The sequence below is a fragment of the Pelobates fuscus genome, chromosome 5, assembly GCF_036172605.1.
Source record: "Pelobates fuscus isolate aPelFus1 chromosome 5, aPelFus1.pri, whole genome shotgun sequence".
In the NCBI taxonomy this organism is placed as follows: domain Eukaryota; kingdom Metazoa; phylum Chordata; class Amphibia; order Anura; family Pelobatidae; genus Pelobates; species Pelobates fuscus.
The window spans coordinates 279563915-279708093 of record NC_086321.1 but is presented as its reverse complement, the minus strand read 5'-3'; the positions used below and the strand labels follow the sequence as shown (position 1 = coordinate 279708093).

The window sequence follows — 144179 nt, the reverse complement described above, 5'->3', positions numbered from 1 at the left end:
ATAGTACTTATGTACCTTATGGGACATGTGAAGTAAGACAGGATTAAGGCATTAGAAACTTGTGCAGCTAATCAGCGTTACCTGGGTCTTATAAAATGTCTTGTATACAATGTCATCTTACACATATTTAAGATTGTTAATACCCACCCGAGGAGAATGGGATACATCTAAAACTGTCAGTAATTTAAACAAATGGCAACAGTTTTATCTGGATGCCATTTGGATGACCTATGATAAGATCGTCATTTAAATGAGTTTAGGATTATTTGTTCTACCCAGAGACCAGATTGACATGACAGACACGTTTATTGCACATAGTGTGATAGAAACCTGTTGCCTTGGCAACAGGCAACAGTAATGGGTAGTATCCTTAACAAACCGAAGACTGGGTCCACACATCGATACCCCCAAGGGGCGTGACTACATGCGGAAGGAGTATGCTCCAGGCGATTAGGTTACTTTAGCTTTTGGCGCGAGGAGCTCTTCACGCTCACGATTCACGCTCACGATTCCAAGTTAACCGCAGGGACCGGAAACTATCTACATCAATCCTAGCCGGTCCCTGCGGTTAACTTGGAATAAGAACTGCATAACTGCTCGTAATATTCTTGCAAACCGTTCCTGGCTTATATTTTTATATATTTTTAATATTTGTAGTGTTTTTTATATTTGATATGAGTATTATGCCTAATACATTTTTTATTAATTTTATCCATTATCCTCAATTTATTTGATTTAAGTATTTTATAGTATTTTAAAGCGATACCTAATTTTATTGCATTATAGAATACAGTTCCATATACTGTATTTCTATCCCATAAGGTTTATATATTTTTGCTACATCTGGTATATACTCCATTTATTCTGCCTTTAACAGATTTAAAGACGTATATACCATATATAATTGTGATACTATACACCATCTATTTCATTATGCTATAGGAAACAGTTCCTTATACTGTCTTTCTATACCTTTTATGTGGTTTAAATCTTTTTGCACAAAGTATAGCATTTGGCGTGTATCAAATTGACTCTGTCTTTAGCAGATTTAAAGACATACACTCCATATATATAAGTGCTGCAATTTATCCTGGATTACTTGATCTATCTGCATCTGAATATATAAATAGCCTTTCCTAGTGAACTAGCTCCTGGATCCATTCCACTTGACTCGAGGTGTTAATTATACTACTGAATCTGATTTCTATTTACTAAACTTTAAGTTCTACATATTAAACATAAACTTTACAGATCTGCTATATGTTGAGTTCCACATCGATCCGAAGTTTAACCGGTCACACTTCACAGTTTCCAGCTGAACTTAAAAAGGACGCAGCAACAGGGTTCAACTTACCGGCTCCTACTGATGCCTGGTTCTGTTTGAGCTACTTTTGACAGTAGACCATCTCTATGACATATTGAACCCTTAGAGTTCCCAACAGATTTCAGACAACGGTCTCTTTCTTATACCGATCCGTACTGCAGATATAAGTTGAAACTACGAGATGACACTCTAGTCGACATCAATCTATTATATCCACATATCAGTTATTACTCAGTTGTGCTAGTTTAAACACCTTTTTTCTTAAACTTGCAGGTGCCCTCGAAGGCACAGATAGTACTTTAATATGTATTGTATTTAGAAATACAAAAAAAAACAAGTGAATACAAAGGCGCTTATAATAATAGTCCTCTAGTAAAGTTTTAAAGAGATAGTAATAAGTATTAGAAAAGTAGCAGCACCCTAATTAGTGTAACAGCTCATAAAACACATAGTTAGGCAAAAAACTATTTTAAAGTGCAGCAAGTGTTATACTGTGCAAAGGTGCAATTTACGATAAAGTGCATAAAACTCCATGTCATTTATGCAGTATGCAAAAAATTTGCAAAACTGTGATACAAATTCACAAAAAAACACTCCCTAAAAATTCATATGTTGCTCATCTCAATGTATCCCAACATGTACAGAGAGAAATACATTGATAGTGTTACTCTGTAGAGTAATTCACAGAATTTAATGGATAATGTGCACACTCACAAAAACAGAGCAGAATGAGCCTGCTCTAACTGTAACAGCTCCAAATAACACTTCCTCTCCGGGCGGTAAAAGACAGAGGCAGCCGATCCACTTTTACGATTATTTGCACATAACCTTACACTAGCTTCTTCCAAGACACCCCCTTCAGTAGCAGTACAAACTCTCTGGTTACCAGGGTTCAAAGCTTCTTTCTCCTCAGTAACCAGGTGCACCGCAAGCAGGGCCGAATTTTCCTATATGCTAACTAGGCTTCAGCCTAGGGCCTCAAGATCAAGAGGGGCCTACATTCAAATTGTTAGCAAAATTAAAATTACACTATTCTAAAAACAGTGAACACTAAAACACTGAACCGAAAATAAGGAGAAATTCTACGCATATGATATGACCAGTGGCGTACTAAGGGGGGGGGGGCGGTCCGCCCCGGGTGCCACTTACTAGGGGGGTGTCCGGGGCAGACTGCAATGCCCCTCCTGCCGCGATCGCCGAGAACGGCGTTCTGCAGCTCCGCAATGTGCAGAGCTGCAGACCATGGATCTCGCGTGCACTGCCCAATCAGAGCATTGCCGCGGGTTACCACGGCAACGCTCTGATTGGGTCTCGCGAGATCCATGGTCTGCAGCTCTGCGGAGCTGCAGACCGGAAATGAGGGCCACCGAACCACCAGGGACCCCACCAGACCACCAGGCAGCCCCCAGGACCACCAGGGATTTAAGGTATTTTTTTTAGTTACTCCTTCTCACAATCACCCCCCCTCTCCTCATCACCCCCCTCCCTCTCACAATCACCCCCCCTCTCCTCATCACCCCCCTCCCTCTCACAACAGCCAACTGAGGAAGCCTTTTATAAGGCGAAACGCGTATTGGACACTGTTATAGACTATTTAGTCTAACCAGACAAGTATCTGGGACTTATTCTTTGATTTTATTTCATTTTATACTTTGATTTTTATTCATAATAAAGCACCTTTTTGGAACTCATCCTTTGGGATTTTGCATTACTATTAATAGCAAATCTAAAAGGGAAAAAGAAAGGAAAGCAGAAAGCACCAAGCACCTTTAAAGGAACCATCAAGCCTTTGAGGAGAGAAAAAAGGATTGGGACATCCTTGAATGGTCCAGAAGCGCATACCACCTGAGTCATATGAGGGTATGACTCCAGGCTTGTGAGTTATAATATCTCATCTCATACATTCTTCATTCTTATTTACAGTGTTGCACTATTGCCTGTATAATTTTGTTTTACAGATTATTGACTGTACCATATTTCTAGGAGCTCCACCTTTTTATATGTATGTATATTAAAAGCTATTTTTTTATTCAACAAAAGCCAATGGAGAAAAATATACCCTAGAATGGCTTGTTTACTCTCCCTCAAAAGGCCGCGTTTTTTGCTTTGTTTGTAAACTCTTTCCAAATATTGCATTTTCTGCAACAGCATTAACTTCTGAAGGGTTTAATGACTGGAAAACCCCTGCTATCATTCAAACTCATGAAAATTTGGAAAATCATAGGAATGCTATGTTAACGTACTTAACAAGAGCAAAAGGGAAAACTTTAACTTCAAAGCTAGAGGAAGAAATAAGAAAAGAGCAGCAATACTGGCGTTACATTATAGAAAGAGTTATCGCTGTAATTTGCACTCTTGCAGAGCAAGGCTTACCATTTAGAGGAGACAATGAAAAGTTTGGAACTCCAAATAACGGCAATTACTTTGGTCTTCTAGAACTAGTAGCAAAATTCGATCCATTTTTAAGAGATCATATCGATCGATATGGAAAAACTGGCTCAGGAAAACCATATCTGTCTAAAACTATATGTGAGGAAATTATTCAACTTATGGCAAATAAAGTGAAAGACACAATTGTGGCGCAAGTGAAAAAGGCTGGCTATTTTTTAGCTTTTTAGTAGATTCCACTCCTGACATATCTCATACTGATCAGTTGACCTTAATTATTAGATATGTGTCACCTGAAGACGGTTTGCCAACTGAGAGATTTTTAACTTTCCTTGAGCTAAAAGATCACTCAGGGGAAAACATAGCTGATTTAGTATTTAACTATATCACTACTGAACTTGAAATTGATTTCAGAAAATGCCAAGGACAGTCTTATGATAATGCAGCCAATATGGCTGGTAGATACAATTGTATGCTGCAAAAAATTATTTAAAAAAACAAGTTTGCAAGATTTGTTCCATGCGGTGGTCACTCTTTAAATTTAGTAGGTCGTTCAGCTGTTGATTATTGCCTTGATGATGTTAATTTTTTTGGTGTTGTGAACGAAGTTTATATCTTTTTTTCGTCTTCCACAAAAAATGGGCAGTTCTGAAATCACATTTGAAACCTCATTCTAAAGTGCCTAAATATTTATCAGACACTAGGTGGGAGGCACACGCAAAAGCTACAGAAGCTATTTTAGAAAATTACAGTGATATCACTGATGCACTCAATTATTTACATTCAGATAATAATACAAAGGGTGATACTAGATTGAGGGCCAACAATCTTTTAGAGAAGATGGAAGAATTTGAATTTGTGTTTATGCTCCATTTCTGGAATCGAATACTGAGACATTTTTCAAAAGTAAATAAAATTCTTCAAAGCCCTAATATTTTACTTAGTAGTTGTGCAGATTGGTACAGGTCACTTTTGGATATTTTACGTGGAATTAGGGAAGATTTTGATGCACTTGAGCAACAAGCAAAAAACACGTTTTTTGAATACTGGATAGAACTGCCAGAAGGATAATAAGAAGTAAAAGGCAAGGGAATTAAGAAAATTCATCTGACCCCGATGCCTTAGACGAACTCTCTTCAAGAGATAAATTTAGGATTAAATCATTTATTCCTATATTAGATGCACTAGAATCAAATTTAGGAAGAAGAGCTTCTGTTTATGATGATGTAGTGAAAATATTTTCCTTTCTTGCCGATCTTACATTATCAAAGAACTTCAAAGAGGTGTTGAGCTGTTAATGCAAGAATACCCAGAAGATGTCAACCAAAATCTTACTGAAGAACTATTTCATTTCCACACATATGTGAGACAAACACATAAGCCTTCCAAAAATTTCACATGGTCGCATACAGACTTGTATCAAATAATATTCAAAGAAAATATTCAAGTGGCCTTCCCCAATGTGGAATCAATCGTACGGCTGTTTCTCAGTTTAATAGTCACTAATTGTACTGGAGAAAGGTCATTTTCAAGACTTAAAAATATCAAAAATCAATTAAGAAGCACAATGACCCAAACGAGGTTGTCCTTATTGAGTATTTTGTGCATCGAAAATGAGACCTTCAGAAAAATAGATTTTGATGAACTTATAGAAGAATTCTGTGTGAAAAAGTTTAGAAAGAAATTCTTCTAATCTATTATTTCGTTTTAAATGTATACTTGGATTGAATCAGTTCTTAAATAAAATAACTATTAACATAAAATGTAATATGATATACAATTTGATATTTTCTTTTTTGTGATCTGGATTTTGTTTGAATAAAGTTCCATTTTTGGTTTAGTTTAAGACTTAAAATTCATAATAATTCATACTTAAACTTTAAATGCGAATTATTATGAAATAAATTTATCTGAATTGAATTTGGTTTAATCTTCAATGTATTGAATATATTTAATTTAATTTGATAGAAAATATGATAATTTTTATTACGTATTTTATTTGCGTAGTCAAATATTTTCATTATTTGAATTTAGTTTCTTTGTAAATGTTGTGTGTTATGTTTGATTAGTTATTGTTACAAGTACTATATATAGTGCTGAGAATAAATGTCCAAATAAGTGTTCGACTTTTTTTAAATTTCTTATCCGTGCCACATTTTTTATAAAGGTTAGTACCAATCACAACATGTTTCATTTAACATTTTGATATATATCACAGTAATGATGTATTTTATTGTCTCTCATGTAATTTACAAACTTAAAAATGGGAGGTGAAAGGGCCTCATAAGTGGAATAGCCTAGGGCCTCTTTTCATCTAAATCTGGCCCTGACCGCAAGCGAAGACTTCTGGGAGGATGACGACAACATACAGAGTTTCAAGTAGGTTGGTCTGGTATGCCTAAAGCAACACTCAGGGATGAGGGAGTCTGACTTGGAATGGAATGCTCAGAACTGGGTATAGGCAGAAATTTCACCAAAAATCTGTCCCAAAATGTAGAAGTACAATTTATATCATTGTTGGTGCAATGATATAGGTAAACCCAGGAGCTAGTTCCACTTAAAAAGGCTTGAGTCACCAGTATAGATATGCAGTGTGAATACCAAGCAACTGTTATATATATGGTGTGTATACCTTTAAATCAGCAAGTCTGTGTTGGTATTTCAGAGAAAATCCTTAGGACCGATCAGGATGGCTGTGGATACAATATTGCTAAAAATGTATCATTTGCTGCCGGCTGCTTGTGAGGTTGGCGTGCGTCCCAGACCTCACTCTGGGTGATGCACGCTGCAAGCCGGTCGGTCGGTCCTCAGATCTCGGAGTGCTCTGTGCTCGATGGAAGAGAGCACAATAGTCAGCTGTGTGTATTCTGCGTCCCGCTCGATTTCTGCCTTACGCGTTTCGTGGGTGTCAGCCCCACTTCATCAGAGACAAGATGCATCTTGTCTCTGATGAAGTGGGGCTGACACCCACGAAACGCGTAAGGCAGAAATCGAGCGGGACGCAGAATACACACAGCTGACTATTGTGCTCTCCTCCATCGAGCACAGAGCACTCCGAGATCTGAGGACCGACCGACCGGCTTGCAGCGTGCATCACCCAGAGTGAGGTCTGGGACGCACGCCAACCTCACAAGCAGCCGGCAGCAAATGATACATTTTTAGCAATATTGTATCCACAGCCATCCTGATCGGTCCTAAGGATTTTCTCTGAAATACCAACACAGACTTGCTGATTTAAAGGTATACACACCATATATATAACAGTTGCTTGGTATTCACACTGCATATCTATACTGGTGACTCAAGCCTTTTTAAGTGGAACTAGCTCCTGGGTTTACCTATACAGAGTTTCAAATCTGTCGGCGTGCTCGTGCTTACGTTCATATGTGGTCATCATCCTCCCGGAAGTCTTCGCTTGCAGTGTACCTGGTTACTGAGGCGTCTTCTTCCGGCAGGCGGAGTTTCAAATCTGTTGGCGTGCTGGTGCGTACGTTCGTATGACATGACATGGAGTTTTATGCACTGTAATGTAAATTGCACCTTTGCACAGTATAACACTTGCTGCACTTTAAAATAGGTTTTTGTCTTAAAGACACAGCGCACCTATATATTTTTCATGTATTGTATTTAGTCAGTTTAGATATCTGCCTTGTATTTTTACAGGCCCCCTTAAAGGCACAGATAGAATTTTCATTTTGATGGTATTAGTCTAACTAGCCAATCGGATGAGATTTTTCCCCTGTTTTGACTATAACCGCTACGTGTTTTATCTTAACAAGTTCTTTTGCAGCGTGTATATTGCAACAACATATCGGGCAAGAACTATTATTTATATTCACATGCTCTTGTTTCAGTGCCTCCTTTGATATCCAGCATGATAAGTTTCATTTTTTACTCGGCTAACATTGTTGTGGTTTAGCAATTGGCTACTGTAGAGTTAATCACACTGCCTTCTATACATCCACCTTGATATGGATATACCCTTTTTCGGTAATATATAAATCCTCTTTTGGATTATATTAATCAAGCGAATTATATATTGCATGTTTAAATCTTACCCTTGTGTATTTTGTTATCCCCTGTTTGGTTTATTTAGTTTAATTTTGTCTCTCAAATATTGTCTCTATAATAAAAGTTACATTTTAAACAAACCTTATTTAATAACTAGAACAGCTTTTTCCTTCTATGTCTAAATTTTTATAACAGGGTTACCCCCTTTTCTGTCCTTGATTCTATATTTATACAATTAAGCTTCCCACTTTTTCAGTTTACATCAACTTCTTAATGTGTTCTCATAGACAGAGCACCTCACTATAATGGGTTATTCACTGAAGTGAGAATTTTAACGTGAAATTCGAATTTAACCAGGCTAGCGGTATTCCCGAGCGTGACTCGGGGTTAATTTTCGCTGTCAGAAGCGGTAACCCCGAGTCACGCTCGGGGTAGATTACAGAGCTGGCAGCGGAGTCTCCTTACCTTCTCCTTGCGATCCAGCGATGTCCCCGCGCTGTGATTGCCGGTGAGAGCCCCGGCGGATGCCTCCATCTGACTTCCTGGTTCCGTCTCTGTGAGCCGCAGAGGCTCATGGGGGCGGAACTGGGCGGGTAATTCAAATGTTTCAAGCATAAAAGTGACACACACACATAAAGTTAGGTGATACAGTGAAATCCTGTCAGATTACATTGTATCACCTCAGATTTGACACAGTATCACCTCAGATTTTAAATTTGATCATCCTACACTGCCCTGCCTGCCCTTTTTGCTGTAATTTCTGCCCATAAAATAATTTTTTTACCATGGCATCAAAGCGTCACTTTAGCATCTCCAAAGCGGGTTTGGATCAGATGAGTGACAGCGGCAGCGACACAGAGCCCCTCGCAGAATTGAGCGACTGCGATAGCGATTCGTGGCAAGATTCGTCATCCGACTCTGACAGTGACCAGAGAAGTGGCGACAGCGACGATTCTGCACCCGAGCTCAGTGATGTGCGCACTTGGTGCCTTATTGATTGCGGTATGGATGAGGTACCGCCGCCAAGATTTCCGTTTACTGGATCACCTGGGATGAAGGTAGACGTTGAGCACAATGATCCTTTGGCATACCTAAAATTATTTCTCACAGATGACGTCATTGAAAAGATTGTCACGGAGACAAATCGCTACAACGAGCAGCAATCAGCTACTCTGCATAGCAAGTTTTCCAGGAACAGAAAATGGGAACCGGTATATTATTTATTAGATTATAATTCATGATTTTATGTTTCAAACTTTATCACATCTGAGAGTACTTTTGGTCAGGTTTAAGAAAGTAATTACTGGCCTACAATACATAACACCAAATTTCCATGCAAAAAAATGGTACCGCTTTTGGTACAAAATTCCTGACATAATCATACCGCCAGGGAGGTTAAGGTCAAAATCTCCAAACTTGAAAAATACTCTAAGTCATCTATGCTGTCAGTTTGGCTACTCTGGACTTAAATTCACTTTGAATTCTCACTTTAGTAAATAACCCTGTGTAGACATGATCATTATTACGGACATTATACATAAGGCAGTAAATAAAATAAATGTCTGCAGTTATACTTCTTCTGACAAATATCAGATTGGAAGTATACTTGGTGCAAATGGTAATTTACTAACCTGGATAGGACTGTGAAAAACATACACTGGTATACGTGCCCTACTCTATATCTCAAGTTAAATAGGCAAAAATAAAACATTTGTGTAAGATTTTCTTTCAATGTTAGAGGGAAGAAAATATTAGTGCTTGTCTACAGCTGACGTCGGGATGGGATTATTTGGCAAGGTAAATGCATCAACCGTTTACGTTTGTAATGGAATAATATGAAAGTTATTTTGGCTTATGCCAAGGAAACGCATATGAAAATAGTTATCAAATAGCATTACATCAGCATTTCTGGCAGCAATAAGAGTGACTTCATGAAATGTTGTATTTGTGTGATATAAACCATGCAGTATGTTAAAGGTCAGCATGGTTGATGGATGTTGAACTATATCCAAGTTTGAAATGTTAATAAAAAAAACACAAATTTTAAAGCAAATAGAATTCTGCAAATAAAATTTAAATGGTTAAGCAATAAAAATTGCTGTGTACCATTTATTCAAAAATGTGAAAATTCTAACAATCTTTAGGGTAACCAGTAGCGATTCAGATAAAGCATGGCTGTTGTTCAGATCTCCATTTATGGTTGGACTTCAGTTCCCATATTTCTTTGCAAGGTTGTGGGAATCAAAATAATCTTATTCATCTTACAAGCTTTTCTGAATTGAGCTTAGCATGGAAACTGTTTAAAGGGTTACTCAAACACTTTTGTTCCTTCTTAGAAAAATGTCCTATTAGCATTATTCTTTAGGTCCCCCACTAAACGTTGTTTAAAAACATTTTAAAATAAAGTTTCACTTACCGTAATGCAGCTTCAGGTGCATCTTTCGGCACTGATCGGTCTCCATCTTGTGACATCATGGGAGTCGCACAGAGGTTCAATCAAAGGCTTCTTATGACCTTTGATTGGACCCCTTAACAAGCTCAGAACAAATGTGCATTCTTTACACTGGTGAAGGGAGGGCAGTAGGGGTAAAAAAAATAAAAGAGTTCAAAGGTTGCCTAATTCACGTGTGCTGGAGGTGCAACTAGCCCCCCAGCATACAAGTGCAAATGTCTCTGGATGTACAGTGGTTCAATCAGACACTGCACATCCAGACTCCTACCACCATAACAACTTAAAATGCAGAAGTTGTTATGGTGTTTGGAGTAACTTTTTAACAAAACTGGTAGATTAGGTCTGGAAGCTGAGATTAACCTTTATTAACAGTCACTGTCTGCAATTTACCTCAATTCAGCAATTGTGTTGGACCATGGTATTTAGGACCTCGTGTCCCACTTTATTATTTATTAGAAATGTGTACAGCAAAAAAAGTTTTGTTCAGCAAAATAAATTCAGCTGAGTAAAAAATGTTGTTCAGATGGTCATAAAGTCATTCATAGGGCAGTGTAACTCATCTGACTATTGTCCATGCAAAAGATTTTGGAAATAAGTTTGGAGGATAAAAATGGCGTGGAAAGGCGCCAATTAGTGTACTTCAGTGCAAAAATAGCTCCAATACTGCATAGCCTTTATTAACTGTTTTGCAATGCAAAATTGTGAGTTGTCAAACACTAAGCAAGAGAACTTTTTAAGTTTGTTTTCCTTTTGCATTCTACTATTAATTCAAAAGGGGGAGCAGCAGCAGTAAATAATTAAACTAAATGAAATAAAAATAAATAAATCCATAAAATAAAAGAAAAAAGTGAGTGGCCAACTCACTCAGCTACTAGATAATGACACCTCAAGTATTAAACTAAAGATCAGGGTAACCTAACTTAGGGAGATTGAACTTGAGGAAGGTTATTTGTGCCGTTCGTTGCGGGTACATTTGAGAGCATTATGGAGTCAGAATGCTCCTTGTAACAAAAAACATTCTTTCATTTTGGACAGTGGTAGGTGGACATGACAATAGCTGCTTGGCAACCAGGCAGAGATCAGGCCACATACTGTATTCCAATCCAAGTACCTCAGAGGGTCAGCAGTAGAAGTCAAAGCAGGTTTATACAGGTAAGCCCTGACCATTTCAGTGTGATTACTCTCCTTCCAACTGCTTGTTGCTTCACTTGCTCCCACCAAAATGCTCAAAATGCAAATGCTTCTTACTCTGCTGTATTGAGGTTGTGCTGCTGGTGCAGTATCAGACAATGGCAAGTCGCCCTCTACCAGCATGCCTCTGTTATGCTGCAAATCACAGACCCTGACAATAAGTCTGATGCTGCAGTATGTCACTCTGTTGGATCAGAGTGCCAGTTTCTCCTTAATCGTAGTATCACACAGTTTCAGTCCTCTGCTATTCCAAAATTATTTTCAGCATGTCTAAAGTGTAGTTGTAGACTGTTAAGAAAGCCCTGTTCTCTCTTCCTCCTTCCTCAAGTGTTGGTTAGTCGTAAAACTATGGTGGAAATGCCCTAACAAACCTCCATAAAGTATGGTTGCTCATTTTTTGTTGGTTTTGGGAATTGCAGCCTTCACTACAATGTGTAGGATGTATACAGAACAGTGCTACAAAGGATCCATCTCGTAGAACTCTGACAATGCTGGCAACTCCATCAATGACCACAAGCGTAACGTCCACATTGGAACCTGCCTGCTATCCCAACCAATTTGCCACCATCCGTCTCAGGGCCTGCAAGATATTTTCTGAAATATCCGTCAATCATTTTAGCATGTAGCAGGAGAAAACAATAGCCCTGAGATGTATGCCCAGCACGCATGGATCTGAGGTTGAACATCATTTACTACCACCAAAGTACCCAGGCACAGCGTGGTATGCCACCATTGTACTGTTATTGAGAGGAAGGCATGCTGGCCACTAGGAGCACTTCATCGATCTGTGGTGAAGTACATTAACTGTCTGAGACCTTTAGCCAGCTGCTCCTTTAATACTATGGAGGAGCAGTACATCTGTCATGTCCTTCAATATGACAAGGTATATGGTCCCGTTTTTAGAGAACCTCCTATATTTGCATATAGCAAGGCTGACGCATCGAGGACATGGTAGTTAAAGCAGATGTTGAACAGAGGGTGAGCCAGAGATTTATGACTCAGCTAGCTTAAGACACGTACACATGTTTACAATGCAACCACTGTAGTGGCATTATCAAAAGAGCAATTTGTTCTCATTCCAAGACAGGAAACTCTTTTTGTAGAAAGAAGAAGCCTTTTTTCAGATTTTAAGGTCATGGAGGACTTATGTAAAACACCCAAGGCCTGTCCTCAGTGTCCTTAGACACTGAAGTTTTCTGGCCTACCTCGACTTAAATAGCGGGGATGTCCCCTCTTACCACAACACAGAGGCCTTCTTTCCTTATGTGTAATTGTTTTTGTGTGTAATGTGTAAGCGCTATGGAATCTGTTGGCGCTATATAAATGGCAATAATAATAAAAATAATAATAATAATAATTTCTCTGCTGTGGACAGTCTAATCATATTCAACTGCATTGGTTCAAGGATAGCTAAGGTCATAGTTTCAGAAGAAAAGGATGCTCTTCATGGTATTTTCTCTAGTATTATATTTATGTCTCAACCTCTCATTTACATGGGAGATGTAGGTGATAGGATCCTCTAGGTCTTCAGGTAAGTCCTTGGCTGCTACCTCATTAAGCATGGTATCAGATAAATCATCAGGAAAACTGTCCATGAAAGCTCAATTATTCCAACGTATCTACGCTACCAGAATGCAGAAATGCAAGGCATGATCTACTAAAGAGCGCTAACCCTGCCTTAGTTGTAAAATGGCTTTTGCTGCATTGACCTTTCTACCAGGTGAATAGAATGCCTTAGGCAATAACTCAAAATTAATGCTGACCTGATTCAGAAAACACAGACAAGCAAAAGGAATAGAGGCTGTTATCTTTTTCTTGAAACAATCTAAGGAATTTTTAGATAAACAAATCAATTTTATTATAAAAGGAATACAGATGATTTTAACTAATAATTATTTTTGGTTTGATGACGACTTTTATCTTCAAATAGGTGGCACGGCTATGGGGACCAGGTTTGCCCCTAGTTATGCCAATTTATTTATGTCATATTGGGAAGAATCTTTCATATACGATGGGCATAACTGGGGAGCAAACCTGGCCCTATACAGACGATACATAGACGATAATTTTATTATCTGGAAAGGGTCTGGAAAGGGTCCGAAGCAGATTTCAATCTATTTTTTAATCATATCAATTTTAATAATTGGGGCATAAAATTATTGATTTTCTAGATCTTAATATTTATATTTCAGAACAGCAGGTGAAGACTCGATCTTTTTTTTAAACACGTAGATGTTAATAGTTTTATTGAAACCAGTAGTTGCCACCACGACCCATGGCTTCAAAATATTCCTAAGGGTTAATTTTTAAGAATGAAAAGAAACTGCTCGGACCAAATTGATTTTATTGCTCAGTCGTCATTTTTAAAAGAACAGTTTTTACAGAAGGGTTATTGTGAGGACAATTTACAGAAGGATATTAATACCATTAAAGACCTAGATAGGTTACAATTGTTGAATTATAAAGATAAAAAAAGAGATCAGGGCACACAAAATAAACAAATTCTGTTTATTTTTAATTATTGCAGTAACATTGGGATATTAAAAAGAATTATAAATAAAAATTGGAACATTTTAAAACAAGACTACGATATGCATGAGTTTATTGGAGATAACCCCAAATTTATTTTTAGGGGGGCAAAGAATTTTAAACAAATTTTAACGTCCAATCGTGTAGAGAAAGAAAGTAGTAATTTCCTAACTAATTGGTCAAAAACAACAAAAGGGTTTCATCATTGTGGTAATTGCCATGCCTGTAAATATACTAATATAATTAAAAAAAAGAAGGATAATTTTATATCCAATACGACTAAAAATTATTTTAATATTACTTCGTTCATTACATGTGAGTCCAGTAATGTTATTTATTTACTACAATGCACATGTGGCTTACAATATGTGGGAAAAACTTCTAGACCCCTAAAAACAAGAATGTATGAACACATTAGGAATATTAGAAATGGTTTTATAAATCACAGTGTGTCTAACCATTTTTTAGAAACACATAATTCAAACCCAGGAGAATTACAATTTACAGCAATTCAACAGGTTAAAACACACTGGAGAGGGGGCAATACTGCTTTTAACTTAAGCAAAAAAGAGTCCAGTTGGATTTTTGAATTACAAACTTTATGCCCTCAGGGGCTAAATATTGATTTTGAGATAGGACCTATTTTATGATATTCTTATAATCTCTCTTTTTATGTTGATATCCTTGTCCTCTCTTAACCTGGTATTTTTAGTTTATATGCTATCTGTATTACTATTTAAGTCCAAATATTTTTTTTTGTATTAATAAATATATGCTTAACTTATATGTATTAACTAATCTTCCCTATTTCCAACATTGCCCTTACTCCTTCCCTTCTCTAATATGGCCGCGGAATGGATGATATTACATTGTTGAGCCGGCCCCTCCTGCATTAATGAGCCACAATCACATGACCGCACACCCGCCGGAAAAGGACGCATGTGACGCCAACCGGAAATGACGAAACGGATATGGCGATTTCAACTTACATGGAGTGAAAACGTCAGACACGCGCGGCCATGTTGGTTGTGGCTACATATACATACTAAGGAGAAAGTATGACGGCGGACATATTGGAAGAGGCGGAATTATTGAAAAACGTCCGGAAACATACCATATATGGAGAAGGGGGAAGTTAATTGATATACACCTGTTTCTGTGTTTTAATTGACTGTGAAGTGCTTTGTGTCCTATATAAGGGAGTTATTTTAGTTGCAAACTTATATGCACCTGAGGAAGACCTATTGCACTAGGTTGAAACGCGTTGTGCTATTTATTGTTTTGTTAGTTTATACTGTATCGATAAAAGTATTTATTATATATCTATCTTGGTTCCTGATCTACTAAACAGAGGATTATCTATACCTTCTGGGGGACCCAAAACCATCAATTTCACATCTGTTTGATGTATCCTGCCTTCATAGTTTAGATCAAACTCAGAAATGCTCTAAACATTGTGAGTTTTCCAATTATTTAATTTTTTATACCTTGTGTGTGAATTTATTACGCTATGTTGGCTTTTTATATTTACAGATTTTAGAGATTATTTTTACAATCCAAGAGTTCCATCTACAAAAGTGCGCAATCACCTTTCCTTCATTTTGTATGTAAGTGTAAATGAGTGACTATACACTTAGGTGATACTGCTGCATGCCACATTATCTTTGATAAAGATATTTGGTTTATTAGCGCCACCCTTTTTCTTTCTTGTTATATAAGCAGAAAGATTCCCCCATAGTATAAAGGAGAAGTAAGATTAGTGGAAGCACCCTGGGTGGATGCCTCCGTTCCAGCAGCAACAGTGGTAGCTGATGGAGTATGCCCCTCAATTTCCAGACATGTAATACAAGTGATCAGGGTTTGCAAGGGTTTTGCAACATGATAAATTCTATGACCCAGATAAGCTAAACGTGCATCATGTGTAATTAACTCACACCTGCAGGGTTCATGGCCCTGTTGTAATGTTAAGTACCCTGCAGGTGTTATATAACCCAACAGGCAGTGTATGTACCCATCAGTGAGGGAGAGAGCAAAGAAAATACGTTTACCAGTCCTTAGAGTGGCTGGGCTGAACGAAAGCAATCTATAATCAGATAGAAATGTCATAAACAGGAAGCCAGAAATACAGAATAGTCATGGTAAAGCGAAGTCAGAAACCAAAATAGACAATAGATAGTATAAACACACTCATAGAACACTAAGGAGCCACAACAGGGCACTGAGCACTTGGCAAACAACACTTATAAAGACTAGGGACATTACTGCAGTAACCCTCTCGCCCCCCCCATAAAACGTGAGAAGGTGTTGAAAATGGGAGTAACTGGCTTTAGTGACATCATGACACTGGCATGCATGTTCTGTAGCTTTAAAAGCGGCTTGCACACAGCAGCAGGCGGCAGAGAGGCCAAAGAGGTAAGAAGGGACTGAATAAAGGACTGTCAGGTAGATCGGGGCGTTACGTGATCGGCAGACCACCAAGGTAAGTAAAGAGTATGTAAAGACATGCTGATATAGCTGACCTCCAAGTAGTTCATCTACCAGGAGGAGAGAATACAGTTGCAGATTTCCTGAGCAGGCACCAGATGGATGAAATTGACTAATGCTTTCCTATGGGCGGTTTGAATGCGCTCGCGTCTCTTGCCGCGCATTCGGATAAGTGGCTGAAAGGGGTTTTCCCCTTTAGTCCAGCGGGAGGGGGGCCCTGAGGGTGGGGGGGACCTAATGACCCTATAGTGCCAGGAAAACTAGTTTGTTTTCCTGGCACTAAAGTGCTCCTTTAAGGTGCATTCAAGTAGGCTAATTGGCACCTCTTGGGTTGCAGAGGAGGGTGTTCCTTCACAGAGCATTTGCCAAGCATAAAACTGGTCATCTCTGAAGACATCACCATTACCAAGTAGATGTCTCCTCTGTGGCGGACTCTCAGTTTGGGGTTTCTGTGCTACAGTCTGTCTCATCTCGTTTTTAATAAACTATTTTGCATTCAACTTGTGCACCCCCTGTCATCACTACATCACTACTGCTTGGATATTACCCACTGGTTTAATGCTGCCATAGTTAGCCAGGAATAAGGAAAATGTATCAATACTTACCTATTTTTTGTTTTCCTGACTTTTATCCATGGCAATGCTATTTTCCATCCCTTGGCTCTGGTTCACTTGTTGTAGTCCCTATTTTGTCATATGTTTTAAAGAAAACTAGAGCAGATAGGAAGAAATGAAGAACATATCATGAGAGAGGGAGAGAAGTAGAAGCGATTGAGGAAATGTAAGTTCGGCTTGACAGTGTCACTTTAAGGATAGAATTGAGGTAGGAAATGAATACACTTATAATATGAAACTTCTTGTTCCTCAAGAAATGTGTTGTATTTCTTTTTTTTTTGTTGTTTCTTACGTGGCTTGGGTATTAATCACCAACATGTATGTATTGACTGAACTATGAAGATTTGAAATGCTATATTGTTTTTAGTTCTTCATAATTGTCCATGAACGTATGTGTTAAAGAAACCTTAGCTTGCTGGGGGTGATTTATCTGAAATTCATGTGGAACTGAAATGTTTACAAACAGAAACATTACATACGCCCTCTTGTGGAAAATTAGATCCACTCACTGGTTTGTAAAAATTGTGTCTCACACGAAAATATAATATTTTCGTATTTTATTTCCATAATTTTTGACCATTTGTTAAGTGAAGCTTATCTGTAAAAGGAGACAAGGAGTATCTGGTTGCTTTTTTTTATGTAAAGTAGTCTTAAGTCCCAGTGCTGTTATAAAATGGGTACATTTCTATAAGTCATCAATTTACAATGAAATGTGCCAAATATATCTAGGTTTGTAGTAAAAGAAATATTGGGCATGTTATGGGTCTGGAGATGTTGCTGTACTTTATTCCAAAACATTTAAATCTTGGGACAATCCCAGAGGCAATGCAGTAGATTGGATAGCAGAACTGATCGATACTCAGCAATGACACTGGAAATTAATTTAGCAAATCCTCTTCCTTTAACAGTACTTTTACATTTTCATTACGTCCTCAAATTCAAACCAATCCTTCATTATTAGTTCCAATCTGAACTTTAACGGAATTCATTCATTAAATATCAAGAGGACATTTCAGATGGCTTTCCGTTCTAATACATTGGATGGTAATGTCTGATTCTGATTGGTCCATTTTCTCTAAACTTTGTCTTCAAGTTAGAAACTACACCTCACATTTTGTAACACTCAAGAAAATAAAGTTTGCTGGAACACAACTGCAGAATTTAAATGAATATGTACTGTCACTTTACGAAAAACAAAATGGTGCTCACTTGATTAGGTCTTGTGCGTCCAGAACAAGATTCCAACAGCAATTCAATAAGAAAGGTCCAGAGAAAATAATACAGTTTCTTTTTGGATTCATTTACACACTGTTTCAGTATGGAATTAATTCAGAGTTTAAATTTAAAAAGCAAGCAGGTTAATGCTGACGTTGTGCAGGATTAATTCAGGATACAAATGAAATGTTGATTTCTATGGGAGAACAATTAACTAGCTTAATTAATGGCTGAGATTATCCTTTGATAGCAGGCAACTGAAGTGTTAAGACAATGTAGCAATTTGCAATACATACAGTAGGTGAATCACACTCCTTGAGGCGTCTACAAAAAATATAAAACAATATAGTGTAATATTGTCAATAGATATATAAATGAAGATAAAAAAGGGGGATCAGGTACTCACAAACCAGGAGCCAAATATACAGGGAGTGCAGAATTATTAGGCAAGTTGTATTTTTGAGGATTAATTTTATTATTGAACAACAACCATGTTCTCAATTAACCCAAAAAACTCATTAATATCAAAGCTGAATATTTTTGGAAGTAGTTTTTAGTTTGTTTTTAGTTTTAGCTATTTTAGGGGGATATCTGTGTGTGCAGGTGACTATTACGTGCATAATTATTAGGCAACTTAACAAAAAACAAATATATACCCATTTCAATTATTTATTTTTACCAGTGAAACCAATATAACATCTCAACATTCACAAATATACATTTCTGACATTCAAAAACAAAACAAAAACAAATCAGTGACCAATATAGCCACCTTTCTTTGCAAGGACACTCAAAAGCCTGCCATCCATGGATTCTGTCAGTGTTTTGATCTGTTCACCATCAACATTGCGTGCAGAAGCAACCACAGCCTCCCAGACACTGTTCAGAGAGGTGTACTGTTTTCCCTCCTTGTAAATCTCACATTTGATGATGGACCACAGGTTCTCAATGGGGTTCAGATCAGGTAAACAAGGAGGCCATGTCATTAGATTTTCTTCTTTTATACCCTTTCTTGCCAGCCACGCTGTGGAGTACTTGGACGCGTGTGATGGAGCATTGTCTTGCATGAAAATCATGTTTTTCTTGAAGGATGCAGACTTCTTCCTGTACCACTGCTTGAAGAAGGTGTCTTCCAGAAACTGGCAGTAGGACTGGGAGTTGAGCTTGACTCCATCCTCAACCCGAAAAGGCCCCACAAGCTCATCTTTGATGATACCAGCCCAAACCAGTACTCCACCTCCACCTTGCTGGCGTCTGAGTCGGACTGGAGCTCTCTGCCCTTTACCAATCCAGCCACGGGCCCATCCATCTGGCCCATCAAGACTCACTCTCATTTCATCAGTCCATAAAACCTTAGAAAAATCAGTCTTGAGATATTTCTTGGCCCAGTCTTGACGTTTCAGCTTGTGTGTCTTGTTCAGTGGTGGTCGTCTTTCAGCCTTTCTTACCTTGGCCATGTCTCTGAGTATTGCACACCTTGTGCTTTTGGGCACTTCAGTGATGTTGCAGCTCTGAAATATGGCCAAACTGGTGGCAAGTGGCATCTTGGCAGCTGCACGCTTGACTTTTCTCAGTTCATGGGCAGTTATTTTGCGCCTTGGTTTTTCCACACGCTTCTTGCGACCCTGTTGACTATTTTGAATGAAGCGCTTGATTGTTCGATGATCACGCTTCAGAAGCTTTGCAATTTTAAGAGTGCTGCATCCCTCTGCAAGATATCTCACTATTTTTGACTTTTCTGAGCCTGTCAAGTCCTTCTTTTGACCCATTTTGCCAAAGGAAAGGAAGTTGCCTAATAATTATGCACACCTGATATAGGGTGTTGATGTCATTAGACCACACCCCTTCTCATTACAGAGATGCACATCACCTAATATGCTTAATTGGTAGTAGGCTTTCAAGCCTATACAGCTTGGAGTAAGACAACATGCATAAAGAGGATGATGTGGTCAAAATACTCATTTGCCTAATAATTCTACACTCCCTGTAGACATATGGCTCTCATGGGAACAGCATTGGGACCATTGTGTAGGATGTCCCTCTCCTTCTTTAGGATCTTCTTGTGGTGGATCTGATTCAGTAGGATAAAATGCAGCTTTCCACACTCGCTTTCTTCATAAGATATTTATTGATCCAATAATAAAATAAATAACATAAAAAAGAAAAATAGACTGCAACAAAGTATAAGTCCACAGTCTACGTAAATCCAGTATTTGGGAATGTCTGTTTAAAATCCGAAACGCGTTTCGCACCGTGCCAGGGACTTCCTCAATCGGCAGTAGGTATTAAAACTTCCTCGGCATCTTTTTATGTCCATTAGTGTGGGTATTTCCGGGTTTCGTCAGAGTCCGTGGAACGCATGATACGTTCTATTCCGGGCGCCATAGAATTTCACTTCCGGGTTGTAGACACCACGTGGGCACAAAATGTATGCAATTGGAACGCACGACGTGTAGCGTGTGTGTTCCACTTCGGAAGTTCTTTTAAGTCCGGTATATTTATATACTATTAAAAGTCCTACAATGGGGGAACATTTTTGCCCATATATAATAAAAATACATATAAATATAAATCAACTGAACAAAAAGTATAATAAGTGCAGTTATAAAAGTGCCTGTGCATAGCATATAATAAAAGGGTACTAAAGTGTACGATGTTTGTCTTTATTAATACTAAAGTGCTGTTACTTTTATTGTGTGCTCCCAGAAAGTGTATCTTCAAATTGAGGAGTAGTGCACCGGCTGCACTATTCTGTGCATTATACATAATTATCGGAAAAAAAAAAAAAAAAAATGAAACAACAGGAAAGTGCAGCAGTACTATTACACTAATCCTCAAAGTGAATAAGCTTCTTGAACATCGTAGGAAAGATGAATAGGAATAAACATGAGCGGATAATTAGATTTGATATTTTAAAAAAATTACATGTCTCAAAATCAGAATTTAGGCCATGTGGTATGAGTGTATTCAAATTATTAATAAATTTAATCTCTTCTAGTCCTATTTTTTTTCACGTAATTCCCCCCTCTACAATCTTGATTTACCAGTTAAAGGTGGCAAAAGAACAAATGGTCCGGATTCTGGTCATGGTAATTTTTAAAGTGGCTGGAGACACTATGGGTCTCCAAATCTTTCCTAATATTTCGTACGTGTTCAGAAATCCTGATGTGTAAGCATCTGATAGTCCTACCTACATAAAGTAGGTTACAGGGACATTTCAGTACATAAATAACACCCTTTGAGAAACAAGTTAGTTGGTCCCTTATGGTGAAATCTTTATTAATGAATTCCTGGAGATTAGTTAAATACCTTTTTTTACTTTTTGTAGATTTACATGCCTGGCAACTTCCGCAGCCGTAGTAGCCACTTTTTTTATTTAAAAAATGTTTGATAGTCGTTGGGCTTTCACTACTTTTTACCAAGATTTTCTTAAGATTTTTTGCCACTCATATGTAATTTGGGGTTGTGCTGGGAGGATGTTTTTTAAAACTGGGTCATTCTGCCAGTCTAGCCCCTTCAAATTGAATTTCTACTCCCATTTTGTTTTCCTTTAGTCACCAGTTCAGCTGCATAGTTCATTAGGGATATCAACCTACTGCTTAATTTTTAAAGCGATTAATGACTATTCATTATGTAGAATTGATGTGCTAGTGGGTCCACCAGATCAACCTTATGGGGCACTTCAAAAAGAATAGGAAATTACCAAATGCTCAAAAATCTGGTCTGATGTGCAAACATCCATGACTTTCTGGTTAAACTTAAACCTAACGTGAGGAAGACTGCTTGAAGTGTGTCAATTTCAACATCAGATTCCCAACTTGAATCAATTGAATGTTGGTGCAATTGTGTCCTATGAAAGCTTAAAAAAATCCCTGAGTTTGAAAACAAGCTGACAGGTTTCTGCTTTGTTCACAATATACTTAACAGGGAATAAGGATGCCTTGTTGACTGTATTCTATTAATTCAATAGGAATTACCAAACCCTTTGAGAAAATGTGTAATTACCTGAACTTTTAGGGATGTAATAAGCTTCATGTAAGCAATTGTATATCAGACCATCAAAACTTTCAGCTTGTGGCAGTGTTAATTTTGACGGCAAATTTTTATTTAGTCATAGTCTTTTGACTAAAAAGCCATTTTAGTTTTAGTTGTATTTTAGTCATCTGAATTGTTTTAGTCCACTAAACCTCCATTAGATTTTAGTTGACACAACTAAAATCTAATGGGAATATATTCCAGTCTGAGAGACAAAGATGAAATTATCCATGTTTTTTACTTATATCCATTTTTATTGAAAGAAAAAGGAAAATTTGCTTCATACTTACCGTAATTTTCTTTTTCTGATCATTATTCATGGCAGCATTTACTCATGGGTTAGCTCCTCCCCTCACAGCAGAAAGGACAGGAAATAGAACTCTGAAACTGGTATATATAGATCCTCCCCCTTCCCATCAGGCAGTCTTAGTAACTAGCATCACATCTTATAGTATATGGGTGGGACCGTAATGCTGCCATGAATAATGATCAGAAAAAGAAAATTACGGTAAGTATGAAGCAAATTTTCCTTTTTTTCCTGACATTATTCATGGCAGCATTTACTCATGGGGAATACCCAAGCAATATATACAGAGGGAGGGACAGAGTTCAAAAACAGCTAATAGCTATAAAACCATTCTTGAGCTGCATAAATCTTAGAAGACTTTAAAAAAGCCAAACAAGACATCCATAGGATATTATCATACATTCTGCTCAGACAAGTAAATTAACCTAGAGGCTGCAAGGTCAGCAACCTCCTGGCATTCAATATTTGAAATATCCTGAATAATGATAGAGTCCGAAAGGACTTAAGGCCATGATAGCCTAAGTTAGATAAGGATAATGCCATTTTGATATAAAATGTAAAACCAAATTGATGACCTCATCAGATCAGAACCTTGACAAAGGCATAACAGAATGTTGGATGAGAACAACACACCATGCTTTTCAACACGGGGAGAATTACACTGAAAATCCAATTACTTCCCGGATGTAATTATTAAGGACGGTTCACACTGCTTCCTCTTGCCTTGTGAACTACTTACCTGTGGATACAGGAAACAAATCAATACCTGCCTGTCAGAAAGAGGCAGAGCCTAGTAGAGAAATAAGTGTTATTAAAACACTGCAATAACGAATAAATCAGGCTCACAACAATACCTCACACCGTGGATGAATTGATACAGTAATGATCAGTCACAGGAGAGGTATAAACCAATGACATTACTAGGCAAAGGCAAGAAGAATCATATACAGATTAGTCAAGGATAAATCACGTCAGTACCTACATTCAAAGAAACATATTCCAGAGAATTGAGCAAAAAAATGAATAAAATTCACAAACCAGACCAGAAGTAGTGAATTCTTCAGAGTAGAAGTTTGCGGAAAATTAAAATGATACTAAAGTTAAGACCAGGAGAGAAACAAGCCAATATGAACAGCTTTTAAATCAGGTAATGGCTTCAGAGTTACCTACTTATGAGAACGATTAATAGCCCAATTTGTGCTCCTGCAACCAGCATGATCTACTAAGCTGTGCATCAGTAACCGCATATATCTGAAGGTTAAACACTGCCACCAAAATTGAAAAACAAAAACATTCCCTATCTTGATAAGAGAGGAAAGGATAACAGGCAATAGAAAAACTTTTGAGAAATGGTCTCATGTATAAATACATAGAAGTGCACACAAAAAGGCCTTACATTTGTTAAACAGTACCATGCTCCATTTTGGAAATCCAGGTCTCCTCTCGTGGGAGAGGCACTCAGACAGGTTCAGAAACACGTGCAATCCATCTGAAGTGGTAAAATGTGTTAATTGCTTATCCTGAAACACCTGTGGTAGAAGGAATCTAATACAAAGCCAAAAGCAGTATGTTTCCTTATCTACTTCATTAAAAAACTGAAATAGAGAATCCACAGTAGGCACTAGTTACTTACCCAGTACAACAGCGCATTTGCTAGAATTGGGCTGTATTACATTTCAGCGCAAAACAGACCTTAGATCATTTGTATATATTAAATCTACCAAGGCTGTGAATAAATTGGGGTTATATAATAATACCAACCTGCATAAGATTATATGAATCACATACATTGTGGATGTTTCTTAACAGCACCCTAGGCACATATATATCAGTTATATATACTGAGTCTGTTTAAACAGTAATCATACATAGCCTACCTTTGCTATATAAAGTGACAATGTGCCTGCACCCATATTAAAATGATATGAGTGAGATAAATTGAGGCTGTGTTTTCAACAGAACTTCATGCACATATTATGCCACTAATATATACTGAGGTTGTGACTAATAACCTACACATAGAACCATTATTAGAGTGGACTCATAGAGGATGTGTCTTATATCATTCACATATATTGTGTTTCCACTAATATATTAAGCATATAGTGAACAGATCCACTGAAGCAATGTCCACACCAACTTGCATATAGAGCATGTAGAGGACATATACTGAGGCTCCGTTTTCAGAGCAAATGAACACAAACTGAGGCAGATACTTACGATCAACTCATACATAGACAATATAGTGTATATATATACTGAGGCTGTGTCCTCATAGTAACTCATACACAGAGCCTATAGTGGGTACATACACTGAGGCTGTGTCCTCACAGTAACTCATACATATGGCCTATAGTAGATACATATACTGAGGCCGTGTCCTCATAGTAATTCATACACAGAGCATATAGTGCATACATAAACTGAGTCTGTGTCTCCATAGTAACTCATATATATATCCTATAGTGGATACCAATACTGAGGCTGTGTCCTCACAGTAACTCACACAGAGCATATAGTGTATACATAAACTGAGGCTGTGTCTCCATAGTAACTCATATATATATCCTATAGTGGATACCAATACTGAGGCTGTGTCCTCACAGTAACTCCCACATAGAGCATATACATAAACTGAGGCAGCGTCCTCATTGTAACTCATACATAGAGCCTATAATGGATACATATACTGAGGCCGTCCCCATAGAAACTCACACAGAGCATATAGAGGATACATATACTGAGGCTGTGTCTCAATAGAAACTCCTATGTATATCATATAGAGGATACTTATACTGAGGCGGTGTACTCACAGTAACTCTTATATAGACCATATAGCGGATACATATACTGAGGCCGTATCCTAGTAACTCCTACATAGAGCATATAGTGGATACATATACTGAGGCAGTGTCCTTATAGTAACCCATACATGGAGCATATACTGGACACACTCTGTTCATACGTTAGAGCATAAAGTGAAAACATACCGATGCTGTACCACCACCAGATTATGTATGGATACATATCTCATATGCAGTATATACTTCCACTTTCTGGAAAAGCCTGCTTATTTGCGATAATGCACAGATAACAGCAATCAATGCCACATATCTTGATAGAAACAAGTGTGTGTGGACTTAGAGTTAGGTTTTTAACCCCTTAAGTCCGGCGGACGTATATTTACGTCCTTTTAAAAGCGGCTCTAAACGCCGCAGGACGTAAATATACGCCCGCCGTTTTTTTTTAACTTACCCGGTCGCCGGTGGTCCCACGCCGGCGATCGCGGTTGGGGGGACTCCCAGGGAGCCCCCCCGAGGCAGATCTGCCTCCTCCGGTCCCTCCCGGTCATGTGAGAGTGAGGTCCTTGCGAGGACCTCACAATCACATGGCCGGTATAGCTGGCTTCTGTATTGCCAGCAGGGGGACCAACTGTAATGACAGTTGGTCCCCCTGCTGGCTGAAAATAAAATAAAATAATGTTAAATAAGTGTAAAAAAAAAAATGTATACTTAGATCATATATATATATATTATATATATATGATCTAAGTATATATATATACACATATACATACACACACATACACCGTCTAGGTGTATTTTAATATTAATATATATATAATTATATATATATATTAATATCAAATTACACGTAGACTGATACTGATTAAATATATATATAATTATTGTTATATATATATTTGTAAATAATATAAAAAAAAAATATGTAAATACATAAAAAAATAAAATAAAAAAAATAATTAAAAAGAAAAAATATTAAAAAATATATAGATGTGTTTTATTTCGTTCTAACTGTATTGTGATATTAATATATATATATTTATATCAAAATACACGTAGAACGAAATAATATATATATCTATATACATAAATATATACGTATATATCACTATATATACCTATATATAAATAAAAATATTAAAAAAAATATATATATATATATACGTATATATACACATATGTATATATATACATATATTAATTCTACACATATATTTATGTAATAATTTTACATAATTAGGTATCCTAATTAATTACAATTAGCGGGACCTGCCTGACCACCCATGCCGAAAGTATAGGGAATTTAATTTGCTAGCACAATATTTAACCCTATAACTTTCCAAGACACCATAAAACCTGTACATGGGGGGTACTGTTTTACTCGGGAGACTTCCCTGAACACAAATATTAGTGTTTCAAAACAGTAAAATGTATTACAACCATGATATCGCCAGTAAAAGTGACGTTTTTTGCCTTTTTCACGCACAAACAGCACTTACAGGGACGATATTATTGCTGCAATACTTTTTACTGTTTTGAAACACAAATATTTGTGTTCAGCGAAGTCTCCTGAGTACAACAGTACCCCTCATGTACAGGTTTTATGGTGTTTTCAAAAATTACAGCGTCAAATATAAGGCTTGTGTTTAATTTTTTTCACATTAAAATTCGCCAGATTGCTTACGTTGCCTTTATGACCCTATGGTAGCCCAAGAATGAAAATTACCCCTATGATGGCATACCATTTGCAATAGTAGACAACCAAAGGTATTGCAAATGGGGTATGTCCAGTCTTTTTTAGTAGCCACTTAGTCACAAACACTGGCCAAAATTGGCGTTTTTTGCATTTTTCACACACAAACAAATACGAACGCTAACTTTGGCCAGTGTTTGTGACCAAATGGCTACTAAAAAAGACTGGACATCGCTTATTTGCAATACCTTGGGTCGTCTACTATTGCAAATGGCATGCCATTATGGGTGTAAATGTATTTCCTGGGCTACTATACAGTCTCAAAGGCAACGTAACCAATCTGGCGAATTTCAATTTCAAATGTAACATGCTATATTTGACCCTGTAACTTCCCAAAACACCATAAAACCTGTACATAGGGGGTACTGTTTTACACGTGAGACTTTGCTGAATACAAATATGTGTATTTTATTGCAGTAAAATCAAACAGTATTATGACATTGACAGTTAAAATGTCATGTAGAACGAAAAAAATAAAAAAAAATCTTATTTTCTCCCATTTTTTTCATATTAAATTATGTTTCATAGCTAAATATTTGATATTAAATGAAAGCCCTGTTTCCCCTGAATAAAATGATATATAATAAGGGGGGGTGCATTTAATATGAAAGAGGTGAATTACGGTTTGACAGACATATAGCGCAAATGCCAGGTTTTGTTTACATTTTCTTTCGTTCACAACTTGTACATTTGGCTGCGGTGTTAAGGGGTTAAAACCTATCATATACATGTGTGTACTTCAATCAGTCACCCAGGAAAGTTCTCTTACCTTGGATATTTCTCTGTCTTCAGGACTGTGAAATTCCAGCAGACTTTATACGGCCAGGATATCCATTATTAGCACTCTTTTTCACAATGCCTCACTGCATCATAAGCCCTCTTTTTTTTTCACAATGCCTTCTTGCATTATCAGCACTCTTTTGCACCAAGCATCCTTTCATGTATAAACTTACCTAAATGCTCACCACACAAACCTCCTAAATGTGACCTATTTGTTAGAAGGAAGCCTAATGTAAGCAGCTGGGAGGGACTGAAAGAACAGAGACCCAGGTGCCTATACTAGTTTTAATCTAAATTACTAATGCACTTACCTGAACCGCTGCAGGCCTGTGTTTCAGCGGCAAAATGGGGATTTGATCAACTGACAGCCTAAACTGTTTAAACTATAGGCTTCCATCTTTACCCCATATGCCGTCCATCATCACCAGTGGGAGGAGGTTTAACCAATCCCATACAAGGTGGAACACATAGAAAAGGAATACCCAGGTAGTCACCTTATGGAAGTGCTGTTTACTGGGTCTTCAAGGATAACGGCTTAGACTCGGCTGGGCCTCATGTATGCAGTGGACAGCTGTCATCCCCTCAGGGAGAGAGATAGACCAGACTCCTGATTGCTGAAGGAGGTACCCAGGCTGGCAACTCTTATAGATGTGCTGTTTGCTGGGTCTTCAGGGGTAAAGGCTTAGACTCAGCTGGGCCTCATGTTTGCAGTGGACCGCTGTCATCACTCCAGAGAGAGAGAGAGAGAGATAGGTCAGACCCCTGGTTTCTGAAGTAGGTACCCAGACTGGCAATTCTTACAGATGTGCTGTTTGCTGGGTCTTCAGGGATAAGAGGCTGAACCCTGGCCTGGCTTCATGTAGGCAGTATATCACATTCATCCCTTGAGTGGGTACCCAAGCTGGCCTGTTGCTGGGTCTTCAGGGATAAGAGGCTGAACCCTGGCATGCAGTGGACCATTTTCATCCCTTAAGGGAGAGGTTGGGTCCGACCCCCGGTCACTAAAGGGGGTACCCAGGTTTGCAGTATTAACAATAGTGCGCTGCTGGGTCTTCAGGGCTGAACCCTGGCATGGCTACAAAAATATTGCCTGGTGAGCATAAAATAAAAATTCTAGGCCTGCATAAGCAGACTCCTTCCAAACTGCTGTGAAGGACAGGAAAAAAGACTGCCTGATGGGAAGGGGGAGGATCTATATATACCAGTTTCAGAGTTCTATTTCCTGTCCTTTCTGCTGTGAGGGGAGGAGCTAACCCATGAGTAAATGCTGCCATGAATAATGTCAGGAAAAATATATGTATGGCATAAACATTACAATGTGACATCAAAGATACTTACAGATTTGAAACGTGACCATGTTGTATTTGTATATTGCAGGTGCTAATACTAGAACAAAAAAAACTGGCATTCTTGTTGTAAGTGTGCAACACTTTTGGGGAATGTCAATTGTATGTGTATAATACTTTAGACCAGCAAAAACATATGTAAGTAATACATTATATAATTATTGTGGTTTACGGGAAATATGATTTTTAAATCCACTACCAGACTGTAAGTGTACTACACTTTAGAGAGAATATAATCCAGACCAATAAAATACCCCAGAAGAGCATATTTCTGATTAAATTTGTCATTAGGAGTCTAAGCCTTTATGTTCCTTCTGCAAAATGAAGAAATTACATATGGAATACATTACAAATAAGAAAAATATTCTAACTGATAGACAATTCATTAAATCAAAATAATACAATAGCATTGGCAGCAGTTTGTCCATTCCAGAAATACATGAGGAAGCGTGTCTACAAAATCCCCATAGGAAAGCATTGAGACACTTTGTCTCTCCCATCGGCAGAGTGCGACACAGTGCTAAGGAACATTGGTGCTGAAATTTGGTAAGTGAAAAAGTTTAGTGTGATGTAATTCCAGTAAAATACAAGTTTAGCAGGCTAAGATTGCCACAAGGCATATGTATGTATATGTGTTTGTAGTATCAGTTAGTTAATTACACGTAGCTAAGATACTGTTATCACTGTACTGACCAGGTGCAGGAATGTAAGAACTGGAATTACGCGTCCCTCTCCTTTGTATCAGATGAGCCACGTGGTTAGACCGGATGGATGAGTTTAGACTCTATTTATTAAATAGGTTAAGGGTATGTGTGGGTGTAGTTAATTGTGGGAGGAGCTACAGTGCTATATAAGGAATGTACTCTATGTATTCAGTACTCAGACTTTGCTGTATTTTGGTGACGCTAGTCCCTCTGAGTCCCGATCGGTGATCCAATAAAGAATCTCTTCCTTCCTGAAGAAACCTGTGTCCATCTCTCTGTGCTTGGCTTCCGTCAGTTTCTCCGGTATCATTTGGTGCATTGGCCGGGAAGCTCATCGTTCAACGGTAGCTGAGAGGCAGAGGCGTGAGACGGTCTATCTTTGCCCACGTTCTCTACGGCTGCACCCCTGAACTTCTGCGTGGACCTCCCTTCGTCTCGGCGCCACTGGTCTGTTGTCCAGGAGATCATCGGCCTCTACGTGAGAAGTGCTGGGGTGTCCCCGTCGATGAGTGTGAACTCAGGTTCAGGAACGAGGAGGTAAGACAACTGCTGTTTTAGACGGCAGGACCCACTAGGGGTATACCGATTGTGCGGTAGGCCCAAAGGGGTTTTGAATCAGTGTATCTGCCCCCTCTGTCGGAGGGAAGGAGCGAAGGCGCACCGCTCGATCGAACGCTCTTTAGTCAGACCGTTTGATTTGGTTAGTCAGGCGGGGTCCTGGTGTAAATAGCCCTAGCCGGACACCGGTGTCTTGTCTAGACTAGCGTTCTAGGGTGTATATTACGTTCGCTAGGTCGGAGGGACCGGGAGACTAAGCGGCGCCTGTGTAAATTCGGTTCGCTAGTTCTCATCCTATCTGGGCTAAGTGGGAAGGCGTGTAAATTTGGAACCCACTAGACTTTTGATAGTGCGACTAAGAGGCGCCTGTGTAAATTCGGTTCTCTAGCTCGCTATATATGTGGTGATTGGGCAGTGTGGCTAACCAAAACGGGTGTATATAGTTTTAGGTAGTCCATTCAAGGTACTGGCCAATAGTTTAGTTGGGAATTGTAAATGTGTTAACGATTGTTTTAGTAAAGTGTATATCTTGTTAGATAGCGCGAGCTCAGCCGTCTAGCGAGAGTGTTAATAGTGTGTTGCTGTATTATAGTGCACGGTACCATAACCCTGTATATTTACTGACATTATATAATAAGTACTAATCATTGTCGTCCATTGCATGTTTAACACCATAACCACTAATAATTGTATTGTGACCTTAACTTGTGCTTTGACCTATGCTAACCGTACTGTAACCGCAATTTGTAAAAGACGATGTTACTGGGGTGTGTTATAGACGGGTAATTCGTATATAGAGAATTATAGCGTGGGTGACTGTATAGTTACGCCAAAGGGCATAATATTGATTATATAGTGACTGGTGTAACAGCTGTGTGTGTACGGGAATTCCCTGAGTGTTTATTGTTATTGTGTACGTTTCACTTGGTAACCGTACCACGTGGTGCTGTTGCCAGAGGAAACGGGTGTGACTGTTGAATAGTACGCGTGTATAGTATTCGTTGTCGACGACGTTCCATTGTTAAGTATGGGTGCGTCGCAGTCAACGATTCCGGATCCCTTAGGATGTATGGTTAAGAATTTTAAAAAGGGATTCAAAGTTTGTGATTTTGGGGTAAAGATGTCTCCTGTACGTTTGGTCACTTTGTGTACTAGGGAGTGGCCTACTTTGGTTGCGGCATGGCCGCCACGTGGCAGTTTGGATCCAACTCTGGTACAGCGCTTACACGTGGCTGTATCGGGTAGGCCTGAACTTTACGGCCAGTTTCCTTATATTGACTGTTGGAGACAGGCCGTAAATGACTCGCCAAAATGGCTCCAGACATGCCACGAGGAGCAGTGTCGCCTCATGGTAGCTAGGACTTGCTCGTCCACTAGGACTGGTGTTAGGCCCATTTTGGACACGCCCCCTGAGTCCGAGATCCCTTTGCCGCCCCCTTACTTTCCGTTAAGAAGAAGTGACGCAAACGCAGGAAGTCCTGCACCCCTCCCCTCATTACCCTCATCCACTTCCGCTTCCTCCTCCAGTACAGGATCCACCCCCCCTCGTACTAAATCTCCCCTTCCGGAACCAGAATCCACCCCCATTAGAAACGAATATCCTGATTTGGCGCCACTTCAGACTTCCGGTCAAGCTTCATCTAGCTCGGCTCGAAGTGTTTTATTTACGACCTTTTCCCAAAACCGACCTCCCACATCCCCATACCCTATCTCTCCCCGACCGGAACCCATGACTGACGCCTCTCTACGTAGCCCCATCCAAACCCGACAGTTGACTGGTGCCCAACAATTAAAGCACTATCAGATGCCTCTTCGTCTGAATCCCGGGTCAGCTTATATCGATGCCGCAGGTCAAATGGCACACGCTGACCCAGTCTTCGTATATGTCCCATTTACCACAACCGATCTTTTAAACTGGAAGACCCATAATTCCTCGTATACTGAGAAACCACAAGCTATGACTGATCTGTTCACCTCAATAGTACAGACGCATAATCCGACATGGGCTGATTGCCAGCAGTTACTAATGACTTTATTTAACAATGAGGAAAGGACAAGAATAAATCAAGCAGCCATTAAAGCATTAGAGGATAGAGCCCGTGCTTTGAACCAAGCCAATCCAGCAGCATGGGCCGCGACACACTATCCCAACACCGATCCCGATTGGAACGTAAATGGTGCTGATATGGTTCAACTCAGAGCCTATAGAGACGCTATAATTGCTGGCATGAAAGCCGGAGGAAAGAAAGCCATTAACATGTCGAAGACAGTTGAGGTGATCCAGAAAAGCGATGAAGCGCCCAGTGTCTTTTATGACCGATTATTGGAGGCATACCGCTTGTATACCCCCTTTAATCCGGAAGACGCAGACAATTCCCGAATGGTTAACTCCGCCTTTGTCAGCCAAGCATACGGAGATATTAAGCGCAAGCTACAAAAGTTAGAAGGGTTTGCAGGTATGTCCATCACCCAACTAATGGAGGTAGCAAATAAGGTCTATATGAACAGGGATACAGAAAGTAAGAAAGAGGAAGAGCGCAAGATGCGTAAAAAGGCTGATATGCTAGCGGTAGCGATCGCAGGCGTAGATAAACGGGGCCCAGATAGAGGCAATAATAGATGGAGTAGGGAGCCTTTGAGTAGGGATCAATGCGCGTATTGCAAGGAAGAAGGGCATTGGAGGAACGAATGTCCGCAAAGAGAGCAGTACGAGAGAGACCAACCCAGGGCAGGCTACGGAAACTTTAGAGGTAGAGCGAGAGGTAGAGGAGGCCCCGGAGGGAGTAATGGTTATAGAGGGAGTAATGGGAACAGAGGAAGTGTTAGGGAAGACAGGTATATTCCAGCAGCGCAAAGGTCCCGCGATAGAGAAGGTAGGGACTTTGTAGGATTGGCTGACACTGTCATGGAGGACTATTGATACCGACCGGGCTCCATCCCCCTTGGTCGAGCGGAGCCTATGGTCGATGTATCAATAGGGGGGAAAAGGAGTGCGTTCATGATCGACACTGGTGCTGAACATTCAGTGGTGACTAATCTAGTTGCTCCTCCATCTGGAAGGACTATTACTGTGATAGGAGCAACTGGAAGAAGTGCTGAAAAACCGGTTCTTAAAAGTCGACTCTGTACATTGGGAGGCCACGTAGTAAAACACCAATTCCTTTATATGCCTGAATGTCCAGTCCAATTGCTGGGACGTGATATGCTATCAAAATTACAAGCGCAGATTACGTTCCTACCAAATGGAACAACATCCTTAAAGTTTAATGGACCTTCAGGTATTATGACTTTATCCGTACCAAAGGAAGAAGAGTGGCGACTTTATACAGTGTTGACTAGCCAAAACCCTAGGAGTGATGAGACATTGTTTAACATACCAGGAGTTTGGGCAGAGAACAACCCACCAGGACTGGCCCGCAATATTCCACCAATAAAAATTGAACTGAAACATGGGGTTTATCCAGTGAGCCTAAGACAATATCACATTACGCAGAAGGCTAAGAAGAACATCCAATCCTATCTGGATAAGTTCATACGGTATGGTATCCTAAAATTCTGTACTTCCCCCTGGAACACCCCATTGCTGCCTGTTCAAAAGCCCGGTACAGATGAGTATCGACCTGTACAGGACTTAAGAGCAGTCAATGATGCGGTTGTTAGCATACATCCAGTTGTACCCAATCCATATAACCTGCTTGCTTTAATTCCGGGCGGGGCTACTTACTTCACAGTCTTAGATCTCAAAGATGCCTTCTTTTGCCTCCGAATTGCCGCAGAAAGCCAATGTATTTTCGCTTTCCAATGGGAGAACGCTGTAACGGGCTCAAAACGCCAAATGACTTGGACAAGACTGCCCCAAGGGTTTAAAAATTCACCTACCCTATTTGGTTCAGCTCTAAGTCAAGATCTACTGGATTTCGAGTCTATCCCAGGAGAATGTGTATTGTTACAATATGTAGATGACTTGTTGATAGCAGCAGTTACAAAAGAAAAATGTCAGCAAGCAACGCACGATCTACTACATATTCTCTGGAAGGCAGGATACAAGGTGTCCAGGAAGAAGGCTCAGTTGTGTTTGCCAACTGTCAAGTATCTGGGATTCCATATCTCTGAAGGTCAAAGGATTATGGGGCCAGAGAGAAAAGAAGCTGTCTGCCAAATACCAATACCCAAGAATAGAAGACAAGTGCGAGAATTCTTGGGGGCAGCAGGCTTCTGTAGGATATGGATTCCCAGCTATGCGATACTGGCAAAACCTCTGTACGCAGCCATCAAAGGTACAGAGCACGACCCCTTCTTATGGACCCAAGAACAGCAAACGGCATTTGAAGATGTGAAGAAGGCTTTGATGAGTGCCCCAGCATTAGGTCTACCTGATCACACACGACCATTCTACTTATATGTACACGAGCAAAGAAGAATGGCTGTGGGAGTATTGACACAGTACTTGGGATCATGGCAAAGACCTGTTGCCTACATGTCTAAGCAACTGGATGCAGTGGCCAGCGGACTTCCACCTTGTCTAAGAGCCGTAGCTGCAGCCGCCCTGCTAGTAGCTGAAGCCGATAAACTCACTCTGGGTCAAGAACTTTATGTACGAGTCCCACATGCAGTACAGACGTTGTTGGATTACAAAGGAAATCATTGGTTTAGTAACAGCCGTATGACCAAGTATCAAGCAATGTTGTGTGAAAACCCAAGAGTGCATTTAGAGACTGTAAACACCTTAAATCCAGCTACCCTTTTGCCGCAACCTACTGAAAGTCAACATGATTGTTTGGAAGTAATGGATGAAGTATTTTCAAGTAGACCAGATCTTCGTGATTTTCCCATCCAGAACCCCGATGTTCAATATTACACCGACGGCAGTAGTTATGTGAAAGAAGGGATCCGCTATGCAGGATATGCAGTGACAACAATAGACAAGGTGATAGAAGCTCGGCCACTGGCGAAAGGAACATCAGCACAAAAGGCAGAATTAATAGCACTAACACGAGCGTTACAATTGGCTGAAGGTTTAAGAGTAAATATCTATACGGACTCTAAGTATGCGTTTTTAACCACTCATGCCCACGGAGCTTTGTATAAAGAAAGAGGACTACTGAATTCAGAAGGCAAAGAAATCAAGTACGCAGCTGAAATCCTACAACTATTGGAAGCAGTGTGGGAGCCGAAAGAAGTCGGTATCATACATTGTCGAGCGCATCTGAGAGGAGATGGTGATGTAACCAAGGGAAATCGGATGGCAGATAGTGCAGCTAAGCGTGCTGCTGAATCAGGAAGACAGGAGTATGTGGGGCATATAGCTGCTCTTATACCAACTCCACTGTCCCAATGGACTCCAGTTTATACAGCTCAAGAAGAGGAGTGGTTAAAGACTGAACCGGGAAAGTATTTGGAGAACAAGTGGTATCAGCTAGAAGATGGAAGAATAGTCATACCAGCATCACTAGCGGTAGAAATTGTCCAAAATTATCACAACGGGACACATTCTGGGAGAGACAGTACTGAAGAATCTCTCAGGAAACATTTCTACATACCAAGATTGTCCAACTTGACTCAGGCCATTGTACGCAGATGTGTAACGTGTGCTAAGAATAATGCAAGACAAGGACCAGTAAAGCCACCAGGAGTCCAGTTTATGGGGGGACTCCCCATGTCCGATCTACAAATAGACTTTACAGTAATGCCTAAATCGGGTGGACATCGTTACCTGTTGGTAATTGTGTGCACCTATTCAGGCTGGGTAGAAGCATGTCCTACTCGTACAGAGAAAGCAGGAGAAGTTGTAAGATTCCTGCTACGAGAAATAATACCCCGATATGGACTACCCTGTTCTATAGGATCGGACAATGGTCCAGCTTTTGTTCATCAGTGCCTACAACAACTGACTCATATGCTTGGTATAAAGTGGAGGCTTCATACTGCATATAGACCCCAGAGTTCTGGTAAGGTAGAGAGAATGAATAGAACTATAAAGAACCAGTTGGCTAAAATGTGTCAGGAAACCCAACTTAAGTGGAACGTTCTCTTACCCATAGCTTTATTGCGAATCCGCAGTACCCCTACCAGAAGGATGGGCCTCTCTCCTTTTGAAATCATGTATGGGCGACCACCTCCCGTACTTGGTAACTTAAGGGGGGACTTGAGTCAGTTGGGAGAAGGAATTACCCGGCAGCAGGTTGTAGAGTTGGGTAAGACTATGGAGGAGGTACAGAAATGGGTACAAGATAGATTACCTGTGAATATTTATCCCCCTGTTCATAGTTATCCTCCAGGAGACCAAGTGTGGATTAAAGAGTGGAATAATGTACCGTTAGGGCCCAAGTGGAGAGGTCCTTATGTTGTTCTTTTGTCTACCCCTACAGCGATAAAAGTAGCCGAAGTAACTCCGTGGATACATCACTCCAGGGTTAAACCAGCAGCAGTCGATTCTTGGCAAATTACAGCAGATCCAGAGAATCCCTGCAAGATCCGGTTGAAACGCACTACTCAGTCGGAGTAACGAGGAATTATTGTGGATTACAAATTTTTTTTTTTTTTATATTTATTATTTTTGCAGTGCAAGGTTGAACATACACGCTTGTGCTGCCACAACAGCAGGAGCAAGCGAAGAATAGTATACAATGGAACCATTTTTGTGGCATGCAGTATCAGCACAATTTTTGATAGTAAAGTCACGCTAGGTAGATATATTAGGACGCTGGCTTAGTAAATACGATAAGTACAGCTGCATTGGTAGTGAGTAACAAGTGAGAAACAGTGTGGTAAAACTATGTGATAGAACTATGTGATAAAACAACTGAGCGTATCATTGCGCACCTGACATGTGCTGTGTAAGCTATATGTGCAAGTTGTCGTCTGATGTGTAACAGACATACCGTATGTGGTAAATGCTGGAATAGGCATATAATCTTAAGGCTGAAACTGTTTACGTGTAGATATTGCGCAGACTAAAGCCAGCGGGCGCTGTAACCACTGGGACCCAGTTATCAAGGCCCTCGTACATTCCAGCATTTAGGCATGAGGCTGCAGGTAATTAGTTAGTGCATACGAGGCTCTCAATATTGTGGAAGTCCAGTGTGCGTGCCCAGGAGGTCCTAGGTCATTATTTTGCAGACTTGGGCTCACATGCGGGTACTGGTCATCGGCTGAAGTAGTTAGCGGTCGGCATCTATGAATCAGGCTGTCCCTTGTGTAGCGGCTCTTCACCCAATACCCTGCCTGGGCTCTGCTCGGGACTGGTTGCGGGATCTATCTGCTGGTTGGTACCCGGGTGGTCTGCTTCTCCCACTCCATAGATATACAAGGGTTGATCGTGTCTCCCGTGCATGGATGCTGTGGGTGGTTCGGGCCGGGTCCCTGGGGAGGCTTGATGGCATCTGGTGTCGCCGCGGGTTTCCCATCCCCCGAGGCTGAGAGCCGTGTGCAGGCAAGCTCATCCGTGTTAGCTGTATACCGGGTAGCTGAGCACCGGTATCTGGACAGCGTTTGTTGAGTGGGGGTGTCATCCACGCCTTCCTCCGTCTCTTAATTATGATCAGCCTGGTGGATCTCTGCCCCGTTCTGCTTTGCGTTGGGTCAGGTTGGGGCGAAGCCGCCATGAGGATGCTCGGTTGCCGTTGCTGTTCTCGGTCCGGTAAGGTAGTGGCACCTGAGCGGTGGGCTATGCGGGCCCAGAAATCCTGGCAGACCTTGTTGAATCTCTTCTCAAAGTCCTGCACCCAGTCCCTGGTCCCTGGGTTTGCAGTACTTAACAGAGATGGCGGGCTGGCTGCCATCTTTGAGTCTCCATGCGGCTTCATGAGCTGCAATGTCGAGGGTCCACTGGTGCTTCAGTAGTGATCCCAGTGGGGACCGGGATTTCCCCCACCGGTCCAGAGGGGGGGTGGCAGGGCGCCAAGGAGGTCTATTCAGGGTGTTCGGCACCCGGCTGGAGATCGGCCGCCTCTCCTAGGCCGGAGGCCTGCTACCCCGGTAGGTCACTCAGCCAGACTGCAGACTATGCTTGTACATGCGGATATTTTTGGGCTACTTAATGTCTCCTCTTTGATGCTTGTGGTCTGTGCTTGGTTTAGAGCTATTTGCAAGGTTTTCTTTCCGTTGATTTAGCTTTTTCAGGCTTTTTCTTTGCAGGAGCTCCATGCAAACACGTCTGGCCTGTTTGAGAGTCAGGCCCCGCCCCCCTGGATTACAAATTTTATTGTTACAGGTGTGAGTGAGAAGGCCATAATAAAGCCTGTCCGCTTACCAACACATAGTGTATAAGCCAGGAAAGTCTCGAAGGGACACCTGTGAAGACGAGCAGAACTCCATTCCCTGCAGCCCTCACATCCTGGAAGCTGAGGTTCCATCGCACGGACGAAGACTGAGGATGACGGCGAAAGATGTGCTTTTGATTGTGTTTATTTATATGTGTTTTTATATTCAGGAAGGTAGAGGTACCGACACTCCTAGCTGTGAGGTATGCATTAAGACTACGAGAACAGGTAACCATATTTCCCAAACCCTAATTTGGCATTCACAATACGAATGTAAAGGAGAGGTATCAAGATGTAGATACCTAAATATAGACTATAGTGTGTGCCATTTAGGAGTAGGAGAACCTAAGTGCTTCAGTCCAGAGTATCAACCTCGTACAATTTGGTTGACTCTCAGGAATGGAGATCCTCAGGGGACCCTAATTAATAAGACGGTGTTAGAATCCGTACATTCTTCGGGTGTTCTGCTATTTGATGCATGTAAGGCGATATCAAGTGGTAGAAAACCGTGGAATGTATGTGGGGATCTTAGATGGGAGAGGACGTATGGGTCTAATGATAAATATATTTGTCCCAGTAGTAAAAATAAATATGTGAGTCCTAGATGCCCAAATAAAGACTATAACTTTTGTCCATATTGGTCTTGTGTGGGGTGGGCGACTTGGGGACAGACAGTAGATAAAGACATGATAGTGACTAAGTTGCCGACTAGCCCTTATTGTAAGTCTATGGAATGCAACCCAGTCCATATACTTATTAATAACCCCGACAAGTTCCTAGATAAGTATGGAAATTTATTTGGGTTTCAGATATACGGGACGGGTTTAGATCCTGGGACATTATTGTTTATAGGAATAGAGACTGATACGGTATCCTCCCAGACTCATCAAGTATACCATTCCTTTTATGAAGAGATGAGTATAGATAATAAGATCCCCCATAACGCTAAAAACCTGTTCATTGACCTAGCTGAAAGTATTGCCGGTAGTCTTAATGTTACCAACTGCTATGTGTGTGGAGGTACTAACATGGGAGACCAATGGCCTTGGGAAGCAAAGGAGGTAATGTCCGGTTCTGAGGCAGTTGACCAACTAATATCTACACAAGCCGATTATCATTTGAGTGTTAGAGGTAAATCTGAGTGGAGATTAAAGACCTCCATCATAGGTTATGTTTGCATAGCAAGGAAAGGAATAATGTATAATACTTCTGTAGGAGAATTAACTTGTCTAGGGCAAAAAGCTTATGATGATGATACTAAAAATACAACTTGGTGGTCGGCTTCAAATGTCTCAGAACCATCTAACCCGTTTGCTAGATATGCCAGTTTAAAGGATGTGTGGTTTGATTTATCCATCACATCTACCTGGAGAGCCCCAGCAAATTTGTACTGGATCTGTGGTAAGAAAGCCTATTCGGAGTTGCCACAGGACTGGGAAGGGGCATGTGTGTTGGGTATGCTCAAACCATCCTTCTTCTTGTTACCGATTGAAACAGGTGAGACTTTAGGTGTTAAAGTGTATGATGTGAATCATAGGAAGAAAAGGGGACCCTTAGAGATAGGCACCTGGGAAGATAATGAATGGCCTCCCCAGCGTATCATAGATTATTATGGGCCAGCCACGTGGGCAGAAGATGGTACCTTTGGTTATAGAACCCCAATTTATATGCTCAACCGTATTATAAGATTACAGGCGGTGGTTGAGATTATTACTAATGAGACCTCACAAGCACTCAATCTTCTAGCGAAGCATAATACCAGGATGAGGACAGCAGTGTACCAAAATAGATTAGCCTTGGATTACCTTTTGGCAGTAGAGGGAGGTGTATGTGGGAAGTTTAACCTGAGCAATTGCTGTCTTCAAATAGATGACGAAGGGCAAGCAATAGCTGAGCTTACTAGCCATATGGTTAAACTAGTGCATGTGCCTACTCAGGTATGGAAAGGGTACAATCCAAGTAGTTGGTTTGGTAGCTGGTATGAGTGGTTTGGAGGGCTTAAGGCAGTGGTAGGTGGAGTCCTACTGATTTTACTGTTGTGTCTACTCCTACCGTGTCTTATACCCTTAGTAGTTAGGTCTGTGCAAAGCCTGATAGGAAGTATAGCAGAGAGGAAGGCTGCTGCACAGATAATGGCGATATATAAGTATAAGGCTCTAGATCAAGGAGAACCAATGCAGGAAGATGAGTGTTAAAAGATTCACATCATAAGATAAGTCTGGTCTGGTTCATGGTAACCTGAGGTATATGCAAACCAAGGTTAAGTGATGCCTCAAGTAATTGTGAAATATCAGAGGCATCAAAGGGGGGAATGTGATGTAATTCCAGTAAAATACAAGTTTAGCAGGCTAAGATTGCCACAAGGCATATGTATGTATATGTGTTTGTAGTATCAGTTAGTTAATTACACGTAGCTAAGATACTGTTATCACTGTACTGACCAGGTGCAGGAATGTAAGAACTGGAATTACGCGTCCCTCTCCTTTGTATCAGATGAGCCACGTGGTTAGACCGGATGGATGAGTTTAGACTCTATTTATTAAATAGGTTAAGGGTATGTGTGGGTGTAGTTAATTGTGGGAGGAGCTACAGTGCTATATAAGGAATGTACTCTATGTATTCAGTACTCAGACTTTGCTGTATTTTGGTGACGCTAGTCCCTCTGAGTCCCGATCGGTGATCCAATAAAGAATCTCTTCCTTCCTGAAGAAACCTGTGTCCATCTCTCTGTGCTTGGCTTCCGTCAGTTTCTCCGGTATCATTAGTTTTTTTTATTTGAGGGGGGACAAAGGGGGCTCGAGTGTTAGAAATTCAATACTGTATTATTAATACTATAGTTTTCCTTTAATATACACATATACTTAGACTCATCAAAACTTTCAGCTTCAGGACTACGAGGCCCTTAATTAGTCCCTGGTCCTACTTCCTCTTGTTTCCTCTGATGGCCACCCTTTTTTATGATTCAGGTTGTAATAAAAGTAAAAAGTTAAACATCAAACTTACATCAGTAGCTCCCTATTAAAAAAAAAAACAATGTGAGAAATCCACATATTTTTCTCATTCTCTTTTGTCGAAGGGGCGCTACTGTTCTGTTTGACGCCTTGGGAACCGTAAAGGATGTTTAGTGACAGTTCTATGGTCTTTCTGAAAATGGGACACCAGGGGACAAAATTAGAATGGCTGGATAGAACCATGAAATCGGGACTATCCCAATTTAATAGGGAATGTTGAGGCATGCCATAACAACTTTATTCTGATTACGATGTTAAGAGTTGCTTTAAGTTTGTCCTGGTCCAATGAAATAATTAACTGGCCAAAACCTAGTGAACAAAGCTTTATTTTATTGAGGTTGGGGGGGACGATGACACACATATTATTTCCTAAACAATAAATAAAAGGGGTATATGCATTTGTGAATTGTTACTGTGAACACTACAGATATGTTGGTCACACACTGCAGGGTGGCCCATAAGCCCCTACCCACCCAGCACACAGATACATCACATCTATGGATGGCTAATGGCTTACAGGCCACCCTGTATAATCTGTCAAGTGCATCTACCTAAGGGATTTAACATGTAAACATTATACTCTCCATCCTAATAAATGGAAATAAGATGTTATTTCTTCCTCCCTGTGTTGCAGGATAGTAACTAATACAGCCAGTCACACTGAAGTAGTGGTGGTTAAATACACAGACACCATGATGGCTAATTCATGGATCTCATTAGGTGTTGATTCCTGTGGTGTTGCATACTTTGTATTTATATTTATTGCTCCCCAGCCCCCTGTGAGCAGTCCTGTCACTGTCTAGCCAGCACTCAGTTTGAAGGCAGTACATGGCTTTACATTCTAGCAATTCCCGCCCGATCCAGTGACGTACACGAAGCCACGCCCACGTGCGGATGACGATTCACTTTGATCGCAGACCGTTGGCTTCGGAACGTACGGGAAGTGGGCGGGCGTTCCACTTTTTATCACGTGACTCGAGCCATGCAATCGCGTCTCGCGTGCTCGGGGTGAACGTGACGCCAGCTTGAAGCGAGGTCAGCCATCTTGGAGACGGGAGGAGCACCACTCTCTAGAAAGCTCTCCTTTAAAATATTTTAATGCCGAAACCCGGTGACCGCTAAAATCTAAAACTACTGCTCTGCGACACCGGGGGAACCACCTTTGCTGCCAACGCGCGCCCCGAGACCCGAAAGTGGAAGCGAGCGGCCACGATTCGAAACAAGCCAGCAGCCCGGGGCGGACGGATCGGCCAGAGATGGTGCAATCGTGTTCCGCTTACGGTTGCAAAAACCGATACGACAAGGACAAGCCCATATCGTTTCATAAGTAAGTTGTGAGCGGGGATGGGGGCGATGTGAGTTTAATTTAGGATCGCAGCCTGCCAGCTCGCTGGGGTAGGCGCCGCGCGTGCGCAGTTCCCGTCACGCGGCGCTCGTGCTGGTGTTGTGCGTGTTAGAGGCGGGTCACGTGGTGCTTATCTCGGCCAGCACGCGTGATGGCTCAACTGGGCGCGTGCACAATAGCTTCAGGAGTTTGATATATTTTGGGCAATGATACATGTTTATAGGAATTTATATGGGATGGTTACATTTACACAAGCCAGTCACATCTTTCATATTTCTTAAGGGGTTGGAGTGAGGGGTTTATATTAACTACTGATCATTGGTTTTGTGACGGGATCCATGGAGGTTCAAAGAACATAGTAAATGCTATTTTGATCCAGCACTTTTTTAATGCAAGCACATCCGTGGTAAACTGGTGGCAGCGCAGTGACTTATTCAGTGACCACTGAACTGCTACAAAGCATTTTGCAGACCACACACTCCTTACAGGCAGTGCCATTCCTCTGTTGTGGCCATGTGGCCAAGTCTAGCCCCGCCCACAGAGGGTTCCCATGTAGAAACTTCCTTCCCAGATCAAGTTATGTGTTTTTTTTGTGTGTGTATAAATTGGAGAAAAACTGCCTATTTACAAGCATGACCTCAGAGGCTGTACATACATTCCTTCCCCATATGAAAGAATGGCAGCCATTCATACCTGGACTGTACAGTTACCTTATACTCATTTGGAATGTTACGTACTAGTACATTCTATGAACGTAATGTCAGTTGAAATCTTGGTTGGCTTCAGGGCTTAATGGGCCCGATGCTGAGGATTTTATTGGGCCTTTTTTCGAGAATGCATTACATGCCAAACTAAAAATGTTTAATTGCAGTGCAATAATATAAATGTGTTTTAAAAGGTTTCAGTTCAGAATACAAACGTGGGATTTTAAATAAAACCATGTTAATTTAGTCAACCACACTCCGTGACCCATACACACACACAGTCTTTAGTGATGTGTGTGTGTGTATATATAAAGCTGGGGTGTGTTTAGGGAGGCTGCTTGTAGGGTTTAATGCATAGTGGGAGGCTGCTTACTGTTTTACACGTGAGACTTTGCTGAATACAAATATGTGTATTTTATTGCAGTAAAAGCAAACAGTATTATGACATTGACAGTTAAAATGTCATGTAGAACTAAACAAAATAACAACATTTCTTATTTTCTCCCATTTTTTCATATAAAATTATGTTTCATAGCTAAATATCTGATATTAAATGAAAGCCCTGTTTCCCCTGAATAAAATGATATATAATAAGGGTGGGTGCATTTAATATAAAAGAGGTGAATTACGGTTGGCCAGACATATAGCGCAAATGCCAGGTTTTGTTTTGTTCACAACGTGTACATTTGGCTTAGTCCTTAATGGGGTTAAAAGGAATCCATGTTTAAAATGGAATGAGGCAAAAATGTGATTCTTTGTTAAACTAATTTGCATATGCCCACTCAGAATCCTTTGCAGTTGTAATATATATATATATATATATATATATATATATATATATATATATTCATACAGTGAACATTAAATTCACCTTACCTTGGCCAGGAAGGGGGGGATGCTTGTCGCTGGTGGTCCAATGAGCTAATCATTCAGTCTGCACCCTCAGCAGCTGCAGACTGTGCTTGCTGCTCCCTCCGTTAGCGCCACATAAAGTGTGCGTTGCAATGGTAACCTGTGGCAACGCTTCGATACAGTTGCGGAGGACTTTATGTTTAGGCAGGTCTGTGAGGAAGTTCCTTAATCTCCCCACCGGCCAGGGAGTCTCACAAATCCATTTTAGGCTGACTGGGGAGATCCTTTGATCTCCTCAACAGGCATTTGCAGATTTCAATGGTGAGCCTGTTTTTGTCCTGGAGCAGGAGCACATCAACCTCTATGTTAATCTGGCCTTGGTTTAAATGTAAATACACATTCATTGGAAAGACGAGACAGGGGGGATATGATAGAAACATTTAAATACATAAAGGGAATCAACACAGTAAAGGAGGAGACTATATTTAAACGAAGAAAAACTACCACAACAAGAGGACATAGTCTTAAATTAGAGGGACAAAGGTTTAAAAATAATATCAGGAAGTATTACTTTACTGAGAGGGTAGTGGATGCATGGAATAGTCTTCCAGCTGAAGTGGTAGAGGTTAACACAGTAAAGGAGTTTAAGCATGCGTGGGATAGGCATAAGGCTATCCTAACTATAAGATAAGGCCAGGGACTAATGAAAGTATTTAGAAAACTGGGCAGACTAGATGGGCCGAATGGTTCTTATCTGCCGTCACATTCTATGTTTCTATGGAAGCAAGGACCCTCCACAAATAAGCTTACATTCTAGAATCTAGAGTGATTATAGTACACTAGAAAAGTGGAGTGACTGTGTCTGTAACTCATACAATGTGTCACTCATTTGTCTTTTATTCGTAATGTGTGTTTTATTCATTGTTTTCTCTTGTGTTTAATAAAGGTTTCCACTTACCCGGCCCCTACTGTGCAAGAAATGGGAATCTGCTGTAAGAAGGGTGAACTTCAAACCAACAAAGTACAGTAGTATCTGCTCGGACCACTTTACACCTGACTGCTTTAAGAGAGAGTGCAACAATAAACTTCTTAAAGATAATGCTGTTCCAACATTGTTTTCTTATTCAGAAACAAAGCCCAAGGTAAGACCCTCCCTTATTTTTTTATTTTTATTTTTTTTTTTACTAAAATACAAAAATCTGTCTTTCTTTAAACCCTTAAGGACCAAACGTCTGGAACAAAAGGGAATCCTGACATGTCACACATGTAATGTGTCCTTAAGGGGTTAAACCAATACCTGTCAAATGTTTGAGAATCACTTTGAATCATACTATGGCCTCTCAGGATACAGGCATCTGTACGTGGACCCATTATCTTCAATATTTTATTAGTGATATTGCAGAAGATCTTGATGGTACGGTATGTCTTTTTGCTGATGATACAATGGTTTTCAACAGGGTATTTGTTGCATGAGGAATAAGCCAAATGGCAAATAATTAATTAAGGCAGGGGTTCCCAATTAATTTTTCCTATGGAACCCTTTGACATAGTGTATCGACATCATCAAGGTGTGTATATCTGTGTTTGTATGCGCCAGTGTGTGTATCTCTGTGTCAGTGTGTATATGTATCTGACACACAGATACACACATCTTGACTCACAAATACACACAGTGACATATATACACACACACACTTGCACCCACAGATACACAGCCACATACAAACACACTGATACATACTGGCACACACACACTTAGATGCACACAGTGACACATACACAAACCTTGACACAGATACACATTACACTCTCACTGACAGACACACATACAAACACATATACACTCTCTTTGACAAGAACAGATACATTTTCACTGCCAAACACATACTCTCACTGACAAGCACACATTCACTCTCACTGACAAACATACAAACTCCCTAACAGATACACATAATATTTATTTATTTTTAACATTTTACTCCACCCAGCCCCCCTACCTTTGGGAGTGCTGGCCTGGGGTCCAGTGGGGCTGATGAGCGGCTGGAGAGCAGTCCCTGGGGTCCAGTGGGGCTGATGAGCGGCTGGTGTGCGGGCGGCGAGGGAGCAGTGATCTTCCTGCTGGGCTCCCTCGCGCGCCTCTTAGTGATGCCGGAGTGATGTCATATTCCGGCTCTGGCATCATTGCTGTGCGCGCGAGGGAGCTGAGCAGGGAGATCACTGCTCCTCCCCCCCCCCTCACCGCGGCCATATTGTTTTCACATTTTTTGGCGGAACACCAATTGGGAAACGCTTGATTAAAGGGACACTCCAGTGCCAGGAAAACAATCTGTTTTCCTGGCACTGCAGGTCCCCTCTTCCTCCCACCTCCCATCCCTGGTTGCTGAAGGGGTGAAAACCCTGCGGATGTCCCTCGGCGGTGGTTTTCGGTCGCCGCCGCTCCTCTCCTTCCTTACGTCAGCCGGTGGGCGAGACTGATCCCGCCCACCGGGGAGACCTAATGCCGCACGTGCATTAGAGCTCTCCATAGGAAAGCATTGAAAATGCTTTCCTATGGGGAAATGAGCGATGCTGGAGGTCCTCACACAGCGTGAGGACGTCCAGCGACGCTCTAGCACAGAAAACCTGTGCTATAGACCCGGAAGTGCCCTCTAGTGGCTGTCGAGTAGACAGCCACTTGAGAAGGAGTTACCTCTGCAAGGTAATTATTGCAGTTTATAAATAAACTGCAATAATTGCACTTGCAGAGTTAAGGGTAGTGGGAGTTGGCACCCAGACCACTCCAATGGGCAGAAGTGGTCTAGGTGCCTGGAGTGTCCCTTTAACCCCTTAAGGACACATGACATGTGTGACATGTCATGATTCCCTTTTATTCCCGAAGTTTGGTCCTTAAGGGGTTAAGGTAAACTAAAAAAATGGCCGGAGCTGTGGCAATTTACATTTAATGTGGATAAGTGCAAGATATTGAATCTTAGGTGTAAAAACACAAGGACAGAGTATAGAATGTTTGTTTGTTTTACACAGTCTTATCATCAACATCTGAGAAAAGGGATTTAGGGGTAATTATTTTAAATTTAAGTTAGGCAGACAATGTAATAGAGCAGCAGGAAATTGCAGCAGAGTGCTTGGCTGTATAGGAAGAGGTATTCGCAGTAGAATGAGGAAAGTGCTCATGGCATTGTACAGAGCACTGGTGAAACCTCACTTGGATATTGATACTTTGGAAAGAGTACAGAGAAGGGCTACTAAACTGGTTCATGGATTGCAGGATAAAACTTACCAGGAAAGGCTAAAGGATCTTAGCTTGGAGGAAAGACGAGACAGGGGGGCTATAATAGAAACCTAAATACATAAAGGAGGAGTATATTTAAAAGAAGAAAAACTACCACAACAAGAGGACATAGTCTTAAATTAGAGGGACCATGGTTTAAAAATAATTTCAGGAAGTATTACTTTACTGAGAGGGTAGTGGATGCATGGAATAGCATTCCAAGTGGTAGAAGTTAACACAGTAAAGGAGTTTAAGCATGCATTGGATAGGCATAAGGCTATTCTAGATATATGTTAAAGCCAGGGACAAATGAAAGTATTTAGAAAATTGAGCAGACTAGATGGGCCGAATGGTTCTTATCTGCCTTCACATTCTATGCAACAAAGATACAGGTAATTATATGCTTTGGATGTAAAAAAAATAATAAATTGTAATTGATAACTGACAATGTGTTTTCAAATGGTCATGGTGCATCTTCCGCTTTATACTTCTGCAAGAAGTGATTAGGAAGAGCACCTTCCTTCCTGGCTGGCTGGTTGACCGATGGGAGAGTGCAAATGTGTCATTTTATAAAAGTGTTGATTTCTTCCCAAGTCTGCAGCTTTAGAAAGTGGCAAAAATATGACCCCTAAAGCAAGCTGAAGTGATTTCAGGGGTTTGGCGTGTTCATTTTACCTATCTGTACAACAACCAATTCTTTGAGTTGTAGTTCATTTATCAGATTTCTATTGATAAACGTTTCCTTCCTGAACATGACATCTTGCACAGCAATATTATTTGATCAAAAAGGAAAAACTACAGGTTGGGAGAAAAGAACAGAAAAGTTGGGATTATAGAGCATTACTACATTTTGGAACAGGATTGGATTGTTAAATTTAAAGCTCTTTTTATTGTGTCAAAAAAAAAGAGAGAACTTTTAGCTATGTGATAACTGTTGTGCTTTGTTTCCCCCTATCTTTTAATAGAATGAAAAAAATGATTCTGATGTAAAACAGGAGCAGCCTATAGCTCCTGAAGTGGACCCTGCTATTGGCTTATTGCTGCCACCTCCCTATACAGCCAGTCACATTGCTGTGATTTGTGACCACAATTACACTGTGGAAGATACAGTCCTTCAGAGGAGGAGGATACAACAGCTAGAAGAACAAGTTGATAAACTGAGGAAAAAACTAAAGATTGCAAACCAGCGGTGCCGAAGACAAGAACGCAACTTGGAAAGACTAGAAAAAGAGGTTTCTTACTACAAAACTGGAAATGGTTATGTTATCTTACCGGGCAATTACTTTGAGGTTTTGAGTGCACCAGAGTACCAGGAGGCAAATCCAGTTTAATTAAAAATAACGTAATTCTGCTTTGTGAGGCTTGTATATTGAAGTAGGAGTAGACAAACATTACACTCTAGCATGGTTAGTCAATAAACTAGGAATTGGCCAGGGAATTGAACAATTTAAACTAGTTGAATTGAAAGGTTTGTTTGTTTTATTTTTTTCCCAAGTTTCTTTTTCGATATTGGTCATTCTGTTTTTTGTAATCTTTAGACAATTTGTGGTTTAGTGACTAACTGTGTTACTGTTTTACTACACAATTTGCCCTGAACAGTGAGTTATCTCACTGATCGGTTCTAGGGTGGAATGTTTATCTACCATAGCAATAGACTATTGATGTAACATGCTACAAATGTATAAACAGTCTAGTTAATCCCATCTTTATTCAGATATTTGCTTTGCAGCAAATGTTTTCCAGCTTTGTTTAAGACATGCTTACAAGAAAAACTCCTGTTTCTATTAACCTCTCCACGTTTAGTCAAAGTTTTTTGAAAATATTTACAAAATGCATATTAATTTTGGCAAGAATATACTGCAAAATTGTTTGAATAGAAAACAATCCAAGCGCTGTGAATTTCTATTTACTTGTATGTCTTATTAAAACACAGGATACCAATGCAAACTTCTGTTCTGATTTAAAAGTTTTTTTGTTTTTTTTTGTGCTCTGTACATATATATATTTTGCGTACACTTTAATTTAGAAAATCTTTGTACTTGTAAACTTGGCATTAAAGTGACTTCTGTAATAAAATTAAAATGTGTGGGTTTTTTTTAATTTAATTTAATTAAATTTTTTATTAACCGAGCAGTTTTCATACGCCTACTGTGGTGTTTCTTCCATTCTCCCCTACTTCTCATTTAATTTGCAGTTACAGACTGTGGCTTGCATAAGTGCTCACTCCCTGGGTGTGTCCATATTATGTAGTGTTGCATCCTGGAATTAAAATGGATTTTGGGGATTTTTACAATGTGATAGATGCAGCATACCTATATATTATATTATATTATACTTTTACACCCCATCATGACGTCACCCAGCACTCGCATGGCAGCCTGTATTTGGACTGAGTGTATGCGTACACTCTGGATCAGCGTGAAGATGGAGGACTTCACCCAGTTTTTGAATGGAGGCAGCATCCACCTTGTGGGAGGACACGTTATCTTACCCTTGCAAGTGCACTGCCTTCAAGGGGATGATTTTAACATATCTTGACATTTTGCAGTGCGTGCTGACAAGACATAAAATATGCACACAAATGACTAACCCCTTCCCGACCATGGACATACTGGGTACGTCTGACAAAAAACGTCCGCTCACGATCGCGGATGTACCCAGTACATCAGCGGCAAAAATCATCCCTACACTTACCTCAACCGGAGATCCTGGTCGGGGTGGACTGGTTGAGACCCCAGCAGTCCCCCTGCAGCAGCTCCGTCCACCGCGGCCCTCCAGAGCCATGTGCTCACATGGACGCAATAGCAGTCTATGGAGTTGCCAGCAGGGGCATTATAAGTGTACTTTGAGATCTATACACATATATCTCAAAATACACTTATAATGTAATCATATGCATTTTATATGTATAATATGTTATAAAATGCTTTAAGTATTTTATAATATTACGCATATATAAATAAAAAAAAAATACATTTTATTTAATTAATAAATATATATAATATTACACACACATTCTACATATATATTTACCTATTAACTACAGTAATACCATGACATTCGCGGGGGAAACGTTCCAAGACCCCCCGTGAATTTTGGACGGACAATAATATTACTGTCTGGGAGAGAAAATAACTTTTAATAGGGGGGGGTGAAATCTTTATCATGGAATCACTAGTAGTGAGTCAATGATAAAGATTTCACCCCCTTTCTTGCCATGCATTTACCTGATCCTGGGAGCTCCTCAGGCGCGGCTGTCTTCAAAGAGCGCTGGGAGGAAGCAGCATCACTGCATGTGACCTCACTTCCTCGCAGCGGTCACTAAAAAAATCTACCCAAGGAAAGAAATACACAAATTTGTGAAGCCGCAGAATCAGAAGCGTGAATGTTCAGGGTATTACTGTACATAATTATTTGATTTTATTAATTATAATTTGAAAGACCTGCCTGACAACCCAGGCAGACAGTCCAGAGAGTTTAATTGGCATGCCCTATATTTAACCCCGTAACTTTTCAAAACACCATAAAACTTTTACATGGGGGGTATTGTTATACTTGGGAGACTTCGCTGAACACAAATATGAGTGTTTTAAAAAGTAAACCTTATCACGACGATGATATCACCAGTAAGAGTGCAGTTTTTGTTTTTTTAAAAGTGGCTACTACAAAAGACTGGAAATACCCCATTGTCTACATTTGAAAATTGGTATGCCATGATGAGGTTAAAGGGACACTCCAGGCACCCAGACCACTTTTGCCTATTGGAGTGGTCTGGATGCCAACTTCCACTACCCTTAACCCTGCAAGTGTAATTATTGCAGTTTTTTTTTATAAACTGCAATAATTACAATTACCTTGCAGGGTTAACTCCACCAGTAGTGGCTGTCTACTATAACACAGATTTTCTGTGCTAGAGCGTCGCTGGACGTCCTTACACTGTGTGAGGACCTCCAACGTCGGTCATTTCCCCATAGGAAAGCATTTGCCGCGCATGCGCATTAGGTCTCCCCGGTCGACGGGCGGGATCAGTCTCGCCCACCGGCTGACGTAATGAAGAGGAGGAACGACAGTGACCTGAAACCACCGCCGAGGGACATGGTTTTCACTCCTTCAGCAACCGAGGATTGGGAGGTGGTAGGGAGAGGGGACCTGCAGTGCCAGGAAAATTGATTGTTTTCATGGCACTGGAGAGTCCCTTTAATTCACATTCCTAGGCTACCATATGGTCTCAAAAGGCAACATAGACCCAGCAAACCAATCTGGCAAACTGAATTGGGCAAGCCCTATATTGACCTTGTAACATTCCAAAACACCATAAAACCTGTACATGGGGGGGTATTGTTATATTCTGGAGACTTCGCTGAACACAAATATGAGTGTTTAAAATAGTAAAACTCATCACGACGATGAAATCACCAGTAAGAGTGCCGTTTTTGTGTAAAAAAAAAAAGAAAATGCAAAAAACAAATCTAAACGCTAATTTTGGCCAGGGTTTGTGACTAAGTGGCCACTAAAGAAGACTGGGTATACCCCATTTTGAATACCGTGGGTTGTCTACTTTTGCAAATGTTATGCTGGGGTTAATTTTCATTTCTGGGCTGCCATATGGTCTCAAAGACAACATAGGTCCAGCAAACCAATCTGCCAAATTTCAATGTGCAAACATGGAAAAGGAGAAAGCCCTACATTTGACCCCTGTAAGTTTGCAAAAACCCATCAAATCTGTACATTGGGGGTACTGTTGTACTCAGATGTTGATGAACACATATTGGGGTGTTCTTTGTCAGTAACACATAACAGGAACTGAGAATCCATGCCTAAACTACAATGTGAGAAAAAAAAATTACTACCCAAAAGTTTGACAAAGACTGGTGGCAGTGGCGTACTAAGGGGGGGGGGGGGGGGGCGGTCCGCCCCGGGTGCCACCAGTTAGGGGGTGCCTCCAGGGCTGGCGTGGCTTGTGACTCTATGAGCCTTGTGGCTGCACAGGGCGCCGGGAGCCACACAGCTCACACACGCAGGGGCTGGGAATTCAGCAGTACAGAAGTACTGCACGGCGAATTGGGGGCGGAACCAACTCGGCTGTGGAGGTGAAGCCAAACTGGATGCGGGGCGGAGCTACAGCCAGCCTCCATTTGCTGCCTTTCACTGCAGCACACTGAGGGGAAGCAGGAAGGAGTCCCTGCTTCCCCAACTCCAACACACCAGGGACTCACTGACTCCACTCCTCCACCAGTAAGTAAGTAAGAGAGAGAGAGAGTGTGTGTATGAGCCTGCTTGTGACTGTCTGCCTGTGTGTGTGTGTGTGTGTGTGTGTGTGTGAATGTCTGCCTGTGACTATCTGTGACTGTGTGTGTGAATGTCTACCTGTGATTGAGTGTGTGAATGTCTGTCTGTGACTATCTGTGACTGTGTGTGAATGTCTGCCTGTGAAGTGTAAGTGCAATGTGTAAGTGCAATGAATAAATGTGAATTTATATATTTCTAAACATTCTTCACTATATTGCATTTTTTACATCCACATATATCGTGCTGGAGGACCTCTGTGCTCATCACATTACCCCTGAGAGGGTGAAAGGCCTGAATAACCGTTTGTTTGTGAGTGCATTTCTAATCTCACTTTAAACACCATTTATATTTACTTTTTTACGCTATGAAAGTGTTTTTCATTTTCACACAGATCCCATTCTAGGGAATTTGACCCATATCAGGTTGTCCCTTTGTATTTCATTTATTATACGTATTCTGGGTGGTCTCCACTTTTGTCTGCCTGTGACTGCGTCTGTGACTGTGTGTGTGAATGTCTGTCTGTGACTATCTGTGACTGTGTGTGTGAATGTCTACCTGTGACTGCATCTGTGACTGTGTGTGTGAATGTCTGTCTGTGACTATCTGTGACTGTGTGTGTGAATGTCTGCCTGTGACTGTGTGTGTGAATGTCTGCCTGTGACTATCTGTGACTGCGTCTATGACTGTCTCCCTGTAAATGTCTGTGGCTGTGTGTGTGAATGTCTACCTGTGACTTCATCTGTGACTGTCTGCCTGTGCCTGTGTGTGTAAATGTTTGCCTGTGACTGTCTACCTGTGACTGTGTCTGTGACTGTCTGCCTGTGACTCTCTGCCTGTGACTGCTTCCATGACTGTCTCCCTGTAAATGTCTGTGACTGTGTGTGAATGTCTGCCTGTGGCTGTCTACCTGTGACTGCGTCTGTGACTGTCTGCCTGTGCCTGTGTGTGTAAATGTCTGCCTGTGACTGTGCCTGTGACTCTCTGCCTGTGACTGTGTGTTTGCCTGTGACTGTGTCTATGACTGTCTCCCTGTAAATGTCTGTGACTGTGTGTGAATGTCTGCCTGTGACTGTCTACCTGGGACTGCATCTGTGACTGTCTATGCCTGTGAATGTCTGCCTGTGACAGTTTACCTGGGACTGAGTGTGACTGTGCTTGAGACTGACTTTTGGTGACTGTCTGCCTGTGCCTGTATGTATGAATGTCTGCCTGTGATTGTCTACCTGGGACTGTGTATGACTGTCTGCCTGTGACTGTGTGTGACTGTCTGCATGTCACTGAGTGTGTGTGACTGTGTGCTGCCTGTAACTATTTTACAGTCTGCCTGTAATTGTGTTTGTGTGTGTGTGTGTGTGTGTGTGACTGTCTGCCTGTAGCTGTGTGTGTGTGACTGTCTGTCTGTAACTGTGTGTGTGTGACTGTCTACCTGCAGCTGTGCGTTTGACAGTGTGCAAGTGACTATGTGTTTGGTACGGTGTGCATGTGGCTGTATTTGACAGTATATGCGTATAACTGTGTACATCTGACTGTATCTGACTGTCTTCGCCCTGCAGTGAGTCGGCATCTGCGTCATATTACAGGATGTGCAAGGGACGTGTGCATGAAGAGCACAGAGATCCCAGCAGCAACCACTGACTACCAGGGACTGATGATTCACTCTAGCCCTCCCAGAGCAAGGTAGGGAGGCTGGGTGGACCTCTTAATTATTAAATGTGTGCATGTATGTGATGTTTGCTTGTTTATATCCAATTATGTGTGTTTGTAATTGTATGTGTGTGGGTCTGTGATTGTGGATGTCTGTGTTTATGTGTGTGGTTGTGTGTGTATCTTTGTAGTTAAGTGTGTGTGTGTGTATATATGTATATATATATATATATATATATATATATATATATATATATACATATATACACACACACACACTTAACTACAGAGATACACACAGTGTGTGTGTGTGTATATATGTATATATATATATATATATATATATATATATACATATATACACACACACACACTTAACTACAGAGATACACACACAGCCACACACATAAACACAGACATCCACAATCACAGACCCACACACATAATTAGATATACACACGCAAACATCACATACATACACACGTGTGTGTATGTATATATATGTATATATTTATATATATATATATACATACACACACACACACACACACACAATCACAGATATACACACACAGACATACACCTATTGTGTTATTGTGTGTGTATATAAATGTATATGTGTTTGGTACATAGCTCCCTTATTTGGTGTCCTTAAATATTGCAATCCCATATAGGGATAACAAATAAGGGCGTTATCTACTAAACAAAAAATTAAGAAAAGTGTTGTTTTTTTTTTAAATTGATCGTTTAGCTGTTTAGTTGATAATTCTCTAAATTGGTGTCCTTATGTGATATTTCCATATTTAAAGATACCAAATTAGGGTGCTGTTTAGCAGATAGCTCCCTTATCCTTATTTGGTGTCCTTAAATATGGCAATCCCACATAAGGATAGCAAATAAGGGAGTTATCTGATAAACAAAGATCGACGTTAAGAGGTGTCAGCTAGCCCACGAACAAGAAATCTGGGTGGCTAATGTGAATTATATGCAAATTTGTTGACTGATGCCAATGTGCACTGCATGCTGGCATCAAACAGCCAATGGCAGCACATTACCCCATCCCCTAGTGAAAAGTTTTAGTGTCCCCCCAGTTTGGATTGTGGTATCTTATGTGCCCACCCCCTATATATTGTTCCTATGTGTCTATGTATCTGCATGTGTGTCAGTGTGTATTTAGGTGGGTGTATGTGTATATGTGCATACATCTCAGAATATCGCCAACACTACACACAAATACACCCCTGCATTTCAACGTCAACACTACATACAAACTCCACCATTATATATAACCACACCACTGCCTTCAAACACCACACTACATAAAAATGCATGCCTGCATTCAAACGCCAACACCACATACAGAGACACATCCTACATTCACTCCATACAAAAACATGCTTACATTTAAAAGCATAAACACTGCTTAGTGCTAAATACATTAAAAAAAATTGTGGTTGTTTTTTACATTTTAAAGTTGGGAGGTGGAGGGGGGGGGTGCCAAATACTCTAGGTACGCCCCTGACTGGTGGTAGAATTAGTGCATGGAAAGTGTTGAAATATCAGCATTTGAAATACCCTAGGGTGTCTACTTTTCAAAAATGTATGGTTTGATGGGGGTAAATTACATTAGCCGGCTTAAAAAATGTCCCAAATAGGAATCATATTGCCCCTTTAAGAATCACAGTACTAGATACTGTTCATATAAACATGAAAATGTCTCTCCATCTGCTATGATCAGCCCCTCTCACTCCTTTCGCCCTTCTACATCACCTTCAGTTAATTTGTACCACCAGTATCGATTCTCCTCTATAACCTCATCATTTCATCTCCTTCATAGACTTTTTATACCATTTTTATACATTTATATACTTATTGCTTAATTAACTCCACCTTTCTTCATACGTACCTGTACTACAAATGTCACTCTCATTCCCCTGCTCCATCAGTTCACTCCTCTGCCATAAGCTCCATTAAGTCATAAACGCTCAAAAGAACCTGACATTACCCCCTTTAATTCATCATATTTCTCATTCTCTAAACCTGTGCTACATGGCATGCTGTAGTAGTTATGGTTACAAGTGTGCCTGGGCAACCCCTTATTGAAAGTAGATAAACCATTTTAGAATGGTTTGACTTTTTCCATTATGGCTGCTGGGTGTAAAACACCACCACTACGGGGCGGGGCCGGACCGCCGAGCTGGACGGTCGCAGGCAACAGAGGCTCCTGCTACACAGCACGAAATACGCTGGAAAAACGAAATTTTCTTCCAAAAGCTGACCGAAAACCACACTGCCCAAAGCAGAGGATCTGCTGGTGCCAGGGTGAGGCTGGCCTCCCAGGCTACAGTCCCCTGGAGGAGGAGGCTTCGTCCCGACTGAGGCTTCTCTGGCGGTGAGCGGGGCGGACGGCCGCCGCACCGCTATCCTGCCACACAGCGCCCAGACTGGGGCTCGAGCTTGAGCGGACCCGGCCCTGTCCCCCCCCCTATGGACCGGGGGGGTGATCCCGGTCCTCGCCCGAGGGCATGGCAGCTGAAACACCAAGGCGCCGCCGGCACTCTCGAGGGCCTCACTGCACCACGCAAGATGGCGGCTGCCACGCGCGCCGAAGTAAGCAGAAGGGAGCACATAACTGTAGAGCACTGAGCACACAGCATCACGACCAGATTCAGGTCAGAGAGGCCAGAGGAGGTGATGGCTCCACCACACCGATGCTCTTCAAACGATCTCCTACAAGTGACAGCAACCTGCCACGAGATAGGCGGGCAACAATGGAGGCCTACCAGACCTAAAGCGGCAGATACACCAGTACGCACTACACTCACAACCATGCCGCCAAGCGAAGAGGGCCGCATAAGGAGGCGATGGACTCAACATTGCTCTTGGAGAACACCCAAGACCTTATAGACCTTATTTTTGTAAGTCCCCAACAGAGGCTAACTTAAGAGTCACATCTGGAGAGACATTGCTAGCACCTAAGCCTAACAGGACGCTTGCACCAAATCAAGCCGACAAGCTGGAGCAGGCATTGACCGACCATCTGTCCTCTACCATCCACGCATCGCCGGACCCACCAAGACGGCGGTACCTGAAACACATACAGACTCACGAACTATTGATCAATCTGGGTGACAGTATATTATACCTATTGATCGATGTCTGGCCTGAACACACTTAAGTTTGTACACTGAGCCGCGGACCACAGCTTCTATCTCTCCCATTGTAACACATAACTAAGCTAGCATAAAGGGCACACTAATAATGCAGGGTTTGCCAACCCACTTTCACTCATGCCTAGCTAACAACGGTAAAATTGCAATCCTCTGTGTAAACTGTGTGTGTACCCACTGTAACGGGTGCCCTGCCTTCCCGGGCAAGCAACCTGGGAGTGATCCCAGATAAGCGACACCATCACACAAATATAACAAATATAGCACATGTCCTGGCTACCTCTTACAGCACTATACTATTAATCGAGATGCTTAGGGTAATAGTGATGTTTACTAGCTAATGGGAAACTACTGTTAATCCTTATTTAACTTAATATGTCATAGAAATGTTTACATGTCTACATTACCCAGCGGATCTTTACATTTAACCCTAAGACACACTAGCAATGTTTAACAGCTTAAACTAAGCAAGCGTAACTTACTGTAAGAGACAACAGCTAGACTTAGCCTGTATCACTCACTTTACATGTTTAATTTTTTTTTATTTTACTAGCGTGATTGTTATGTGGACAAGCAGAAACTTACTGGCCTATATGCCTATACGCCTTGTATGCTAAGCCTAAGTTTTAGTTTCCCTTAGCGAAGCGTTTATTTTTTATTTTATTTTACTTTTCTATTATTTTTTATTTTATTTTTCTATTTTGTATTTTTCTATTATTTTTATAACATGCACTGACCTATATCGGTGTTTTAGACCGTAAGCGGCATATGTCTGTACATGTCTCAACTAATTGGCCCTATCTTTTTATTTCTCTTATTATTTCTCCCTATAAGCGAGGATATGCAATAGAAATGTTCACTATAATCTACTTTTACGAAGCGGAAACGTAACTCATTATAATTAATGCGAAGAACCTACGTATGCCTAGCCTGCTTTACTAATATAAAAATGTGTATGTTCCATCTAAATGCTATATAACAGTTACCAAATATGTATATATGTATATGTATGTACAAAGTGCTGGATTATGCTGTTGTGGCATTGCTGACAAACGGTTGTTATTCATGCACAGTAAAAATAAAGAATAAAAAAAAAAAAACACCACCACTACTCCTCAGTGAGAGCCATAAGTTATGACAATATACACACCAAAACTACTACATCTTAATGTAATGGTTTTGGCATATAGGTGCTGTCCCTTTTCTTGAACAATGTAAGACACTGACTTTTCTGAGAAATGTTTGTGTGGACGGAAATACCTGTAGTGGCTGTTAGACAGATAGCCACTAAACCACTTCCCCCTTACATGCTTCATTTTTCAAAGTAAAAAATATAACAGTTCCACCTTATCACCCGTGTAACACCTTATCCAAACTTATCTTTGGATATGCAGCTTCCCTCTGGTTACCTCCCAATAAAGTAACCAATCACAAGATATAAACAGAATGCACAATTTAGGAAACCAGCTGCTATTACTAAAAAACAAAACAAAAAAAAACTTAGTGCAATGCGGTTTGGTTTTCAAGTAGCAAGGCACTTTATGGTTGCACTCACAAATTTGATGTGATATATAAGCCATCAAGGTGCCTTCCATGATAACAAGGCTTGTATATCACCACAAATTTGTGAGTGCAACCATAAGTGTCTTTCTACTTGATAACCAAAACACATTGCACTATGTTTTGTTTTATTTATGTTTTTAGTGATAGTAGCTGGATCCCTAAATTCTCCATTCTGATTAATTTTTCAAAGGTCTTCATGCTCAACATCAACACATACAGCATGGTGGCTGAAGTGCCTAATGCTATTACAAAAGAAAAAAGGATTTGATTGGCAATTATAGCAATTGCTGCACATATGGCACAAGTCCTCAATAACTCTGAATGAGAAGCATTTGATTGGAGCAGAGATGAACAGTCTTGTTAAATGTGGGTGGATCAGGCTGCAGACAGGGGGACTGTTTTATGACTTTATACGCCACCAAAAAAGACACAACATATTTATTTTTGCATCAGTTTTTAGCATGTTTGGAAGAAGAGTGTATTCTCTGTTCCTGGTTCCTCTGGATTATGGGGTTGGTGCCAGTGGCGTACACACAACCCATGGGGCCCCGGTGCGAAAACTGATCCAGGGCCCCCCCTCCCCCCGCGCGAGCGCTTACTCTGCGCAGGCTGGGGCCGCAACACATGGCGGCGGGCACCTGGTCGCAGGGCTGCGACCCGTGCGAACGCGGTATGTATGCCAGTGCATGCATAAACACATACACTTAAAGGACCACTACAGACACCCAGATCACATCAGCTCAATGAAGTGGTCTGGGTGCCAGGTCTCTCTAGTTTTAACCCTGCAGCTGAAAACATAGCAGTTTCAGAGAAACTGCTATGTTTCACTGAGGGTTAATCCAGCCTCTAGTGGCTGTCTCATTGACAGCCGCTAGAGGATTTTCTGCGATTCTCACTGTGAAAATCACAGTGAGAAGACGCTGAACGTCCATAGGAAAGCATTGAGTAATGCTTTCCTATGGGCGGTTTGAATGCGCGCGTGGCTCTTGCCACGCATGTGCATTCGGAGCTGAGAGGCGGATGGGGACGGAGAGATCCCCAGCGTTAAGGGAGTCCGGCGCTGGAGAAAGGTAAGTGCTTAAGACAGACACACACTCAGTGACAGACGCACACAAACATACTCAGTAACAGACACACACACTAACACACACACACACTCTAACACTAACACACACACTCACTAACACACTCTCTAACACTAACACACACACTCACTAACACACACACACACACACACTAACACTAACACACACTAACACTAACACACTCACTAACACACACACTCTAACACTAACACACACACTCACTAACACACTCACTAACACTAACACACACTCACTAACACTAACACACTCTAACACTAACACACACACACACTAACACTAACACTAACACACTCACTAATACACACACTCTAACACTAACACACACACTCACTAACACACTAACTAACACTAACACACACTCACTAACACACACACACTCTCTAACACTAACACACACACTCACTAACACTAACACACACACACTCACTAACACACACACACTCACTAACACTAACACACACACTCACTAACACTAACACACACACTCACTAACACTAACACACACACTCACTAACACACACACTCACTAACACACACACACTAACACAAACACACTTACTAACACTAACACACTTATTAACACTAACACACTCACTAACACTAACACACTCACTAACACTAACACACACACACTCACTAACACACACACACTCTAACACTAACACACACACTCACTAACACACTCACTAACACACACACACTAACACACACACTCACTAACACTAACACACACACTCACTAACATTAACACACACACTCACTAACACTAACACACACACTCACTAACACACACACTCACTAACACACACACTCACACACTCACTAACACTAACACACACACTCACTAACACTAACACACACACTCACTAACACTAACACACACACTCACTAACACACACACTAACACTAACACACACACTCACTAACACACACACTCACTAACACTAACACACTCACTAACACACACACTCACTAACACACACACTCACTAACACTAACACACTCACTAACACACTCAAAGTTTTTTTTTTTTTTTAATCCCCGCAGCCTCCTTACCTGTGGGAGAGCTAGGGGGATTCCCTGGGGTCCAGTGGTGTTGCTGGCCCTGCTGTCACCCGGCTGGCTGGCGGGTGCGCGAGGGAGCACTGTCCCCTGGGTGCTCCCTCTTCAGCTCCCTCGCGCGCCGCGTACTGATGCCGGAGCCGGAAGATGACGTCATCTTCCGGCTCCGGTTTCAGTGCGGTGCGTGAGGGAGCTGAAGAGGGAGCACCCAGGGGACAGTGCTCCCTCGCGCGCCCGCCAGCCAGCCGGGTGACAGCAGGGCCAGCCTCGGGGGCCCCGGAGGTGGCCGGCTCCTGGGCCCCCCAGCAGAAGAGGCTGGCCCAGTGACCTACATACCTGGGTCGCAGGGCGGCCGGGCCCCCTGGTGGGCCGGGCCCGGTCGCAGCCGCGACCCCTGCGACCCTGGTATGTACGCCACTGGTTGGTGCAAAGTCATAGGGGCTGAAGGAGCTGCAGCTCCAGGCCCATACCCATGGAATAGGCCCATTAATTTACTCTTCACATGCTCTTGCTTAAGTATGGAAACTTTGTTGAGGAAAAAACTGGTGTGGCCTGGCTGACAATGAAATTAGTTAAGGTAAAGCTGACTTTGCGCACTCTTGCTGCTTCAGTCTCTCTAACTCTGTGGCATGTTCCCTTTCTTCTACACTCATTATTGTCACGATTCCGGGGAACCCAACACGCTAACACACACACAGACACACACACAGAAAGTGTGCTGTACCGGTCCTTAGAGTGGCCGGGCTAAGCACACAAAGAATAGTCAGGAGACAAGCCGAGTAAGGGGAACCAGAAAACAGAATAACGAGAAACAAGCCGAGGTCAAAGGGTAGGAGAAAGTCACAAAGTCAGTATAACAAGCCAGAGGGTACGTAACTAGAAAGCACACGTTCACAATCGATACCATAAAGCAAAGACCACAACAGGGCACAGATAGACAGGAAAGGTAAGTATTTAAATCCTAGCCTGAATCCTGATTGGCTAACCACCAATCAGTATTAACAAACACACGTGGGGATATCTATACCCCCCACTGTGTTTGTTGCACTGTAGCTTTAACGCCGGGTCACGTGAGTGACCCTGGCGCTTAGATAATAGTGCCGGCTCCCAGCGTGCAGCGTTAGACATGCTGCCGCTGGGAGGAGGAGAGGAGGACGCGAGCGGCGTGTCAAGAGGAGAGGACGCCGCTCGCTTATCGGTAAGGGGAGAGGGGACCGCGGGCGGCGACGGACCGAGGGTGAGTGCTGCGAGAGGATTGCAGCCTCCCCTCACCGCTGCCCGCGGAGCCCTGACAATTATATACACCTTTTCTCTGTCACAGACTGTATAAGAAGCATCTGCCTGCTGGTCAGAAGATTAGGAGAAGAGTGGACCAGCGAGTGCTATAGGACAGTCCTTAGAAAGTGTAGATTTAGCGCATCATTAGACACATTTATGCCAAGCTCAGGGTGCTGTTGGCACAGTATGCCCTTGGTTGGACATCCTGCATGATTGGCAGGCAGCCTGACGTGCATTCACCATCTATTCTTCATGCAGACATGCCCCCTTTTGCGCATGTTTGTCCCTTCGGGCGGTTCTGATTACGTGATTCACATCAGTGGCCCACCCTTTTACCCTGTCCACTGAAATTCAGCATCAGCGGACACTGCTGCTTGGGGGTATAGATTTACTTGAAATATGATAGCGAGAGATTAGCATAGGGTATATTCTGTGAGTTTCCCTCCAGCACCACCTCCACCAGATACATGACACTTGGTACTGTATAACTGTTTTTTCTGTGTTTTCTGTCGATAAGATTCTGTAATTAGGCCCATCATAATTGTCAGCACCAGGAAAAAGCAATGGGCTTTTAATCTGGCCCTGGTTGGCGCTCTTGATTTCTGGTTGTACTTTTAATGTGCTTGTATTCAATTTCAATCCTGTAAGTGCATTTCATATTGAAGAGTGATTTGTATCTTAAAGCTCTGCACCATCTTTATATTTTCCTTTTTCTATTTGTATGTTCTTAAGTGATCTGGAGAAAATTGAGTTATTATGCTCATTCCATGAGATATGCCTACAAGCAAACTATCTTTTAGAGTGCATCAATTCAGATATATATTTGGTGTATATACAATACTGCCCTATGTCCCTGTTTATATTATATTTGTAAATGTTTCTGTTTTTGTTGTGTTTTGGGAAGGTTTAGAGGAGTCTTGGTATATATACATGTTAAGAGGTGCATAAGGGTGAAGAAATTCATCTACTTGATGTTTAGGTGATAATAATTGAGGAACCGGAGGTGTTTAACCGTCAGAGGAATATGGGGTTCTCTTTTGGGGGTGAACTGAGAAAATTATCAGTGCACTGTGTCAGGGAGAAGGTAATTGCTGAAGAATGTGGAGTTATAATATAGGGACAATTAGGAAGATAATTCAATGTCAATATCTATTTTGGAAAGGGAGGGGGTTAAATGGAATGTAGGCATGTGAGTGTTAGCAGTGGGGGCAATTGCCAGGGAGTAGTGAATAGGGCCATATGTTTCAATAATCTTAAATTTTACAAGACTGTTAGGATTATGATCTTCTGTTTTGCCACCCCAATAAACTGCAGCTTATAATACATGCGTGTTGCTTCAAAAAAGTGATATTACGGCATTTCTATCCTGGTTTCCTCCTACACATACATGCCTGGATGATAAGCTCCCTGTGCAACTGTGTGTCACTGTAGCACCCCAACATTGAGCCTCCCCTGCTCTACCTTCCTCTTCCAGAAACACACTTGCAAGTTTTGGGAAGAGTGGGAAAATTTGTGGGGATATAAATGGTGTGAAGATATACTTGGTTAAAGGGACAATATAGACACCCAGACCACTTCAGCTCATTAAAGTGGTGTGGGTGCAGTGTCCGATCACCCTTAACTCTGAGCATGTAATTATTGCAGTTTGTAATAAACTGAAATAATTACCTGCTAGGGTTAACTCCTCCTCTACTGCCTGTCTACCAGACAGCCACTAGAGGGACATATGGGTGCTAAAGGGTGCTGGACATCCTCACGCTACGCATGAGGATTTTCAGCGTCACCGGAATCCCCATAGCAAAGCATTGAATAATGCTTTCCTATAGGGAAATCCTAATGTGAGTGCGGCCATTGTCGCGCATGTGCATTAGGTCTCCCCTGCCGGCTGACTTCAAGGGATATCGGCGCTGGACCCAGGTAAGTGACAGAATGGATTTTTAACCTTTTCTGTACCATGGGGGGTGGGGGTGTGAGGGGGAGGGACCTTGACGGAGGGAGAAGCTATAGTGCCAGGAAAACTAGTTTGTTTTCCTGGCATTATAGTTTCTCTTTAATGTAAAGTGAAGCCAGTTGATAACAATGGGAATGAGATTGTATGGATAATTGATTTGGTAATGTTAATAGAGTGGGCTACATAAGAGAGCTCGAAATATGTACACACTGTATTACTGATATGAAGAGCAGCACAATATAAGTATATAGACACATTTTTCCATCCATCATACTACAATCAAGCAGTATCTTTTCAGGGATTGAGCTCTCTATCTGCCCCTGATAGGTGTGCTTGGCTGAGCATCACATTATTTTTAGTTCCATTATAGAGGCTCATATGTTGGCTACTCATTTCTGGGGTGTCTAACGGGCTTTATGGCCAGACCACAACCTTCAGGACCATGCAGGGAGTGCTCCTGAAGCACTCCCTGCATGGTCCTGGTGCCTGCTTCACACTGTGCGTGTACCTTATCCCCATCAAATGATGAACAGCGGGACAGAACACCAAAATCAGGACTGTCACACCAGAAGCGGGACTGTTGAGAGGAATGTATGTGGCATCCTGAATATCTCTGGGCCTAATTTTGGGAACATTTCATTGTTAGCCACAAATTCCATAATAATGTGTGTCCTCTTTTTTTTTTTTTTGCATTTTACAAAAAGTGCAGATTCAATATCTTTTCTAAAAAATATATATTAACCTTGTTTCAAGCAGACAGCAGATGCTGTTACTTCCTGGTTTTGTTACCTCAGTGGAGCTAAACTGAATAAAAATGCTCTTGCCCAGAGCACCTACTTTGCAAAGACTGATCGGACAGTCCCAGAAAGTGTGGGCATGGTTAGAAGGGGAAGGCTTGTAAAGGCGGTAGACAGGAGATCTGCTGCTTTTGTTAATAGATATACCCACAATGGAACAAATTCATAATTAAATACATGCACGTTATCATTGGGTGTAAATCTACTAAACAGTGATTTTTTATTTTCTTTGTATTTAGGTACTTTAGTGAAGCAGGTGTGTAGTTTATGAATATAGGTTCTTGTAATTCATTTTGTCACAGTGTGTTTTATAGACACATTAGGCTTTAGGGTTGGACCTATGGTATTGTATAGGTCTAGTTTTAAGGTGACCTTATGTCAGTATGTGCAGAAGAGGCCATAAAATGTACCCTTGGCAGAAGCCCCTATGTCTTTTTTGGCACCTAACATAGCATCTGATTACTAGATTGGTGTATATCTGCAGTCCATAGAGATGTTAGTTTGTATGAAAGGATCTTGAGGATGTTTTTCTGCTCTATCTGTGCCAAATGCTCTATGAAGATTTAACTGGTCCTGCGACTGAGTTAGTTTATGAGAAGTCTTTGCAGGGATGTAGGAGATGTGATATTTTGAGAGTCATTTTCTGTGCATACACCATCTTGTTAGATATAACATGTTACTGTATCTTTTATACCTTGGTGACCTTTTCCTCATTTTCTGTAGTGCTCCAATGTAATCCATCTTTCCAACACTTTATATTTCTTTTTCTGAATTTTTGCTCCTTTATTTTCCTTATTATTGTTACCATCATTTATATAGCATCGGTATAGCCGATACCCTGGTTGGTTTTCTATTAATCCGTGCTGCAATGGGCTGTGACGGGCTGTCTTGAGGCCTACTTAACATTTGAAGGTGGCCAACCCTCTACTGAAGCCTGCCATCTGCCTCATTAGGACCCTGTGGGTGCAGCTCAATTCACCTTCTACAAGCCATCCTGGGAAACGAGCAACCTCAAGGGTGCGGCCTGCTTACCAACGTGGCTGCTGCACAAGGGTCTTCAATACTCACTGCCCGCGCTCTGCAGCTCTCATATGAAATGCAGCATACTTTGGCCTATGACTGTATAATGGTGAAGTTCTGAGGAACAATCAGACAAAGACCACAATACCTACGCCGCCAATGCCCCGATTGCCTGGCAAACCCGTCATGCCAAGCCTGCTCCAAGACACATTATCACTACACTACAAGGGCAACAGCGGAGGAAGAGGCCAAGACAGATGTCCTTGTGTTCCTAGGACCGGCTCCCTAATTTACTACCATTTAAGGTGTAATTTGTTTGTGCATTCTTTAACCAGAAGTGCATAACTTTGCATTTTTCTACATTAAACTTCATCTGCTATTTCAGTGCCCAGTCCCCTTGTCTGCCTAAATCCCTCTGCAGCAAAACAACGTCCTGCTCCTGCTTTACAGAGTTTTATGTTATCTGCAAACATTGAAACATGGCTTTCAATTACCATTTCAAGATCATTTATAAATATCTTGAATAGAAGCAAAAGAACAAGACAAATGAGGAACATTTACCTAAAAAATAAGCATTAACAATATGAATTATTTTTTTTTTTTTTGTCAATCTGTTTTTTATTGAAGGCATATGGGATAGGTTACATAAGAGAAAACAAGGATAATGTTCTAATGGGTTACAGCTTCGGATAAATACAACAGTATTGTGTCACATTTCCAGATTAGCATTGCCTCTTTTTTTTTTTTTTTTAAAGTAAAGTATGAGTGTGAATTTATGCAAAACCGTAGCAAATAAGGGTTAGTAAGAATGACATATCCTATGTCCAAGTTAACAATAGTCGCTTTAACAATAGTCGCTTTAACACTAGTCGCTTTAACATTAGTCGCTTTAACATTAGTCGCTTTAACATTAGTCGCTTTAACATTAGTCGCTGTAACATTAGTCGCTTTAACATTAGTCGCTTTAACATTAGTCGCTTTAACATTAGTCGCTTTAACATAAGTCGCTGTAACTTGTGTCGCTTAAGTATGTGTTGCTTTAACACGTGTCGCTTAAGTATGTTTCGCTTTAACATGTGACGCTTTAACATGTCGCTGTATCATCAGACTTCTCATTAGTACCAGAGCTTAAACGAGTTATACAGTATGTACTAATAAAAATAATTAAAAAAAAAAAAAACAATGCGTGGAAGAAAACATGCTGAGTAAATGCACTAGTTAGCTTCACATTTTTAGGTAATAGGCAGCTGAACATGTGACGATATTTAAACTTTATGTTACACTCAACTGCGACATATATTGGCATGCTTTAGCTAGACAGTGGTCTAAACATTGAAAACTTTGAACTAAAAAATGAAAGCAGTGTGTAACCTCAAGGAATTCAAGCAAACTCCTGCACCAAAATTAAGTATGACACAGAACAGTATCGTGAGAGTCAGAGGCAAGCTGTAAACTGCCGCGGGCAGGATATACATGACAGTGATGCCAACTTCTGTGTAATCCCACGGCTGGGAGACCAGTCCATGTCATCCAATGCCTATTCTCGGCAGAGTGGCTGCAGGAGCCTTCAGGTCACGGGAGGTGGCAGAGCGCTGCATGCGGATCGGGATCTTCCTCCGGCCCCAGGCCTTTAGAGAGGGCTGCATCATTAAACCACAGGCTCGGTGGCTACGAGAGTCCGAGGCTTTCCCGTATCGGGTGCAGTGGGAGACCCAGTTGGTCATCCGCCGCCAGCGGCGGGCGGTCTTCCTGCGAGGTGGGCGATGCTTTAAGGGCTTTCTCCTTTGGGCCCTCAGCCTGGGTAGGTAAGTAGGAGCGCCCGGGAGCAGTCGCTCCGTCCCCAGCCCATCTGTCCTCTCCTTTTCTGCTTGGACTGGATTTGAGGTCATGCGCTGTTCCAGTAGTGCCCAGAAGCGTTGAAAGCTATTCTCAATTCGGGTGAGTATACACTCCGCCACAGTGTTAATGTTTCCATCGTGTGTTGTGGATGGCGGGAGCGACGTAGGCCCCACCGCCATCTTGTTAGGGACTTCGCTTGAAGTGGAGGAGCTTTGTTGAGCTGCCGAGGACCATGAGGGTGGTCGTGCAGGGCCATCGGGGACCGGGATAACCCCCACCGGTCCATAGGGGGGGGTGACAAGGCCAGTGAAACAATCCGCCCGGGATCCACACCAGACTCTCAGCGGTCGAGCGGGACGGCGGCCGCCCACCCCGCTCCCCGCTTCAGCAGGCCGCAGGCCCCGGGCACACGATCTCCCCGCTGGGGTGCTCATCTGTCGGATCTGAGGTCTTCAGAGTAGGAAGTTTGTCGTCGTGAGACAGCTGGCAGATTTTCCAGTGAATTTAGGCAGGTTTTCTGTTTAATTTTTGTTCGTTAGGTGGGAAACAGGCAGGAGCTCATCCAACTTGCGACCGACCAGCATGGCGGACCGGCCCCGCCCCATGAATTATTTTTTTGTACATTAAAACAAAAAGACAGTAAAAGTTCTTAACCTGATTCAGAAAAGTGTTATTTTTAATTTCTTGTTACACATTGGACGTGATGAATATGTGGAAAAAAAGGAACCAGAATATAACAAGAAAATACAATGATAAAGAAGGTGCAAGAAGAAATATTGTGGTGCAAATAAAAGAATAAATAGGCACATACACGAATAAAATAAAAAAACACCAGAAAAAAATGCATAGTAATCCTGCTTGCCTGTAGATGGCGATCAAGAACCTATTGATATTATTTTAAGTGCTCCAAGGAGTGTTGAAAAGCTACTAATACACAAACACAGGTTGCCATCCAACCTGCATTGTTCAAACACAGAAGGGAAGTGAAAAAACCAGAACCTTTGGCAGTTTGTCTTGTAAACTGAATGAACTAATTTGAACAAAAAAAGGGAAATGCTCCACGATAGAATGTCCATTTTATGATGGCCATTAAGCACAAATAACCTGAATTCTTCATGAGTTTAGTTTTGTAAGAAGATTTTGGTATTTATACCACGTGTACAGCCTGGTGTATCCTAATTGACTTTTAGCTAAAATGACAGAATATTTAAGATGCCCAAGCTGCAATATGACTTTCAAGTCCTCTTTATTACTTGAAAAACACAGAGAAAAGTTCTGTATTGGAGGAGACATCGGAAGATTAAGAGAAACACAAACGCCATTGGACATGGTAAATATCATTCTAAACTGCACTTCTGCCTTGTTTAGAAATATGACAGATCACTGCTTTTTTATTAACAAACTAAACTTATTTTTTGTTTGTTTGTGTTTTAACCTTATTTGGGGTAGTGGCACATACCTCTCCTTAGCTTTATTTAATATATTGAACAGATCACTGATAGCCCTTTTATCTAAATCATGTGCCATTTCATCAAAATATATGCAAATCTTTATTACTAAGCTATGGTAAAATATGGATTTATTTATTTATTTAAATATATGTAAGTAATGTTTCATTGATGCCGGTTAAATCTAACTACTTGTCTGTTGATCTATTGCAACCTAGAAATTATTTTTTATAGTCCTGTTTGAGTTATTGGCCCTTTATAAACACCTAGCTTTCATCATTTACTTCACCGAATTGTAATATGTTGCTTTCTTTCCATGTTAAACTTGTGGCTTGCGAATATCCTTTCTATATATTTGTATTAATTTCTATTTACAAGACAACTGGTAGTCAATGGACAGAAAACTATTTGCAGGGAACACACCCTGCATAACAGCTCCACAGCTTTTTTATTTTGGTACATAAGTATTATAATATATTTAAAAAAAACAAGTCTGCGTTCCATTCCGTAGTCTGTATTCTCAAAATGTGACTTTTTGAGCAAAATACAGATACTGTCAGAACTATACAATATGTGCAGGCATGTTTAACCTCACAGAAACTTCTATACCACTCCTTATTTTATTAGCAAGTGAAAAAAAAAAATACTGTGAATTTTGCATTTTTAATGGAGAGAAATATGAGATTTCTCCTAAAAAAAGCTTTTAAAATTATTAAATAAACCTTTCGGAATGACAGTGCTTTGAAGCTGAATTGTATTTTACCTCACCTGGGCCAAATCTCCATGGAGAGAGTATTTAGAGGCTTTGCTCTCTGTGTAAGCCAAGTGTGTTTGGGCCTCCTATTGGCTGTGGTTATCTTACAATTTCCGCTGATCCATTAGGAAGTCTGCCATTACACGACAGTCAGAGGAGCATGCAACACTAAAAATCGCAGAGGTAAAATTTACAACAAATAACACTTATAATGGCGTTCTGGCTTTTTTTTTTTTTTTTAGTATTTTTTGTATATATTTACTACAATGAAATTTGGTAACTTTACGTTAGATCTGGCATGTTAGCTTCAGTTGTTTTCCTATGGGCTCCTTAATATCTCCTCACCATATGTTTCTCTTTTTATATTCTAGATTTGTAAAGGTTTATAGCTGTGTTCTGTTTATTTTTGGGGAGCCAAGCTGTAGCCCTAGTTTCACTGCTTTGTGGGTACACCATCTATTGGCGACAAAGATGTCATTATTGTTATTCATATGCCAAGCCCTTTTACCTCTATTTGGGTAGTCCATTATAGAAATGTTTCTACTTGGGCATTGTCCAACCATGATATTGTATAAAAAGTTTTGTTGACAGAATAGTTTGGCAGGTAAGGCTAAAGACAATGCACATGTCGATCCTAATATACTTATTGTACACTGGAGAAAATGCAATATCTACCTGAAAGGTATTATTCCATACATCATGAGGTCATATTGGACAAGGAGCTTTGTGCATTTTTTGTACTCAGTCTCTGGTACAAAATTAAAGTTACCACATATGTCACTGTATAGCTCTTCCCCTTCATATACTTTCAAAATGTTGGAATCTCAAAGCACTCTTCATCTTTCCAGCCTTGTGCATAAGAAGAATGCTGAGTAGAATGCTCTCCCCAACTGTTCCCACCTCCTATAACTTCCAATCCAGTACTAGCACGATATTTAGCATACCGCAATACAAAAATAAAATGGCTTGATCCTCATTTTCCTACAGAGCACCGCAATTATGGAATAACCTCAGGGACACAGTCAAATCTTCATTCAATCTAAAAAAAACTAAGAGATCTATGGCAATATATCTCAGCACAGAATGCACCTGTCATGGTTGAATATATTTATTACCTGTTATGTATTAAATATATATATATGTGTGTATGTATGTATGTATGTATATATATATATAGTTTGTATATTGTATTTTTGTAATATTGTATCCTATTGTAACAATGCAAGGTTTTGTGGACCCAGGACATACTTGAAAATGAGAGAAATCTCAATGTATCCATCCTGGTAAAATATTTTATAAATAAATACATTTTCATCAGGTGTAAATGTGTTCACTGATGAAATTAGAAATGCATTCTGTTCTTTATCAGTATATTAGTTTGGTAAAACGAACACCCAAACTTTATGGATTAGTATTGAGACAAATTCCCCTTCAAATTAATGCCCTTAGAACATGTGGCTCTTGTAGACAAACTTTGGCTATGGTTGCTTCTGCGTAGATCGGAGAGTACTCATTGTTTATGAGATCTGTTAATACTCATGATACCCATGCTAAAATGTAATGGTAGTTGTGTAGTAAAATTAAATATATACAGCATGGTTAGTTATGTTTCAACTACTTGCTTGATGGTAGATTTTAACATTTTGCTTCCTGAGTTCTTATAATGGCCATCAATGTGGGGAAGTCATACTACACCAGATATGTCATATGATGATAGTTAGCACTCAAGAGTACTAGGGAAGGTCAGAAGGAATTCTAGTTAGTGTAGATGAGGATTAGAAATATTTAGAAAATGTCTATACTATACAACAACAACACAATACAAAATTTGGATAACAAACAAATACATGGCAAGTGTAAATTTACTTATTTATTGATAACTTGTTGAATAAAAGGTAAAGAACATCAACAACAGAAGATGTGTGTTACATAGTTCATATGGGTGACGTAAAAAGATGATGTTGCAAGATGGAAGGCCAGATTTGTGTAGAATAAAAGCATAATGGTAATTGATAAATAAGTGAACTGCAAAACAGTCTTTTATTAACTTCTACTAAACCAGTCTGGCAAGACCATCCTTAACCTTAGGAGGGTAGAGAGACAGGTGTATTGTATCAGATTGGAACAGTAGTGTACATAAGGCACCAACATTATACATTGGAGAAAAAGCTGAGAACAAGCCAGTCTTTTCAGATTAAATTTGTTTATAAGTCTGAAGAAACGGCTTTGTATTTAGGCGTATGGAGAAGACGCAACTGTGAATAGTAAGCTATGACTTAAATTTAAAAAATAGGGTACTAAGTTATATTACGTTAACATATGCAATAAACAATAAGGCAGCAAGTGACAACACAATAAATTGTGTTTTATTTATTTTAATAGATGTGTTAAAGGGACACTCCATGCACCCAGACCACTTCTGCCCATTGGAGTGGTCTGGGTGCTAACTCCCACTACTCTTAACCCTGCAACTGTAATTATCGCAGTTTTTTATAAAAAAGTGGCTGTCTACTAGACAGCCACTAGAGGGCACTTCCTGGATCATAGCACAGGAAACCTGTGCTAGAGCGTCGCTGGACGTCCTCATTTCCCCATAGGAAAGCATTGAAATGCATTTTCAATGCTTTCCTATGGGGAGCGCTAATGCGCATGCGCGGCATTGCCACGCACATGCGCATTAGGTCTCCCAGGCCAGTGGGCGGGATCAGTCTCGCCCACCACCCGACGCAGTCACTAGGAGGAGCGGGCGGAGGGAGAAGCAGCGATGTGGGACATCGTCGCTGCCTCTGGTAAGTTACTGAAGGGGTTTTCACCCCTTCAGCAACCGGGGATTGGGGGGTGGGAGGGAGAGGGGACCTGCAGTCACAGGAAAACGGATTGTTTTGCTGGCACTGGAGTTTCCCTTCAAGAGAATATTGATGTCATGGTAAGCTGAGCTGTGATTCCTGCTCAAGGGTGTGCTGTTCGCAATAAACCCACTAACAGTAAACAATATATATTGGCAAAACATTTTTTTTTAAAAAGGAGGTCAACAAAATAAAAATTATCATTGATTACCAAAATTGAGCAAGTTACTATAACACTGAATAAAAGAATCAAGAAAGTAATTCTTGTAATCCCACTGTTTATGTCTAGCCCCACAGCAGGGAAGGTGATCAGTTTTGTTGCAACATTCCTCCACATCTGCTATATTGTCAACAAGTTTATGTTTGATTTTGTGAATTAGCATGTTATGTGCAGTACAAAGTTCATTCATTTTACCATTCTGCCCATGAATTCATGCAGTACCATGGATATGTCTACCGTCATGTTTATAATAAACATCTCAGGGACTGAGACATGTTATTGAACTTCCTTCCTGAGTCAGGTAATGTTATATCTGCTGAGACTTACCCACTCCTACGTTTCTGCGTGCCTACATGGTCACGTGGTGGATCATGTCTTTGGCTCCAGCTGCGGGAGGTCGCTGCTCTGCACTGCAACACGCAATATCATCCTGGTGCACTGTCCATGGGTCAGGTAAATTATGACTCACAATCCAGAGAAACAATCTAGAGACTGCAATGTCCATATTGATGTCCACATTGATTATGATTCAGGCTCCACAGCTGTATGTGGAATTTTGTCAGGATTCCCCCATGTTGTTTGGGAATTCCTCCATATTTGATTCCAGCCATTTGATTAGACAATTAGCGATCAGGCCCCATATGCTTGTGATGTCATCCCTTCCTGAGTTAAAAGGAAGCTGCACCTGCTACCAGGTGCACAATCATTTTTTCTCTGTTAATCTTCTGTGTTTGATGTGCTCTTGCTTCTGACTACATTGTTGCGGTTTCGCTGCAGAACTCTGCTCATTTGAATTGCTTTGTACTGAACCTCTGGCTTTCTTCCTGGCTATGCTCCATTCTACTCTGCCACTCATGAAACGGACTTAACTATGGATTCCTGCATCTCTTCAGTTACTTCAAGGAACCATAAATCAATATACACTGGATTTCAGGACCTTAGCTAGCTTCATTCATTAAGGAAAGATTAAGTTCTCCTATGATTGTAATTACGAATTGGTTCTAGCCTCAAGTCTCTGGGAAGGAGAAGGGATATTCAAAGTCTGCCTTTGAGATTCTACTTGCTATATCTATTTGAAATATCATTTGCCAATTACTCAGTGGTGTTAATTATTGCTATTGGAGCCTACCAACTACAACCACTTCAAATACCAGGATAATTCATTTCCAAGTTATTTCTTTATACTAAGAGACTGCTCCTTTGTACTACAGGAGTCACCTGCTTGGCAACCTTATTGAAGTCTAATGGACTATACTACTTACTGCTAATTAAAGGACCACTGTAGTGCCAGGAAAACATACTCGTTTTCCTGGCACTATAGTGCCCTGAGGGTGCCCCCACCCTCAGGGTCCCCCTCCCGCCCGGCTCTGGAAGGGGAAAAGGGGTAAAACTTACCTTTTTCCAGCGCTGGGCGGGGAGCTATCTGCCTCCGATCCTCCTCCGTTCCGCCCCGTCGGCTGAATGCGCACGTGCGGCAAGAGCTGCGCGCGCATTCAGCCAGTCGCATAGGAAAGCATTTACAATGCTTTCCTATGGACGCTTGCGTGCTCTCACTGTGATTTTCACAGTGAGAATCACGCAAGCGCCTCTAGCGGCTGTCAATGAGACAGCCGCTAGAGGATTTGGGGAAAGGCTTAACCCATTTATAAACATAGCAGTTTCTCTGAAACTGCTATGTTTACAAAAAATTGGGTTAACCCTAGCTGGACCTGGCACCCAGACCACTTCATTAAGCTGAAGTGGTCTGGGTGCCTAGAGTGGTCCTTTAAGCATTCCTCATTTGAAGTCATTTGGACTATTTTGGACTACATTGTTTGCTGCTGATTAAGCATTTCCTTATTTTTTTTACAATTGTTATATTCTTGTGTTGCAATTCTGAAACTAGATTCCAATCATTCATGCATTATTTAAAAATCTATTTGCTGCAAAAGACTGCCAAAGTTAATTTCCCTTATTTAAATTCTATTTTCTTAATACATTCGATACTGTCACTTTATTTCATCTGCAGTTGCGTTCCAAAATAAATTTTCTCCCGAGAGCTTTATAAATTTGCACTAATGTGCTCCGTGCCTATGACTGGACTTGAAATGCATACAGCTGTGTATACTGCGCTGGGCATGCGCCCTTAGGCAGATTTTGGCTATAAAATCCCAAGGCTTCCCTGACCAAGTGCTCAGTTATTCTGTAGCTCCCTGTCCAGGTGACCTGCAGTCTGTTCCTGCTGTGTTTGCTTTCCATATCCGCTGCAGACCTCGCTTCATGACTTCCCTTCTGCTCTACTGGATTCCTGACTATTGGATCTTCAACTCTAAGCTGCCCTCTCCAAACTTTGACTTTGGACTGATTCTGGCTTCTTTTATGACTTTGATGCTCCAGTTTCCTGTCAGACTTCTCTTCAATTATTTGTTGTAAGCAATGCAGCCTTTCTGGGAGCCTGCATCCATTTCCATGTCTTCCTTGGAAGTGATGATTCACTAGGAAGTAATGTGGCTTGCTCTTTGGTTCTAGTTCCACAATCAACTCTTACAGGTGAGTCGTCTGAATGTTGCCAATTTATGTCTAATTCAGACAGACTATGCCGCCTCTGAGGCTAACAATGGTAGAATTCTAGCCACAATCTTGGGTTCTTTGAGAAAGGTTTAATTTGGGAGCCATTTTTTCAAATGTTTGACAATTTACTTTGCTTATGTGAGGGCATAATCTTGTGCCCAAAGCAGGGGCAGGCTGTAAGTGTCTACTGGAAAGTATTGTCGAGGCATTCTGTGGAGCTAAGCCAACATAAGTCTTCTCCCATTGAAACTCAACACACCCCAATATATATAGATAGTGCACACAAAATAAGTGAAAAGAATAAGCAACAAAAAAAAAGTTTTTCCTGACACCACAGTCCTCAAAGGAAGGATATAACACTATATATAAACAAATTATGATGTTTTTTTTAAAAAGTGTATATTGCTAAAATAGTCTCACAGTAGGATGCATTACATAATGAACCCAAGTGACAATCTATCTCCTACTCAAATAATTCTATAGTGCTCCTGGCAGTACTAGTTGCTAGAAGTAGATACAGCATAGAGCTAAAGTTAGTCTCACAGTAGAATCAATGACCAAGACTAAGCAAACTATTTTTTTTTTCCCTGACACCCGAAACCCCTTCCTCCAATGTCTGGTCTTGGTGGTGGTGATGAATCTGATGATGATGATTTTATTTCTTCCACCAGTACAGACCTAGAACTCTTACCACTAGCCAAAGAGCTACTTGATTATGATGAACCAGATACATTATAAGAGGAGAGTATGGTGTGGACCTGCAACAGACCAGTATTTTTTTTTTAGCAGTTAGTGTGCACACACTTTACACAGCAGCACCTACTCATAGTGGCAGAAGTAGCTCACCCACAGTCAATATTACTATCACCACCACAAGTACCAACACCATCTAAATCACCTGCACCAGCACTATCAACATTAGCCTTGATCTCCAAGCCAGTGAAGAGTAGTGGCGGTATGAAGTAACGTCTGCAAAGATACCACAAGTCTGTATTATTGAGAGAGAAGAACAAGAAAGTACTAGGGCAGGCAGCAGGTCCACTGGTGCTGAAAGTGATTCTGAACCATTGTCCCAACTTATCATCAGCACAACCTCCTCCACGACTACTAGCGCCACCCACAAGCATATAATAGTCAACAGTGACAGGCTAGACCGAATCCCTCATCGTCCGGTCGATTTAAAAAGAAATGAAAAAAGTTACTACCAGTGGCATTTACATGAACATTCATTTACTGATTTAGAATAGTTTTACTGATTTTGGATGTATGTATATATGTGTGTGTGTGTGTGTGTATATATATATATAATTATTTTACTGATTTACTGATTTACTGATTTAGAATAGTTTTACTGATTTTGTATGAATGTATGTGTGTGTATATATATATATATAATTATTTCTAGTAAGAGTTGATTTGCAATGTGCTTCTATTTGTGCTTTGGAAAGTGTAAGCTTCTACCCTCAGTAATATCCACAGTGTGTAATCACAGTTTACTGCACATATGAACCCTGTCTACACTTAGTGTGGAATGCCTTTATTTACCTCTTTAGGGAAAAAAAATTCTAAAATATGGTGGTGTTGCTGTGCTTATCCCCTTGTACAACCTCCTTAAAAATAAATTACTTAATGAAATTACCCCTGCTGCTGCTCCCCTTTTTTTAAAATATCTTTCATTGTGGTCTTGCAGTGACTGTTAAGAAGCTGACAGGGCACTGGTTTATTTTTTTTGTTTTTTTTTCTTTCTAAGGAAAAAGAGTGGGCACAGGGCAATTGACCACCCACTTATCCCTACCACCCAAAAAGAACAAAGCTTTCACACATACATCCAGTCTGTAGTGTGGGGAAAAAATGGTGCCCTGTAAGCTTATACTGACTGCATCTGCTGAGTTAGCAGGCATAATCACATCGCAAGACGGGCAGGGTGAAACAAAAACTACAATGAAAGGCATTTGAAAAAGAGGGAGCAGCTCAGCGATGTATTTACCACAAGGCTAACAAGGCATTTGCCTTGGGTGCCACTTTCCAGGGGGCGGCAAAAAACATTGCCCCTAAATGCCTTGTTAGCCTCGTTTCGTTTTAAGGGGGCGCAAGAGCTGGTCGGCTGGCTACCTTTAGAGCCCCCCGGGGCAGGCAGCCAGTTTTGTCCCAGGCGATCTGTGAGTAATCTGCAGTAATAGAGCTGGAATATGACGTCACTCCGGCTCCCGGCATTACTCTGCTGCTCATGAGGGAGCAGAGCAAAAAGAGCTCCCTCTCTGCCTGCTTTGCGTGCCAGGCCGCCTGCCGGCACTTCCGCTTTCCCAGCAGCATCAACAGCCTGGCCAGCAGCCCCACTGGACCACAGATAAAATATCCACCCAGCTCTCTGAAAGGTAGGGAGGCTGGGTGGATTTAAATTAAAACAATAAATAACAATCTGTGAGTGTTGGGGGAAAATGTGTCTGTCTGTCAGTGTGTGTGTGTGTGTCTGTGAGTAAGTTTGTGTGTCTGTCAGTGAATGTGGGTGGGTGTGTCTGGGGCCCCTGACAAAGCACAAGGTCTGGGCCCCCCCCCCCGCCCGGCCGGCTGGTCTCCCCCCGCAATGAATGCAGTGTGTGTTAGTGTAATGAATGCAGTGTGTGTGTCAGTGTAGTGAATGCAGTGTGTGTGTCAGTGTAGTGAATGCAGTGTGTGTGTCAGTGTAGTGAATGCAGTGTGTGTGTCAGTGTAGTGAATGCAGTGTGTGTTAGTGTAGTGGATGCAGTGTGTGTGTCAGTGTAGTGAATGCAGTGTGTGTTAGTGTAGTGGATGCAGAGTGTGTGTCAGTGTAGTGAATGCAGTGTGTGTGTCAGTGTAGTGAATGCAGTGTGTGTGTCAGTGTAGTGAATGCAGTGTGTGTGTCAGTGTAGTGAATGCAGTGTGTGTGTCAGTGTAGTGAATGCAGTGTGTGTCAGTGTAATGAATGCAGTGTGTGTGTGTGTGTTAGTGCAGTGAATGCAGTGTTTGTGTTAGTGTAGTGGATTCAGAGTGTGTGTTAGTGCAGTGAATGCAGTGTTTGTGTTAGTGTAGTGGATTCAGTGTGTGTGTGTTAGTGCAGTGAATGCAGTGTTTGTGTTAGTGTAGTGGATTCAGTGTGTGTGTTAGTGTAGTGGATGCAGTGTGTGTGTTAGTGCAGTGGATGCAGAGTGTGTGTTAGTGCAGTGGATGCAGTGTGTGTGTTAGTGTAGTGGATGCAGAGTGTGTGTTAGTGTAGTGGATGCAGAGTGTGTGTTAGTGCAGTGAATGCAGTGTGTGTGTTAGTGAAGTGGATGCAGAGTGTGTGTTAGTGCAGTGGATGCAGTGTGTGTGTTAGTGTAGTGGTTCAGTGTGTGTGTGTTAGTGTAGTGGATGCAGTGTGTGTGTTAGTGTAGTGGATGCAGTGTGTGTGTTAGTGCAGTGAATGCAGAGTGTGTGTTAGTGCAGTGAATGCAGTGTGTGTGTTAGTGCAGTGAATGCAGTGTGTGTGTTAGTGCAGTGGATGCAGTGTGTGTGTTAGTGCAGTGGATGCAGAGTGTGTGTTAGTGCAGTGGATGCAGAGTGTGTGTTAGTGCAGTGGATGCAGTGTGTGTTAGTGTAGTGGATTCAGTGTGTGTGTGTTAGTGTAGTGGATGCAGTGTGTGTGGTAGTGCAGTGGATGCAGTGTGTGTGGTAGTGCAGTGGATGCAGAGTGTGTTAGTGCAGTGAATGCAGTGTTTGTGTTAGTGTAGTGGATGCAGTGTGTGTGTTAGTGCAGTGAATGCAGTGTGTGTTAGTGCAGTGAGTGTTAGTGCAGTGAATGCAGTGTGTGTGTGTCAGTGTAGTGAATGCAGTGTGTGTGTTAGTGCAATGAATGCAGTGTGTGTGTTAGTGCAGTGAGTGTCAGTGCAGTGCATGCAGTGTGTGTGTCAGTGTAGTGAATGCAGAGTGTGTCAGTGTAGTGGATGCAGTGTGTGTTAGTGCAGTGGATGCAGAGTGTGTGTTAGTGCAGTGGATGCAGAGTGTGTGTTAGTGTAGTGGATGCAGAGTGTGTGTTAGTGTAGTGGATGCAGTGTTAGTGTAGTGGATGCAGTGTGTGTGTGTGTGTGTGTGTTAGTGTAGTGAATGCAGTGTGTGTGTGTGTGTTAGTGTAGTGGATACATGTAAATGTAATAACTGTTATTCCCCCCTCCCTGTTTCTTACCTGGTTCAGGGAGGGGGGAAGAATCCATGATCCCTGGTGGTCCAGTGGCCTTGTGGGGCCCCCGGCTCCCTATACTTGCAGAGGGGGCCCAGCGGACTGCAGCTGTACTTTACAGCATTTCCCTCGCTCTCACTCCCGCGAGGGAAATGCTGTAAAGTACAGCTGCAGTCCGCTGGGCCCCCTCTGCAAGTATAGGGAGCCGGGGGCCCATGGCTGCACCTATATATAGCGATCATCGCTATATATAGGTGCAGAGAGTAATTGTGGGGCCCTGGACTGCCAAAGCAGTCCAGGGTCCCCAGGACCGCCGGGCCCGTGACAACCGTCATGGTTGTCACCCCCTGATGGCGGCCCTGTCTGTCAATCTGTTACAGTGTGTCTGTCAGTGAGTGTGTCTGTGCGCGTGTGTCAGTACATTTGAAAGTGTGACTGTCAGTGAGCGGTTGTGTCATTGTGTGTCTGTCAGTCAAAGTGTGTGTTAGTCTTTAACAGGAAGAGGTGTAGCCTTAAAAGGTAGGGTCGGGGGAAATTTAAATTAGGGGGTGCCTGAGTTCCATCATGCCTAGGGCAGCACAGATCCAAAATACTCCTCTGGAGCAGCTGCAGCATGAGTAATTTAATTTGAAAACCTGTTCCATGCTTTTATTTATTGCAAAAATCTAATTTTTTTCCCCCAATTAAATGACTCGTGCTCCTGCTAGGGCACAGTTTTAAAAAAACAGAACTAAAGGATGGTCCATTATGCTACAGACTGGATGTTTGAGAAAGCCTTGAAATTTTTTTTAGAATGGAAGGGGTGAGTGCGGGTCAATTGTCCACTGACTTGTTCACTTTCTATTTTGAAGAAAATCCCATATTTTGATCTTGAAATTACCTTTTTACACTAATACAAAACAGCAAAACGCAAAAAATTGCAATCAATCTTTATAAACCTCTTTAAAAGGGCCTTTCCAGCTAGCATGCTCTCTATGGGCAATGGGACAGCATACTCGATGGGCCAACTTGGATTTTACTTTAATGTGTGGCATTTTTGTCCATATTTTCTTTTAGCAATCTGGTCCTCTTTATTTAAAAAAAAAAAAGAAAGAAAGAAAAAACGGACTTAATGTTTTTTTTGTTTTTTATATTTGCTTTGTTTTTTTGGTTGGCATGAAAATGTTAAACCTTCCTTGTACTTTGTTTTTTTTGTGTTGGGTTTTTCTAGTTTTTTGGGAGTTTTGGTGATGCTCAAAGATATAAACTAGTTTTGTCTTTTTTTTGGCAATCTGTTTGGTTGTGTGCCCTATTTCACAGCTGTTAATTAATTATGTATAGCGCCCCAATCCTAGCGAGATATTATAATATAGCATTCAACCAAGATCCCATTCACAATTTAGGATAGTTCTCTATTTTATAACTCATACATTTATATTGTACCTCTACATTTTGTTATATGATAACCCTTCATCAGGACAAAGACACAATTGAGTATATAAGGTTTATATAGAAACCCAGCTAAATTTAATATATATTAACTCTTCTCCAGTACATTAGCCACAATGTATAATTAAATAACCCCCCTGAGGACCAATGCCACATTTAATTACATACCAACTATCCCGCAGCCATAATTCTTTAAATAGCAACACTACCCCAGCCACAGTATTTCCTACCTTGTACCCGACACAATTTTATTGTATCTCCACATGTTGTTATATTATAGTTCTTATTCAGGGCCCACCTTTATTTAATAACATAATAACTCTCATGTAGAACCTCAGCTATAACTTATTATATGGTGACCTCCCCAGGCACAATTTATTATATAGTAACTTCCACGCACAACACAGCTACAACTCATTATATAGTTAGCCATCCCCAGTGCCTCACCTGTAGCTTCAAGCTTTTTTTAAAGTTTTTTTTTTCTACATTAGGTTAACAGACTCAGAAATTTCAGAAGAACGCAGGACAATCAACAGTTGCAAAATAAAGTGAAAGAAATGAGTGGTGACAAAATGACAGATCATATTCTAGACCAAAGGAAAAACAAGGTTGACAGTGGTGAGGTAAGTGAGAGTCATGAAGGATTTTTCTTTTATATCAGTATTAAGGCCACAAATAGGTCATATACGTAAGAGGTAACTTCAAAGGTGCACAGGGGCAATTAAGAATAACTGCTCCTATCTGGCACTGCCCTCAATGTTTGGGCACCATTGGGGTGAATTATTCACGCTAACAGATTTATTAAATGATACTTAATAATCTCAGAATTTTAGCTTGGCTAAAATGCAGCTTAATTTAGGACAACTTGGTCTGCTTACATAAACGGTTTAGATTCAGATATATTAATCTGAGTAACTCTTGTAAATCCTAGTTGTGATGACAGCAGAAAATTTACATCTGGTCCCTCAAATGCAAATTGCTTTACCTGTAGAACTTGTAATTATGCAGATCCTCTATTCAAATGTAGAAACTGACAATAAAAATGGGCATCAGTGAAAAGATGTGAGGAACCAAACAGCCTAATATGTTTCATGCATTAGCAATTTTTCAAAGGCTGGTGTTTGTCCGTGATGTGGCTCTTGAACTGTGTCTTTGAGATTGGTCTTTTGGTCTGCTCCTAAATATTCATGTTTCATTTAGTGTTTCCTTACAATAAATGAAATGCCTACAATTTGGCACATGAGTGCATGCCATATCATTGAATTATATGGTGATTATCAGACTTTGAGGGGACAATGTTTACATCAAAACTATTTTTAACAATCATACTTGTTTTTGGGTTACTCTTGATCAGCAGATAAATCATAAAATACATACCGACAGTTGCAGCACATGGATATTAATGCTCTTTTTGTAAAAGTAGATCTATAAAGGGCATATACAGACCTGCAGTAGAATAGAGCCATTTGCAATTATTTAATATGCCTTGTTGTCGTTTTAGACAGGTGAAATGTATAGGATGGCACGCAAAACACATGATCAGGAAACACAGCTACGCTATCTTGCAGAAGCTCACAGCAAGCAAATTAATGAAATTATGTCTCAAAATAAGCTCTTGGAAAAACAACGGGATGGTACGTAAGTAAATAACCCTCCTTATTTAAAAAAAATACCCTCAAATACACTAGACAAACCTAACTTTTCAAAGCTCTAGTGTAGCAACAGGGTTGTAGTTGTGACTGGGCCCCAGAGTCCCATAGAAGTTCCGCTCTTATTCCTAGTGGCCTAGTGAGGGGATGAATGATATGTGATCTGGGCACTCTCAGTGTTTGTTGTATGAACGCAGTGAGTGTGTAATATGACTTCATACATTCAAGCGAGCTGTAATACAAAAGAGAGATGGTTAAAAAAAAATCACGGAAGTGGGAGCTCCAAATGTAGAACTTATTGTTAGAGCTCCAGGGAACTGGAAAGTTCATACCATAAAGGTAACAGTTGGCAATTTGATGTCTTCAGTTCAATTCTGATAGTTAAGCATTTTATGATTTCAGAATTAACATGAACTGAGATAATTTACTTTTGAATCAGTGTTTATCCCAAGTGTATTTCACTATACCTTTCTTTCATATTTCATATATTTACTTTCTATGCTTGGTTTAATGTTTTGAGTTATTCATTCATTGTATAACAGAGGTTCCACTAGTTGACCCGCAAGAACATCTAAGTAATATTTTTCTGCCTATTTAGCTAAGATCCAATTTAATACATTATAATAAAGCAAAGAGGTGGTGTAAAAACAATAGACAAGCAAATACAATTGTACTACGGAATCTGTTGTTGCTATATAAATAGCAAAATTAATAATAATTATACTAATACTGTACAATGTAAGATATAACTGGTTGCATTATTAAGTGAAATTAAATCTGATTTTGAAAACTTGTTTTAATGGAATTTCAGATATTGTGCAGAAATTGAATGAAATATCCGCTCAAAACAAGAACACAGGTTATCTAGAAAAAATGGTAAAATATTTGTCTGATCAAGAGCAGAAGAATGAACTACTTCTTACAACCATGAAGCAACAGATAGACATGCTGCAGGTCGAAGCAATGTAAGATGGTTATATACTGTGTTCTTTCAGACATGCTATCAAGTAATATGTTTCACTTTTTTGTATTTTTGTAGATTTCCATATAGTTCTCAGCACCCACTTCTCTATGTCCATATTTACTGTGATATCTCTCTCAATTAACTATACCCAACATGCACCTTCACACCGTTTCGTCCATTATACTTCTGATAAGTAGGCTAATTTCTAGGCATGTGTCCTAAACAAGATTACATATTAACTTTTAACTTAATTTTTCTTCTAATAATTTTTAAATAAACAAACAATTAAAGCACTAATAAAGTCTTAAACAACCTTAAATATTATATGCTGGTAAATGTTATTGGTTGAATGTGCCTTGGTGGTCTTGAAGATCATCCATTCTGCAGAGAGACAATGTCTTCTCTATCTGGTGGGCATGGAGCAGGAACTCGAGTAGGTGAATTAGCTTTGCTAATGTGGTCTCCTTTTTCTTTCTCTGATGTAACAGCTGTGTGAGTATCTGCTATGCTTTATTTGTGTTGTATTAGTTTGTATTAATAAACATATCTATTTCTGTAATCTATTTTATATAAGCTTTTTTAAGTAGTTTTTATAAGTTTAGCAATCAATCCTTTTATAGAATGTATTAGACATTTAGTGTCAAATAGGTTACACTGGGTTATAAAATCTTATGTTACTTAGGGGACACATAGGAAATTCTTGTTTACGTTAATGAAAATTATATCAAAATATGTGTTTTCAAAACATGTTTGGATTTATGGTTATGTAAATCTGTTTTTAATATTGTTTATTCTCTTTTTATTTGTCAGGAAAAAAGCAATGCAAAGCAGGCATAGTGACCACACAGAATCTCGAAGAATAGAAAAGGTCCCGTCTCCCACACGCCATGCGTATCTTCCCTTCATTGGAGGAGGAGGTCTATCTTCTGAGATCAGGTAAAATGGAGGGACTTACCAAAGCTCAGATGTGTTAAAGGAAAATAAAAGGTAATTTAGATTACCGTATTTAAGTATACATCCCATAAGTTTATTAGGGAATGTTGATTGGTGCAAAATGCACAAAAGAGCACTTATTACATCTCAAAAAATGCATAAGCGAGTACAGGATACTTGGCATCAAATCCTAAGTGGGCATAACATGTCATAAACGTTTACATCCAAGCAATGGTTACATCTAAGGGGACACTCTAAACACCAAACATATTTACATACATGAATTGGTTTGGTGTATAGATCAGGCCCCTGAAGTCTCACTGCTCAATTTGTTGCCATTTTAGAGAGAATTCACTAATTCTGCAACTCGAGCCACACCGCCCATGGCTGAAACTCTCACAGCCTCCCTCCACACTTGCCAGAAGAGTCTACATTCTTTAGCTTTCCTATTATTGCACAGTATATTTAATTTAGAATTCCCTTGTCAGGCCTTAAGCCTCCCGATGTCTCCTCATACTTCCGGGTTTGACGGAGCTTAGCCACACCCCCATTGCCGCGGTCTGCTATTTAATGCGACCGCACCAGCTGATAGACGCTGGATGATTGAAACGCGTACCGCGCCAAACTCACCGGCTCACATACCTCGCTGAGACGACCACTCGCTACTAGACGGGACTGGAGGAATATTCAAGTCCCCATCATCTCTCCTCATCACAGACAACTACCAGCACTCTCGGCAAGCATTCACTGAAGCAACCGCCTCTGAGGAGAGCTGGGGACACAATCCAGTGGCGTACATACCAGGGTCGCAGGGGTCGCGGCTGCGACCGGGCCCGGCCCACCAGGGGGCCCGGCCGCCCCTGCGACCCGGTATGTACGCTCTGGGCCAGCCTCTTCTCCTGGGGGGCCCAGGAGCCGGCCACCTCCGGGCCCCCGAGGCTGGCCCTGCTTACACACGGCGGCCAGCTGGTGCGCGAGGGAGCACTCTCCCCTGAGTGCTTCCTCTTCAGCTCCCTCGCGCACCGCACTGATACCGGAGCCGGAAGATGATGTCATCTTCCGGCGCCGGTATCAGTACGCGGCGCGCGAGGGAGCTGAAGAGGAAGCACTCAGGGGAGAGTGCTCCCTCGCGCGCCCGCAGGACCAGCCAGCCCGCCGGGTGACCGGCCCCCCCAGGAGCCCAGCAGCACCACTGGACCCCAGGGAATCCCCTCAGCACTCCAAAAGGTAAGGAGGCTGGGGGGATTAAATTAAAAAAAACCATGTGTAAGTGTAAGTGTGTGTGAGTGTAAGTGTGTGTGAGTGTTAGTGTGTGTGAGTGTTAGTGTGTGTGAGTGTTAGTGTGTGTGAGTGTTAGTGTGTGTGAGTGTTAGTGTGTGTGAGTGTGTGTGAGTGTGTGAGTGTGTTAGTGTGAGTGTGTTAGTGTGAGTGTGTTAGTGTGAGTGTGTTAGTGTGAGTGTGTTAGTGTGAGTGTGTTAGTGTGAGTGTGTTAGTGTGAGTGTGTTAGTGTGTGTGAGTGTTGGTGTGTGAGTGTTGGTGTGTGTGTGTTAGTGTGTGTGTGTGTGTGTGTTAGTGTGTGTGTGAGTGAGTGTTAGTGTGTGTTAGTGTGTGAGCGTTAGTGTGTGTGTGTGTGTGTTAGTGTGAGTGTTGGTGTTTGTGTTAGAGTGTGTGTCTGCTAGTGAGTGTCAGTGAGTGTGTTACTGTGTGTGTCTGTTACTGAGTGTGTGTGTGTTAGTGAGTCTGTTTGATGTCTGTTAGTGAGTGTGTGTTTGTCAGTGAGAGTGTATGTTTTGTAAGTGAGTGTGTATGTATGTCTGCCGCTGAGTGTGTCTTTGTCAGTAAATGTGTGTGTCTGTTAGCTAGTGTGTATGCATTTGTTCGTGAGAGTGTGTGTGTGTCTTCAGCACTTACCTTTCTCCAGCGCCGGACTCCCATGGCGCTGGGGATCCCTCCGCCTCTCAGCTCCGAATGCGCATGCACGGCAAGAGCCGCGCACGCATTCAAACCGCCCATAGGAAAGCATTACTCAATGCTTTCCTATGGACGTTCAGTGTCTTAAAATGGCGGAAGCGCCTCTAGCGGCTGTCAGTGAGACAGCCACTAGAGGCTGGATTAACCCTCAGTGAAACATAACAGTTTCTCTGAAACTGCTATGCTTTCAGCTGCAGGGTTAAAACTAGAGGGACCTGACACCCAGACCACTTCATTGAGCTGATGTGATCTGGGTGTCTGTAGTGGTCCTTTAAGTGTGTGTGCATCTGCATGCAGTGGCGTACATACCGCGGTCGCAACCCCTGCGACCAGGTGCCCGCCGCCATGTGTTGCTGCCCCGGCCCACGCAGAGTAAGCGCGAGGGGGGGGGGGGGCCCACGGATCAATTTTCGCACCGGGGCCCCATGGGTCATGTGTACGCCACTGACACAATCCCTCTACTTCTAGAAGTTAAGTAACTTACAGTCTCTGAGTTAAGAGCTAACAATGCTAAAGCTTTATTTCAACTTACTAAAGTCTGCTATCAAGTTGTCCAGCAATCCTGCTACAGCTTTCCTCAAATCAAGTATTATTCAAATTCAGCTGTACCTGTCTTGCTACAGATAATCTTATTTCTTCATACTAAAGTCTGCTATCAAGTTGTCCAGCAATCCTGCTACAGCTTTCCTCAAATCAAGTATTATTCAAGTTCAGCTGTACCTGTCTTGCTACAGATAATCTTATTTCTTCATACTAAAGTCTGCTATCAAGTTGTCCAGCAATCCTGCTACAGCTTTCCTCAAATCAAGTATTATTCAAGTTCAGCTGTACCTGTCTTGCTACAGATAATCTTATTTCTTCATACTAAAGTCTGCTATCAAGTTGTCCAGCAATCCTGCTACAGCTTTCCTCAAATCAAGTATTATTCAAGTTCAGCTGTACCTGTCTTGCTACAGATAATCTTATTTCTTCACACTAAAGTCTGCTGTCAAGTTGTTCAGCAAGCCTGATACAGCATCCCTCAAAACAAGTACTATTTAAGTTTTGCTGCACCATTCTTGCTACTGATAATTCCAATGTTTATGATCTCTTATAATTTGCACTGTTAACAAGAATAACGGACTCTAAAGAATTCTGAACCTTGTCAATGCTAAATGAAACAAACCGTTTATTATTTAAAGAAACAGTAATTGTATTCTGGAACTGAAGTCTCAGTTCCATCTAAGTGTCTTAATAAAAGATCAAAGTCCTAAGAAATCTGCAGTTGTGTTCCACATCATTTACTGTGAACGTGACATCCCTATCTCCAACTCTGTTAATAGTCGGCTAGTGCCTGTAACAGCCTCGTGTGTATGATTAAAGTTCAATTAACAGAGCAGGAGATAAAATCTTCTGAAGTAAATACACTCTGCTGTAAGATCTGATTGGAGGGGGAATCAGATCATCGAAACTGGGTGAGTCACAGCCAGGAGAGGTGTGGCTAGATCTGCATTAACAAAAGCAAAAGGGATTTAACTCTAAAATGGCAAAAAATTGAACAGTGAGAATGCAGTGGCACACTCTATATACCAAAACCACTTTATTAAGCTTTTTTTATTTGGTACTTTAGAGTATCCCTGCAATAAATAATTTGATTTACATTAATTTAATCCAAAAACAATTATTGATTAATAAATGACTGGTCATTTGGTCATTCGTTGATTGGCTGTTGCTCTGTTGGGTGCATAAATAAGTAAAATATGTATAAATATACACAGCTACTTTTGTTATCTTGCAATATTTCGGAGTTTCCTTTGTAATAATGTTAACATATTTTAATTTTAACATTATATACATAAACATAGCTCCTTAATTTCTACCTTGTCAGTTTAGAAGAACTTTAACTTTGTTTTCACCCTGTGCTATCTTTCACCCTGCAGGATCCAATTCTCATCCTCTGCATCTTTGCAGAGGCATTGTAAATATCATCCCTAAGCTATTTTGATCTAAATTGTGTAATAATCTGGTCAGTTTTCTCTCCACTTTCTGACATTGCGTAAACGTATAGGTACCAAAACCACTTTATTATACTGGTTAGTGGGGAGAATTCCATTTTAATGGGATTTTCATACTAAGTGAAGGTGAAATGAAAAAAAGTCTACTTAATAAAGTTGAATTTTGAATGTAGTTGACAGACTGATGCATATCTTGATTATTGTCTTTGTGCTCAGTGCCTTGCGTCTGACTTACCTGCAAAATGGAGGAAATGATCGTATGATCTTAGCACACTTACAGGAACTTTTAACAGAAGCACAGATGATAGAACAACGAGAAAAACGAATGCGACCAATTCGCAAGAAAACCAAAAGTATGTAGCATACTGTTTAATTTACCAGAAAATCATTTACAAAGCAGGTTGTTAGCATTGTGAAAATGTTGCTTGAAAGAATTTAGAGGTCACCGAACATGCAGTTATTAATTATTTACTGATGCAGTCAAGGTCGATGGCCATTATTTCAGAATTTTCAGTACACAAGTCTTTGTTTTGAAACATTAGTTCTAGTGCAATTATCTAATGAAAGCCATAGCTTTGCTCTCTAGTCACATCAATTAAATGTCTGTTCATAGTGAGCCAGGGATCTGTCTTGCAGGGTCAGCATTACACAGCTAATGTTTTTGTAGTGGATTTTTGACTATGCATTGTTCCCCTACAATACTGGGCATTTAGTTGTATTAACACTAGTTTTGCCCTTGCAACTAAATATTACAGTTTCTATAGACCTTTTTTTTTTTCTTTTTAAATTTTATTGGTATTGCTGACCTTCTAATAGTCCTGATTTATGCAGGAAAGCACCCGTTTCAGAGTCCTATCTTTCTATCCTGGTTTTGTTCCATGTGGTCTAGGTAAACTGCCCTCAGCCAGCACAGTGTGAGCGCATCATTGGACACATTCTTGCTGTTCTAAAGGCACTAGGCAGAGGCGGCTCTCTAATTAGGCGGTTTAGGCGTCCGCTTAAGGCCTCGCCCTCGCTGGGGCCTCGTGGCCACCTAAACCGCCTGTGGGCAGACTGTGTCAGGTCCTCCGTCACTGACCGAGGACCCGACACCAAGAGGAGGCACGGCGGCTTGCCTGGAATGCCGCCGGGTGCGAGGCCCCTCCTGGCGGCCCGGCCAGCCACCGCAGACACCGGTCTGCAGCTCCGCAGTGAACAGAGCTGCAGACCATGTGTCTTGTGAAAACCGGCCAATCAGAGCGTTGCCGTGGGTTACCACGGCAACGCTCTGACATCTCGCGAGATTACATGGTCTGCAGCTCTGCGGAGCTGCAGACCGGAAGCAATGCCCACCGGACAACCAGGGAGCCCACTGGACCACCAGGTAGTAAAGGTAGGCTCTTGCTCACCCCCCTCAGCCTCACCCTCCCACCACCCTCAGCCTCACTAGCCCCCACACCACCCTCAGCCTCACTACCTCCCCAACCACCCTCAGCCTCACTACCCCCCACCACCCCCAGCCTCACTACCCCCCCCACCACCCCCAGCCTCACTACCCCCCCACCACCCTCAGCCTCACTACCCCCCACACCACCCTCAGCCTCACCCCCCCCACCACCCTCAGCCTCACTACCCCCCACCACCCTCAGCCTCACTACCCCCCCACCACCCTCAGCCTCACTACCCCCCCACCACCCTCAGCCTCACTACCCCCCACACCACCCTCAGCCTCACTAACCCCCACACCACCCTCAGCCTCACTACCCCCCAAACCACCCTCAGCCTCACTACCCCCCAAGCCACCCTCAGCCTCACTACCCCCCACACCACCCTCAGCCTCACTACCCCCCAAACCACCCTCAGCCTCACTACCCCCCAAACCACCCTCAGCCTCACTACCCCCCAAACCACCCTCAGCCTCATCACCCCCCACCACCCTCAGCATCAACCCCCCCTCAGCATCAACCCCCCCCAGCATCAACCCCCCTCAGCATCAACCCCCCTCAGCATCAACCCCCCTCAGCATCAACCCCACCTCAGCATCACCCCCCCTCCTTCTCACATCACCCCCTCCTTCTCACATCACCCCTCCTCCTTCTCACATTACTCCCTCTCCTTCTCACATTACCCCCCCTCCTTCTCACATTACCCCCCTCCTTCTCACATCACCCCCACACCATCACCTCCCTGTCACCATCACCCCCTCTCACCATCACCCGCCTCTCCTTCTCACCATCACCCCCCCCCCATACACACAACACACTTTAAGCAGCTACCCCATACACATAGGGTCTCAGACAAAAACGCAAACATGCTCACAGAGACATACATTCACACACAAGGATACTCTGTCAGACACACTCTCAGGCACATACACAGGTAAACTGTGCATCAATGTGTATATATGACACTTTTTTCTTACTGGGGCCTCATGTTTGAGTTTCGCCTAAGGCCTCATAAAGTCTAGAGCCGCCTCTGGCTCTAGGATCATAAATAAAGTACAGTAACAGTGCACTTTCTGCATGGTCTGTTCTCTTTCCTATTTTGGGCTTTACCAGCAACACAGACTGCGTCATAGGCACTCCCCACCCAAGGTCCGCCCACCCCCACCCGATTACATACCTCCCATTGGACAAACTTACATGGCAGTAATTCTGTTATTAACTCTAGCAATAGGAAAGTTATTAATGAAATACAAGAGAAGCATCTTAGAGCTATGATAATTTGAAGGTTAATATGGTGTAATAAGAAAACTGTCCAAATGCTACAGTCTTTTCTTCAAAATAATCTATAAGATCACTTCTCCCTTTAATATGCCACAAGAGCGATCTCAGTGATGTGCACAAAATGGTAAATTTGCTTAGAATTTTACAAATCTGCAAGTTTCACAAAATTGTTGGAAGTTGTGATTTATGCCTTAGAAGTATTGGCAAATGTATTTCTTACTGCTTCTTCACAATCTGCAAGGATTGAATGCAGGTTACTCTTCCTGTACTACTTTTTATCCTCTTTACCACCCCAGCCCTTTTGGCATTTTCTGGATTCTGTTCGTATAGGGCTACTGATTCATTGGTGTGTCTAGAGTACCTGGTAGGGGACTCTTCACCATCTCAATGTGTGGAGTGCAGGATAGTCAGGCATACATTCAGTCAGGCCTTTTCAGTCCCTCAAGGTTCGGTTTTTGGTCCCCTTTTATCGCTCTATACTGCCTCTCTTGGCAAACTCATTCATTTGTTTGGATTCTGCTACCACCTGTACTCCGATGACACCCAGATATCTCTCCTCCCCTGACCTCTCCCCTGCTGTCCTACAACGTGTCACTGCTTGCCTTTCTTCCATCTCTGACTGGATGTCCTCCTGCTTTTTCAAACTCAATCTCTCTAAAACTGAACTCCTTGTCTTTTCTCCTAATACTGATCCCCCTCTCATCAGTTCTTCCGTGCAAGCGTGCTGTATTGGCGTTATACTTGTTTCTGGCCTCACCTTTCAACCTCACATCCAGTCTGTCACCAAATCCTGTCGTTTTCACCTTAAAAACATAGCCTGCATCTGCCCCTTTCTTATGCAAGATATTACTAAGGAGCTTGTCCAGGCTTTATTAGTCTCTCGCATGGATTATTGTAACCCTCTTCTAATTGACCTTCCCAGAAGCCGCATTGCCCCGATACAATCTGTAATGAATGCTGCCTCCAGACTGATTTTCCTCTCCAGTAGCTCCTCTCACACTTCACCCCTCTGTCAGTCCTTACATTGGCTTCCTGTTTCGTATAGGAGTCAATTCAAAGTACTAATCCACACTTGTAAAACACTGAATGATTCTAGCCTATCCTATATCTTATCACTGATCCATAAGTATGCCCCTTCTCGGTCTCTCTGTTCTGTCGATGATCTTCTCCTGTCTGCTGCTCGCACCCGGACGGCAACTCATGATTGCAGGACTTCTCGCAGGCGGCTCCCTTCCTTTGGAATAGCCTGCCTACCGCCATCAGACTCTCCCCTAGTCTTCAATCGTTTAAGAAGTGCCTTAAAACCCATCTCTTTAGGAAAGCTTATGGCCTCACATACATGTCTCTTGCTCTCTCCTAAAGGGCAGCACTCTACTCTCTCCTCCTGCCTCACTTCCACCTTGCTTGATGATTGTGATCCCGTGTTTATACCCCACATCCTCTAGACTGTAATCTTGTTTGAGCAGGGTCCCCTTCATCATGTTGTTCCTGTGAGATTTTGTAATTGTCTCATTTATTGTTAAATCTCCCCCTCCTAAAATATTGTAAAGTGCTACAGAATTTGTTGGCGCTATATAAATGCCGATAATAATAATAATCAAACAGGATTCTTTGCTAAAGTTAGATTTAAAAAGGTAGAGTATAGCACATAATTGAGCAGGATCTATGAGAGTAGAATTTCAGAGTTACTGTTTTGTGGTCACCAAGCACCCAAAGGTATGTGTTCTTCCAGAACAATAGAAAATCCTCTTGTCCTGTTAAGTTGTTCTATATTACTGGATGTCATAAGACTGTACTGTTCTGTGTATTTAGGAGAACACGGGACAGTAAAGTGGCACATGAATGAGAAGTTAATCAATCTTGAAATTGAAAACCAACAATTAGAGGAACAACTCTTCAGACTTCAGCTGCAAAGACAGAAAAATAGCAGGCTTCCTTGGACAACCCATGGAGGTAACTGAGCGTATTTCATTTTGTTTACACGTGTCCTAATGGTTCAGTTAAAGCATAAGATATATGGAAAGCAGCATACAATATTTTTGGATGGATTAGGTTCCAAAGACAATGTCACCAGAGATTGTGCCCCAAATTTAATCCAGATACAAACTGAACCGAATGGATCTAGACTAGTAGGCTAGTAGTCAGGGACAGATCACAAGTCATAAGACAATCAGTGAATTGTAGACACCAGTCCATTTTCAGGCAATGGTGAGCATTATATTAGACGCAAACAAGAACACAGACCCATCATAGAACAGGCAGAGAAATTATAGCTCTGAAAAAGAAAGAAACCCCAACATGAAAGTGTATATGTCTGGAGTAAATCAGATGTAGGAGACAAAACATTTTATTATGTGTCCTACTGAAAATATATATTTTTAGCATAATTTTCTGGCCAGCAATATGTGTGATGAACACCTAATTGCTTAGATAATGGGGTGGGACTTGGCTGGGCTGTGTCTGAATTTTATAACATGACAAGGAAGCTGCACTTAAAAAGTAACTTCAAGCACCGTGGCCACTTCAGGAATATGAAGTGACCGTATTGCCTGGGAACTATATGTAGAGCGTTTCGCTTTGAAATGCTGCATGTACCAAGGTTAACCCTCCAGTTCCTGGAGGTGTAACTCCACCTCCAAGTTCTGGGCTGTAAAATGTCAATTATGTGCAACTTTCAGTGCACAGAATGTCAGTCATTGGCTGAGAGTGGTCCGCGTTCTCAGCCAATGACTGGCAATGGCCCAATCCAGATTACAGAAGCGCTTCACTGGACCACAGGTAAATGAGAAGACTGAGTCCATCTTGGCTAGTACGCACGTTCCTCCCCCTGTCACTGTTTTAAAAATGTATTACACTGCACCCTTTTAAGACTTATAAGACATGAGTCTTTTGGTGAAAAATTAAGGTTTTTGTGGTGGATCTTCTGATAAGTTAAAGGACCACTCTAGGCACCCAGACCACTTCAGCTTAATGAAGTGGTCTGGGTGCCAGGTCCTTCTAGGGTTAACCCATTTTTTTATAAACATAGCAGTTTCAGAGAAACTGCTATGTTTATAAATGGGTTAATCCAGCCCTCAAATCCTCTAGTGGCTGTCTCACTGACAGCCGCTAGAGGCGCTTGCGTGATTCTCACTGTGAAAATCACAGTGAGAGCACGCAAGCGCCCATAGGAAAGCATTATGAATGCTTTCCTATGTGACCGGCTGAATGCGCGCGAATGCAGCTCTTGCCGCGCGTGCGCATTCAGCCGACGGGGAGGAGAAGAGGAGGATCGGAGGAGGTAAGTTTTTACCCCTTTCCAGAGCCGGGTGGGAGGGGGACCTGGAGGGTGGGGGCACCCCCAGGGCACTCTAGTGCCAGGAAAACGAGTATGTTTTCCTGGCACTAGAGTGGTCCTTTAATGTTCTGGGGTATTTGTTAATTGTTTGAAGTTTTTTTTTAGTAATGTTTCAAATCCATTTAAGTGCTGAATTTGCCATGTATTGAATCACTCCTTACATTTTAGATAACTCTTCTGCAAAAGGGTTGTGATCACCAAAAATTGGGTATTGAAGGTATAGGACTCTTTTTCACCTGTGGAATAATGATAAAACATTGTGTCAAACAGTACTGGAACAGTGGTGGGTTTATGATTGCTTCAGCATTATTAAACCCTTCACTACCAAAATGTATTTCTCATTTTAATAGGCATAAATAGAAGATTATTTAATGTTGATGATTATTTCAAAAAAATTTGGTTGGGCATAACTTTAAAAAAAATTACTTGCCAAACAATCAAGTTACAGATAAGAAAACAGTGTTGTAAGTGAATAACATTTTTGAATCTTTTTTGCACATACACCTTAAGTTAATATTGTTGGGTAAGCTATTCAAATCATTTAAAATTTAGGATAAGCTATTCAAATCATTTATAGGATTTTTTTTTTAAAACTAATGTTTTTTTGTAACCTTAAAATGCCATATTGGGCATATGTAGCTAGGTCATCCCCCTCTTAAATGGTAAAAAAACAACTTTTTTTTACTTACCTGTGGTCCAGTACCGGGCAAAGCTTCCGGCACTGATCTTCCTCCTCCATCTACTGCCCTGTAACGTAGAGAAGTGCATGCACGCTCTGAGCCGGCAAGGGGAGAGGGAAGGGACTGGGAAGGCACAGAGGAAGAAAGAATTGCAATGGAGGGAGACGGAGGGAACACATAGAGGGGGGCGGGGGGATTAGCAAAGCTACTAAATATGCACAAAATTGACATTTAGCAGTCCAGAAAATAGGTCCAGGCTGCCAAAGTCACTTGTGCCAGGAGTGTAACAAGTCCCCAGCACACAAGCTTTCAAACTTTCAAGCTGTTCAAACTTCAACACTGCATATCCTGACTACTACAACCATGACCACTTCAAATAGCTGAAGTGGTCATGGTAGTTGGAGTAACCCTTTAATATTATGAAACATATATTTAGATTTTTTTTTATATTTTGATATTGCTTGACATATTTTTATATAATGTTTTTCAATATTGGAATATTTTGGAAAAAAAGTAATTTTAATTTTATCCAAAAATATTTAATTATTTGAAAAGTTTATATAACAATATTAAAGCAAGGTTATAATTGCAAATACACTATGCTATATGCACTCAGTTGTATATTTTGCTCCATGTGTATAATATATATTACCATGACATTTGTAGGACCCTTGGAGCTCAGTGGGAACCCAGGTAAGGGAGCAAACCATTGCTAAACAGTTGCCCCATTAACAAGAAACTGGGCAGAATACTACTGGCATCATATGGTTATGATGTTTAGAGTAACCATGTAAAGGAATGCTATAGTGAAAGGAATACAAATCTGTATTCCTCACACCAGCGTTTCCCAATTGGTGTTCCGCAGTGATTTGCCCATCGGGTGGCCCAAGCATTTAGGGTCACCAGATGGGTATCGTAAAACAGGGGTCTTCTCAGGCGCCGTGGCTGTCTAAGATCGCAACCGGGCCCATGTAGGATAGAGCGTGCGGCTAGAGGGCAAAAGCAGTTGGGACTGAGCAGCCCACCAACCTCAGCCAGCAGCACTAAAGGAAGTCACCCTCCTGCAGAAAAAAAGTAAGTGAACAGGAGGGTGACTGCAAATATAAGCATGTGTGTGTGTGTTTTTGTCTGTGTGTGTATCTGTATTTCAGTGTGTATCTGCAAGTGTGTATCTGTGTGTATTTCAATGTGTGTGTATGTCAGTGTGTGTATGTGCTAGTGTGTACCTGTGTGGTATGTGAGTGTGTCAGTGTATCTGTCAGTGCGTGCGTGTATCATTGTGCCAGTGTGTGTATCTGTGTGTCAGTGTATCTGTCAGTGTATATCTGTGTGTCATTGTATTTGTATATACAAACACCAACTCTACAAACAGAAGCACACCTGCTCCTAAGTACTACAATCTGTTTACGGTCTGTAGAAATTAGTGTGTGTGTGTGTGTGTGTGTGTATATATATATATATATATATATATATATATATATATATATATATATATATATATATATATATATATATATAGCAAATGTTCCACAATTTTGATTCACTATGTCAAAGGGTTCCACAGGAAAAATTAATTGGGAACCCCTGCCTTACACTATACTTTCATCTGGACAGCCCTCCCACGCGCCTACCCACTAGAGGCAGTCTTAGTCCTGCAAGGTAATTATTGCAGTTTCTCTAAAACTGCAGAAATAAGGGGGGTGGGGACAGGGACACTGCACCACTTCAATGAGCTGAAGTGGTCTGGGTGTCTTTAGAGTCCCTTTGGAAACCTTTTAATATGTTGTTAATTAACAATAGATTGTAACTTACCCCTTTAATAGTACATACCTCCGCATGTGCGACTTTTTTAAGTTTCACCCCACATTTATGTAAATGGCTTGCCTGCTTTAGGTTAAGAGAGACATACACAATTACTGATGGGGAAAATGTAAATACGACTTTTGATACATTTAGGTACCAAGCAACACATGTAGACTACTGATAAGAATAATAAAGCATAATGTTACTGTAAAATTAACATTTGCACCATGTGTATAGACATTTGATATAGTAGATAGTGCACCAAAGAAAAACAATTGTTGTCATAGCGTGTCTTATGTATGCAAACATTAATGTAGCTTGCTCTTGGCTACAGTTGATAAAGATATCTAAACTATAAACCCTTATAAACAGATACCAATTCTTTAAATCTAACAGAGGTTGCTTCACACACCACTGCATCACAATATGAAGGAAATTGGCACAAGGCTGAGAATAGCTCTCACGTTTTGGTTTGAAACAGTTTGGCAAGAGTACTGAAATGAGTTAACGGAACAGTAGCTACTCGAATACAATTTATTTTAGAACTGTAAACATATTTAAGAAACATAAATAAGATTAATTTCTTCATATAGCAGTGAAGAGACTTGCTGATATTATTTGTGATTCTCAAATGATATGGTGTACCATCTGTTTCTCGCTCAAGTTAAGCAATAGCGTTTAAATAGTTGTGGAATTTGTGTGTGATCCACAGGGATCCCAGCTAACATCTCGACCCACTAGAAGTTCAGTGTAGTCGAGATAAACTGGCACTAGATGTAGAGGGAGATAGCGGATACACAAACCAGAAGATCATTATAGAAAATTGACGAAAGGAAAAATAACAATCAGGTGATCAGGTAGTCTGAAAAACTGGATCACAACAGAAACATCAGCACTAGTGAAGCAGAAGCAATGTTAGGATATGAGCAGATTTAAATAAACCAGGTACAGCTTTCGGTATTTTATTTATTTATTTATTTATTTATTTATTTATTGATCCTCAATCTCCCAAATTATGAGGATTTTGTCATAGAATAAATACTGTCATGCACGTATTACATCAAATGTCCAACGTTACAATACAAAATAAACAGGATCGGTGTCGATGGTGAGCTAAGGTTTTTACATTTTTTTAATAGTACTGTGGTACTACCAGCTCGGTTCAGCCTTCCAGGGGCTTTATGAAATGGGTTCAACTTAAATAGGGCCTTTAGTGTTACCTTTGCGTAGTCGGGCCAGCCAACAGGGGCAAGATAGATAAGTTTAGGGATTAAGGCGAGTGAAACATTGCATATGGTTTTCAGTCGTCCAATACCTAGGAGACTGCGTACTGAGAGGAGTAATGCCTCTGCACATTCAAGATCATAGGGCCCTCAACTAGGCAGGGGGTGGGGGTGGGGGTGGGGGAGGGTGGTGAGTTGTTGGCTAAAAGGTCAACCCGTCTGATTGTGGAGTGCATGTTTGCCTTATCAAAAATGTCAAAACTTTTCTAATGAAAAGAAAACAAACTTGTAAAATAGAAAACATAAGTGTCTCGACTCTAAGTGAGTGAGTCTGGGTAGTCCAGGTTGTGGCTGCAGAGTAAGCGTCCGAGTCAGGCCTCCAGGGGACAAATGGGATGATGGTCACTGGGTCCCATCAGCTTTGGGTAATTTTTGACTGTAAATAAAGACTGAAAGAAAATAAAAGTTAAATATCCGATGTTCTCATATGTTAGTGGAATTGGCTCATTATCGTCAGTGTGATATATTTAGAGAATGAAATCACTTGAGAAAAAAGATAAGCTGGATAAAAAAAAACCCACCATTATACCATTTTAATACTGTCATGTCAGGGTAACCTAAGATCCACATGCAAAGTATATATCAGCAACATAACGACAATAGATATGGACCCAAATGTAGTTCTGATTATTAGGAAAGCTGGGGTTAACATATAGAACCTCTGGGGAGGTAAAAATAGAGAACAGACTCAAATAATCGAGTAAAGGACCAAATTATGTACATGATGACATTAGCTTTGTGAACCATCTTTCAATTTCACATCTAATACAAAGGCAAGTTCTGCCAAAAAACATTATTATACACTCCTCCTGGATCTCTGCTGTATTGGAGAAGGCAGTTCTAACAGCTATAATCAATATAATGTGCCTTGGGCCTAATGAATCTAATGTGCCTGACCTAATCCATAGGGACCTACTAAAACCAACACATGGGTCCAGTGTTCCAGTCAAGGATTATGAACTGTACTACAATTTCGAAGAACTTGTAACTGCACTGACATTTGGACATTTTGTTATAATTCAACTGTTTTGGCAAAGATTCCACAACACTTTTGTTTCCTGCAACTCACGGGGGTCCTGTGGGGCACGGTAAATTGTGTAAGAATTAAGACTTGATTTGAGTAGTGAAGTTGGCACAGGGTTTTGGAACTCTGTTTTATATGATTCAGATGACTCAGGAGATATAAAATATAAGATACACCTAAAAAATCAAGGCAGAGAAAAAATTCATAGGGCAACACTATACAATTGAAAATGTGGCCCCTCTGAGTAAATAATGCACTCACAAGATGTCAGAATGTTAAGAGCCCATCAAGATATCTTTCAATGCTCAGCCACGGGCGTCCTCAGAGTCCAAGGGTGCATGTCAAAAAGGAAAAAAAACTGGACATAGTACAGTAATGCTAAATATAAATAGACACTTTGATTGAATGCACTTACAGAAAGTGAAAGATAAAAAAGCTCATCAATAAGTCTCTGTGTCCCTCGGTTTCAGCCGGATGGGAGACCAAAATAAGCAATGATGTACAGCTCAACGCGTTTCGTCTCCCAATGGAGACTTCCTCAGGAGAAAATAAAATACAATAAAATACAATGTTGTAGTAACAAAAATAAAATAAAATAAAACATCACTCAGGAGATATAAATATATCCGATCAAGCACTGCTCATAATGTTCATTACTTTCTGGCATCGACTAAAAGTTTGCAAGGGTTGCTTATGGCTGGCAAGTGAGTTCATGTGTGAGCTGACAAAAGTTTTGATACAAAATTTCTAAAAAGAGAGAATGATAAAATAACTAGTAAAATAAATACCAGTTTTTCTCAAAAACAGCAAGTGCTTACAGCTCCAATCAGACGAAAATTATATTTGGAAATCCATTCAACTTTAGACACACACTGGGTAAGAAAAATTATATCAAAAAAAGAAAGGTGAAGCGCTACATACAATATTGAAATAAGTCCACACTCTTAGGGGTATTCACTTCCCAAATAATCGTAGGATGGATGGAAAATGAGACAGAATGTTCTGAAAAAGAAATTAGATCCTCATGGTGCAACTCTGTGATTCAATATATACGTATAAAATTTGTGTATAGAACCACTCACATTCAGTTGAGCTTATAGCCAAGCTCAGGGGTACACACTTTCAGGTCCGTAAAGGCGACCTTTCCCCTTGTTCAGACTTTTCTCCTCGATATGGCTGGAGCTCAAGCGGAAAAAAATATATAGTATAATACCGTCTATTACCAGTGTACAATATAAAAGGAAATAGGAATAATACTCACAAGCCGAGAGCCAACTATTAGGCTCAATCTCTGCACAATGTGTAGTTAAGGACTACACTCCTTTAAGAGCAGGAACCAGTAGCCCAAAATGACTTAAAAATATATTTATTTGGTATTATGATCTAAAATTGTAATGGCCAATTACAATACATAAGAAACAATACACTTAAAAATTACTTAGTATACAAATATACTGGGCATAAAGGTGATACTATAGTTGCAATCTCCAGGACGCGTTTCGCCAACACAATGTCGGCTTCCTCAGCTAGGTGCAACAATGTTCCAAGTGTTCCTCCTACTGTCAGGAGTCCTGCTCTTATACCTTTGTGATGAATCTTCAAACCGGCGTTCAGCTGTTTTCTGGCGCGTTCCTCTTCCCGCCTCTCCGACTGCCTCTACCTGCGTTTCAAGCCTCGTTCTCATTGCCGTTCACTTCCGCATGTGGGGGCATACCGGCGAAAAGATATTGTTTCACTGTTAACCCTGTAGGTGCCGAGAGTCGCAATCTCTCTCTTCTAATGTCCTCATATACATACATAGTGACTTAAACAGAAAAAATGCATATATAAAAAATAGATATAAAAATAGATTTAAATGTATAAATCGGAAACCTCATTCCTGCATAAAGTATATACAAATAGAAAACCTAATTTCTATGATTAATAGAATATAATGAAATAAAACAATCCTAAAATAGATCCCAATATCTACACATAATAACACAAAATCCTAAAAGATGAGGGATACTAATATGCTACTATAAAAGTGCTCTGAGGAAACTAGATCATATAAATCTCTCCCCAAAAAAGGGGGGACAAAGATACTAAAACAGTCCTATATAATTGCTGTGTATACAAGCTATCACTCCTGTCTATGCATATAAGTAAAAGGGACTAATAGCAGCAAATAAGAATCCTAAACCAAGCTTAAATAATAAGAGAGAAGAAAACCTCTAAAAAGGCATACAAATACCCTAGCAAATATTCAAATCTAAAATCAATCTAAAAAATGGCAAATTTCAAATTCTGAATTCAAGCCGTAGGGGATAAGGGTATTGAGTTCGAAGATCCATTTCATTTCTTCCTTGCTGAGTTTTTTATTAAAATCCCCCCCCCCCCCTCCAATCTTTCCCCACTCTACTTAACCCCAAGAAGTTACTACCTAGCGGTGATTGGTTGTGGTATTTTTGGTAGTGGAGAGGTACACTGTGGTTCTCTGCCCCCTTCATTATATTCCTGCTATGCTCCTCTATCCTAATATGGAGAGGTCGACTAGTTTTTCCCACATAGTTCAAGCCACAAGGGCATTGCATAAAATAAAATACAATAAAATACAATGTTGTAGTAACAAAAATAAAATAAAATAAAACATCACTCAGGAGATATAAATATATCCGATCAAGCACTGCTCATAATGTTCATTACTTTCTGGCATCGACTAAAAGTTTGCAAGGGTTGCTTATGGCTGGCAAGTGAGTTCATGTGTGAGCTGACAAAAGTTTTGATACAAAATTTCTAAAAAGAGAGAATGATAAAATAACTAGTAAAATAAATACCAGTTTTTCTCAAAAACAGCAAGTGCTTACAGCTCCAATCAGACGAAAATTATATTTGGAAATCCATTCAACTTTAGACACACACTGGGTAAGAAAAATTATATATCAAAATCTTTTTCTAAATCTAAGCCCTTGCCAAGGACACTTGATGTTAGATGATTCCTTACCCAGTATGTGTACCCAGTTGAACAGATTTCCAAATACATATTTTTCTGATTGGAGCTGTAAGCACTTGGTGTGCTTGAGAAAAACTGGCATTTAAAAAAAAAAAAAAAAAGAAGAAGAAAAAGAAATATATATGATCTTTTTATCGGCACACTTAAAATAAAATGAAAGCTAAGTTTTGTTAAATTGTGAATCCCAAAGTTTTTCGGATTTAGAAGGCAGTTATGCATCCAGGATTAGGCTATAATACTTACTGCACTACATACAATTTTATGAACCACTTGGCCTTGAATTGGTGAGTGGGTGGGTAGATGAATGGAGGGATGGATACTTTTAAGACCAGTAGTTGTTTAAAACATTGGTGGAAATAATTTTTAGAAATGGGAAGATATACACGTTGGGAAATGATAATGATAAATGTGTATTTGCTAATATAATTTTGTTGTAGTTGGATTCAGAGCACTAAACATTTATAATAATTCTCTATCTCCCTGTCTCTGTTTCTCCACCTTCTGCATTTCTCGTGTTGGTTATTTTCTCATTGCAGCTGAAGTCGAGAAAAGTGTACAATTGCCAAAGTTCATGAGAGAAAACACCCGTCAAAATATAAAGACTCTGAATGCAGAATTGGAAGTGTTAAAGCAAGAACTGCAAATTCAGAAATTGAAGCGTCGCGTAAAAACCTCAGCTACTCGTCGAGCCATTCCACAGGCCCTTTCAGTTCTTCCAATGGTAACTGCAGTTTGTGAATATGTGAGAGATAATTATGCTATGTGCTAATATCAAAAACTATTAAAAAAAAGTGACTCCTGCTCTACAGGAAGAAGACAGGCCTGAAACTCCAGACCTTTCTAAAAATTTACAGATATTCAGTCACGGGTTGGAACCTGCCCCATATGATCCTATGTAAGTGTTGCCACTATAACTGTTGAATATATTTTTCACATAGTTTAATACACATCAGAAAACATGCCTACTATGTTTTTCTTTACCTGCAGCACTGGGTTTGTTGTGTTTTATGACTACATACTTGGGCTTGACCCAACCTACAGAGTATGCCGGTTAGCTGTAAGTCTTTGCAATGGAGGTCTGGAGATGGGAAGTCCTTCACCCCTCCCCCCAATTTATTGTGAAAGTTCTGCATCCAAGCTTCATGAGAGCAAAAAACAGAACATAGCTATTTTAGCCACGAAGCAAGCCGTCCCCAGGTAAGTACTCCCAAATAACAAAGTAAATAATGCAATCTACTGAAGCTTTCTGATATGTAGTTCTAAAAGAAGTAAGACAAATCTAGTTACCATAAAAAATAGCCATTTCATCAAATATAGCCTAAGAACAGTTTTCAGTTAATGACATCTTGCTTCCCATCACTCTAACATTTTGTCTGTGTTCTATACTTTACTCCTTATATACTCGTTGTTTTGTATAGTGACTGTAATTTATGGCTTCTAATATCTATTTTGACATGCTGAGTGCAAAGCAGTATATCTCCTGTTAGTGGAATGATGAAGAGGCTTTTGCATTAATTATTATTTATATAAAAAAAAAATATTTAATAAAAATATTATAATGTTTATTCAACAGGTGTACTGTAATTAAGTGAGGTATATTTTAAATTTAGGAGACAGATCCATTTTAAAAGATGCACTTTAAAACCTGCTTAGGAGCATTCTTTTCAATGAATGGAACTCTTTTATTCATTGTTCTAACATTCTTTATTCATAAATGCACACTAGAGTACGGCCATCTCCAAATATATCATTGATTATTGAGCTTCAGGCATCAGGAGGATATGATCCTTATGGCCAAGAAGTCAGTCGTTTAATTCCTCGAGGATGGGTGAAAATAGATATTTTTGATTATCAAAATCGGGTCATTAGCGGACAGTGGAAAGTTCCAATTCGTATCCTTCCCGTCAAACCTTCTCTCACTACAGGGGCACTGAATGGAGTACCACAGGTATGTTCTCCTTTGATAGAAAAATATGTAATGTGATTTAATCTGCAGTGAAAATCACTTCCATGTGACCTTTTAGTGGACAAAGATTGAAAGGCTTTTATACATACACAGTTTGCTCTTATAGGGAATCAGGGGTGTTGCTAGGGTCAAAAAACACCTGGTGCTCTGGCCCAAAAATGTAGTTAGTGTCCCTTTAAGTAAAGTACCCTGTCTATATAAATGTATAAACTCACTAAGTATTACTCTAAAGGGCTAGGTTTCAGTTTATATTACATTTAAGTGTAAGTTGAAATAGAAAGAAAAAGAAATGAAGAGCCTGAGATAACGTTGATATAAGCATTTGGTAACAAATTCAGGTTCTACTGTGATAGATGGGCACAGTACATTTGGGCACTAAAATAAACAAGCAGTGAGATCAGGTACTTGAGGGGATACTGAGAAACCCTAAAGGTTACCAGCGGTTCCTCTTACGACAACCCCTGCTCAAAGCATTATCAGTGATGACATCATAGTGGCAAAGCTGGATGGGAAATTTCAGCTAGGCTGTTTACTGGCATGTGACACTTGTAACATCCACTAAATCTGGCCCTTGCTGACAGAGGGAAGCCCCTGCTATTCATTGAAAACTGTGAACCTGCTCTAGCTAAAACTACAGGACACCCCATGCCTTCTTGGTGGAAGTTCAAGCCAACTATTTCCATAATGGCATGAAATGTCCAAAGGGGCGTTATGGGATAACAGATGCATACACAAACTTTGTTCATTTGTCTCAGCATTTTACCTCGAATGAAGCTGTATATGATGATGAAATGTCTATGAAGTCATCATTAATACGTCATAAAATAGAAAACACAAACAGGGTTACTTACTTTAGTATACTCTTATTTTTTTATTTTTTTTTAACAATATAATAAACAATAATAATGACACACAATTTTTTTTACAATATTATATAAACAAAAATAAAGCTGGGGAATAACGATACAAAATACTCACCCGGAAATGTATGTATAATATCTTCAGTAAATTATTATGGTGCAAAATGTTATAAATGTTTATAATACCGTTAGTATCCACTTTAGTGTGAATTATCAGGAATTCAAAATATCAATTTTTAGGCCAATATAGTTAAACTGAAAACAGCTTATTAGGAAAGAAAATTGTCAATCACAGCTTAATATTTAAAATTAATTTTGAATTTACAATTGACAAGTTGATAAATAATCTTGAAAGCATGTGACATTTGATACACCAGCTGTTCATTATACCATTACATATTTTAGATGACTTTAGTGCAGAATTCTATTCAATTTCAGTCTACCTGTATTTTTTAATTTGATAGCATGTTTTATTGTAAGAATAAATTTAGTAAGCCACTTTCTTTCTTAGAATGAAAAATAATAAACCTGATACGATACTTTTTGTTTTGTTGTGACGGAATATTTATATTTCAATTTTGTATCTCTTTCTAGTTGGAAAATACAGAATTGTATATCCGGCTCGTCAATGCAAGGAATGCCGACACACAAAGCCTTTATCCCATTGATGTTAACAATTCTTTGGTCTATAAATACCCGCCTTTGGTATGTTGGTATATTGGTATATTGTCCAGTGTTTAAAAATATTTTTTGTGGACACAGATTATAACAGCGATACATGGGATTTGCTTACTATAGCCATAACTGATGTCCTGTAAGCCTAACTTGTTTGAGCAGCTTGCATTAATTTCTATGGAGGTACATTCTGAATAGTTGTACATACAAAACCTATTTTGTATCAATTACAAGCTGATGAGATCCTCTTTGGGGGGCATAGGAGATTAATGATTAGCCACAGGTGACGAACCTACCCAGGTAAGAATATTTTGTATAAAAATCATTAATATGTGCTTATTTCATACATTTTATCTCTGGAGGGTCTTAAGGCCTTAAGGCATACACTCATACTTCTGTATCAAAGAGGTCTCTAGGGTCATAACGGGGTAATAGTTAATATGTTCCCTGTCAGGATATCTCACGTTTCTACTCCCTGTCTGCATGATTTGTTGTAGTAGAGATACGATTTCTAATGCAAAGTGTCCCAGGGAGAGCAGGTAATAGAGTTAGTCTGGGGTTACACGGCTCTCGATAGAATCAATGGGATAATCTAAGCACCAAAACAAAGGTAGCTTGATGAAGTGGTTTTGGTAAATGGATCGTGTCACTGATGATGTCGCCGCCTTTCTCTCTCACACAGGAGGCTGGTGCAGGCTCTAGACCTCATTTTCCTAACGTGTGTGTGAACTAAAAAAAAAATATTACAGTTGTAACAGTGTAACAATAATAGTTAATTGTAATTAATAAAATAAGCAATAATTGTTTTTTGTTTTTTTCCACTTTAGACTGCAGCTTATTTCCACCCTGAAGATCTTATGCTTCAGTCGCCTTATTATTCCTCATACCTCACCAAGAATATGCAGCCTACATACGGCGATATGGTGGATTCTCCTCCTTCAAGGGACAAAATATGGACACAATAATATTTTATAAATCAATCATCATTTGCGTTCAGTTTTCCTTAACATTTGCTCACAATATAAATAAATGTATGCTACGAGGAATTAAAAATGCAAAAAAATATACATTTATTTTTTACGCTTAGATCTTAAGTCAAATGTAAATTTGTACTGTTTTATAATCAGAGCATTTAAGAAAATAATTGTATTTGGTTTTTCTTTTTCTTTTTTTTTTTTATATGATGGATTTCAAAATAATGTTGCTAGATTAAAATATATATTTAACATATTTGCCTGGTTGCATCATCCCTCCCGCTGCAACAAATAAACAGAATATTTTTTATGTATATGTTGTTTGTTTATATACATGCACATCTGTAAACCAAGGATCGCTATGGCCAAAGTGTAGCTTTCTAAATTGGATTGTTTGATTGGCATGTCACTTTATTTTGATTATAGTGTCTTCACTAATGTTTACATAAAGTCAAAAGCTTCTAGGTTCTCTCTACTAATTCAGTGTCAGCTCAATCAATTACTGTGTTTAATTATATTATTGCATAATAAATTATAGTACAAAAAGTATTTATGGAAATACAGCTCCATTATGTATGTAATTTTTCCCATTATTGTTGGCTTACTAACAATAGTGTATTCACTACTTTAATTTTGAATTACATTGTTATTATTTTTTATCACCCTTGATATCCAAATATATCCATAAATTATTATTGTGATCATACTTGTGCAATATCCCCTAAAACAATATCATTTTTTATATGAGGGCAGTGAGTGGTGCTTAAAATGTACAAGGAGAAAGAGGGGTGGACAAATAGAAGAGGAACACACAAAAGACTAGGTGCAGTCATCTACATATAATCAATAAATAAGTTGTTTTACCACTGAGCCATACGGGGGGACCTCATTTTGAAGGGTGGACTCTCCTCTTAGCAACAGGCTAACTCTCACATGGCTATGGTGTAAGCATCCAGCAATACCTTGTGCTTTTGGTAATTTGTGAAGGTGTATTTCCCAGTAGGAGCAATTTCTTCTATAATCCAAATTATCACACCATGCCAATATGTGGAAGGATGTGTTGGTTTCCACTGTAAGCACCTTGTCATTCCATTCTTGCTATCATATCCTGCCATGACCTTTTATGAAACGTTCACCCGGAGCCTATATGCAAATAGTAGTGGACGTTTATGTAAAAGGGCAGGACACGGCAGGAACTAGGCTGAGTCCATAGTTACAATACTGGAAAGGTTGGAAAAAGAGTAGTTGACTTTAAGCTTTGAAGACATTTGGGTAGTTTCAGAAGTCTGCAAATAAACCAGTCTAAACTCATTGAGAAAGGAAAAAATAGCTTGCTCTAATCTCTACAGAACACACAAGGGGATAGTTATATGTGTCTATAGATAATCTGTCTTTCTGGTTCTTTTTTATGGCATGAGTAGGAGGAAGAATATGTGTAGAATAATTGCACAATAGTTCTAATTATAGTAGAGCGCAGGGTAAACAACTATTATATAGCCTCAAATGATTTTTAAAGCTATGCTTTTGTACAACTGTCTGGAACTTACTAACAGATTCTAGAGCAACATTCGTCATAAAGAAATTTAACATCTTTAGTGATTTGGGAACTACACAAAGACAGGAGAGCTTCCTCAAGGTATGTGACTGTTTTTGAGTTTTAACATGGCCATTACAGAAAAGATCATGTTGCATCAAGCACGGTAACAAATATCCAATGGTCACACACGTGGATAAATAACATACGTAAAAAATGAGCTAAAAATATCTTGCAGTTCAATGGCATAGTATACATACAAGAAGAAAAAGGTAATATTTGGGGACCCAATAGAAAATGTAAAAAACAAAATAGAAAAGCATAATTTGTGCAGGCAGTTACAATATTCAGCGTATGAATTAGATTGAAACACTGTGAGGAAATAATGGATAATATAGATGGCATGCAAACAAATCAAGGCCTTCAGAGGATAAGATTGTGTGTCCGTTCAGAGGGAGCGTGCGGGCCCTAATGTAGAATTAGGTAATAATAACCAAGGTGACTAAAATAATTTTGGCTCTGTGAGAACCTAATCGCCACCATCATCATAATACATTCCACATTATCACTTTTAGTTTCCCCACTGTTAGGGGATTAAGGTTTTGGCCTCATTTAGAAAGATAGAAGTAATGAATGACTATATTTCTTAAGAGATGAAGTAGTATGGTGGAAAATAAAGATTCTGGTGATAAAGACATCGTAGTACCAGTGATAGACGGAATGAAATTCCAAAGACGTACCAAACTCCACATGACATCTCCACTCTCCAGCGAGATTGAAAGGAGTAGATGAGATCTGATATAAGGTTTGTGAGGGTGAGAAAAGTGCCAAAAGCTCTATCACAACGTAAGCATGTATTTGAGATTTAGAACAGTAGGAAAGATTCTGTGAAGTTTTGGTATATGTTACCATCATGTTAAAATCTTAAATGCAGATTTCTGAACTCTAGAGGACTGTCACAGTTTTTCCCATCTCTGCAGACTCACTGGTGTGGCCACCATTTAGGAGATCTAGCTGGACTTGAACTCTGGTCCTCATAGTTTCCTGTTAGTTTCACTACCTGGGAGCCACTGCAGTTTGATATGTGGCAGTCTGTTTTGCAGTTTCAGCTGCATCTCTGGGGTTTGGGTGGGATGTGTAAGGGGCTCCTGTTGACTCACCTGCAGTTATCTGGGCTCCTTTACTGGCTTTAAAGCACTCCTCACATCAGCTTAAGGTTCAGTTCGTTGTTACCATTTTTGGTAGCATTCTACATACCTCGAATTGTTTTGTACATCTATTGATGGACTATGGTTTATGCATACTTGCTACTGGCCCTGATCTTTGGATTTGTCTCATACTCGGATTTTGGATTTTCCCTGGTCTGTACAGCATTTACTGGATCTGCCCTCCTGCACAGCCCCCATGCACATATTCACTCTCCAGATGATTTGTGTAACTCGTTACCGTGGGCTGTAATATTTTGCAAGAGTTAGCATTGTCTCTGCACTCTGAAACCAACCCCAGGTAAACCCTGACAAGGACACAAAGCATTTATGATTTAAATTAAACATGTTTACCATTGTCCTTGAGATCATTGAATTCCAGTTTCAGTTTCCCTTTTGTTGGTATAATGTGCTAGGGAGGGCTCAACTGGAGAGTTAAGCATAGTATAAATTGTAGAGAATAAGTGCATGGGACTATATTCTGATTTACAGCTGAGTGTATGCCACAGTTAGTAAGGTTGTTGAATAGAGGCTATAAAATGTTGCATTTTCTTGTATCGCCAGCTGTTGGTCCATGCCAGGTGGATGCAGTGACTTCACTTGACACTTTACTCCACAACATGTGCTGCAATAAGATGGTAAGCTCGAATAAACTATGAAAGGAAATTAAAAAATATATATATATATATATATAAATATAACTTCAGTAGTCCTTGCACACTAACTTTAACAATTATAACACCGAGTGCATTCTTGAAGCCAATGCCAGTAATAAAAAGTAAATAGTAAGAGGCTTGCACTCACGGTTTCGTGAGTGCAAGCTTCTTACTATTTACATTATATATATATATATATATATATATAAAGCAAAAGATAATCTTGCACTCCTCCTGTTATGAATGGTGAATGCCCGGTGCTTGTCAGCCAAAATTCAAAAAAATATATCCAAGATAGCACTCCAGGGACTTATATAAAAATTAACTTTTATTACCTTCCAGTAAAAACAGCGAACATCAACGTTTCAGCTTGATCTCCTGACGAAAGCTTGAGGAGATCAAGCTGAAACGTTGATGTTCGCTGTTTTTACTGGAAGGTAATAAAAGTTAATTTTTATATAAGTCCCTGGAGTGCTATCTTGGATATATTTTTTTATATATATATATATATATATATATAAATGAATAATAAGGCGCACTCCTGGTTTTAAATAGTGTTCAATTCACTGTGTCCATAAATTCAAAGTTCAAAAGATCAACGTTTCAACCTATTCAGGTCTTTATTTTTAAAGGAAGAGTGCCAAACCATCTCTATTTGTATATATATACTGCAGTAGCTTGGGGCATTTATCTTCATTAACCATGATGAGATTTGTTAGGAGACTGACCTGGTTAGCGGCCTGTAAATATTTTTTTTAGTATGTTGTCATGTTCCAGGTATATACAATACAGCAGCTCAAGGCCGTCTTTAACGCCGGGCAAACGGGGCAGCTGCCCCTGGCCCAGTTGTCCCTGGGGGGCCCCAAAGCATCTTGTCCCGTGGGCCCCGCGATTTGCGCAGCCCCCATGGACCCGACCGTCACCTTACAGAAAAAGGTAAGAACCTAAATGTATATCAGTATGTCTGTGTGTGTGTGTCAGTATGTCTGTGTGTGTCAGTATGCTTTGCCCAGGGTCCTATTCATATTAAAGACGGCCCTGCAGCAGCTGACCAGTTATCTCGCTTTCAGTTTCAGGCATTCTGGGAAACCCTTCCTACTGCCTCACGACTAGCCACAGCTGCTCCACCGTTTCAAGACCTAATAATGCATTAGATGAGTTGTTGACCCATAGCCACGCATTGACCAAATGGCTCTATCACATAATACTCATCGATCCTATGAAAGGGCCTTCTCATTATACAAGAGGTTCATATCTGAACATAACATAGTCAACATGTTTGAAATAACATCACTGGTAAGATTCACAACTTTTTGCTACCTTAAATTAAATTAAGACTATTTCACAATACTATCAAGTTATACCTGACCACCATATAACATCACATGTTCTCTGCTTTTCTGAACAATTCCAGTTTCCTATCATCCTATCTGACAAGACTATACTTAAAGGTATCCAAAAAGCCAGTGGCCCAACCATAAAACAAAGCCGTGCAGACCTCCTCCGGCCGATCCACGCGACCGCGCGGCACACTGAGGGAGACTCACCTCGCTTGATCCATGCAGACCTCCTTCTGCCGTGCGGTCTGACCGAACTGTGCGGCAGGACGTCTATATATAGATGTGGACATGATGTCACACCCACTCTTAAAGTGACCACGTCATCATTGCGATCCAAATCTGTTTTAGATCGCAGTGATGACGTGGACCTATCAGAACATAGGTAAGCCTATTTAAGGCTTGTTTTAGCCCCCATTCATTGCCCTATTGTGGTTTCTGTTAGATCCTCGTTTAGTGCTCCTAGAGATTCTCTTGTGATTTCCTGTGTTTGACCTCGGCTTCGTATTTGACTCGTGATTTCTGGTATCGGACTTCGGCTTTCGTATTTGACTCTTGATTTCTGCTATCCTGACCCTGCTTTGTCTTGACTCTGAGTATTTCTGCTATTCCTGTTCTTGTTTTATCTTGACCCTGTTTCTTGTTGTATTATGCGTTAAGTGTGGCCATTCTAAGGCTTGGTAATACGTCTTTCGGATCTACCTTTTGTGGGTTTACTCTTTCCTGCATATTGGGGTATGAATCCTGTGACAGTTATTAAGACAGCTATTTACCTGGCTTTTTATGGGTTTCTCAGGCCATGTGAATTTACTACCAATAACAGAAACAACTCCCAAATAGTCTTAAAAGATCCTATCTGGCCAAACATCAGGATCATTACATACTATTCCTACCTGTCACTAAAACTAGCCAACTGGGCCATCAAGTCAATATCCCATATTACCCTACTCACAATAAATGGTGACCTGTTAAAGTTTTGGATTCGTACCTTCTATCACTACCTCCACTACCATTACAACCTTTACTGTCATTACACAGCTCTATCCTGACGACCTCAACATTTATGTTATATGTACAGTTACTACTGATGAGACTAGGTGCGAACCCTAGTAAGTATTCCGGCCATTCTTTTAGGATAGGGGCGGCATCTACATAATCCAGCCAAGACATACCAGTGCATATCATTAAATCACTGGGTAGATGAAAATGCGGCAGGCTTTTGTAAATATGTCTTTGTAATGTAATATACACTGTATTATGTTCATTGTCTAAATAAATATACAGCATTTCATTTTCCTTTTTGCCCTCTTTTATTTTCAGGCCTACCACATCGTCGGTTCCGGCACACCACAATCGACTTTTTCTATAGCAGGTTTACGTCACAGCACATTCTTGTAATACCAATATCAATTTTGCCCCAAACACAAATGTTAAGACTTTGCCTGGGATTGTGGGAGAGGCTTTTATTACCTATGAAAGACACTCCCCCCTTTCCAACCCTACCGTAAATGGTCTGGTGATCTGTATGCCCCTCCATCCATACCCTCTATTCATTAATATTCTATAAGAGTGGGCCCTCTTTATTTTCAGACCTACCACATCGTCGGTTTCAGCACACCACAACTGACTTTTCCTATAGCAGGTTTACATGACAGCACATTCTTCTAATACCAATATCGATTTTGCCCCGAACACAAATATATATATATATATATATATATATATAAAAGAACTTGCAAAAACAGAATATTCAAGGATATAATCTTTCAATGTAGGGTAATAACTGCTTGATCCAAGGATAGATCTGACTGTCATTCTGGGGTTAAGAAGGAATTTTTTTCCTAGCTTGTTGCAAAATTGTGCTTTAAACTGGGTTTTTTGCCTTCTTTTGGATCAACAGCAAAAAACAAATGTGAGGAAGGCTGAACTTGATGGACGCAAGTCTCTTTTCAGCTATGTAACTATGTAACTATAAAAAAGAATCCTGCACTCCATATATCCCTAATATACTTGCCCGGTGCTTGTCAAGCAAAAATACAAAAAGAATAATCCAGATAGCACTTGTCTGTCACTTAACATGTCTTAAAATTAGGAAAATATAACCTCAGATGAACAGCACATGACATTGTTTGTGTGTTTGGGATCATTGTCTTCTTCCATGACCCAATTTCAGGCAAGCTGTAGTTGTCGGAATGACTACAATGTTCCCAGGTCCTGTGACTGCAAAAGAAGCCCAAATCATCACTCCACCACCGTGCTTGACAGTTGATATGAAGTGTTTGTGCTGATATGCTTTGTTTTGTTTGCATCAAATGTGGTGCTCTCATCTCTACTTTGGTGTCATCTGTCCAAAGGTTTGTGGTCTGTTCACATTGCAACTTTGCAAACCTAAGCCATGCTTCCATGTTCTTTTTAGAGAGAAGAGGATTTCTCCTGGCAGCCCTTCCAAACAAACCATATTTGTTCAGTCTAAATATACTATTAGTGGAGATGGATTGCGTAAGTTGGGTTTGTGACTGTTTGATGTGTGAGGGCACTTCTGATGTTGTATGTTTCTAGGGATGCTACCTATGGGGTTTGCACATGTTGGGCGGAGGCCGCTTGTAGAGTTGGAGGCTGTTTAAGGTTTCTGTGAATGGAGTTATTTGCTATGTAGTATGTGTGTGCATGGGAATTATGGCTATATGTAGATGGTAGCGAGAGAGTGTGTGTGTGTGTGTGTGTGTGTATATGAGCGATGTAGGATGTATGGGGGAAATGGGCTGAAGGGTGTGTCATTCTGTTGCCCTAATACAAGGTCACTTTCTCCCCATAACCTACTGACAGGGTAACCCAGGGGGACAGAGTAGGTGTGTAGAAGTTTTCTAGGCAGCTGAAGGTGGAAAGCTGATCATTCTCTGGGCAATTGTTGGTTTGCTATCTGATCTACCAGGCTACCGGCAGGACTGCTGGGGATCTTAGGGGAAAGTGTCAGAAGTCGCACTTTCCTGACGACATTGGAGGGCCAGCTCTGCCTCCACTTTGGAGCCATGCAGGGACTAGAGGAAGCTAGGGATGCAGCAGAGAATGAGGCAGGTTTTTAAAAATCCAAGTATCCAATTTGAATTTAGATTCAGATTGTTGTGCCCCCTGCTCTGGTGCTGTAAGGGACCTTATGGAAGTGGCATCCCTGTAATCACTCACACAACCCCAAGTAGTCATCAACCTCCTTCCATTCAGAATCCTTTTCCCATCTCCTTTCCTATGAACCACCATTGACTCTCCTTTATGCACACTCTACATATAGATGAAGGCTGAAATCTTATGAGAATTTAGAAACTGCCAGGGGCTGGAAAATCCCAACAATGAATGGAGGGATGGAGCATTTTAAGTAAACCAAAATATTTTTCTACCCCAAATTCCTTAGTTTGTAGAAACTTATAATTGTTTGTGTGTATGAGTATGTAACATAACTTCACAACAAAAACATTGACAGCAATGTGTCTTTAAATTACAATAAATGTGTTTAGAAATAATTATGTGGGAAAAAAATTAAATAAAAACAATAAAAATAAATGTCTTATTGTTCTAAAATATATTTTCATTTACAGTGAGTCATAAATACAACTAAAATATCTTGAAATAGCCCTGTCTCTGGTTTACACCTGCAGCTACATCTTCGAAACAGAAAGTGTCCCTGTTTGGTCATTTGATATTTTGGGAGGGATGTAATGCATTGCATTATCTGATGTATTGAACATATTACAAGATGATAAAATGATTATGGTATTTAGGATACAGATTACATTTTTAGAATGAAAAGTCAAAGAAAAACATTACAATTACATTCACACAGGGTTATTTACTAAAGTGAGAAATTAAAGTGAATTTTAAATTTAAGGCCAGAGTAGCAAACACAAAGCGTAACCTGCTCAGCTATTTTGATCTTAAATTTATAATTTACGTTTAATTCTTTAATACTTTGGTAATTAGTCTTCTGATGTTTTTTTTTTTTCAGCAAACATAATTTTATAATCAAAGTGTTTCTCTAGAACAAATATATAAATAATTATCTTGTTTTTAAGAATTTCATGTAATTAAATTGGCTCAGATAAGAGATGTGAATAGGAAAGGCTGCGCATGTATTTTCCCTACAGCGTTCATAGTACTTCTTCCCCAGGTGTTTCCAATCGCAAACATCTGCCCTGTTAAATAAATAAAGACAATAATAAGTTTGGTACCATAAAGCACAAGTTTGTCTAATACTTGAATCACACTAGATCGGAGTGCCCAAATGGTAGATCGCCAGATGTTTTAAAACTACAGCTTCCATGATGCTTTGTCATTCTAATGGAATTCTAAAGGAATTCAAAGCATCATGGGAGTTGTAGTTCTATGGCATCTGGGCATAATGTATGCAACATGCCAGTTTAACTTGAGTCCATTTCATTACTACTACTACTGAACACTACTGTAAATTAAATGCTGATATAACTCTCATGGAAAATGGTTTTATATATATATATATATATATATAATATATATTGAAATTATTGTATACCAAATAGATAGATTAGATATATAACTCTGTTTGATATACTGGTTTTGACATATAATAATTTCTTATTTGACTACTGTTGTAAAACTGGTAACTTTGTATACAGATAAATTATTATAATTATTTTCACATTACTTCAGGTAACAGTTGTTAATCTTTACAATAAAACTTGCGTACCAGGTGTATATCCACTGTAGTTAGGGAGCAGGCCACTGTCGGCTCTGTAAATAATTTTCCCTAGTCTTTTCTGAAGATAGACACTTGTCTTAGATGCATTCAATGAAGGTTCTTTTTCTTTAACTTTTTTCTCCAGACACGTCCTCATTTTTATATCTTCATAAGGAAGAGGACATGAGGAGGAAGCTCTCTATACAAAATGAAGGACAATAAATTAATACAATTATTTACAAGTACAACAACTTTGCGTTTGTGCATATATATCATTGTTGTGTTGATATTTATGTGCATTATAATTGCATTAACCCCTTAAGGACTGAGCCAAATGTACACGTTGTGAACAAAACAAAACGTAAACAAAACCTGGCATTTGCGCTAAATGTCTGTCCAACCGTAATTCACCTCTTTCATATTAAATGCACCCCCTTATTATATATAATTTTATTCAGGGGAAACAGGGCTTTCATTTAATATCAAATATTTAGCTATGAAACATAATTTAATGTGAAAAAAATGGGAGAAAATAAGATGTCATATGTCATAATACTGTTTGCTTTTACTGCAATAAAATACACAAATTTGTATTCAGCAAAGTCTCACGTGTAAAGCAGTACCCCCTATGTACAGGTTTTATGGTGTTTTGGGAAGTTACAGGGTCAAATATAGCACGTTACATTTGAAATTGAAATTCACCAGATTGGTTATGGGACTGTATAGTAGCCCAGGAATAAAATTTACACCCATAATGGCATACCATTTGCAATAGTAGACAACCCAAGGTATTGTAAATGGGGTATGTCCAGTCTTTTTTAGTAGCCATTTGGTCACAAACACTGGCCAAAGTTAGCCTTAGTATTTGTTTGTGTGTACAGGTTTTATGGTGTCTTGGAAAGGTATAGGGTTAAATATAGTGCTAGCAAATTAAATTCCCTTTACATTCGGCATGGGTTGTCAGGCAGGTCCTGCTAATTGTAATTAATTGAGATACCTAATTATGTAAAAATATTACATAAATATATATGTAGAATTAATATATGTATATGTATACGTATGTGTATATATATATATATATGTATAATAATTTTTATATTTTTATTTATACATAGGTATATATAAAGTGATATATACGTATATATTTATGTATATAGATATATATATCATTTCGTTCTACGTGTATTTTGATATAAATATATATATATTAATATCCCAATACAGTTAGAACGAAATAACACACATCTATATATTTTTTAATTATTTATTTTTAATTATTTTTTTAATTTTATTTTTTAAAGTTTTTACATATTTTTTTATATTATATATAAATATATATATAACAATAATTATATATATATTTAATCAGTATAAGTCTACGTGTAATTTGATATTAATATATATATATAATTATATATATATTAATAGTAAAATACACCTAGACAGTGTTTGTGTGTGTATGTATATGTGTATATATAAATATACACTTAGATCATATATATATATATATATGATCTAAGTATATATATATATTTTTTACACTTATTTTAACTTTCATTTATTTTATTTCCAGCCAGCAGGGGGACTACCTGTCATTACAGGCAGTCCCCCTGCTGGCAATGCAGCAGCCAGCTAACCTGGCCATGTGATTGTGAGGTCCTCGCAAGGACCTCACTTTCACATGGCCTGTGGGACCCCCAGGAGGACGATGTGCCGCGGGGGGTTCCCTGGGAGTCCCCCCAACCGCGATCGCCGGCGTGGGATCGTCAGCGACCGGGTAAGTTAAAAAAAAAACGGAGGGCTTACTATTACGCCTGGCGGCGTTTAGAGCCACTTAGAATAGGGTGTAATAGTACGCCCTCCGGCCTTAAGGAGTTAAGTATTGTTAAAGGTACACTATAGTCACCAGAACAACTACAGCTTAATGTAGTTGTTCTGGGGAGTATAATCAATCCCTTCAGGCATTTTCAGAGAAAAGGCAGTATTTACATTGCACTCTAAGGACACCTCCAGTCAGTGGCGTACACACAACCCATGGGGCCCCGGTGCGAAAACTGATCCGTGGGCCCCCCCCCGCGCGCGCGCTTACTCTGCGCGGGCTGGGGCCGCAACACATGGCGGCGGGCACCTGGTCGCAGGGCTGCGACCCCTGCGACCACGTTATGTACGCCAGTGCATGCATAAACACATACACTTAAAGGACCACTACAGACACCCAGATCACATCAGCTCAATGAAGTGGTCTGGGTGCCAGGTCTCTCTAGTTTTAACCCTGCAGCTGAAAACATAGCAGTTTCAGAGAAACTGCTATGTTTCACTGAGGGTTAATCCAGCCTCTAGAGGCTGTCTCATTGACAGCCGCTAGAGGATTTTCTGCGTTTCTCACTGTGAAAATCACAGTGAGAAGACGCTGAACGTCCATAGGAAAGCATTGAGTAATGATTTCCTATGGGCGGTTTGAATGCGCGCGTGGCTCTTGCCACGCATGCGCATTCGGAGCTGAGAGGCGGATCGGGGCGGAGAGATCCCCAGCGCCAAGGGAGTCCGGCGCTGGAGAAAGGTAAGTGCTTAAGACACACACGCACACATTAACTGACAGACACACACTCAGTGACAAACATACATACACACTCACTAACAGACGCACACAGACACACACTCTAACACTAACACGCACACTCCAACACACACTCTAATACTAACACACACACACACTCTAACACTAAGACAAACACTCTAACACTTACACACACACACTCTAACACACTCACACACACACTCACTAACATACACTCACACACTAACACACACTCACTAACATACACTCACACACACACACACTCTCACACACACACACACACACACTAACATACACTCACACATTAACTAACATACACTAACACACTCACACACACACTCACACTAACATACACTCACACTAACATACACTCACACTAACATACACTCACACTAACACACACACACACTAACGAACATACACTAACACACACTCACTAACACACACTCACTAACATACACTCACTAACATACACTCACTAACATAAACTCACACACTAACACACTCACACAAACATACACTCACTAACATACACTCACTAACATACACTCAATGACATACACTCACTAACATACTCACACTAACATACACTCACACTAACATACACTCACACTAACACACACTCACACTAACACACACTCACACTAACACTCACACTAACACACACTCACTAACATACACTCTCACACTAACACACACTCACACTAACACACACTCACTAACATACACTTTCACACACACACGTTTTTTTTTTTGGTTTTTTTTCTATTTAATCCCCCCAGCCTCCTTACCTGTGGGAGAGCTGAGGGGATTCCCTGGGGTCCAGTGGTGTCACCCGGCAGGCAGTCAGGCTGGCGGGCGCGCGAGGGAGCACTCTCCCCTGAGTGCTCCCTCTTCAGCTCCCTCGCGCGCCGCGTACTGATGCCGGAGCCGGAAGATGACGTCATCTTCCGGCTCCGGTTTCAGTGCGGTGCGCGAGGGAGCTGAAGAGGGAGCACTCAGGGGAGAGTGCTCCCTCGCGCGCCCGCCAGCCTGACTGCCCGCCGGGTGTAAGCAGGGCCAGCCTCGGGGGGCCCGGAGGTGGCCGGCTCCTGGGCCCCCCAGGAGAAGAGGCTGGCCCAGTGAGTACATACCTGGGTCGCAGGGCGGCCGGGCCCCCTGGTGGGCCGGGCCCGGTCGCAGCCGCGACCCCTGCGACCCCGGTATGTACGCCACTGCCTCCAGTGGCCACTTCTCAGATGGCCGCTGGAGGTGCTTCCTGGGGAAGTGCTACACAGTAGGCAGCACTGCCGTTTAGTGTCTTCATGCTCTGCAAGGAGACGCTGAATTTTTCTCATAGAGATGCATTGATTCAATGCATGTCTATGAGGAGGTGCTGATTGGCCCAAATGGTATTTGGCTCGTCTTCTTGCCAATGCGAAAAGCATTGGATTGGCTAAAAATCGTAAATTCTGATGATGTCACCAAGGAGGCAGCTCAAGAGCGGGGCCAGCGCCGTTGGACCCGCACCACGCTAGAAATAAGGTGAGTTTTAACCACTATGGTGGGGGGCAAGACAACTAAATGGTGGTTTGTTCCTGACCCTATAGTGTTCCTTTAATTGGAAACTGTAATCTTGCAGGATTTTAATATTTTATTCACTTGTGCCTATATTTAACAAATATGTATGTGCATGTTATGAAAAATAAAATTAAGTGTAAAAATCCTCACCTTGTTATCTTACAAATGGGCACTGCCATCCTAATTCCCTGTCAATCATTAGTATAAGCTCTGCTTTTTGCACCTGGCATTTACCATAGAGAAATCTTACAGAGAAACAAAAGTGAAACCGTTTCATTTTATCCTCTTCGTTAGCAATGGTTGCTCAGATTTTCCTTGTTGAACTTGTGACGTTAGCTAAATTTATAATTTGAACTTAAAAGAAAATGGAGGATAGCATGCAAAAAGTTTAATACAAATTATAGATGATTTTTAATGTTCCTTTCAATGGCATAAATCCAAGAGAAGTGACTGTTTCCCTTTAAAAATACTGAATAGTACAAAATGGTATATGCATTAAATGCCTGTGTTGCTGTAAATACAATTAAACTAAAAAAAATCTAGTTTCTGCTTTAGAGATAATTTCCTTAACCCCTTAACACCGCAGCCAAATGTACAAGTTGTGAACGAAACAAAATGTAAACAAAACCTGGCATTTGCGCTATATGTCTGTCAAACCGTAATTCACCTTTTTCATATTAAATGCACCCCCCCTTATTATATATCATTTTATTCAGGGGAAACAGGGCTTTCATTTAATATCAAATATTTAGCTATGAAACATAATTTAATATGAAAAAAATGGGAGAAAATAAGATTTTTTTTTTTTTCGTTCTACATGACATTTTAACTGTCAATGTCATAATACTGTTTGATTTTACTGCAATAAAATACACATATTTGTATTCAGCAAAGTCTCACGTGTAAAACAGTACCCCCTATGTACAGGTTTTATGGTGTTTTGGGAAGTTACAGGGTCAAATATAGCATGTTACATTTGAAATTGAAATTCGCCAGATTGGTTACGTTGCCTTTGAGACTGTATAGTAGCCCAGGAAATAAATTTACACCCATAATGGCATGCCATTTGCAATAGTAGACGACCCAAGGTATTGCAAATAAGCGATGTCCAGTCTTTTTTAGTAGCCATTTGGTCACAAACACTGGCCAAAGTTAGCGTTCGTATTTGTTTGTGTGTGAAAAATTCAAAAAAACGCCAATTTTGGCCAGTGTTTGTGACTAAGTGGCTACTAAAAAAGACTGGACATACCCCATTTGCAATACCTTTGGTTGTCTACTATTGCAAATGGTATGCCATCATAGGGGTAATTTTCATTCTTGGGCTACCATAGGGTCATAAAGGCAACGTAAGCAATCTGGCGAATTTTAATGTGAAAAAAATTAAACACAAGCCTTATATTTTACTCTGTAACTTTTGAAAACACCATAAAACCTGTACATGAGGGGTACTGTTGTACTCAGGAGACTTCGCTGAACACAAATATTTGTGTTTCAAAACAGTAAAAAGTATTGCAGCAATAATATCGTCCCTGTAAGTGCTGTTTGTGCGTGAAAAATGCAAAAAACTTCACTTTTACTGGCGATATCATGGTTGTAATACATTTTACTGTTTTGAAACACTAATATTTGTGTTCAGCGAAGTCTCCCGAGTAAAACAGTACCCCCCATGTACAGGTTTTATGGTGTCTTGGAAAGTTATAGGGTTAAATATAGTGCTAGCAAATTAAATTCCCTATACTTTCGGCATGGGTGGTCAGGCAGGTCCCGCTAATTGTAATTAATTAGGATACCTAATTATGTAAAATTATTACATAAATATATGTGTAGAATTAATATATGTATATATATACATATGTGTATATATACGTATATATATATATATATATATTTTTTTTTTATATTTTTATTTATATATAGGTATATATATAGTGATATATACGTATATATTTATGTATATAGATATATATATTATTTCGTTCTACGTGTATTTTGATATATATATATATATTAATATCACAATACAGTTAGAACGAAATAAAACACATCTATATATTTTTTAATATTTTATTTTTAATTATTTTTTTTATTTTATTTTTTTACGTATTTACATATTTATTTATTTTATATTATTTATAAATATATATATAACAATAATTATATATATATATTTAATCAGTATCAGTCTACGTGTAATTTGATATTAATATATATATATAATTATGTATATATTAATATTAAAATACACCTAGACGGTGTATGTGTGTGTATGTATATGTGTATATATATACTTAGATCATATATATATAATATATATATATATGATCTAAGTATAAATTTTTTTTTTTACACTTATTTAACTTAATTTTATTTTATTTTCAGCCAGCAGGGGGACCAACTGTCATTACAGTTGGTCCCCCTGCTGGCAATGCCTGAGCCAGCTATACCGGCCATGTGATTGTGAGGTCCTCGCAAGGACCTCACTCTCACATGACCGGGAGGGACCGGAGGAGGCAGATCTGCCTCGGGGGGGCTCCCTGGGAGTCCCCCCAACCGCGATCGCCGGCGTGGGACCACCGGCGACCGGGTAAGTTAAAAAAAAACGGCGGGCGTATATTTACGTCCTGCGGCGTTTAGAGCCGCTTTTAAAAGGACGTAAATATACGTCCGCCGGACTTAAGGGGTTAAAGGACCACTATAGTGCCAGGAAAACAAACTAGTTTTCCTGGCTGTATAGGGTCTTTAGATCCCCCCCCCACCCTCAGGGTCCCACTCCCGCCAGGCTGAAGGGGGAGGAAGGGGTTAAACGCTTACCTTTCTCCAGCGTCGGGCTCCCTCTCCATGTTTGTCCCTTTGGGCGGTTCTGGTTACGTGATTCACATCAGTGGCCCACCCTTTTACCTGTCCACTGAAATTCAGCTTCACTGGACCCAGCTGTTATGGGGTATGGATTTACTTGAAATATGATAGCGAATGAGTGTGTGGGAAAAAATGTGTAGCTTCGTCACTGGCCAAGAGGGAGCGCTTTCTATGCGAAATTATGCATTTGATGCCCATTGTAAGCATTTATAAAGTGAATGCATGGATTGCTCAATGGTATTATATATAAAGCTGACAGATTTTACTGCTTATTGACATGCTATACCAAATTGAGGTATCTGCTGCTCATTGGCATGTATGTATGTCCCTATACTTTTGTCCCTGTCCCCCCTAAATGTGAATACTGGAGACACCAGTGATCCAGTCTAGTTTAGCTGTATATTTTAACTACAATCATTCTAAGTGAGATCAAACACATACACATGACTCTAGACTCTGCTGTACTCTTTGCTGTATTCATGCATGCCAATATAAATGCCTCAATGTATTGAGGCATGTATATATATAACACACAATCTACTGACAAGTGGCAGTATTAACCCTTAACCCCACACTGTAAAATTATATACCAATATAAACTGTGCCTATTAAAGGGTGACAATATTAAACCGATCAAATTGGATGTTATACGCAAAATCTTTAGACTTCAGTGTAGATGAGGGTTTCTTATATGCAGATACATAATGTACAAGGAACTAATTTAATTCAGTGTAATGAAGTACCTGTTCACATATCCCATTGCTCCTTGAATCCCATTGCTCCAGCCCATGTCTTTCAGATCCATATCTGTTTGTATCAGATGGTGTCCATTGTAGGGGCTTATTTAATTCATGTTTTGTTTCCTCCACTGTGTGAATTGCAGACGACATGCGTGGGTTTCCATCATAGGTATGTTTCATTTGTGTAAAATCATGCAGAAATCCTTGAAAGTAGAAAAAAATAAGTTATATTTGTCTGTTACCATGTTGTTTGCTAGCTGAACTCAGCAGTCCAGTTCTTCACCTCCACACGTTACAGTCACCTTCAACTTCCAGTTCACAGCCCCTCTCCATGTTACTGGTACATCCCTCTGTCCCTTCTCTTTTCCATTCAATTTAAATAATCATGTTCCCATAATCATTGCAGATCACAGAATATTTCTTTTTCAGGGTCACTTTTTTATTTCCCCTTTGTCCTAAGACACCCTTGCCCTCTACTTCATCTACTTTTCTGTTTTTCACATTCTCAATGCTTTCTTTCTACTTTTTGACTGCCCTTGCCCCCTTCTTCTTCAGACTCTTCTTTCTGCATTTATTTTTCCGATCTCACTTGTACTACTTGGCCTCTACTGCTTCCAAAGTTCTTTTCAACCCTACCTGACTCTTTCTATATTATGCCTTACATCATATTTTCTATCTTTTTCTCTACAGTCCACCCATAGTCTAGCTTTTTCTGTCTTGTCTTTTCAAACCTTCTCCATCTATTGCAGCTTCTACTGATCCTCACGCACCATTAAACAAAGTCTCTTCATGGCCTTGCTCCATACTATTAATTATTTCAAATCTAAACTTGAAAAGTCTATACCCACCATATTATATAAAGACACAAAAATATTACATCTATTTTGACCATACCATTTTTAAGATTCACATTTTCCACGTATCTCTGGAATGGTTTCTTCTGAAGATCACCAAAATCTCTTCTTTTCGATTGGGCAGAGAGGGATGAATGTCTATCATCCCACGTTGTAAAAGATAACCTATGTCCTTTTTTTAAGCCCGGTTCATAGTCAAGATACCTTAAAGTAGCGTTGCCATAAATCTTTCCAATATCACTTCTTAGTTTTGGCACGTAACTTGTATAACTGAAATAGAATTAGAATGGACTATTGTATCACTTGGAAAAGCATGCCACAAGCACAGACATGTTTAGATTTTATACTTCAAAGCAATGTATCCTGAGCTTAAAGGACTACTAAAGATTTAGGAATACATTACCATTACTCCCTCGCCATGCTGCGGTTACTTTGCCTCCTCTGCTAAGATTATCATACTTTACTATCTCAGCCAATCCAAAGCTTCCTCGTAGAGAAGCATTGATAGGCTAGAAATGGTGTGTGGCAAAAGGCGTACTGCTTGAATTACTGAGTTTCACTCTGTTATGGAGGATAGGATAGTAGGGCAATGATTTAGGATGGTGCCTCTATTAAGGGCCTACTGGCAGGCGGAGATGCTAAAAGGAAAGGGAAAAATAGTATCTTCTTATAAATAAAAAGTGGGTGCCAATTATCAAAAAACGACTCCAACATTAGGCAGTATTTTATGCAATCATTGCTCCAGAAAATATTCTGCCATGAACTTGCTGTACTGTAGCAGGAGCACTAACCAATGTCCTGTCATATGAAGTTGCAAAATTACTTAACAATTACATAATACAAGGCAGTTAACAAAACCCAATTGAAAGCATACTCCAAGCACCATAACCACTGTAGCTGTTATAATGCCAGGTGTGCCCTGGCACCACGTCATTCTAAGTTTACCAATACCAGCACCCACTAATTAAGCCAGAGTAGGAGCTTCCATTAGGGCAGGGCTAGCTTATTGGCTGAGATTGAAAGATGACTGCTAAGCTATAAGCAAAGTCCTGCACTGCTAGACTTAGTTTAGCAAGGGAGTTGGAAGTTCTCTGTTTCTTCTAGTGGAGGTGGGATGAAGTCAAACTGTTCTACAACAGCTCGAATACATACATTAGTGAGGCGCCAGTGGACTCCTCCACATGCTGTAGTGGTTACGTTGGTTGGAGTGTTCCTTTAATATGGTTTTAGTTTATGTACATACAAAACAGCAAGACACATTTGCCACCAATGGAACATTACCCAAGAAAGTGGAGTGCATTGATACCACATACTGTTATTTACAGATTTATTAATATCATGTGTTACTAGTATATGGAGTATTTTTTATTTTTTATTTTGCCCGTGATATGTATTCTTTTGCGGTTGTTTCTCTTTAGACACTGGTTTGACTGTATTTCCATTATGACAGGATATCAAATTGAGCTGTCCAAACAGTTGCATCAATTTATCCTTCTGTAATGTGTTATCCTTGTCTGTTTATAATGTATATGTTACTGATCTGGTTACAAACAAGAGATTTTAATTGGTATCAAAAATACTTATTCATTTTTTTATTTTTTTTAATACTTTTTCTTTTGATTTTCCATCCAATATTATATCTCAACCTAGATTTTCTGAATATAGATAAATCCAGTTTAGATGGAAAGCAATCCCTTTTATGCAATTATGTGCAGATGTTAGAGGCAAACTCTAGTCTAGACACTATAACCATTTTATATCGTTGAAAAGGTTATAGAGCCCTGGCTGTCCCTCCATTGAATGTTAAACGATTTTCAAGCAAAATACAAGTGAAAGAGTATGCTTGGTCGCCTACAGGAAATATGGCTAATGCAGAAGTGACACAATTTACTAGTCATACCAATTCATACCAGCAATGCAGGGCTGGTACGAGACTATTTTGCACCTTAGGCAAGACCAGCTACCATGGGGCCCCCCATAAAAAACAAACATTTCCAACTTTGTGTGTCTTTTTTCCCTCCCAGCTCCTTTGCATGTCTCTTTTCCCCCTTTTCTCAGCTCCTCTGTGTGTCTCTTCCCACAGCCCCTGTGTGTGTCTCTTTCTCTACCCAGCCCCTGTGTATTCTTTGTCTTCTCCATCCACTCTGTGTTTTTCTTTGTCCTTTGTAGCCCCTCTGTGTGTCTTTGTCCTCCTCAGCCCCTCTGTGTTTCTCTCTCTCCCCAGCCCCTATGTGTCCCTTTGTCCTCCCCAGCCTTGCTCTGTGTCCCTTTGTCCTCCGAAGCCCCTCTCTGTCTCTGTGTCCTTCCCAGCCATTCTGTGTGTCTCTTTGTCCACCTAGCACCTCTGTGTATATTTATGTTCCACAACCCATTTGCATGTCTCTTTTTCCCCTTCCTCAGGCCCTCTGTGTGTCTCTTTGTCATCCCTCAGCCATCTGTGTGTTTTTTTGCACCTCTTCCCCCCTCAGTGCCTCTCTTCCACCCCAGCCATCTGTGTGCCTCCCACCAGCCCTCTATGTGTCTCTCTCCCCCCAGCCCTCTGTATGCCTCTCCATGTGTCTCATTAACCCCCCAGCTCTGTCATGTGTTTCTTTTACTCCTAAGCCCCTACATGTGTCTTAGTAACCTCTCAGCCCATCCATGTGTCTCATTAACTTCCACCCAGCACCTCCGTGTGTCCCATTAATCTCCTACGCCCTAGGTGGTCGTGCCTGCCCTACAGCAATGATCATTGTGATAGAATGAAAGTGGTCAACAACACTTTCAGCCAATCACTGTCGTCCATTGACACTCAAGCTATGGTTTCCTTGTTAGCCTTGTGAGCACAGTAAAGGCAGCTGGAGACTCTCAGTAAAAAAAAGTTTAACATTGAACCAAAGGACAACACCAGAGGACCCCATTAAAACCAATTCGATGAGAAAACAGTTCGAGTGCTTACAGTGTTATATGTACAGTCAAAAAAGAATGATGGGATAAATAAATCAATAGAGAACAAATTAAAATTAAACATAAAAATCAGCTGTGCATTCAGGTCAGCATAAAGTAGTTAAACTCTTCACTACCAAAACAATGTATAAACTTTTTTTATTATTATTATTATTTGCTTTGCATAACAAAATTTAGTCTGTAAAGCCTAATTTACCTGTACATATAAACTTCAGGAAAGATTGCTAGCTTGTAGAGAAACAAAAGTATTTGCAAGCTATAAAATACTGTGTACTGTATAAAGTTATTTATCACCTCAATATTTCTATAAAAGAATAAATTAATAAAAATGTAAAATAAAAATGTAATTATGTAAACTTGGATACCTATATCTCCTAGGTACACACCCCATGTTTAAAAAAAAAAAATGATGCTAATATTTTTAAAAAACTACATTTGCTTGGTAGTGAAAGGGTTAATCAATGTCTTCACGTGTGTATTTTTCCAATAGCTAGAGAGAGGATCAAAATGTATAAAGACAAATGGCTTTCTTCATTAAACTTTGAATTATCCTAACCTGAAATAAGAACGACAACATTTGGACTAAAATAAAAGATTTACAGGGTTATTTACGAAAGTGAGAATTCAAAGTAAATTTAAAATTTAATTCCAGAGCAGCAAAACTGAAAGCATTTCTGGTTAAGAAACATTATACAGTTTGGCTATATTGGCTTTAAATTTGAAATTCTCTTTGAATCTCACTTTGGTGAATAACTAACCCTGTAAGAATAAAACTTCATCTCTTCTTTAGTCGTCACATATCGATTTCAGTCTAAATTTTGCTACAAGATTTCAGCTTTTGCTACAATGCAGAGTTTACTGACTAAACCTCAAAAATAATTACTTGCATTCAAATATTTCAGAGGTCAAAAAAATAGTTGTTTTTTTTTTGTTTTTTTTTAAATCCCATATAGTCTATTCACAAAACAGGCAATTGTGACACATTGTTAACCAGTATGCAAGATATTAACCAAAGCAGAAAATAAAAAATAAATAAAAAAAGAGCTGGGGATACATTTGAATCTACATTTTGAACGTTAGATTTAATTAGTCACAGCTCACTGATGAATGAACAGCCCCCAGAGCTTTTTAACATCCAACTGTACTGACCTTAGGATTTCCTAAAATAATGGACTATTTTTAACATCAGAATGTAACTGCTATACAGCACTGTATTCACATATATTACATTTAAACAATACATGAGAAACAGAAAATCAACTTACCCTGGGGTGTATTTTGGATCATAGGTGGTAAACATAGATTCAGGTAATTGTGGGAGAACAGCAGGCATTTTCTCTTACCATGTAGATAAGATAATTTTGTATTGATTGTAGTCTCCAGTCCCTTGCTTAGTAACAGTAATCTGAGTCACTCAGGAAGGTGTTATCACAACCAGTGTCAAACTCTACTGAATAATATGTTTGAGTGCAGTTAGATCCATAATAAGAGGCTTTCTATGGAAACCATCACATTCTCTCAAATGACACTGTAGTTTTTAATATCCAGAAACTGTATGCTATTATTTATAAAATAATGGATGCACAAACAGGCAAAATGCACAGGAAACTGTTTAACTCGCACTAGTCCATATTTATTTGTATTTCGTTTTGCATGTTTACACGAATCTCATACAAACAAATTATGTTTGTTTTGAGACTGCAGTTGCTATAGAAACTAATTCATTAGGAAACTAGCTCAAGTAGCTCCCTCTAGTGTCTTACTGTGTTTATTGCATTTTCCGATATAGCACTAAACACTTTTTATTTTTAAATAAATAAATATAAATATATATATATATACACACTTGCAAGGCTTATGAGGCTTTATGATGTTAATGGATGCCTAATTTCATAGACAGAAGTCAAGCAAAGACTCCATAGCATTATTTGACAAAGATTAAAAGAAGATGCTAGTGTTATATTTAATATGATTATGGTAAGACATCCCATCATTCACACACATGTACTCAGAGGCATTAGGGACAGGCAGAAGCAATAATTACTTTATGGAGTATGGGATTCATAACACATTGACCCAATATTTAACAACCTTCATGTCGCACTTACCTAGCTTACTGTCAATATTTGGAAACCTTTATGAGGCTCACATCATGTAGCAACGTCATACCATGTCCCATATTGTTGTAGATAGACCTCACTCTCTGTAATACTTGCCTTAGTCCTGCATTAGTTGATCAGCTCCATATGACTCAGGACTAGGGCTTAACTTGATTATGACATTGAATATCTGATATCTAGATCCCTGATTTGACTTTGTATTTGACTCCTATGATGATCTTGACTGTCTCTAGTTTATGCTATTTACATGCTGGTGTCATGGTCTTAAGCAGGTCAGGTAAGAGACTTTGGCCAGGGTTGATGTTTGGTTATTTATTGGTAACTTTATATATGGTAACTCACAATATAGTATAGCTACCAAGCCGAAGTGGAAGGATGAACTTCTATAGAGGAAGTGAAAGACACTAGATAGATAAATAGGGGCTGATCCAGGAGCCTCAGTGTGTGGAGGGCTTAGCTCCAAAGGTGCCAAACGCCACTCTCCCTATGGCAGGGAACTAACCCTTTAAAAAAATCAATATAAACTATGAAGGACTAAAATGGTCCTAAATGGGAGAGTGACAAAAAAAAATAGAAAAGGAAGCCCTACTTTTAATAATTCTAAGGATAAACAGATAACGTTAAGATTGAGGGAGTGACAAAAATATATACTGCCGGTGGACTAAGTATAAAAAAGGTTCCAGACACAATACCACTCAACAGATATTTAGAGCAATCCGAACCTAAACTAAGCACTGTCCCAGTAGATATACATAAATTAGAAATATCCAGAGGTAAAAGGTATAGTGGAGGAGCCAAGCCCCAAAAATACAATCACTGTAACTCCAAAGAGTCCGACCCTGTATCACCTTGGCACCGTGGACTAGCCACTAATGCCTACCTGGACCACTCTCCCTTCCAAGTATAGAATTAAAATGTAACTTGAAGTAAACGAGTGCATATTAGTGCTACCAAGTGAAGGAGTGAAAACAAAAAAAAGAATAGCTCGACGCACGTTTCGGCATGTCAGCACGTCGTCATCAGGAGAAATGCTGACACGCCGAAACGCGCGTCAAGCTACTCTTTTTTTGTACCACAAATTCCTACACTGCAGAAAACCGTAGAAATACTCTGAGTTCATAGGGGTACCACACCCCGACTTGGTCTGTAAATTTAGTAAAATTTTTCCCTGTTCTCTTACTTCACTCTTTTATCTCTTTTTTACATCATCGTCTAAAGATGTTGATACCCTCTGATTTGTTTATATGTTATGACTCCAATGCACAAGGTACATTATTGTATGACCCAAACAGCATTCCATGCCATGGACCAGCCTCAAATTGCATGTTATAAAATATACTGTTACTTCTTACAATGTTAACACTTCATGTTGTATGCTTATCTATTTTGTGTGAAACTTAAACAAAACACCTTAAATAAAGAATAAAAAATAAATAAAAAAAAGAAGAGCTGTCTTGTTGCACGGGCATACTGGGCAGTTGTCTGGGGGGCCCACAAGCATAGAAGCCCCATACTTTTTAGTATATTATTCCAAGAGATTTATTAAGAACCTTCAAACCCACTTTATTAAAATGTTCAGGTGGACTTATCACTTCAGTATCAGCTTTTATCTCTATATGAGATCTTGCTGTTGTGGATACATTTCTTTACCTTGATGAAAACCATGTACACATACCAATTGCACATTAGCAAGACAAAATTAACATACTTAATTTTGGAAGCCGTAAAGCTGTAATAAAGTTCTTCTCATTTTTAGTAGTCCATGTCAGTTGCCTCCCCATGCCAACTACTAAACCTGTGTGTGGATTAATATCTGCTGTACAGCCTGTTTTTTAATGTTTAAACACTGATATTGTTGGAGGTACCAATAAATATAAATGTATCGATAATTTAAATTTTTATTCCTGTGAGTGGTTCTGTAGGCAAGGGCACAGTGCAGTGCTTTGCCTGAGGGGCTTTAATGCTGTTAAGATGACACTGGTTAAAAGCTATTGCTACTATTATTTATACTCATCAGTTTTAAGTGCCTAAGTAGTTCTCCCATTTTTCAATTAAATTGTCTTTGGTAAACCGATGATAGATAGCTACACATTATATTTGTTTTGAATATGTTTATTAGAGTCGCAGAAAAGCGTTGGCAGACATTTTACTAATTGGTAAATTTTAACATTTGGTTGCCTGCGCAGAGGCATATAAGTCAGAGTAAACATGCAGTAAAGTAAATCTGATGCACCTAGGCTTTGCGAGATTCAATTATACATGGGTATTCGACAGGTATATTAACGCTCCATATAGGCTTTTTAGTCATCTGAGCATTACCTATGTCTAACTACGCGCGCGATAGCGCTTTCAGCATGGGTAGACTTATACGCATTCATATAAACTTGCAATTGAGTTGATTAAGTATGCATATACTTTGCGAGATAAGCTCACGCGGTTAGAATGGGATACAGTGATCAGGCAGTGTAAGGCAGCAACATATCTGAGCTATTGGCCTTTTAACAGCACCTAATAAGGTCCTGGCACGTTGGTCTGTATCATAACACCTGTTTGGTTCTGCCCTGGCTAAGCCTCATTAAAAACTCAGTAAACAAAAATAAACTAGAAAAGGAATTAAATAAAGGTAAGCCTTAATTTGCATCCGAAAGTTATTGTATAGCATGTATCAACCATATGCTCTCTATATAAGCTCAGATAACCATTTAAACGTGTAATACGGTAATCGTATATAACAGAAGCATTATATTAGTCTAGCATCTATTAACATTTTTGCAGCAGCTAGGCAATGACAATGTAGGAATGCCATAAAATGAGTGTGCAATCATTTATGAAGTTACGGAAGCAGTTTATATGCTTAACTGGCCATCTAATATTCCCTGAATTCTTGCAGGACCTGTATATTGATGCTAACTGCGTAAAAAGTAAATGCATGCATGGAAGTAATAAAGTAAAGAAAAAAAGAAAAAATGTGAACTATAGAACGGCAGGGTGGCCCTGCCAGACCGTTATGCCGTCTAACTGGGTCAGCTCAATATGTAGACTGGAGTCACTTCACTGGAGGGGGCGTTATAGCGCCCAGCGTGCGGGGGCCATCCCGCCCGGAATCATCAGCCTCCCGACCACCCCTACAGACTTCCTAGTGATATGGCTTCTGCTTGCGTTGAGGCAAGGTATGTATTTGTAGGCTGCTCTCCGACTTAGCTTCACCACTAGTCCACACAAGGTATGCTTGTTCATGCTGGGCCAGTTACTCACATCCAAGTCCCCCAGACATCCCCAATATGGCGAACCCCCCAGTCCTCCCCCCCCCTCAAGGCATACCCCCGAATCAGCCGAAAGCTCAGTCGCGCTGTGGGCACTCAGACACCGTAGCAGTCCGGCGGTCTCCCCCCCTGTAGAGTCCGCAGGACCCCCGTCTCCTGCACCTCCCCAGCTGCATCGGAGCCCCCCTGGAGCTCCAGCTCCGGTATGCCTCGCCCACCTCCGGTCTCATGCTTAGTGCCGGCGCGCACGCGCCCGGCCACCGGTCTGCCGGGGGGCCAGTGCATCCCAGCTCCACAGGGCTCACAGAGGTAGGGGCATGTTCTCCCAGACCACCACCTAATCCAGGGACCGGGGCCGGCTCCATGCCGATCAGTTTGCCACCCGGGGGAGTCCAGCCGCGGGGTCCACCACCTCGGGGGCCGAGGTGTCTCAGCGTGGGTCTCTGGCATTTGTAAGCGTGGCACGCCATGTGGCTGTGTCGGTATGAGTAGTCCGGCGGACATTTTAACCCCGCGCGGGCAGGCGCCATGCGCCGGGTAATCCAGTCTCCGAAGCTTGATTTCCTGGGCCGGGATCACCCCCCCGCCAGGGGGGGGGGGGAGCAGGGCCGGGCCGGGACCCCCGTCCTTTGTTCTTTTATCGCGTGTTTCGGTCTTCGCTTGTCCCAGGCCTCAGGGGTTTTCCTCGCCCAGTTTGGGCTGCCAGCGTGGCAAATGGCATGTCTCTTTGCTCCTGGGCATGTCCCCACAGAGTTATCCATCTTTTCATCAGGTTCTGGTGGGTTCTCATTTCGTTTATTAATGTTTTAAGCAGCTAATAGCCGGAGCTCGTGAAGATGGCTGCCGCTCGGCTCGGCAGCCCGGCCCCGCCCCCCCACATTATATTTGTAGACACCATCACATTTGTACTACCGTATTTTTCCATGTATAAGACTATGTTTTTTTCAAAAAATATTTAGTATAAAATTGGGGGTCGTCTTCTACACGAAATGTCACTTAAGGGAATAAAAAAAAAAAACACTTGTGCGCGGGGCACAAGATGGCGCCTAACGCGTTTCATTGTGACCCGGCCCACACATATACTGGGCCTCCCTCCTGCTAATCCATTTCTGAATGCTATGGCAAGGAGGAAGAGGTCCATATACGCGTGGGAGCTGCAGCAGACATCAGCACTTACCACCAATGGAGCTCCAGAGACATGCCGCACCACAAAAAGAGCAGCCATATTAAGGTTTGCTCCACCTCAGGTGGAGGAAATGGGGATCACGGAGCAGAGGGAATAATGCTGTGATGTCCCAGCATGACCTCATACCACCTGCTGTATTGGGGGAGCTTTAGTCTCCCAGCATGCACTATGGAGACATTAACTTCACAGAGTACTGTAGCACAGGGGAGGAATGAGAATTAGAAGTGTGCTGTTCTCCTCCTCAGAAGTCACCTCTAAAATATCATAGTTCTTCTATTTGATGTTTAAAATGCAGATTTCTTAATTTTGGGTTTAAAAAATAGGAGATGTCTTATACATGGGGCGTCTTATAAACGATAAACGGAATAATATGGCAATTCGTGATTCTACAAGTATGCATATGCTTAAATGCAGATATCTAAAACAGCACAAAGATGTACAATCACCGTTTTTGTTAATATATGTATGTTATAGCAGTGCAGTAAATTGTGTATTTCCTCCATAAGGGAGTGTTTTTTTAAATATTCACCTGCTTATATTGACATTTGTCAATGCCTATTATGATGGGTAAGTGTTAGGATTTCTTTTGGCCCCTCCTTAGTAATTAAAGTGTTTAACCCCTTCACTACCAAGCAGTTTCAGCATGCATACATAGTACATTATTTAATGGGGGGAAAAAATAACATTTTACCTAAACAGAAAATTAAAAAAAACAAATGTACCAAATAATGAAGTTACATACTATATTAGAAAATTGTTGTACATCAATAACATTTCTCAATATGTAACATAGACTTTTGTCCCCACATAGACAATAATCTTTTTCTATATCTCTCTATATATTTAATCGATCGATAAATTGACATAAATGTACACGTGCATACAAACATTCTTTCTTTCTTATGCAGCTCTTTCCCTCACACAATTTTCATTCCCCTCAACTGCCACATAATATATTCTCTTCACTTTCCACAATCCATTTACCCATGCAACCTCCTCTACCCACCCCCCACTAATTCCTCTGTCCATCCCACAAACCTTTATAGTCATCCCGCCTCATAACCCCAGGTAGGTAACTCTACCACTCCATCTGTCAGTCCATACCCCCTCTACCATGCTGTACTCCCCTCTGCCCCTACATACCATCTCTGCCACTCCCTATTCTCTGCCACTCAATTGCCCATCTGTCAGGTGTGATTTTCACATTTACATTCCGTCACCTCCATATCAATACTTCCTTATTCACCCAATTAGGTTTCTGAATGTGGTAAGAACGTATCCTATTGGTCAAGTGGTGCCACGGATTGAGGGTTTCATAAGGGATTTGCGAGAGTGCAGCTTTATTGTTTGCAACTACAGGAGAAAAGATTTGCAGCTAGGTTCTTCATATTTCAGCTTACCAACCCGGGCAGTAAATTTACAAAACTCAGTAACATCACGCAGAGCGTATCTGATTGTGTGTGTGATTGTGTACACAATAAACAAATCTAGGAAATTGAAATCAAACATTTTTGGGGTGTGGCTATCTATTATAAGAGCGCACTATAAACAGGGCTCATAAGCTTTGAATCATTGCCCTGTTGTGGGTCAAAGTTACCTTGTTCCCTCTAGTGAGTTTTTTGGTTTGATATATTTGGTATTTTGACTTTGGCTTTTTATTGACTACTCTGTGTTCTCCTTCCCTGTGACTCGTACTGTACTAGTTTTTCCAGTTTTCTGGCTTCCTTGACCTTGGCTCGTCCCTAATAATTCTCTGTCCTTGCTAACGTTAGTCCGGCCACTCTAAGATCTGGTAGATTCTTCTTTGCACTCTGCGTATTGGATTCCTGTGTTGTTCCGAAAAACAGCACAGCACCAGTTCTTCTGCATACAACAGTCAGAAGCCCATATTACCGCTGCTCCCAGTGCCACTGTGCTGCAACCACTGACTCTCGCTCTGACTCAATCTCGTTTGAAATTGTGCAAATGGTGTATATGGTGAGTACGAAATGGGTGCATTTTTCTGCGAGTCATGAATGTACAAGTCTCAAACTAAAGGAGTTAAGAAGGGGTCCACACATCCACACTACATTTGGATATACTTCTGTTAATAAAGGAGAACTATTACTTATCTAAAATTTACACAACTTCATAAAACAAATCCACATTAACTTATGTTAAAGAAATTTCACAAGATGCCCCCCCCCCCTTCTTTTTAGATTTTTATTAAAAACGATGCAAATCACATCATACTACTGTTCAGACAAGGTAAAATGAAAATGAAAAGGAGTAATAGAAACACTATTTCACTTCTCATCTCTGTATGCTTTTTCAGTCAGCCTCAAGAGACATTCCTCTATTGCTGAAAGTCTTCATAGAGATAGATCACTAGAGGGCAGGCCTTAGCTATATTAAGATTGTCCAAAGACTTATGTTCTGTCAAAATGATCACTGAATACTTCCACACAATTCTCAAAATGCATATTTTTTTAAACATTTCTTTTTCATTTAATTTTCATTTTGCATGTATGTCACATGTGTACTTAAATGTCTAATTTTAAGTATGTATGAGTTGTAGATACTTTTCTAGATTAATTGCTAGCAGAAAACTATTTTGAGGTGAACTTCCACTTGAAGGGTGACATCCATGACCACTTCTGTTTTATGAAGTGTCTATGAAGGAAGGAATCTAGCTCGAAATACTGCACAATCATTTATTTTTACTTTTGTCCTGGGGCAAGTTACCTCCCCAGCACACGTGACTTTGCAGAGCAGATGACTGGTGCTTAACACCAGAATTCATTAATACACACTAGGTTTTGATTATTTCCACAGCTTTTATTCAGATAAGTTATACTCCTGACCAAAGAGCACTTGGTTACCCCCATAGAGGAATCAGAAATAGTCCCTGTCTCAGAGTCGTGACCCATTGCCCCAGATATGTATGTTCCCTGGTGTCCAGCTTTTGGGAACACCAGGGAAATGTAACCCACAAACCGTTGCCATGATTTTGTTGCATGTAAAATGAAATGATCAAGTTTATGGCTATACAATGAGCTTTAGGAAAGTGCATTTTTCTTGAATGCTTTGAAAACAAGGTTTCAATGTTCTCATCATCAAGGCTACCAATGTGCAAAACTCATAGACATACCATCTGCTGTCTAAAAAGGCAACTGGTTTAATTTCCTCTAGAACTACTTAAAAAGACTCAGACTGCCATAAAGATCATACTAATTAAATGTAAACAAGCTATGACCTTAAAAGCATCCAGAAGGTTTATGATTCAGGTCCACCTCCTGAATCATAAGGATATTTTTGTAAATGTCAACTTTAAAACATGTTACGTCATTAAAGTGACAATAGTGTTGCCAAATTAAAAAAAAGTGCTGTGACACTTTTGTGCATTATCCTGTGATTCTATCAACATTAGTACCAGGTACACTGCTGTACTCATTGCCGTAATGATACAGGCAGCAACAAGTATCCCTGTAGTTGTAGGTGTAGCTATGGCCAAGAATTAAGACTATAGGACCTGTAGCAAGGGACAAGGAAGGGCTAGCAACTTTTGACCTGAAGACAAGTACAGAATACTTTAGAAATGACCAGTTAATTAGTTATATAGTTGTCTAGGTTGACAGTGAATCCCATTCATTCAAAAGAAGGCAAAAAAAAAAAAAAAAATCTGAAAAAAACAATTGTAGTCATTTCCAATTATGCCATTATGCCACAAAAAGTGGAAACAAAATCTTGACTCCATATTGGCAATCAAATTTCTCATTGGATCAACAACCTGCTTACACACATGCCAATTATATCCTTGAATATTTACGAAAAAAAGTATTTTTTTTTATTTATCTATAGAATCTTTAGATAGAGAAATCCACATCTTTATTGATCTTACTGTAAAGAACCCTTTCCTCTGTTGTAAGTGAAAATGCCTTTATCAGTGACCTCTTGTCTGTTGTACATTCCTGCTAATGAACAGGTTAGCACATAGCGGTTTGTACTGATCCTGTAAATATTTGTAAATTGCTATCATATCCCCTCTGAGGCAACTTTTTTCTAAATAAATCAATCCCAAATTTTTAGCCTTTCCTCCTAACTAATGTTTGCCATTCCCCTTACTAGTTTTGCACCTCACCATTGCACTTTTTATAGTTCTGCGATATCCTTCTTTAAAACTAATGCCTAAATTGCACTGCATATTCATGGTGGTGTCTTATCATTGATTTGAAACTGCTTTTGGAAGCAAGATCAGCTCAAGAACTGTGTTCCTTCGTGAAATAGGTTTCCATGGCCAAGTAGCTGTACAGAAGCCTGACATTAATATGCACAATGCCAAACATTGGCTGGAGTGGTTTAAAGCAAGTTGTCACTGGATGCTTGAGCAGCACTCTTCATTACCTGGCAATCTGATGGAAAAATTATGATATGATTCATCAATTTTGATGCATCTGCATCAATTCAGCCATGATCCGAGGATCCTCGTTCTAATTTAGTGGCAACTGCACCAATCCAGACACTATCTCAGGACCCATGCAGCTGTTTTAATTTTGAAACTATGTTTGGGTACAGAGTCATTTTCACTAAGTTGAGGTTGCATCATTTGGACACCAACTAACTGTAAATGCTGCAAGCCGCGACCTAGTGAAAATTACACTGTGTCCAAACTGGTATAATTGTGGTTTCTGCATTGACGTACCTTTTTATATCTTTTTATTATCTGCATCCTGACTGACGCAGTGCGCATGCTTCAATTACTCAAAAGTGACGCAAGGGCCTGGGCCTACATTAACTTGTGCTATCTCTGGACCAGTGTCCTTTCATGGTTTCTGATTTGTAAGCATGTTTTGCTACTGTTCCTTATCTCTGTTACTGACTCTGATATTGTCAGGCATTCTACCTGCTTACCTGACTGCTCGGCTCCGGGTGCCATGATCCCCTCCGGCATTCCGTCTGAATATGTATATCTTTGCGAACCGAATGCGGAATTTGGTAGACCAAATTCAGTGCATATAAATGACGTCAGAGGTCAGATTAGTAAGGTCAAGTACCTTCCACAAATAGTGGTCAATTCCAAGTGGAATTGGATCAATCAGAATTAAGTGACACCTATTTATACTTAACTCTCCCATTCCTTGTTGCCCTGTTTGTTTTTTTCGTAGCCCAATAGAGCGTTCCTCATGTAATATTCTGGTGACATATTATGGGCTCTTGTCTTACATTTATCCTTTCTTCTGTACTCCTTTTGGCTTCGGCTTCTTTATACGATGTTCCTGTCTTCTCCTTCTGACCTTGGCTTGTTATACTGACTCTGTTTATTCATTAACCCGGCCATTCTAAGGACCGTTATATGGATTCTCTTTTAGTGATTCTGTCTGTGTGTTCAGGTTCCAGCATATCCTGACAGATATGTTTCTGACCACAAGTTATCATGTTCTATCTTTAGTATACCTAGCCCGACTCTATAACTGACTTTGACTCTAGCCCATTGCTTTATATACTCTAAGGTCTGGGCAATATGTCGTTGTATCCTTTCTCACTGTGTCTTTTGGTAGGTTGCTCACTTACATCATGCTGAGTATTTGCACATATCCTGAGAGGATGCAAGGAGAATGCTACCTATGCATAGTACCTGCTGTAAAGTTTTGTGGAGGATGGATGGTATGGGGCTGTTTTTTATGGTTTGGACTAGGCCCTTTGGTTCCAGTAAATAGTCATCTTAATGCTACAGGATACACATTTTAGATAATGTGCTTCTAACTTTGTGGCAACAGTTTTGACAAAGGGCCTTTCCTATTCCATCATGACACTTCCAGTGTGCACAAAGTGAGGCCAATGAAGACCTGATTTGACAAGTTTGGTGTTGAGGAACTTGAATGCCCTGCACAGAGCCCTGAACTCAAACCTATTGAACATCTTTTGAAATGAACTGCAATGCCAATTCCGAGCCAGCCCTTCTCATCCAACTTCAGTGCATGACCTCACAAATACTCTTTTGCCTGGAAGGGCGCAAATTACCACAGACAAAATTCAAAATGTTTCGGAACCAGAAAAGCGGTCACTGCTATAACTACAAAGATGGGGACAACTCCATATTAATATAAATGGTTTTAGAATGGGATGTCTAACAAGTTTTTTAAGGTGTGATGATCAAGTGTACACATGCGTTTTGACATTTTAGTGTATCTTCCAAAGTGCCCTTTCTTATCTGTTTTAATGCCATGAACTGTTATTTCTTATTTGTTTACTGAACTTTTGCCATGTGACCGTAAGTATTCCAGCAGCATTCCAGGTGAAGAGGTATCCTGCTGAGCCTAAATACTAAATTGGGTTAAATTGAACCGGGATTGAGATTACTCCATACCAACAAGAGAATGAACATGAATTACTGCAAATTCAGCCAATCCTCAACAATTTGTGGACAGCACTTGGGGTGAACAACTTCTGAATTAAGTTGGGGCAGCTGGTTGAAAATAATACAAGTATTATTTGGATCACACGTTTTGCTAATTGGAAAATAACCCTGTAATTAGCAAACTATCCAGTAGGTGGTGACTGAAGCCTATGATCTGTGATCCTGTACATAGTATGATAACAGCTTGGGATCAAATCTGAAAGTGAAGTACAGGTACTCCTCACTTACCGACCAGGTTCCGTTCCTACAACACGGTCGTAGAACAAATTGGTCTGTAAGTGAGGAGTTAAGGAATTCCCTGCTCTGGTGCGCTTGTCTATGTTTGGGGAAATTTCCTTGAACATAGAAGAACGCACCAGAGCAGGGAATCCCTCTAATCTTTGCTCGGGGAAATTTCCCCGAACATATATTAGAGGGATTCCCTGCTCTGTTGCGTTCGTCTATGTTCAGGAAAAATAATCAGCTTAATGATTGTTACAGCCAGATCTGCCGGTAGGTACTAAAGCCAAAGGCGAGTTCATAGGCTACAGACTAATGTAAGTTGGTAGTCAGACAATCACCGTTAGTTAACGGGATACACAAAGACAGGACCAGAACACAAGCATGAAAAGGAAACAACTAGGCTAGCACTTGAGCAAAAACATATGGAAATCTGGGACATGCTTTACGCTGCTTCCCTGGAACCTGAATATAGAAACCTCATTTATTTAACTTTGGGAATCTGGAACAGAACAAGGAATGTAGAACAAATAAATCAATGCAGATGAAGTGCACACTCAGTATTGGAAATTAATAATAAAAACCACCACTGGTGTGCATGTGGAGCCCTTACAAATTTGTTGACTCACCCATGTGGGTTAACATACATATGTATGGAAAACATGACTCATAGCGATATATCTGAAACAAATGTAAATGCAAGAAATAGTGCAGATAACGTTTTCAATAAGTGCAGTGAGGGAATATTCTATATGGTCTCACTCACATGTAGCAGAGCCCTATAGGATAGGCTCAGATCTCAATGGCCTGCGTGTGCTTATGGTGACACAGTACCCAATCGGTCCTCTAGGCGTCTGGAGATCTTATGCATACATGAGAGAGAGAGAGAAAACAAGGGGAAGAGGAGAACCCCTAGTGCGGTCAATCCCAATGTACAATGTCAAATAGTGCTGAAAAAGTGGCTTCTCACCTGATTTGGAGCCCTATACCTGGCTCCTGGTGTGTAGGTGTCTGTGCCTTTAAGGGGGCAACTACCCTTCTTTAAGCAGCAACAATGGAAGATGGATTCCAAATATAAAACAAAATTGTATTAAATAAAGTAGTAGAAACTTACAAATAAAGTATGAACAAAATTGTGAGAAATTATAAAATGTGGAATCTTCAATCCTCCAGCCGAAACATGTTTCACTGTACCCAGACAGCTTTTTCAATCGGTTTGGGGTTCTCATCTTCCCCTTGTTTTCTCTCTCTCTCTCATGTATGCATAAGGATCTCCAGACGCCTAGAGGACCGATTGGGTACTGTGTCACCATAAGCACACGCAGGCCATTGAGATCTGAGCCTATCCTATAGGGCTCTGCTACATGTGAGTGAGACCATATAGAATATTCCCTCACTGCACTTATTGAAAACGTTATCTGCACTATTTCTTGCATTTACATTTGTTTCAGATATATCGCTATGAGTCATGTTTTCCATACATATGTATGTTAACCCACATGGGTGAGTCAACAAATTTGTAAGGGCTCCACATGCACACCAGTGGTGGTTTTTATTATTATTTCCAATACTGAGTGTGCACTTCATCTTTTTTGTACTAATATATAGGGTAGAGAGTCCCTATTTGTGTGGTAGCTGCTATCATTCTATTCAATTATTAACTGAAAGCGCCTTGAAAACACACAAATTCTTATTTAAATAAATCAATGCAGAGCAAAAGATTAAAAAACACACAGATTAGGTAATAGTGGGACAAAAGTGAAGGAAGCCTAGCACAGTAGGAACACAAACAATGATCAAATACTGCCAGGGGACTAGGAAAAAATAAAGATGGGGCTAAGCCATAGTATGGGAAAGGTAAAGCAGGTTCAGCACTAGAAACATATAAACAATGAGCAAGCACTGAGGCAAAGACTTCAGTGCAGTTATAATGTTAAACTGGCAATAAGCAAACAGCAATACACACTGATACAAAATATGAACACAGCATACGACTTCTAAAGTATATTGCTGAGGAGTTAGGTGCTTAGTGCAAAAAAAAAAAATGCTGCTAAAGCTCAATATTTAATAAAGTGCATACAAAGACAAATGTGCTGCCAAATACACTGGAATACCTCCAAATTCCAAAGTACAACATA

At 40.4% G+C, this 144179-nt stretch overlaps 3 protein-coding genes across 3 annotated transcripts; 2 read left to right on the top strand and 1 right to left on the bottom strand.

Moving 5' to 3' along the window:
• Window positions 1–42765: 42765 nt before the first annotated feature.
• On the top strand, window positions 42766–49824 carry THAP1 (THAP domain containing 1). The gene is made up of 3 exons (XM_063457281.1): window positions 42766–43094; window positions 45615–45810; window positions 48902–49824. The coding sequence occupies exons 1-3, from the start codon at window positions 43024–43026 to the stop codon at window positions 49265–49267; spliced, it is 633 nt and encodes a 210-aa protein (XP_063313351.1). The 5' UTR covers window positions 42766–43023; the 3' UTR covers window positions 49268–49824.
• Window positions 49825–69660: 19836 nt separating this feature from the next.
• On the top strand, window positions 69661–107941 carry LOC134611453 (coiled-coil domain-containing protein 17-like). Its single transcript, XM_063455347.1, has 13 exons — window positions 69661–69985; window positions 82567–82698; window positions 83577–83709; window positions 84536–84689; window positions 85499–85624; window positions 89803–89939; window positions 94104–94244; window positions 103947–104131; window positions 104220–104305; window positions 104398–104607; window positions 105136–105358; window positions 106831–106941; window positions 107739–107941. The coding sequence occupies exons 1-13, from the start codon at window positions 69851–69853 to the stop codon at window positions 107874–107876; spliced, it is 1911 nt and encodes a 636-aa protein (XP_063311417.1). The 5' UTR covers window positions 69661–69850; the 3' UTR covers window positions 107877–107941.
• An 8229-nt stretch (window positions 107942–116170) lies between these two features.
• Window positions 116171–130498, bottom strand: LOC134612834 (uncharacterized). Its single transcript, XM_063457280.1, has 5 exons — window positions 130122–130498; window positions 125951–126180; window positions 125060–125259; window positions 117332–117521; window positions 116171–116801 (listed from the first exon to the last, which is right to left on the bottom strand). Exons 1-5 carry the CDS (start codon window positions 130187–130189, stop codon window positions 116704–116706), a joined length of 786 nt encoding a protein of 261 aa, XP_063313350.1. The 5' UTR covers window positions 130190–130498; the 3' UTR covers window positions 116171–116703.
• Window positions 130499–144179: the final 13681 nt, after the last annotated feature.

Excerpts from the sequence above, each read along its gene's own strand:
- THAP1 (XM_063457281.1), top strand. The coding sequence starts at position 43,024 with ATGGTGCAATCGTGTTCCGCTTACGGTTGCAAAAACCGATACGACAAG. Across the intron at positions 43,095-45,614 it reads AAGCCCATATCGTTTCATAA|GTTTCCACTTACCCGGCCCC; the intron begins GTAAGTTGTGAG and ends TGTTTAATAAAG. Across the intron at positions 45,811-48,901 it reads ATTCAGAAACAAAGCCCAAG|AATGAAAAAAATGATTCTGA; the intron begins GTAAGACCCTCC and ends ATCTTTTAATAG.
- LOC134611453 (XM_063455347.1), top strand. The coding sequence starts at position 69,851 with ATGACAGAATATTTAAGATGCCCAAGCTGCAATATGACTTTCAAGTCC. Across the intron at positions 104,608-105,135 it reads ACGAAGCAAGCCGTCCCCAG|AGTACGGCCATCTCCAAATA; the intron begins GTAAGTACTCCC and ends AATGCACACTAG. Across the intron at positions 106,942-107,738 it reads TCTATAAATACCCGCCTTTG|ACTGCAGCTTATTTCCACCC; the intron begins GTATGTTGGTAT and ends TTTCCACTTTAG.
- LOC134612834 (XM_063457280.1), bottom strand. The coding sequence starts at position 130,189 with ATGCCTGCTGTTCTCCCACAATTACCTGAATCTATGTTTACCACCTAT. Across the intron at positions 126,181-130,121 it reads GATCCAAAATACACCCCAGG|TTATACAAGTTACGTGCCAA; the intron begins GTAAGTTGATTT and ends ATTCTATTTCAG. Across the intron at positions 117,522-125,059 it reads GCAATGGGATATGTGAACAG|AGAGCTTCCTCCTCATGTCC; the intron begins GTACTTCATTAC and ends CATTTTGTATAG.